Source organism: Nelumbo nucifera, chromosome 2 (assembly GCF_055504915.1).
Source record: "Nelumbo nucifera cultivar China Antique chromosome 2, China Antique-T2T, whole genome shotgun sequence".
Classification (NCBI taxonomy): Eukaryota; Viridiplantae; Streptophyta; class Magnoliopsida; order Proteales; family Nelumbonaceae; genus Nelumbo; species Nelumbo nucifera.
Genome location: NC_142650.1, coordinates 102,808,057 through 102,952,235, shown reverse-complemented (window position 1 = coordinate 102,952,235; position 144,179 = coordinate 102,808,057). Strand labels below are relative to the sequence as shown.

General features: G+C 38.7%; 7 protein-coding genes, 1 long non-coding RNA gene, 1 other non-coding gene and 1 pseudogene across 20 annotated transcripts; 6 read left to right on the top strand and 4 right to left on the bottom strand.

Moving 5' to 3' along the window:
- Nucleotides 1-5,350: 5,350 nt before the first annotated feature.
- Nucleotides 5,351-8,214, bottom strand: LOC104587476 (dirigent protein 2 pseudogene; annotated as a pseudogene). Its single transcript, XR_016081923.1, has 2 exons — nucleotides 7,451-8,214; nucleotides 5,351-6,666 (listed from the first exon to the last, which is right to left on the bottom strand). The product of XR_016081923.1 is annotated as a dirigent protein 2 pseudogene (transcript).
- Nucleotides 8,215-26,217: 18,003 nt separating this feature from the next.
- On the top strand, nucleotides 26,218-27,294 carry LOC104587477 (transmembrane epididymal protein (DUF716)). The gene has a single exon (XM_010245105.3). It carries the CDS (start codon nucleotides 26,258-26,260, stop codon nucleotides 27,179-27,181), a length of 924 nt encoding a protein of 307 aa, XP_010243407.1. The 5' UTR covers nucleotides 26,218-26,257; the 3' UTR covers nucleotides 27,182-27,294.
- A 12,320-nt stretch (nucleotides 27,295-39,614) lies between these two features.
- LOC104587478 (uncharacterized) lies at nucleotides 39,615-41,100 on the top strand. The gene has a single exon (XM_010245106.3). The coding sequence runs from the start codon at nucleotides 39,758-39,760 to the stop codon at nucleotides 40,706-40,708; it is 951 nt and encodes a 316-aa protein (XP_010243408.1). The 5' UTR covers nucleotides 39,615-39,757; the 3' UTR covers nucleotides 40,709-41,100.
- Nucleotides 41,101-69,210: 28,110 nt separating this feature from the next.
- Nucleotides 69,211-81,593, top strand: LOC104587479 (uncharacterized). Of its 8 annotated transcripts, none has more exons than XM_088899136.1 (4): nucleotides 69,211-69,776; nucleotides 69,928-69,981; nucleotides 70,482-70,657; nucleotides 78,768-81,593. In XM_088899136.1, exons 1-3 carry the CDS (start codon nucleotides 69,683-69,685, stop codon nucleotides 70,586-70,588), a joined length of 255 nt encoding a protein of 84 aa, XP_088755262.1. In that variant the 5' UTR covers nucleotides 69,211-69,682; the 3' UTR covers nucleotides 70,589-70,657; nucleotides 78,768-81,593. The 8 variants fall into 8 exon arrangements, with proteins under 8 accessions (XP_088755262.1, XP_088755260.1, XP_088755259.1 ...); XM_088899134.1 differs by lacking the exon at nucleotides 78,768-81,593 and adding an exon at nucleotides 74,656-78,329; XM_088899133.1 differs by lacking the exon at nucleotides 78,768-81,593 and adding an exon at nucleotides 73,021-73,159.
- On the bottom strand, nucleotides 79,749-81,227 carry LOC104587480 (protein LEAD-SENSITIVE 1-like). Its single transcript, XM_010245108.3, has 2 exons — nucleotides 81,095-81,227; nucleotides 79,749-81,004 (listed from the first exon to the last, which is right to left on the bottom strand). Exons 1-2 carry the CDS (start codon nucleotides 81,222-81,224, stop codon nucleotides 79,983-79,985), a joined length of 1,152 nt encoding a protein of 383 aa, XP_010243410.1. The 5' UTR covers nucleotides 81,225-81,227; the 3' UTR covers nucleotides 79,749-79,982.
- Nucleotides 81,594-88,315: 6,722 nt separating the features above from the next.
- LOC104587481 (uncharacterized) lies at nucleotides 88,316-94,695 on the top strand. 4 transcript variants are annotated; one of them, XR_016083032.1, is made up of 5 exons: nucleotides 88,316-88,851; nucleotides 90,282-90,602; nucleotides 90,737-91,253; nucleotides 92,890-93,020; nucleotides 93,218-94,695. It is a non-coding gene; the product is annotated as an uncharacterized LOC104587481 (long non-coding RNA). The 4 variants fall into 4 exon arrangements; XR_016083031.1 differs by lacking the exon at nucleotides 92,890-93,020 and having other exon boundaries at nucleotides 88,318-88,851; XR_733601.3 differs by lacking the exons at nucleotides 92,890-93,020; nucleotides 93,218-94,695 and adding an exon at nucleotides 91,678-91,974 and having other exon boundaries at nucleotides 88,319-88,851.
- On the bottom strand, nucleotides 93,269-94,566 carry LOC148802640 (uncharacterized). Its single transcript, XM_088899229.1, has 2 exons — nucleotides 94,437-94,566; nucleotides 93,269-94,339 (listed from the first exon to the last, which is right to left on the bottom strand). Exons 1-2 carry the CDS (start codon nucleotides 94,564-94,566, stop codon nucleotides 93,429-93,431), a joined length of 1,041 nt encoding a protein of 346 aa, XP_088755355.1. The 3' UTR covers nucleotides 93,269-93,428.
- A 5,759-nt stretch (nucleotides 94,696-100,454) lies between the features above and the next one.
- TRNAK-UUU (transfer RNA lysine (anticodon UUU)) lies at nucleotides 100,455-100,527 on the top strand. The gene has a single exon. It is a non-coding gene; the product is annotated as a tRNA-Lys (tRNA).
- A 20,779-nt stretch (nucleotides 100,528-121,306) lies between these two features.
- Nucleotides 121,307-122,923, top strand: LOC104587482 (protein LEAD-SENSITIVE 1-like). The gene is made up of 2 exons (XM_010245110.2): nucleotides 121,307-121,519; nucleotides 121,631-122,923. Exons 1-2 carry the CDS (start codon nucleotides 121,384-121,386, stop codon nucleotides 122,476-122,478), a joined length of 984 nt encoding a protein of 327 aa, XP_010243412.1. The 5' UTR covers nucleotides 121,307-121,383; the 3' UTR covers nucleotides 122,479-122,923.
- A 4,917-nt stretch (nucleotides 122,924-127,840) lies between these two features.
- Nucleotides 127,841-130,221, bottom strand: LOC104587483 (uncharacterized). Its single transcript, XM_010245111.3, has 4 exons — nucleotides 129,912-130,221; nucleotides 129,127-129,782; nucleotides 128,901-129,047; nucleotides 127,841-128,804 (listed from the first exon to the last, which is right to left on the bottom strand). The coding sequence occupies exons 2-4, from the start codon at nucleotides 129,620-129,622 to the stop codon at nucleotides 128,785-128,787; spliced, it is 663 nt and encodes a 220-aa protein (XP_010243413.1). The 5' UTR covers nucleotides 129,623-129,782; nucleotides 129,912-130,221; the 3' UTR covers nucleotides 127,841-128,784.
- Between the last annotated feature and the right edge of the window lie 13,958 nt (nucleotides 130,222-144,179).

The window sequence follows — 144,179 nt, the reverse complement described above, 5'->3', positions numbered from 1 at the left end:
CTTTATTCAAAAAGGACATTCTGGTGACCCCAACTCTCTTGAATAGAAGAGGCAAGGAATTGGGATTGTTCATTTTTTGTCAATATTTGGATGGTTAATAAAGAAAATTAGATGACACTCGAAGGGTGTTTGTGTCTTTTTAGATACCACTTAACGGCTTATTAACTACGTTTTGAAAATTTGGATACTGAATTGTCACATTTTAAAGTTGGGAGACCAAAGTGGCACTAGGCCCAAAGTACATGGTACTAATCTAGAATTTTCCCTTAAGATTACTTTGATCTATGTAGGACAACCCTTAAATGTGTTGGCCCATTCTATGATGGGCTTGGACAAACTTTTAAGCCCATAGGCTTGGGATTGGGCTTTAAAACATTGGGCTCAACTATTTTTCAGGCTGGGGCTCAAGCTTTCCCAAATAAGCCTGGCCCGAGCTCAAGCCTGACATATATTAGTATATACATAATAAAAATGATGATATATATTGTATAGTATTATGAAATAATAATATTAGTAGCAAAAAATGTATTATGTTCTATATAATATAAAATTTCATATAGTATATAATATTTTATTAATAATATATTTAAAACATCTGTTCAGATCAAACTTCAGGCTTGGGCCTAGGCTTTATAGGGTCAGGCTCGGGCTCAAGATCTAGGCCTGATGGTTAGGTCGGGCTTGGGCTTGGGCCTAGTGAAGAAGGTAAAGCCGGGTCCAGCCCAACTCGTGAGTAGGTTTACCTTCTGTTTAATTTCAATAAACAAAGATGTTAAAATTGCGACAAATTTGCTTAGTTGACCTAATTTACTTAATTAAATTAATTTTTTTAATTATATGAATTAACTTAATTGTCTTATTTAGGTTAATTTACTTATTGCACTTTATTAGTTACTTGATATACTTTATTAAATTGGTTTACTTAACAAATGTTGTTAAAACACAAGGGAGGTTTATAGGACTACCATAAAACTCAGGGAGCTTTTACTGCCCATCCGGGCTGCTTTTACTGCCTTGCATTGACAATATCTTCATACTTGCATGCTTTATTCTTCGAGAGATATTCCCAAGATTCTAAAAGGCTGTTAGAATGGTGTGGACATAGATTTGCCCTGATAGAAGCCGATCTCTTTTCTAGTCTTTTGGCCTTTGTCCCTTCCCATCTGTCTAGAAAGTTGAACCACAGTTACTCAGGAGCCGGAGTGAGCCCATTTGCGGCTTCACCAGAAGAAGAAAGGGATCGCGTACCATTTTGTTTTCATCGAATGATACTTCTAAAGGGTCTGTGATGTTAATTAAATTAACCTTCGTCCTTCTATCTCATGTCGCGGTGGCGGAGGAGAGCAGAGAGAAAGTAGTACTCGTCGGTCTTCATGGAGCCATTGTCGATGGCATAGAAGATGATGGGGAAGAAGTACTTCAATTGCAAAAATATTCTATGTAGGGATGTCAATGGGGTGGGTTCAGAGAGGATTTTGTAAATTATAGATCCTACCAGCATCTCTAAACCTCTCAATCTGGCCATATCCGCCCAAAAACTCATAGCTGGGGTTGTTCATAATTCATTGATCGGTGCCAACCAGGTTCCTTATTCAGCGGAGTTCAAAGAGAGAAGGGAAACTCTGAGCATCTTTTATCATTTTAACTTGGAATTCCAAATCCGTTAAAAAATGCAGAATTCAAAAATTAAAATCCGTTAAAAAAAGTGGAATTTGAAAGTGATATCCGGAAACTTACCACTGTGTTTATGGGTTTTGATGGGTAACTGAAACTTGTGGCTGTGGAGTTGGCCTCCTCAAAGATTTCTCTATTGAATAAAAAAACTCCAAAGCCCACAAATAATATAAATAATCTAGCTCAATTAACGCTTACTGAAACAATGTACTGTTTGAAAGTGTTTGCCCCCACTCAGTTTCACTGAGTTTGCTGTTGGGTTACATGTGTGCGCGCACATTGCGCGGTATCAAACCTCCATACTCTCCTTTACTATTTATAATGAGTGTAAATCAACTCCTATTAAAATATTGAAAACAGAGCTTATAATTTTCCAATGTGGGATAAGTTCAAAACTGGGTTTTGTAAGAGAAAAGCTAATTTTCCAAACGAATGTGCATATGCAATTTCTGATATAATTGGCCAATCAAACACATTGGATTTAATCTCTTATCTGATTAAAATCCAACATGTACTGCAGACCCACACTCATAACAATAACACAAACACAGCTAGCGAAGCTAAAAATTCATTAATGGACTACAAAAACGTTATACTCCACAACTGCATTTTTGGTTTTAAGGTCAATAGTGTGGGTCTGTGCCTGAGCATAGCCATGAGCGAACCGGAAAAGCCAAGTGCCCCCGACCACCGGCATCTCTCTCACCTCGAAAAATAGGATACATGATACAAAGTGAATTTCGAAAATGTGTGTTTTCGAAATCTAATTCATGCTCCTTAAATAGTTTATGAAGAGGTATGGAGAAAAGGTAGGTGCTGGTCCAAAGAAGGCACCTTGAACAGTCATAATTTCAAACGTTGCGTGGTATCAAACCACCATCTCTACTATTTCTAAGGAGTGTAAACCAGCTCCTATAAAATACTGAATACAAAGCTTATAATTTTCCAATGTACAAGTTCAAAACTGTGTTTTGTAAGAGAAAAACTGATTTTCCAAACAAGTGTGTAGGTGCAATTTCTCATGTAATTGACCAATCAAACCCCTTGGATTTAATTTCTTATGAGATTAAAATCCAACAGATGTTGCCTCTGTAACTTTGATGGTCGTCGGGTTATGGACACTAACAATGTCATGAAAGTAGAAGTGAAGGTGGGTTATCTTCTCTCGCTTAAGCCCCAAAGACTCCGGCAGTAGAGTTCGAGCAAAGCCTCGAGGTTTGCTACTTGCAGCTGCAACACCCAATGAGCAGAAGAAGAAGGAGAAAAGGGAGAATGTTAAGAAAATAATCAAAGAAGATTCTCTTAAGGGTTGATTTTCCTTTCACCAGAGGATTCTCATAATCCACGTGTGCTACTGCCTTTCGCACTTTACTTAACCGTCGTGGCATTAATGATGTCATTGCGTAGCAGGCAGCCTTTTACTAAACCTACGTGGTGCCTTATTATGCACGTTACTTAAAATTACATGTGTTGTCAATATTTAAGCTCGGTTCTTAACGAACCGAGATTCCGTAGCAGTCCAGGGCTTATCGTAAGACCACTCTCCTCCGGAGTTCATTGTCGGACCGTGTGTGTCTAAGGTTTATTGCAAAGTCACGTGCGTTTAGGGTTCATCGCAGAACTGAATGCGTATAAAATTCATCACAGGTTTAACTAGAATTTGTTTTAGACTTGTGTTGAGTGTAATTCTATCGCGATCGTGTGATAAATCGTGTGTTTATCGCGGGTGTGCGATGCATCATGAGTTCATCGCAGACGACCGATGAGTTGCAAGTTAATCATAAACGTCCATATGGTATTAATTTAATGTCTTATGTACTCTAAATGACTGAGCGAACACTATGTACCTATAAAACCATGGCTTCTCCATATGAGATTTTTGTTAGGCTCCATTTTCTTTTTGGTAAGTTACTTACCCAAGTAAATGCAGTTACTTGGGTAAGTTTTTCTTGGGAAACACTTACCCAAGTAAGTGTATTTACCAATGTTTTTTTATTTCCCAAGTAAAAAAGAAAATGACCATTTTAGCCATAAAAGTCTATTATTAAATGGGGCCTTTTTGTCCCATTTAAGTGTTGAAATCTTTCTCTCTGGGTGGGAAAGTTATTTACTCACCTAGGAGATGGGTATCCGTGGGTAAGTGATACCCAGGAAAATAAACTTTCCCTACTTCTCATATTAATCCAAAAAAAGAATATGATATTCTTAGTCAATGGGAACCAAAATTCTATTGACCAATTTTTTCCCTCTCAAAATCGAAAAAAATAAGAACGCCCCCTTTTCTAGATTTTATAACTGGAAGACTGGTTTAAGGGAGGTATAAAATTTAAGAAAACACCTAAACCTATAAAATGTAAATAATGTAACGTCTTTAACGTAATTTGTAGAAATCTTGACTTAACCTATCACAAATACAGATTAATGGACAATAAATAAGTAGATTTTAAAATTTATTTGATGTACTATATTATTTCCAATTTTGATCCAACCCACCCATCCACTTAATGGGTGGTGTATGGGTTGCACGAAAGACCATTTGGGTCCAGTTTAGGTGGGTGGACGAGTTGTGATGAGTACCCTTCCAAACCTAGACATTATCTTTCCAATCCTCCATCCAGGGCATTCCTGATTTGATCTCGTACTCTCCAATGTATTGTTGGGTTAGGTTTTGGTTAGTGGAGGAGTTGGTTTTCATTTTTAATCTGTACTAAACCCAATCCACCCTAGTTTTAACTTTGAGGCTTCACCTACATCATTCTCTTTGTTTTCTAAAAATAGAATTAAAAATTTTGAGGTATTAGCTCACCGTTCCCCAGTATTGAATAAATTCGTCCACCCAAGAATGAATCAGACTTCACGGAAATAGACCTTTCCTGGTCTTTTGGCCTTAATCCCTTCCCCTCTGTCTAGAAAGTTGAACCACAGTCACTCAGGAGTCGTGAATTTCCGGAGTGAGCCCATTCGCGGCTTCACCAGAAGGAGAACAGGATCGTGTGCCGTTTTGTTTTCACCGAATGATACTTCTGAAGGGTCTTCGATGTTAATTAAATTAACCTTCGTCCTTCTATCTCACGTCGCCATGGCGGAGGAGAGCAGAGAGAAAGTAGTACTCGCCGGTCTTCATGGAGCCATTGCCGGTGGCGTAGATGGTGACGGGGGAGAAGTACTTTCATTGCAGAAAGATTCTGTGTAGAGATGTCAATGGGGTGAGTTCAGAGAGGAGTTTGTAAATTATAGATCCTACCAGCATCTCTAAACATCTCAATCCATATCCGCCCAAAAACTCATAGCTGGGTTCTTCAGAATTCATTGATCGGCGGCAACTAGTTTCCTTGTTCAGCGCTGTTCAGAGAGAGAAGGGAAACCCTGAGCATTTTTTATCATTTTAACTCGGAATTTCAAATCCGTTAAAAGATGCAGAATTCAAAAATTAAAATCCGTTAAAAAACGGAATTTGAAAGCGATATCCCGAAACTTATCTCTGTGTTTGTGTGTTTTGCTGGGTAACTGAAACTTGTGGCTGTGGAGGTTTTTTTTTTTTTTTTTGTTTCATGGGGCTACACAACAGGGTTAGCCCATCCCCTTTCCCTTCGACGAGTCAGAGAACCTACCAACTAAAAACTCCAAAGATTTCTCTGTTGAATAAAAAAAAAAAAAAAACTCCAAAGCCCATAAATAATATAAATCATCTAGCTCCATTAACGCTTGTCTGAAATCAGAAAAAAATAAATATATGTATGGTTTGTATGCATTCTATCTGGAACAAGTACTGCAGATCCAGACTCGTAACAGTAACACAAACTCAGCTAGCGAGACTAAAAAACTCAATAATGGACTACAAAAACGTTATACTCAACAACTGCATCTCCGGTGTTAAGGTCAATAGTGTGGGTCTTCGCCTGAGCATAGCCACGAGCGAACCGGAAAAGCCCAGTCCCCCCGACCACCGGCATCTCTCTCACCTCGGAAAACACGGTGTTTCTTCCAAGGATGCTAAGTGTGCTTCCGTTGTATTTCCCGTGCGTGAAGGCATAGTTCAAGACCATTAACAAGCTCAAATCATCTAGTGATGCGGAGCTGTAGATCCCTTGAGCTCTTCCAACTTGCCTTGAGGTCGGCTCCGGAGTTTCAGTCAAGGGATCATCCATCACTACCACCAAGCCAAACTCTGTCAGTGATCTGTTGGTTGATGCTGCCGCTGCAACTTTGATGGCCGTCGGGTTGCGGCCGCTAACAATGTCATGAAAGTAAAAGTGAAGGTGGGTTATCTTCTCTCGCTTAAGCCCCAAAGTCTCCGGCAGCAGAGTTCGAGCAAAGCCTCGAGGTTTGCTACTTGCAGCTGCGACACCCAATGAGCAGAAGTAGGAGAAAAGGGAGAATGTTAAGAAAATAATCAAAGAAGAGATGGATTTGGCCATGGCGACAGAACTCAGAAGGGGATGGATTCTAGAGCTCCAAAACCAGAAGGGATGGAATGGCAAATTGATTTGTTGAGCTTCTTGTTTATATAAAGCGACGAAACGGGTCTTCTTAATTGTCCATGGATTTCTGAACAAATAAAATAATTTTTCGTGTTGTTTGGAACTGGACTCTTGACGTCTTGATCACATGACTGGTTTCATGGAAGATGGAAGAATATAGGTAAGAAAAGGTCGAGCGTGATCTGTCGGTCACGCTTCCTTTAGTCCCTCTTTAATTCAACTCTCACAGTAACCACAAACCTCTGTCATTATTGACTTCTTCTGTAAATTCGGTACCGTCCAAACACGTACATTGCTTTTAATAAAGGAGAGATTGGCCTCCCACTTTCTCTCCTGTTTTTTTCGTTTAGGCTTCCAAAGAATCAGCTGTTCGTTGATTCCAGCCGAGTTGGAATTGAGAACATCCACATCTCACCATGCTTTGATAACATCTTCCGTGAATAATAATGTATAAGTGCTGAAGATATTCTCAATGCATAGCTAAGCCCAATATATGGTCATTCAGGTTTGGCTGCCAAGATAATGTGAGATTCGAATTCGTTACCAGAAAAAAAAAAAAAAAGAATTCCATTCGAATTCGAATCTTGAACTAGAAAATTGAGCATAAGTTCAGCTTGATTTAAAAGCTCAAATGTTCGAGTTTGGGTCATCTCCGGTCTATTATAATTCAAGTTTTTTATATAAAAAATAAAAAATTATATATACAAAAATAAAAGGGAGAATGACTCTTCAGCCCAGGGTCAGAATTTTTAGACTTAAAGTTTGGGGTAAGTGTCATCGGAATTGATACTAATTCAAGGGTGAGCATTCTGTATAGAGTGGGGTTATTTGGCATTTTAAATGTCTGTAGATCTGTATTGAAATTCAAAAATCTGTAATGGGCCTGTCTGTATTTTTTCAAAATCATATATAAAAATTAAGAATTATAAAAATTACACATATATATATATATATATATCAATTAAACATAGGAATCTTACGAATTGAATTTCATTGGGCTCAGGCTCGGTTTTATTAACAAATGAACCTATGTGTTAGGTTTGAGCTCAATTTAAACTAAGGCAAATCAAACTTTTAATGACCTGAGCTCCAAAAAAGCTCACTTTGTGTCCACACCTAGTCAGTTAGAATAGAACTCAGCTACAAATTTAAGCAACTCTTCTCATTTCCTTTCCTTGCAAATGGACAATAGAACCATGGTTCTTTGAGTGGAATGAGAAAAGATGGAATGGAATGAGATGCGAAAGTGTAAAAATCTATAAAATAACAAAAATTTACTATTCATCATCTCCTACCTTTGAACAGTGCACAATTAAATTTCCGTGCAGCAGAAGCACGCACGCCCGCAGATCCCCCAAAAGTATCTCCCCAGCAGAAGCAACCATTGGATTAATGCTCTGAATCGTGTTTCCAAAGTAGTACGGATCGACGTTGAAAGGAGGGAGCTTTCTTGGTCGTGTGACCGAACGCCATAGCTGGGCGTAGAGAGACTAGAAGAATGAAATATCGACCGTTGGAATTCTCTGAATCGTGTTTCCGAAGTAGTACGGATCGACGTTGGAAGGAGGGAGCTTTCTTGTTCGTGTGACCGAACGCCATAGTTGGGTGCAGAGAAACTGGAAGAATGAAATCTCGACCGTCTGTTCAGCGGTTTCTGTAACTTGGGAGTTCGAAACGGCAGAGAACGCCATAGCTAGGCGCAGAGGGAGCTTTCTTCCCGTTGGGGTTCTGGTTATTATCACTTTGGGACCGCCTTCAGGGAATGGAAGCACCGCCTGCCGATCGCGAACGGGGAAGGGGAATCGAAGCACCACCTGGGGCATCGACAGAGAACATCACCTGAACCTCCTCCTGCTTCTGGGTTCAAACGGAGAAGGGGAGTGCGACCCCTCTAGCTCCTGCTGTAGCGAACGGTGAACGGGGAAGGGGAATCGAAGCACCACCTAGGGCGTCGGCAAAGAATATCACCTGAACCTCCTCTTGCTTCTGGGTTCGAACGGAGAAGGGGAGTGCGACCCCTCTAGCTCCTGCTTCTAGGTTCGAACGTCACTGTCATCGAACCAGCTCAAGCCATTCCACATTTGTCTTATCCCATCTTTTTCTTTCCCTCGAACCAAATAAAAAAAAAAATATATATATATATATATATATATATTTATAATTTTAAAATATTCTCCTTTTCTCATCCTCTCATCCTACAAACCAATCGGAATCTTAATAAGTTTTAGAACCGAAAGACTGGTTTAAGGGAGGTATAAAATTTAAGAAAACACCATATAATTAAACCTATAAATGTAAATAATATAATATCTTTAACATGATCCGTTAAAATCTTGATTCAACCTATCACAAATATTGATTAATGGACAATAATTAGATTTTAAAATTTATTTGATGTACTATTCTATTTCCAAATTTGACCCAACCCACCCATCTACTTGGTGGGTGGTGTATGGGTTGACAGACCATTTGGGTCCAGTTTAGGTGGGTGGACGTCTGGACGAGTTGTGATGAGTAACCTTCCAAACCTAGAAAATATATTTAGTAGGGCATTCCTGATTTGATTCTCGTACTCTCCAATGTCTTGCTGGGTTAGTGGAGGAATTGGTTTTCGTTTTTCAATCTGTAATAAACCCGATCGACCCTACTTCTAACTTTTAAGGCTTACCCTACATTATTCTCTTTGTTTTCTAATAATAGACATTAAAAAGTTTGAGGTATTAGCTCACCACCGTTCACCAGTTCTGAATAAATTCGTCCACCCAAGAATGAACCAGACTTAAACTGTTGAACCGAATGGTCAAACCAGTAGACGTACGGTTGACACCGGTTGGAATAATCTTAAACCTAACTCGGCCTATGTCAGATTGTACCACCATTTAACCAAAACTTTCTATTTGAATCATTTGGCTAGCAAATGCCAAATGGGGAACCGGATCATGATCAGAGCATTCTCTTCGTATTACAAATAAAGGGCTACCCTTCATTACCAGAAAAATAATAAATAAATAAAAGGTCTACCATGGAAGCAAAATATGACAGGATCCTCTGAGTAGCTATGGATGCTATGGATGAAGTAAGTAAACCAGTTTGGGAGATAAGGCTACTAGATAGGTTGAAAAATACTGTTCCCTGCTTGGAATGATGAAATGGAGCAAAATACATGGACCCATTATAAGCCGACAGCCAAGCTGCCACAGATTAAAAAAAGATTTTATGGGTTTCAACAACAATTATATGACATCCATATATACTTAAATTTTAATTTATTGTTATTAGGTCTACTATTTGTATGCTGATTAGAAGCCCACATCAATTGCCCTACCTAATAGCATCCCACAAAAGAATTTATTTAAATGGAGGATATATAATAACTATCTTCATGTATTTGTCACAATGTTTTGTCTAGTTATAAAATAATTAAACAAAGAAAAAGGAGACAAACTTCCTTGAAAAGAGGACTGGGCATCCACATTATGGCTCCGTTCATTTACTGGTATTTTCGTGGGGCTAAGTTGGTTAATTCGGTAGCAATAATTGACCAATTAATCCCTTGCGTTCTTATGTCACTATGTTGGGGGTTAACTTTGGCTGTTGCGGCTCAACAACATACGCTGTTGAGACGGTTTCTGGGTTGGGCACGTTGAGGGCAGTTCACCTATTCATTTACATGACTTGTAATTTATCCATTCTCATGGTAATGTGGCATTCTCAAAAATTCTCTCAACAGCAAAGGCTGTTGGCCCCCAATAGCTAAAGCTTTTCCCTATGTTGGGTTTTATGGTAAGCGAATTTTTTGAAGAATATTAGTTATTGATGCCCTCGGGGGTGGATAAGTTACTTACCTAGGCCCCGTTTGGTATCTCCTCAAGAGTGATTCTGGTGTTTCTTGTGATTCTTGAGACGAGAATCGTGTTTGGTGCGAACCCACTGCCTGATTCTCATTTGAATTGGGATGAGAAAACTCATCCCAGCATGCGATTCCGCGTAGTGAAAAACTCTCTCCATAGAGTCACAATTCTAGCACGCCTCCAATTCTCACCACAAAGCTTTAAGATTTACGAACACGTGTGCGGGTCTCACACGTGTTCATAAATTAAGATTTACTCCATAGAATCACAATTCTACGGAGCTCTTCTTTCTCTTCTTCCTTTCGACAGTTCTCCCTTTTTCTCCCAATTAAAAATATAGAAGAGAGAGAATAAAAACTAAAAGAATTGTTGTATTGCTTGACCTGTCGACCAAGCTAAGATAGGTATAGTATATATACACAAAGAACAAAAATAATAAAAGAAACTAAGAATAGAATAGGCAGTTGCCTATGTACAAAGATTGCTAATTAGTTCTCTTTCTAATTTAGTGGTTGCCAAATTTGTGTGAGAGCCTTCATTAGTAACTGATATTCTTGGAGGAGATCTTTCATTGGCAGTTGCTAAAGATTCTTTATTAGCAGCTGCTATTCTGGACTGAGAGCCTCCATTGGTATCTACCAGGCTTGTGGAATTACATTCTAAAGAGCCTTCCTTAATACGCCCCCTCAAGCGAAACTGGGTTGGAAGCATATGAAGCTTCGACCGAAGAAAATCAAACTAAACTGGAGGAATGAGTTTGGTAAAGATATCGACCAGCTGATCATCAATAGAAATATATCGAACATCCAGATTTTTACGGAGAATATGATCACGCAACAAATGAAAGTCCAATTCGATGTGCTTGGTACGAGCATGAAACACCAAATGCGCTACCAAGTACGTGACACTAATATTATCACAGTAAAGAATAAGCGGAACAAACTAATGAATGCCCAAATCTCGTAGTAAAGACTAAAGCCATAGTAGTTCTATTGTGGAGTTAACTAATGAGCGAAATTCGGCTTTAGTGCTAGAACGGGAAATGGTGGCATGTTTCTTTGCACTCCAGGAGATTAAATGAGACCCAAGAAAAATACCATAGCCGCCAGTAGATTGGAAGTCATCAGGGCAACCGACCCAATCAGCATCTAAAAAAACAACTAAATACCCAAGAGAATTAGATGCAAAAAATAGTCCATGCTCAAATGTGCCTTTGAGATAATGTTGAATGCGTTTCACTACCGTCCAATAATCATTGGTCGGGTTTTGAAGGAATTGACAAGACTTGTTCAATGCAAATGCCACATCTAGACGTGTAAGTGTAACATTCTGCAGGGCCCCAACAATGCTACGATACTGAGTAGGATCAGGAAGTGGGTCTCCCTAAAATTTAGACAATCTAGATGTGGGAGCCAGAGGCGTGGTCAAAGGTTTAGAGGCTGCCAAATTAGTTTTCTGTAGGAGATCCAAAATGTAACGACTCTGAGAAAGAAACAGTCTAGTGTTGTCTCGATGAGCTTTTGCTCCAAGATAATAGTGTAGAGATCTGAGGTCCTTAAGAGAGAAATTCCAAGACAAATCCAAAATGAGTTGAGAAACATGAGAAGTAGAAGAACCAATAACAATAATATCATCAACATATATAGAAAAATATTATTTTTGGTGTAGATGAAGAGAGAGGGATCACACTGAGAGCTTCTGAAGCCAAGATCATGAAGTATGCTACTGAGTCAAGAGAACCAAGTCCGAGGAGCTTGATGAAGTTCATAGAAAGCTTTTTTAAGCTTGAAGACATAATCTGGACATGTCTGATCCAAAAAACCCCGGGATTATTTCGTATAAATGTTTTCTTGAATAAATTGATTCAAGAAGGCATTGTGAATATCTAGCTGCTTAATGTCCCATCCTTGTGAGGTGGCCAAGGATAAAACCGTACGAACAGTGGTTGGCTTAACAACAGGGCTGAAAGTATCAGTGAAGTCGACACCAAGAACTTAAGAGAAACTCTGAGCTACTAGTCTGGCTTTGTACAGTTCCACAGAACCATCAGGTTTTCTCTTAATTTTGTAAACCCACTTAGAGCCAACAACATTCATAGAAGAATCAAAAGGAACAAGCTGCCACATACCATACTATATGAGAGCATGAAATTCAGATGCCATAGCAGTGCGCTAGTGAGCAGACTTGGATGTCTGAGAGTAGGAAGTTGGTTCTGGATCATTTTGACTACCATCTGCAAGTAGTCCTTCAGGTAAGGGATACCTTGTGGCAGTCTACGCATGGTGGGAACTCATGGAACGAGTAGTCATAGAATATGTCCGTACAATCGGAGCAAGAATAACAAGTGTGGTGTTGAGAATGTCTTGAATTAGTCGTGTTCTCTATCGCGGCTGAGCTGTCTAATTATTATCATGAGATAAAGATTCATTAGTATCAGTGGAAGATGAACTTGCAGTTATACTTTGTTTAAGAGACGAAGAATAAGGAGAGGAGATATCATTTTCTTGCGCATCGGTGATTGAAGGAACAAGTAGCAGGGTGATTGGTATTGAATTCAAAGGTTCAGAAGAATTCCTCTCTTGTGAGAGTCCTAGAAACTATTTCTCATCAAAAACCACATGCCTTGAAATAATTTCTTGTGAAGTGACCAGATTATAGCACTTGTACCCTTTATGAGAAGAACTATATCCAACAAAAATGCATCTAACAGATCTATAGTCCATCATGTGCTTGTTATATGGCCGAATAAAAGAATAGCAAACATAACCAAAACTTCATAATATAGAATAATCAGGTTTTTGACCAAACAACTTTTCATAAGTAGAGAGATTACCAAGTATTGGAGTAGGCAACTGGTTAATGAGAAACACTGCAGTTTCTGCTGCTTCAACCCAGAAGGATTTGGGGAGAGAGGAGAACACTAATAGAGAGAGTAGACTTAATAATATGCCGGTGTTTCCGTTCAACATTTCCATTCTACTCATGATTATGAGGACATCTCACCTTGTGTAAAATTCCTTCACTATCCAAGAAGGGGGATAATTTTCGAAACTCTCCTCCCCAATCACTTTGAACCATCTTAAGTTTAGTGGAGAATAGATCTATAGTCCATCATGTGCTTGTTACATGGCCGAATAAAATAATAGTAAACACAACCAAAACTTTGCAATATAGAATAATTAGGTTTTTGACCAAACAACTTTTCACAAGGAGAGAGATTACCAAGTGTTGGAGTAGGCAACCGGTTAATGAGAAAAACTACACTTTCTGTTGCTTCGACCTAGAATGATTTGGGGAGAGAGGAGGACGCCAGTAGAGAGAGAGTGGACTCAATAATATGCTGGTGTTTCTATTCAACATTTCCATTCTGCTCATGATTATGAGGACAACTCATCCTGTGTGAAATTCCTTCACTATCCAAGAAGGGGGATAATTTTCGAAACTCTCCTCCCCAATCACTTTGAACCATCTTAAGTTTAGTAGAGAATAGATTTTCAACATGTCTCTTAAATTTAACAAAAGCATCAAAAACATCTGATTTCCTTTCAAGAGGATAAATCCAAGAAAACTTTGAATATGCATCCATAAACAAAACATAATATTTATAGCCTTTTGTAGACAAAACTGGGGCGGGTCCCCACACATCTGAATAAATTAACTGTAGAGGCTAAGAGACATTACTAGAATAAATTGGCAAATTTAAACGATGTGCTTTGCCTAATTGGTAGGCCTCACAAACAAAACGATCATTCACATGTCCTAAATAAGGTAAACCAAATTTAGAAACTACTAATTCAACTATTTTCAATGATGCATATCCTAAGTGATGATGCCAATCCTGGAAAGAGGCTCTTTCTCCAACAAGTGCTTCAGCTGATTTTTCTCTGTCGCCATTGGCAACCGAGAACTGATAAAGTCCATCTCTACTGGGTCCTCTAAGTAAAATTCTCCCCATACAATCCTTCAATAAAAAGAAATCTGGGTGAAATTCAAATACCAAATTATTATCTCTTGTAAATTTGCTAATAGAGATCAAATTCTTTGTCAAGGCAGGAACATGATAAATATTTTTTAGATTAAACTAATAATGGTCATAATTTAATGAAGAAGAACCAATACTCTTAATTGTCAAACCTTCACCATTACCAACTTTCACTTGGTCCGCACCAAAAAATTCAGACTTATTTTGTAAGTTATTAGCATCTGGAGTCATGTGATGAGTTGCTCCACTATCAGGGTACCAAGCAGGGTCGAAATTAGTTGTTGAGCCATTGTAGGAAGACATACCACTATGAAACGCAGCTGTATGATCTGGAGAGGTTTTGTTATGTTCTCCTTGATACGAGAAGTCGTACCGTTTATAGCACTTGGTGCACCATAGCTAGGTTTGTTACATACTTGGTAGACAATTGTATTACCTCTACCTCGACCTTATCCTCATCCAGACTGATTGCCACGCTCCTTGCCTTTGCCGCGACCATAGTTCCCTTTATTGTTCTGAAACTGAGAATTATTATTGCTATTCTTGCCATTATTATTGTTATTTGCAACTATATTAGCATTGGGAGCTTCACTGTAAACATTATGCTGAACAAGCCACGATTCATGACTAAGAAGTAGACCAAGAACATCATTGATGCCTAACTGATCAGCATCAGTTCTATTATAATAGTAGTGATAAGAGATTCATATTCGCTTCCTAGTCCAGATAAAATGTAAAGAACAAGGTCTTCCTTAGCTACTGGTTCTGAAACAGCAAACAAATTGTTTAAAATAGTTTTTTCTTTCTGAACATACTCATTTATGGACATTGCTTGTCTTAAGATTCTATAGCTTTCGCCTTAGTTGTAGCACCCTAGATCGTGAGTGAGAAGAAAATGATCTCTCTGAGGCACTCCAGACTTCGGCAGCAATAGATAGTCCAACAACTTGGGCTAATACACCCTTTGTCAAAGATGCAAAAAAGCCAACTTAAAACGAGTTGGTCCAACTGTACCCATGAAGAATAGTTTGGGTTAAGAATTTTCTTACTACCATCATTGGGATTTTGGAATTTCCTTTGGTGGTGCCTTGGCCGAACCATCAATCAAGCCCATCAGTTTGTAGGCTCTGAGAACTGGCAGAAGTTGACCCCTCCATAGAAGAAAATTTTCTCCATTCAGCTTGATGGTGAGGTATTGAGAAGTGTTGGGAATGGAGTTCATGGCTGATGTAGTAGTCATGTTCTGAAGACCAGAGGAGTTGGAGCTCATAGCTTCAAACGAATCTGCACTGTGAGATTCCATAGGCTCTGGTACCAAGATAAAAATATAGAAGAGAGAGAATAAAAAATAAAAGAATTGTTGTATTACTTGGCCTATCGACCAAGCTGAGATGGGTATAGTATATATACACAAAGAACAAAAATAATAAAAGAAACTAAGAATAGAATAGGCAGTTGCCTATATACAAAGATTGCTAATTAATTCTCTTTCTAATTTAGTGGTTGTCAAATCTATGTGAGAGCCTTCATTAGTAACTGCTATTCTTGGAGGAGATCTTTCATTGGCAACTGCTAAAGATCCTTTATTAGCAGCTGCTATTCTAGACTTAGAGCCTTCATTAGTAACTGCCAGACTCTATGACATACATACACAACAAAGGCAAGGCTTGACAACATGTCAGAGACAAAATAATTTACAGTATCAACTTGAAGTGTCCAACATGACAAGACACAACATTCTCTATAGGACTGAGGGATCATAGCTTAGAAGAAAGGGGGGAAATAGGAAATGAAAACCAAAAAATATTACTCATCCATCCAAAGAAAATATTCTCTCTTGCTTGGTTGTTCAGATTGTCCTTTTCAATCTTTTACTTGATGGGGGAGGAGCTGGAAGATAAAAAATTTGGATTCATCTTTACCTCCTTTCCCTTTGTCTTTCTATCGGACATTAATCTCTCAGTAATAGGAAAAGAAAAAATAGGACTCAAACTTCTAGTTATGGTTTAAGCTCTGTTTTTGTGGCAAAGAGATGAAAATTACAGCAAATAAGAATTAGGTAAAATTTCCAACTTGGCCACCATTAATCTTAAGACTTTGTACTTACAACCTTAGTAGGCCCCATATGGTTGGGATTAAGTCTACATTGAGTTGTACATCGTACTAATAGCCTAAAGATACTAAATTTCCAATGGCCTTTGCTTCGATTAAAGATTTAGTTTATTTGGCTCTGTTCTGAAAACATGGAACTTCACTATTTTTTAAACTCCACAATTAGGTTGTGTTTAAGCAACTAGGCAAAAATTTAGAGTTCCAGAATTGGCAAAAATGTTGGATTGGAACCACTAAATTCTATTTCTGCCCCCAAATACCATGAACCCAAAATCCCAAACATGGCGTTAGAGTTTTAATAGGATAATTGAAACTAGGTATGCAATAAATGAAGAGGATAAATAGTGTTCAAAATTCAGCTTTGATAGCTAAAGAGAAACAATCCACTGTTGAGAATAAGCCAAGAAATGGAAATAAAAGGCTTGAAATGGAAGTCTATGAACAAATAAGTCCTTGTATCAAATAATTAAAAACGCATCAAAAGGAACTTAAGAGTTTGAGTGAGGACAATTACCATTTACTGATGTCTTGTTCCTCTATTGCAGCTCTATGGGGTTGGATTTTTGGGCTGTTTGAGATTAGGTGGACCTGCCATCTAATATTACTTTGTTGTTCAGTCTGTCTACTTTTGAGTGGCACACAAAGAGAGGGAGAATTATGTGGAAGGGTATTAGAGCAGCAATCTTGTGGACTGTCTATGAAGAAAGAAACACCAAAATTTTTTCTGAAAAGGAAAGGAGTGTGTCAGAAGTAAAGGACTGTGTACAGAAAAGGGAAATTCAATGGTTGAAAACATTAAACTAGTTAGGGATAGAGCACTTGCTTATTGAAGGGGACTCTCAAGTGGTGGTGAGATGGCTGTTGAATCTGGACTGTGATTTGGGGCTATAGAGACCTCCTTAAAAGAGTCAAATGGCTAACAAGAAATATGGCAGTTAGAGTCCAGTGGGTAAGTAGATCAGCAAACTCTATGGCTGATTCACTTGCTAAAGAGGCGGTTTTTTGGGACTCTTTATTTTGGGCTACCTTGTAATCATGTTCATCTGATCTTGTAATGTTGCAATCAATCTTAAAGGAAATGTCATATCTCATGCCTTTCCTTGGGTCACTTGTAACTCTTATTTTCTGAATTAATAAAATATTTATCCATCGATCATAAAAAAAATAACTTAAGAGTTTAAAGAAACCATGTAATACTCAATCACTCCCTATAATTTCTCTTCAGTATATTTTAAGATCTAAGATCCACCCACCAAAGAATAAGAAAAAAGAAAAAAAAGATAACCATTCATAACTAAAATTAACCTGTTGATTGTTAATTAGGAAATACTGATAATACCATTTAATGACAACTTCCATCTACAGCATCAATAAGAATTGATCTGTTGCAAGTTTAAGGATCTAGAAAAACCAGGGAGAGGCTGACGCAGCGTGGAAGCAATGGAAAACCGGAGCTGGCTATGCAAGCACCGGGCGAACCTAGTTTCTAGCGAAACTACACGATTTCTCTAGGAGAGAGAAAAGGTGGCGAAAATTGAAGAGGAAATCTGAAGAAATTCTGAAATATAATGTGTTATTAACTAGAAAATAGCAGTATTTATAATACATCTGGAAATTGTAAAAGAACTAGGAAAGAACAACTAAGATAGATATCAAAACATCTAATCTGCTAGGATTCTTCTTGACTTGATCTCCACCGTCCGATTTCCATGGATCTTATCCATGCATGAGTTATCCTAATCTTGGAATATCTTGAACTCTTGGTTTCTTGGATGATTTTGGATTCTTGAATTCTTGATTTATCTTGGATTCTTGAATTCTTGATTTATCTTGAATTCTTGAATTCTTGATTTATCTTGGACTCTTGAATTCTTGATGTATCTTGGACTCTTGAATTCTTGATGTATCTTGAATTCTTGAATTATCTTGGATTCTTAAATTCTTGATGTATCTTGGACTCTTGAATTCTTGAATTATCTTGGATTCTTTGAGTTCTTTGGCTTATCTTGAATTCTTCCTATGAGCTATCGCCCATATGATGAGATGGGCCTCCATCATTCTCCCCCACTTGGAAAAAACTCGACCCCGAGTCGTGGCTAGGGTATGCGAGGGTCGTCTATGGTAGGTAGCGATGAAGGTCAGCAAGTATTAAAGCACTGGGAAATTGTGTAGTAGCTCCCCCTAAGAAATTGTTAACATAGATTGCAGACGCTCTCTTATCACATATACGGTAGGCTGACCAACATGAATGAAGTGTTTTGGCCGCTTGCTCAACATCAATTCCCTTCCCCGATTGTATCATCCAATAAAGGGTTTGTTTTTTATACGGCCTTAGACCACACATGAGTGTTTTTGGGGGATCCATTTCCTCCAGATTGTATGTATCTGTAGTATAGACAAGCTTATTTAGAGCTGACTTTGAGATAACTTGTTCATCGTTACTTTGCTTAAGATGTTGCCCCCCCCCCCCTTTCTTCGTTTCAAAAGAGGCAAAAGTGTTGCAGTTTCATCTGAATCACCCTCTAGGCTTAAGGAACGTTTTCGCTTGTCAAGATCCTTCGGGATAACTTCACCTTCTGATATGGCTTAATTTTCAGCAATTTGAAAAGAGCCGAAAGAAGACAAAGAGTAGAATCGAAGTATGAAGGAACTTCTAACTTCCACGAAGACTTATCACCCTCAATGAAAATGGAACTGTGAATGTGAAAGCTTACACACAGTACGATTTCTTGCATCAAACTAAGGTCTTCTGGCATAGCTACACATCAACCACAAACCTTAACCTTTGAAGAATTTACAAGGGGAATTATGATTCTAGTACCAAGAACAAAATCAATGTGATGTTGTATATCTCGCATGGGTGGGAATTCATGTGGTAACTCATTTGGAACTGCATCATGGAACTCATCAAGTAGTCCCTGCACTTCTACTGGAATTTTATTTTCCTCCAGTGTTTTGTTCATATTTTCTCCCTTCAAGCAAATGTACCTCACGGGTATCCTTACATTATTTTACAAATTCAGCATGATGATGGGTAATAGTAAGGAAATTTTTCTCATTTGCTTTTGGGGCCTTTGTAATATTCTTTTCAACCATGGGTAACAAAGTATAACGTATACCCTCTTTTTCAAGTTGGTAGGTATTCTTCCTACCCATGTGCCTTGCATCTGTATCAAATTGCCAAGGCCTCCCTAACAAAATATGGCAAGCATTCATATCTACAATATCACAATATACTTCATCATGATACTTACCAATGGAAAAAGGTACCTTGTAGCGTTCCTCCACTCGTACGCTGCCTTCTTCCTTCATCCACCCAATTGTATATGGGTTTGGATGTTTTTCAGGATGTAATTGTAACTTTTGTATGATATCCCTGCAAATAATATTTTCTTGACTGCCACTATCAATAATTAAATCAAATAATTTACCCTTGACAGTACATCTAGTATGAAACAATCTGTGCATTTGAGAAGTATCTTTATTTTTCTGGGACAACATTAATTCTCACAACACAAGTATACTCTTCATGTTCGTATGGACCCTCTTCATCTTCCCCATCAGGTCCACAGTATACTTCCTCCTCCACATCTTCTTCCTCCTCCCTTTCTACCATATTAATTGCCTTCCTCCTGGGACAGTCACTGGATCTATGCCCAACCTCATTACATTTAAAGCATTTAATAGGAACAGGCTTTGCATAAGGATTACTGGGTTTAGGAGGGTTGGAAGGGTTACCTCGAGTATGTCCTCCTGTAACAACCTTACCGGCGTTATTTGTACTTGCCGGGTGAGAAGGCTGAGCTGCCGGGACTGATTTGTTCCTGTTGACAGTTGCTGGTCTGTTGTCGCTCTCGCTGTATCGACGATAATTATCACTACGTGCCTTATCTTGGAACATCAATTCTGCTTTCAAGGCTAGGTTCCTTGCTTCCTGCACACTAAGAACCATCTGTATACCAATTTTATCTCTGATGGACGGTCTTAAACCGCTTAGATAACAGGCTGTCTGCTGGTTATCACTTTCAGATAATTGATTTCTTTCAACTAATCTCAAAAATTTAGATGTATATTCATTAACACTACGAGAACCTTGCACACACCGCTGGTAAGATTCAAACATGTATTGTTTATAATCTGGGGGTAAAAATCTACCTCTTATAAGTTGTTTCATGCGCCTCCAGGTTCGAACAGGACCCCTTCCTTCTCTGATCCGGGTCTCTCTTAGGCATTCCCACCAAACAGATGTGCCTCCCTTTAATCGGAAAGCTACCAGTTTTACCTTTCGTTCCTCTGGTATCTCTATGTACTCAAAGAATCTTTCGACTTCTGTGATCCAATCTAGAAGTCCCTCTATGTCAAGATCTCCACTAAAAGTAGGAATATCTACCTTGAGTTTAAATTCATCATTATTCCTACGGGGATTGAAATTACCTTGATTGTGCCAATTTCTACCATTCTGTCGTTGCCGGGAAGAACTGGAGCACCACCAAATTCGAAATCATCATCACTGTCATCGTCAAGAATTGGACGTCGGGACGCAGTAACGGCGGGTGGTCTGTCGTGGTTGTCTCCTTCGATCTGCTATGGATTTTCCCGATTCCGTGGGACAACCTCCCGTAACAAGGTTTGCAGTTGCTCAGTCACCTCTGCCAACTGCCGTTCGATGTTACGTGTGGTTGTACGCTGTTCTTCGATTGCTCTCCAAACAGCTGGAAACCCCTGATCTCCGTCACGGGGTGGGTTGCGACTGCTACCGTCTGGGTTGGACATGACTGGGCGAATTCCCTGCTCTGATACCACCTGACGCAGCGTGGAAGCAATGGAAAATCGGAGCTGGCTATGCAAGCACCGGGCGAACCTAGTTTCTAGCGAAACTATACGATTTCTCTAGGAGAGAGAAAAGGTGGCGAAAATTGAAGAGGAAATCTGAAGAAATTCTGAAGTATAATGTGTTATTAACTGGAAAATAGCAGTATTTATAATACATCTGGAAATTGTAAAAGAACTAGGAAAGAACAACTAAGATAGATATCAAAACATCTAATCTGCTAGGATTCTTCTTGACTTGATCTCCACCGTCCGATTTCCGTGGATCTTATCCATGCATGAGTTATCCTAATCTTGGTATGAATCTTGGATTATCTTGAACTCTTGGTTTCTTGGATGATCTTGGATTCTTGAATTCTTAATGTATCTTGGACTCTTGAATTCTTGATGTATCTTGAATTCTTGAATTATCTTGGATTCTTTGAGTTCTTTGGCTTATCTTGAATTCTTCCTATGAGCTATCGCCCATATGATGAGATGGGCCTCCATCAGAGGCCTAATAGACGACATGATTGAAGTACTGATAAATGATTTGAGGCCTCATAATTTGACAATGGATATGATACAAAATAGAATTATAGAATGGATAATTAGATATGGTACATGAACAGGAATCATATAACCTACCCAATAAGCTAGAACTTCAAGGAAAGCAACTTAACCAAAGCTTCAGCCCTCTAAAAGGGCCCTTAGTTGAGTTGAGTTCAGTTGCATATCCCATTAAGCAGTCAATAACAAAAGGGGGGCCAAATAACTAGGAAAAGCACAAATCAAATAGCCTTTTCTTCTACCAATAACAATCATAATGCTTTATGAATGATAATATAAGATGAAACCCTTGCTGTAAGGCAATCTAAAGTAGGGAACAAAAATAGTCAATGCATTACCGAGATTAAGAAAATATAACCCAAAGTCACAAATCCTTGTTCTCACTCCACAATTCAAATAGATCCTAATTTCGCCTATTTACAAAGCCAGCAATTAACTCATAAGCCAAGGTTTTAGATTAATTATTGTACTTCTAGAATATCGAACATAAACATTTAGTTTGATTTTCAGTAATTATTTTCAAATTTTTAAAGGTCTTTTGTACAACTAAACCAGTGCGATGCACGGGTTTTGTTAATCAAGAATGAAACAATCATGACTTATAAACAAATTAAAAGAATCAAAATAATGGTCTGATCAAATTGATAAAAAAATTAAAATAAGCTATAATAAGAATGTCCAAAACAAAGGCAATTGCATAGTTTATGGAAATAACCATAAACAATATATTTCATGGAAAAGAAATACTGTTAATTAATATAATACCATCAATTAATAAATTCACTATTAAAAATATCATCAAATACTGTAATCATTAAATCCTGTAATTATTTTTAATATGTTTTTAATAAATACTGTATTTATTAAAATACTGTTAATTATTAACATTATATAATTATTAAAAATATTGATAACTAATAAATACATTATTTTTAATAAATACTTTTTATTAATAATGATACTGAAAACACTGTTAATTAATAAATAGAGTAATTACTAAAATACTATAATTATTAATACCGTTTTTAATAGATACTGCTAATGAATAAATACATTATTAAAAATACTATTAATTATACTGTAATTATTAAAATAATGTATTTATTGAAAATAAAGTTAATTAATACCATCAATGAAACAAACCTAATAAGAAGATGTTGTTAAAGGAGACGGTAGAATGGAAACATCTCTGCCTTTGAAGTTTCACCACAAAGGAAGAAAAGATAAAACATGCATGGGAGTCTAAGGGTTTGTAGAAAAGTTATTTTGAAGTTTTCCTATAAGAATGAAGATAAAATGCCTCTACTTTCACTTTATTTCACACCCATTTCATTAGTGTATATATATTATTTGTATTTGGTAAGATATGATAATATCTTCGATTTATGTTTTCATATTTTGCAAGCAAATAATCCTTATCAGGTAGTCACATTTGGTGAGAACACCAAGTCAACACTAAATAATTTTTTTGTCACCTATCCCCTATGTATCCCCATCCTATCTTCAAAATGATTCAAAATATCATTTTAACATAGTTGTCAGAATATTTATTGAGTGCTTGTAAGGGTGTGCCTACTTGAGGGCTTTCATGCAATAATTTTTTTTTTTATGTTGAAAAACACACACATACACATGCAAATATGAAGTTAAATCGGGCTCGGGGCGGGCCAGGTTGGTAAAGGCCACTACCTTAACTCAATTCAAAGATAAGTCATGAGGTTCATAATTTTCAGCCCTAACTTGGACTTCAACACAACCCAACCCTACTTTTTTGGGCTGAGTTCAGGCTAACCTGGCCAAATTGTAGCCCTAATTTTCTGTATACTTCTTTGCATTTAAATATTGTCAGATATTCTCTCTAGGCTTGGATTAGCAAATCTCTTGCAAGTTGTAGTAACATCAACTACCACTCAATCCTTCTTAGAAAAGTTGCGATATCTTGTTTAAGCCTCATTTTAGAAAGGTCTAAACCAGGTCCAAAATTTTGGTACGTATTGGGCCGTATCGGCCGGTACATATCATATCAGGGGCTTCTTGATATGCCCCTATAGGGGTTGTTTCAGTGTTTAACCCGGTTCAAGGGGTAGGCAGACCTTAAACCAACCACTCTGAACCAAATATAAAAAATTAAAAAAATAAGAAAAATCAGCTTCGATACAGGCCGATACGCCCCATATCGATATTTTGAACCTTGGGTCTAATATTTAAAGAGTAGAGAACCACAATGGCATCAGACTATTAAATGGATATCTATCAGAGTTTCATTTATCTACAGACTTTTATGCTTATTACTCCCTCTTCTTGTACTTTTGTTTGGCACTTCAATTTTCTTTTTCTTTTAGCATATCACTTGTACTAGGTGAGATTGGATCAATGCCCATATAAAAGAAGGTTAAGCCCAAACCCACTTAAAGAGCTTAGGTTGGGGCCTCAAATTGCCCACTAGATATCTGAAAAGGACAGACATCGGTCCAGACCAGATTCAATGATTCATTCAAATACAGTTTCCTCATTTGTGGGTTATGCAAGTATGGAAGCCTTAAAAGAAGCATTAGAACTATTGGGAAAAATAGGTGAGAAAAGGTGCTTCTTACTGTTGTTATTTCCAACACATTGATGGATACTACGACCAGAGGAACTCTATAATGGGCTTCAAGAGAGGGGAGTGTGAAGAAAGCTCTTGACATTCATTTCATGTGGAGGTTTTGAGTCAATGAATTCATTTAGTGGCTGAGATTTAAAAATATTCTAAGTTCTAAGCAATTAAGAGGATAAATCATTTCACAAGGAGAGGCTGATGACAGGGGTGTAAATGGATCGAATTTGAATTGGATCAGGCAATATTTGAATTTGAATCTGATATCCAAATTTGATTCGATATCTAACAAATATTGAAAATTAATATCCGAATTTAAATCCAATTAAATATTCGAATATTCAATTCGATTCAACTTTGATTAATTAATTATTTAGATAATTAATAAATATTTTATTGATATTAAGTATATAAATATATGTTTTATTTATGTAACTTAACTATTATATATAAATTATATAAAATAATTTATATATTATATATAAGAATTAAATAATCGGTCAAATTCGGATATTTATCGAATCGAATCAAGTCATATCTGAATTCGAATCCGATTAACTATTCGAATACCACTGACACCCCTAGCTGATGAAGCTTGTATATCCTGATCAAGCCTATTGCCTAATAGTTACGATTGTCCCTTAATTAGTGTAGTGAGGAAATTCTAGTAGAAGAACCATTCCCATTCATATTTCTACCAATGACTTGTGCATTTACTAATATTTGTTGTACGACCAATGACTTGTGCATTTATTAATATTTACTTTTCATTTATCCACTTATGTATTTACCATCAAGGCCCGTTCGCTTTTCGGTAAGTTACTTATCTAGGTAAATGCAGTTACCTGAGTAAGTTTTTCCTAGGAAACACTTACCTGGGTAAATGCATTCACCCATGTTCTTTTATTTGTCATGTAAATAAGACAATGACCATTTTAGCCATAAAAATTCATTATTAAAAGGGACATTTTTGTCTCATTCAAGTGTTGGGAACTTTCCCCCCTAGGTGGGAAAGTTATTTACCCGGGTAAGTGATACCCAGAAAAATAAACTTTCCATGCACGGTCCCTACATAAATATGAAAAAAGAACATGAGATTCTTGGTCAATGGAAACCAAAATCCCATTGACCAACTTTTCCCCTCTTAAAATCCGAAAAAAGAACACCCCGCAAGATTTTTACCAAAGTTCAATGTATTGAAACATCCCAATACTTCTACGTTCAAATGGGTATTATTGCATATCAATATGGCCAATACCCATTAATTTTTTTTATTATTTTTTATTTTATACGTACTAAATGGTCTCACCCATCATTTTAAAGTTTTAAAATAAAAAATAATAATAATAACTATATACCGATGTATCTAAGCAAATCTAAATATACTGATACTGTTACAATACACCGATATTTTAATCTTGAATATTCCTAATCTAAGTTCTAAGCAAGCAGTATGTATAGAATGACAAGGAGAATAAGTTATTCCAACAAACAGTGAGTAAAAAGGTTGCTTTCAGGTTTCATTTTACTGAGTGCCTTGATTAAGGGTTATATTTGAGTGGGACTTTGGACTTTGGAGTGTGATTTACTCTTTGAATTAAGGCTCAAATGGATGAAGAAATTCAAGGGGCGTGTCTACAAGTCATTTAATGGGGTTGATTTTTGGTGCATACGCTTTCAACATGTCAATCCTCTGAATGAGGAACAGGCATAAGTTATGGAAGAAGAGCCCCCAATGTGTCCCAGACCTAGGACCTAAGGCACTCCCACGTACCCATAGAAAAGCTTGATCAGAGGACATCAAATCAATCATATTGCTTATTACTCCACTAACACCACCAACGAGAGACTAAACAATTCATCCCACTACTTAATTAATACCCACTAAAATGTTCTGATTAGTCAGATAAGGTGCAATCAAGCTCTGATTGCCATTTAACAGCACATATCTTATCTTCCACTCAGTTTACATGGTGGACAACAAGTGGACGACCTAATCTGCAAATCTTTTAGATGAAACAATAAGATCAATGGTCAGGATTTCCTTTTCTCCTTTCTGTATTATAGTTTGTGGAAACGTCTGCACCAAGCACCAATATTCAGGTATTTAAAACTGATGAACAAGGTTTTGAAGGAACTGAAGTGAAAGCTTTGGCTAGATGTAATTGAAATAGAAGCTATAATGGGCTCGTTTTCAGGACAATTTGTTCCAGGTTTGGCCCTCACCCTCCTGGGTCTATGGCACACCCTCAATACCATCAAAGCTTACAGTCTCAGAGGCCCAACTGGTTTTAGCTCAAGGTTTTGGTACCCATTCAACAGCTCAATTTTCAGCATCAAACACCTGGAACTAATCTTCATCTTCTCCTTCTCTCTATTTGCCATTGCGCTTCAAGTCCTGGACTATCCTCTTCTGCATCTCTCTTTCAAGCTCAGCAACTTTGAGCATGCAACCGTGTCCCTGCACCTCGCCATCTACTCAGGCGTTGCACTGGCCGTCGAGTTCACACATTCACTTGAGAACTTAACAGGGCTGGTTGGAGTACTTGTGGCCTCTGTATTTGGGCAGGAGCTGTTCCTACTCCATCTCCACTCAGCTGAACACGTTGGGCTTGAAGGCCACTACCACTGGCTTTTGCAGCTTATTGTGTCTGTGTCTCTTGTTGCAGCCATGGCCGCAACTAGCAACCCAAGAAGCTTCGTCGCCGCGCTCGTTCTTTCGCTCTCGGTGGTTCTTCAGGGATGTTGGTTTATGAACATGGGAGTAGTGCTATGGGTTCCCCGGTTTGTTGCAGAAGGCTGCAGTGTCATGAGGTTGGCTCGATTGGGTGGAGATGATGAACTGCATGCAGTGATCACATGTGGAACTGAGGATGCAGTTTTAAGGGCGAAAGCATTGGCCAACCTGCAACTCAGTTGGATAGTTGCTGCAATATTGATATTGGCAGCATGTCTTTGCCTGAAACTGGCTGGAAAAGGTATACAAAGGAATGGATCAACCGACAGTGAGCAGCTTCTTAGTGGAGGTGTGCTTGTGGGTAGGATATCTATAGTCATTGACACATCCAAGCAAGTCCATACATCCCTAGTCAATTTAGTAAGTTGAGCTCCGTTTTGTTCAATCCACATCCAAATGCTCATTAGAAAGCTTTTGAAGTTTTGATCAGTGTGTTGTTATCTCCTTTACTTTCCTTCTCTAAATAAGGGTCTTCCTTTTAGTACTCTCTTTTCTTTATTGAACATTTCTTTGGTTTCTGAGCTCATGGACTGGGAAGCTTGATCCCAACCCAAAAAGAAAATTAAGTTGGGTTGGGTTGGTTATGGTTGAATGCAGGACTGTCAATGGTCCGGATATTGGTCCAATCCGATTCGATCCAGTATGAATCCATTATAGATAATAGATCAGGTCAAATACACGAATACTTTGGACCATTCTGGACTGGTCCAATTCATTGTTTAGACCGTCCAAACTGTCCAAAATGATTCTAATTTAGATGGGACTCAACCCAAACCTGGTTCATTGACACCTGTACTCTTATCTTATGCCAATAAATTGGTTATTGGTTCAATCCGACCCAGTCCAATATAAATCCATTATAAATGGACCAAGTTCAATCCAATTCAATAAATACTTTAAACCATTATATTTGGACTGATCCAATTCAATGTCTTATTGGTTAGTCTAATCCGTTCAAATTGATTTTGATTTGAAAGGAGTCGAACCCAACCCCAAACCATTAACACCCCTAACTGAATGAAGGCCGGATTTGGGTTAATGTTGAAAAGTATGAAGCCAATTTAACTCTGGGCTGTGTTAGGATTACCATTTGAGGCCTTGAGCAACCGAACTCAACAAATTCATTGTATTACATGTGTAATAATTTTAGGTGTAACAATAAGTATATAGCATTCATAAAGCACCATAACTTTGAACCCATGTATAGTAATGTTAAAGCTATCTTTAATCTTCTAACACTAATTTGAAAAGATGAAAAGTGAAAACAACTTGAAAATAATAACAATAACAAAAGAAGTAAAGAAATTAAGCAATCTAGACCCAAGCTAAATCCAAAAGAGTCGGATTGGATTGGATAAGGGTTAGGATTCGAGTTTCAACACCTAGTGTTAGGCTAATATTGATATCAACCTAACCTAACCGGCTAACCCAACCCAAAATGCAACTTTAAGATAACGACAAATATACTAAATCAACAGACCTCATATGATTGCGATAAGGCTTAGATGATAATGATGATTATAGTGATGGAGTACCTTTAATAATATTGGCTCATCAAGGGTTAAGCAACATTTGAGTTAGCTCCTTTGCTGTGTGGGCTAATCTTAAGCCCAGACCAGCCCATACATAACTAAGATTCAAATCCAGTCCATTGACAGTCTGTCAGTGTTAAAGGGTTTGGCCAAGGATCAAAATATTGATATGATACATCGAATATCATATTCATATCATTCATTTCAATGGACCCCAAAATACATGGTTACATATGCCAATACAATAATGATTCCGGGGTTTTAAAAAGCAAAAGGTATTGGCCATATCAAAATATCCACTTGTTGGTATCGATATTTTGATCGTTAGATATGATTATTGATCCAGAAAGCATTCATGTTTTCTAAAATACTTAGCATTTGATCCTTGGGTCTGGTTGCTTTATAAAATACTCAGCATTTCATTCCACGGGCAAAGAAAGTTGGAGCAGAGATCATGGTTGGTAGCTTTCTCCCAACTTTAAAGTAAGGTAATCATATATTCAAGCTTTATGCTTCTTTATTTTCGTTTCCGTTTTATAGCTTCATGGTGGGTCCTAATGTCTGCGTAGGTGTGGTGGGCTGCCTTCTTCAATCACCACATCCGTGAACGTCAGTTTCGGTTATGGTCACCATCGTCCACAGAAAAGTAAGATCAAGGGATTAATTAGCTCCCAACTTGTATTCATTCAATTCATCGTCATGTTTTCATGGCCCATGGGCCATGATGTGGTAATTTAGCACCACTAAGGCACAAATTGATTCTATTCTCATAGCTGTATCGAAACCCTAGAATCTGACTCTCATTTAGAGTTTGGGATTCTCAATTGTGGATTCAAAGATTACTTACAACCAAATCAAGGTAGTGTTTGGGATTGATGCCCATTTTTCAGGAATGGGCACCACATTAGAGCTACATCACAATTTCAAAATGATTGATTATTTTGCTGTTTGGTTGGCTGATTTTTTTGTTATAAATCGATTATTAAAATCAGGCGGGCTGAAAAGTGGAATCACCAAAAATTATTTTATGATGTAGCATGATCTGATATGGATAAGGGATATAGTACTCATAAACACAGAAATCACCAGTGATAATCACTACCAAACAAATTCATAACGGATTTCTGAAAAATCGGGTGATATGGCAACAATGGTATATACCAAACAAGTAATTTCTCTGATTTCTGAGAAATCAGTAATTTTTGAAAAATCTCATTCAAGGTTCAAAGTATAGACAACTGGTTGATACGCTGTTAGGGTGTATTGGCCTGTGTTGGTGCTTTTTTAGTTTTACATTCTTTTTTTTTTTTTTGAAATTGGTTCAAAGGGGGCAGTTTAAGGCCCGGCTACCCTCTGAACCAGTGGCTGACCCGATACAATCCTTGTAGGAGCCTATCAAGAAGCCACCGGCACAAAAAGTATCAACCAATATGGACCAATATGTATCGATACTTTGAACCTTGATCTCATTACAAAAATCAGTATCAATCCCAAACATCTCCTAAATCTTCAAGGCTCTATTTGTTTAGAGGATATATGCTGCAACCTAGACACTCCCTTGCAACTCCTGATGAAATACGGACAGGTCAGTAATGGAAATAATAAATTCAAAATATCACTTGAATTGATTTTGCTGATGTGTACATATTTCATTAGAGGGTCACAAGATCTGTCCCTCCGCCGCATTGGCAGAAGCCTTGTGCATTGGGCTGGGCCTAGATTATTTATTTGGTAAAAAAAAATTAGAATTTAATATAATTAATATTACAAATTATCTTAAATTTTAACAGGTTTTTACCATTAAAATGATAAAATCTTGTTTCATTCTGTCAAATAAACCTAAATAAATAAAATCAGAATACAGCTTCAGTGAAACTATGCAAGAGCTCATCACTCTTTCTGTCTCTTAGAGGAATGAATGACGTGGCTAATTAGACTTATTATCTGATAATCAGGTCCTTTATTTTGTAGACAATGGAGGAATGTCAATGAGGTGACCATTTTAGACCTTCCATCTGATCTATAGGCAGAGCCTTTGTTGGGCCATGTAGAGATGACGTGGCTAATTTAGACCCTCCATCCGAATCCGATGAGAGCTCCAGACAGTCTTGATAAAAGGATAGACCATGAGCCCATGCTTCGGTGTTATGGATAAATATTTGCTCCTTTGGTCAATCAATACAAAATACGCGTGGATGCAAGAAATGTCACGGTCAGTATGATCTGATGTTTGTTTGTTTTAACAATTGCATCAGCTTTCATAGTGATGTATGTGTTTTGAACCACACATCCGTTGCAATTGTGTAACAGTGCACGTCGCTTTCTTTGCTTGTTATAAGCAAATTTGTCCATTTTTTTCTGTATCGATGATGCTGTTTTATCCCTATTTCAGATGCTAAAATGGTAGACCTAATTAGTAGATTAGTGGAGTTAGTGACATGTGGTATATACCAGAGTTTCAGAGTTCCCTTTTGTTACAACATGATATTAGTGCAGATTTAGAACTTAAAACCAAATACGATATATTACTTTGGCTCAATTATTATGTCACTTTTAATTCAAAGTGGGGTCACAACAATACATCCAAAGGCTTTGATTTCTGGTTTTAATCCAACAGATCATGTAATAGCCAAAGTGGATAGGTTCATCGTGTCGATAGTTTACTGGTATACCCCTCTAAGAATTGTATTGGGTCAGCCACCGGTTCAGAGGATAGCTGGGCCTTAAACCTGTGGAACCACAGGCTCTCTATGTTATGATTAATGGGCCCATGTGCAATTCTGATCTGTCCCCACTCTTAATTTCCAAAAAAGGCATGATATCGAAAATACTTACGGTTAATCAACTGATATCATAAAAGAAGTGACCAATCAAATGGTTTTATCAAAATTCACGAGATGCTTAGTCAAAGCTCTTTCAGTACCATGTCTTTTCAATAACATACATATCTTCCAAATTAAAATTGATACAAATAGATACCTTTTGTGGCCCTAAACGGCATTTTCAGCCCTAAGAAGATCCTCTCCCTACACGGCCCGTCCAGAAAACCCATTGTACATGTATGGTTAGTTTTTTGTAGCAAATTTGTCGTTCAAACACTGAAAACATTTTTTGACCTTCGACTACCCTCCCACGTGTAAGATTTTCAGACTCAAGGAGATCTGTTCACTAAACGTCCCGTCCAGGAAAGCCCATTACAGGGATGAGGCATGTGGTTTTGGACTTCGGCGTCTCAAAACCTTCAGTTTTGGTGGGCGGGGCTCAGGATCCATGATCCATCTGTGTTAATGGACCCATTTGAACGTATGCCTGGGCCCACTTAGTGACATCAAGGTGTGCCTCAAATCCGTTTAGAAGAATCTTGTACATTTGTTTAATCCAATAAAGAACGTGAGTTGCATTTTTCTTTTTTCTTTTCTCCTGCTTCTCCTCCTCAACGCATGTTCTACAAGCAAAGGCAACGTCAGAGGTGACGGTCATATTTTCAAATAAATAAACAATTCAATTTTGATGGCTTCGATTCCATGAATCATTCGATTGGAATAAGATGCATTCGTGGGTCCCATTTGGACTTGGTGTGTAAGTTTGTAACAGTTTTAATTAAATGAATTATTCCAGGGTTATCGCATCTTGTCAACTTTATATGAAGTTTTAGGCTGGAAACCCCACACCAGAATCAAAGCTGCTCTGCACAGCCATCAAAGTTCTAACTTGCAAAAGCTGAAAAGCACAAGGTGAAATGAACATGCCAACTGGCGTAGTGTCCGTTTGGCTTAAGTTCAGCAGCTTTTGGCTTTCCGAAGTGGGGTCCTACACAGCTAACCTTTAGGCTATATTTTGTGAGAAATCCAGAGAGCCTAAATAGGCTGTCAAACATATTTTTTGAGGCATCTGCTTCAGTCTCTTCAGATAGCTTATTCGGAATGCCTCAAAGAATCTGAACCAGCTAGAAATGGCAATTTCACCCGTTCACTTGAGGCTCTGTGCCGCCCCGCTCCGATCGGGGTAGGGTTTTTGACCACTGGTCAGAGTTTGGAGAAAACCTGAAACTCTGGGGTTGGGGATGATATTTATCCACTCCGTGGAGTTAGGATTTTTAGCCCCATCAGGGTTTTGGGGCAGGGAATTTAAATTCGGAGTTGGATATAGAACAAACAAAACTTGACTCCACCCTGTTGCCATTCCTAGAACCAGTTTAGTTAAATGTTCAGTTCAGCCCTCTCAAACAGTCACTTGGAAAAAATTAAAAAGATGTGCAACTTGGAAAAATCCTTAAAAAAAAAGAAATTCTTTAATTGGGTTTTAATTTTTTACCTAACAAAAGAGTTTAAAAATGCATTATTTTTCACTAAAAATATTTTCTTTTCACTAAATTTAAGAGCCTTTACAATAGTTCATTTATAGGCAAGCCCGGTTTTCCCGTACAATAATGAAAAATAATAAAAGAAAAACTCCTAATTAGACTTAAACTCCCTAAAACATCAAATGTTGCTCAAAGAAGACTCACTAATCAAATTCAAGCACAAAATATGCTTAGATAACTATATAAAAGAAAAATTTTTAGAGAAAAAAAAATCAACTTACACAAGACAGAATGCAATTTGGATTTATTTGGCAATATTTTATGTTGAAAATAGACGCTCGAATCAATTTGGATTTATTTGTCCGTTTTTTCCTTTTTTTCGATCATGGGCTTTCTAAGAACTTTTTAGAAAGTTGTTCTACATCAAGATTTGAGAAATTAATAAAACAAACTCCAATAATTGGACAACAAAAGAGAGAAAAAAAATAAAAAAAAAAGTAGGATAAATGGATAATTGTGATGCATCCTCATCCATGGAAGTTATTGAATCGACTATGACACAAGATTTATCGACTTCTGAGTGTCGATTGCTTTTTGTCATTTTGGAAGATGCAATTCACTTTACCAAGTAATGCCTATAGCAAGTGATATAAGCATCCGATATTTTATATCCGGGCCACCTGGCAGCTGAGGTGGCAGCCAGAAAGGACTCTTTCTGACGTTCATTTCAACAAGTTGCAAGTTCACTTTTAAGATGCGCTTTAGAAGACCGAAGGTTGAATCGGATAACTTTACATTGCAAAAAAGCTCATTTTGCATTGTCTTAGTCACCAAATAAGTATTTTTTTACTCCTTGCCCTCACGGCAAGTGGTAATATCAAGAATTAAAACATTGATATGATACATTTTCTATTAAAATAAATGAGTATCAATTTGTATTGAAACACTAATACCCGGTAGTTACTGTTATCAATATTTTGATCCTTGAATTGAATTAACCAACGTGTTGGGTTTTAGGAGGTTATTGTAAAACCCGCAACAGATTCACAATCCAAACCCTTTATGAACATGAAAATGCAAAATCCTCCTTGTATTTGAATGTGGATCAGGTTGGGTTCAGAACCCGCATCTAATAAAGTTAATAAAATTATTAAAAATAACTTAAGTGATGTTTGACATCGACGTTGATTTCCTGAAAACCATAACCATGTCCGAGCCACGTCAGTGCTAGAGGAATTCATGCTCAAATTTTTGTTTGGTTGACTAATTTTGGTGATTTTCAGGAAATTGGCCAGAAATAGATTCTTGAAATCAGCTCTTAAGGAATCACCTTTTTTTGTGATTCTGATTCCCAACTGATTCCGATTTTTTAGGATGACATGGTTCCAGACGTGGCATTGAATAATAATTCCAGTGTGAAGACGTTTTCTAAAGAAAAATGGTTTATTTGACAGAAATAATACCAAATAACAAAATCGTAAAAAAAAAATTAGCATTGATGCCAAGCATCACCTTAAATTAATAAAAATTAGTAAGGTTGTTAAATAAAAAACATTAAACAACCAAATAACATGAAAAAACATAAAAAGATTAGTAATTAAAACAACTCCCAACTAATTTAAGAACTAGGATATTTTAATAAATTTAATGTACGGGTCGAGGAGAGTCATTAACCAAAACCGACCGGTACAGATTGAAAAAATCCCAAAACTTATCGGGTGGAAATTTAGCCTGTTTTTTCCCTTGACCATCTCTCCACGTGGCAAGTTAAGAAGGAAATGAACAAATTGATGATGGTTCGAATTAGCCAAATAATCCTTCCACGTGGCAAGAAATGTTTTTGCATAACACATCTCTTTCTTTTTCCCTCATTTACTTTTCCCTTTTTTTGAGCAATGCTAGTAATTAGGGAGCAACAGCCATTGATGCAACTAAAATGGCAGGAGGACAAATCATGGGGTTTTGACATTTTATGCAAATACATAGGTTCCCTTTCACTTGCCGTGCAAATCCAACTCTTTGCACCGGTGGAAATGCTTGAGAGGGCAAGAAGACAATTAATCGGATGTACCTTTTGTACACGGTAAAACATATATCACAGACACTGACACACAACCAGAGCCATGAGTTGATGAGACAAAGCAACGCGGAAGTAAAGGTCAGATTTCAGAACATAAAAGACAAAACAGCAACCTGTGATAGGTCTTCCTCCCTATAAGAATTAAAGTAATGAATAGAAGCTTCCATGAGGATGATGGGTGCAAATCGGGTTAGATTGAAGTCAACCCAAAACCAACCCGAGTTGTTCTCCACCCTAACCCTAACTTAATCCATCAAATCGAGCTTGAGTTAGCCTTACTCCTTTACTTCCTTTGTGTTGGTTTATAAAAAAGAATGTCATTCTCGCTTCTTAGGCTTAGGATTGGCTGACTAACCCAACCAGAAGTTAAACACCAGGTTCTATTTTACAACCCTAATCCTACCTCAACTCATCTCAATCCCAACTTTTTTTTTTCCAATTTTTTGAGATTGGATTTGGGCTAATACGCTACAAGTTGCACCATTTGAGGGCTTCTTTTTTTTTTTGCAAATAATCCAATATTTTAAGGTTGAATTTGGGACTATGAGCTAACCCACAAAGGTTGCACCCTTTTTCTGGGTTATTATTATTATTATTATTATTATTATTATTATTATTATTATTATTATTATTATTATTATTATTATTATTATTATTATATAATAAGGATTATACTAGCATGTGAAAATAATAGGGTAGTGTATAACCCTGGCCTCTCATTTTATGGGAGTGTGGTTATCAAGTAGGACCCGGGGTCACAAGTGGCATAAATGCCATACCAATATAAGATGGGGTGTGAATTCATATAGTATAAATCCATTCATTACGGTAAATAAAAGGGGAAAAGTTGGTTAACGAGTATCTTTTTTCTATTTATCAAATTTATGGTGTTCTTTTTACAATAAATATTAAGCCCTATGGTAAAGTTATCTTAATTTATTTGGGTAAAACTTACCCATTCATCTCCGGAATGGGTAAATAACTTTTCCACCAGGAAAAATTGTATAAAACATAATAAAACAAATTTGTCCATATTAACATTGATTTTTTATGGGTAAAAAAAATTATTATAACACTTTCCTGGAAGTCAAAAGAGTATGGATAAGTAAATTTACACGGATAATAATTACCCAGAAAACATTTAACTACGCAAGTGACAAATTTATAAACAAACGGCCAAAGTCTTCAGTTTTCTCCACACAATAGGATTTGCCTTGTAATAATCCAGTTTTTTTTTTTTAGATTGGGTTTGGGCTAAACTGCCACAAATTGCATCAATTTTTGGGTTCTTTTGTATATAATCCAATTTTTTGAGGTTGGGCTTGGACTAATTTGCCACAATTTACGCTTTTTTATTTATTTATTTTTTGCTCAATTTGAATAGAGTACAAATGCAAATATATACAATACAAAACCTTGTATTTTATATTATATTTTATGTATTTGCATTTCACATATTTGTATTTATACTCCTAACCTTTGTTAATAATCCAATTTTCCGAGGTTGGGTTTCCACATATGATGATTAAATATGGAGTAGGTCCAAACCCGATTAATATCAACCCTTAAATGGGAAATTGGGAACTTAGTATTTTGGTGGATGGGTCGCTTTAGAATTCTCGACCCAAACAGCGAGACCGTTGGGAATGAGGCCCGTAATAAATGAATAGGTAGGGAAGGAGGAATTGACGACATGACACTTCAAATTCACACAGTCACACCAAAGCCATAGCCCGTGGATGGAGATTTATTGGAGAAGCTTATTCCTTCCTTCCCCCTTCAAATGGACAACACTGAAAAGACTTCGGCAGAAAAAAAAAAATTAAGAAATTCTGGGAGTCAGCTCCGTGTGTTGATTTAAAACTGGATTAAAACAGCCGTCGTGTCCGGGAGAGGAACGAGGATGGCCGCCTCCGCCTGGCCGGGTGTTGTTTAATTACCAAACTATCCTTATATTCTGTGGATAAGCATTTTGTACTTTTCTTGGTTCATCACGTCTCAAAACATGCCCCACCCTATTGACCATTGAATTGACTAATGATGGTTAGACGAAGGAGTACAAATATAAATATATAGAGCGTAAAACTTTATATTTTGTATTATTTTATATGTATTTGTATAGTATATATTTGTATTTATATTTCTTCCAAATTATGTATTAATTTTTTATTTACACCAATGTATGATATATATGAGCATTTGGGATGCAACTTTTGTGGGTTAAGGTTTGAATTTTGTAAAAAATTCAATAGATTCAACCCGAACTGGAGTTTGAAATAGTATAAATTGTTAAATGGGATTAACCCGACTTGTACACTTAGCATTCATTGGATGGTTCACGTGTACATATCCTTTTCACTATTTAATTCTAATCGTATGGTCATCATCAAATAGAGACATTATGACTGGAATGGGGATCCATCGTATAACTATCATATCATGTTTTCGTTGTGAAAGCAAGAAATATGTATGTTATAAGAAAAGGGAGGATGACGGTTCAGCCTAGGGTTAGAATTTATAGACTCAAAGTACTGTTGGGATAGATGTCAGTTCGAAATTGATGCCAATTCACAGGAGAAAGTTAATGCATAGAATGTAAATTATTGACATTTTGAATATTTATAACTCTGCAGTGAAAATCAGAAATCTACATTGGACTTATCCATACTTTTTCAATAAAAAAACAATGCCATTTTTCTAGCTATTGAGAAATGAATAGTTGTTAAAAGTAGCATAGAGAACACTGATTATATTTGTGAACCACATGAGAAATGGTCATGAGGTGTCCCTTTGAATACGGGAGTGCAGGATGAAATCCTTATAATTGTAGTCTCTCCATATTAAGGTTAGTGACCTTGTGTGTATCTTATTCTATTTATTTCTAATTGTACTGTTATCATCAAATAAAGATATTATGACAAGAGACATATTGATGTATGAGACACATCATATTATTATCAGGCCATTGCCTATGCGTAAGCTAGGGGAAAAAAAAAAAAAAAACTGTGTTAAAAAAGAAGGCCATTTTACGAGCATAGGAGCCATGGATCGTCAGTTAGCAATAGCATACCAATGTTTTAAAAACTAATCCAAATGTGTCAGACCTTTCAATGTCAGCATTTTTTATATATATATATATATATATATATATATATATATATATCTAAATATATATTGATGTGTGCAAATATATATTTTATCAATAAATAGTATGCAATTATGTTATCAAAGGGGTTAATGGTTGATTCGCTCGAATCATATAATTTTTGACAAAATCAACATTTTTTTACTGAATGATAGGTTTTAACAGAACCAAACCCAAAATCAAGGTCAGGTAACTGTTCAAATGGTTAATTAAACAAGTCAACGGTGGGTTAAAAATACTCTAACATACAAATAGCATAGAGAACATTAGTTATTTTTGTTAAGAAGATGAAAATGGTCACTAGGTATCCCCTGAATATGGTGGTGCCAGATCTGACCCATATAACTGCAGGCTCTCTATAGCAAGTTTAGTGGGACCTCACATGTACCCAGCTCTATCTAGTATCTCCACTCTATAATCCCCCTATATTGTGCAATATGTAATACAAAGAAATGAATATTCAATTTTTTTTTTTTTTTCTATTTCATGTTGGTTTGGTGGTGACTTGTGATAACAGAGGCCCAACCCTTTTGCATTTCCTAAATTAATCTCCGATGCAGATGTGAGTAGAGTGAGAAAATCCAAACTGCTACAAAAAATTGGTTGGTAAACTAACAAAAAGAGTTGGTTGTTTCAAACATCAACCTCAATTGTGGTAGGAAGGATGTGGAAGCCAAACCATCCAACTGATTGTTGAAGTTATGAGATACCGCTTGGTTTGAAAATAGGAGATCAAATCAGTCCCCAAAAGATTGTCCCCCACAATATTCCACAGTATATTCCCGTCATATATTGGGAATATCTCCGGATGATAATATCAGAAATGATGATGTTTTCAATACACAGTAGGAATGTACTATTCATCATCGAGAGATGTTTCGAATACATGGTAGAAATGTGTTATGAGACATTGTGAGGGACAATCTTGTTGGGGATGATTTAACCCCAAATGAATCATTGATTGGAGGGGACAAATTGCCTCACTTAATAAAGACTTTTTATATGTAAAATGGTTATTGATTTGTTTATCTAAGAAATAAAAGAACATGAATAACATTTACCTAGGTAAATAACTTCTTAAAAAACAAACAGGACTATGCATTAATTAAATAACAGACTATGGAGTTTATGATAACGTCCCACACCAATGATAAATAACTTCTTAAAGATGATAAAAACAAACAGGACTTAAATGCAATAAAAAGTTACTTCTCAAAAATGACATCAACTTATTGCCACACGCGTTTTCCATGAAACGCAATCTGGTATTCTGGTTGGATTTTTTATCAAGTAAATTGGAAGCTTTTGTTTCCCAACACCCAATTCTTTTTAATGTTTCCCCCAAATGGTTGAGGGCTCTATGTATGTTATGAAAGGTTGAATGGTTGACTGACGTGGAGTTTCATTATTGGTTATATAGCCCGAACGACAGCCTATCTGGTCATGCGTTGTTTCAGGGCATCGTTTTGACATGAAGAGTGCATGTCAAAAACAAAAAGTTTGACATGAAGGGTATTTTCGTCAATAAGAATGGAATTGTATGTCCAAACTACAGAAGGGTGAATTCTAGAGGTCATTGGTCAACCGTGGGAATGAGGTAATATCATCCTTGTTCTTCAAGCCACCACTTGATTTCACTTCAAAACTTCAAACTTCAAACCCCTCCAGTAGAAGCCTCTAGACACCACCCAAGAAGACTCTGCCCCCCAACCTCGTCCCTTTAAAACCCCCTCTCCTTCCCCCTTCCCTTTCCTTGTCTCTCAACCTCATTACTTCAAATTCCTAGGCAACCCACCTCAGCCCTTCTCTCTCTCTCTCTCTCTCCCTCCAAGGACACAGACAGGAAGCCAGAAGAGACGAAAGCAAAAAGAGGCAGAAGGAACACATGGGCACTTTGGTCGGACATGTAGCACCGGGCTTTGGCTTCCTTGTCATTGGATTGTGGCACCTCTTCAACCACATCAAGCTCCATGCTCTCCACCCCAACAACTACTCATCCAGCCCCTGGTTCCCCACCTCGAGAATGAGGTATTTAGAGCTCTACTTAATCATGGGAGGGAGCTGCGCCTCCATAGCCATGGAACTCTTCATCGGCCCGGACAGGCACCAACCGTTCGACCCAGATGGAAGCATCCCCTCCAACCACCTCCACAACTTCGAGCACGCTTCCATATCTCTGTGCTTCCTCATGTACGCAGCCTTCGCGATCCTCTTCGATCGGATTCGACCGAAAGCCCACTACGGCATCACCCAATTGCTGGCAGCACTCGCCTTCGCCCAGCAGCTTCTCCTCTTCCACCTCCACTCCGCCGACCACATGGGTATGGAAGGCCAATACCACCTGCTTCTGCAGATTGTGGTTCTCGTGTCTCTCATCACCACCCTCATGGGAATTAACCTCCAAAAGAGCTTACTGGTGAGCTTCGTTCGGTCCCTCAGTATTTTCTTCCAAGGTGTCTGGTTTATTGTCATGGGGTTTGTGCTCTGGACCCCGGCCTTGATACCAAAAGGATGTTTCATGAACGATGAAGATGGGCACTTCGTTGTGAGGTGCCAGGGCGATCACGCCCAACACCGAGCCAAGGCGCTGGTTAACCTCCAGTTCAGCTGGTTCTTGGCCGCGGCTGCCGCTTTTGGTGTTTTCTTTTATCTAGCTTTGGTTAAGATTTACGGCGAGAAGGTGGAGTATTTTTCACTCGGGAAGATGGAAGAAGAAGAAGATGATGATGATGACGACCTGGAGTCGCAGCAGAAGAGCAACCCAGATGGGTCCAACTCCAAGAGTTTTATTCACATAAACAAGGGATTAACAACCTCCACGGACATGGAAAGGTAAAGAAAGAGAGCTTTGAGAGGGGGACAGAGAGTGGGAGTGATGATCAGTTGATCACAGATTAGGGTCCAGTGATTGGGTATGTGTTTGTTTTCTTCATTTTTATTTATTTGAGTGAGCCCCTGGGAATACCGGGGTTATGGGGGAGTGGGAACAGAGATCAAATAAGAGAAGTACACGGACGGAAGTAGGAGGTGAAGATGGTTTGAAAATTCAAATTGTTTGTTTTGTTTTACCCTTATTTTTTGGTTGTCTGGTCCTTCTGGGGCTAATCTCTTATCTGAGAGGGTGAGCTCCTTGTGTTTGGGTGTACATAAAAAAATGTCCAAGCGTCATATGAATTGTATTTATTTAAACCACCAAGTTGTAAAGATGTCTACTTAATTTGGGCTTTAGCTTTTGTGATCTCTCTCATCTTGCTTGATGGCCGGATGGCAGTCTGGAGCTTGACTTTGAAAGGAAGAGAGTTGGTTAAGTGGGTAGTCCATACGACTTAGGCTGTGGCCCCAGGGGACCCAGCTCTATGGATAAGGAGTATATGTGGACCCAGCTCAATGGGCACAAGGGATTTTGGTGCATTATTGTTTACATAAGATGGCTTTGGCCTCTTGACTGCTGGGTTGAAATCAAATAAGAAATTCTAAGCAAACTTGGAAATTATGTGTGGGAACAACATAGAAAGAAAATCTTCAGGTAGCCAAATACTTGATGATTGGACAATACCCTTCTTTTAAGGGCCTTAAGCCTGTTTTTGGAGGGAAAGTTCTCTAGAAATTTCCCTCAATTTTCTGTTTTTCTTTTACTTTCTATCAAACCAAACACAGCATAAGGGAGGAAAACTATTCAACTAATAGGGGTGCAAATGGGTTGCCTGATTTGAACAGTTTCTACTGCATCCAGGGCTTGGGCCTCTCCAAAATGTAAGAAATGCTCAATCCCAGCCTGCCCAAATTGCAATCCTAAGGCCAAAGGACCATTAATTCTTTCTGAGGGATAGCTTTCAGAAGTTGAATTCACTGCAAACAATAAAAGTGGAGGTGGTTGGATTTGTCAAGTGATTTTCTCATCTTGCCTTCAATTACATGTTTTAGGTGATAACACATTTATCTTTATCAATTATGAGAGTCAAATTGACAACCAACCGTCTTTGTATTCATCTCATGGGATTCAAACCAGCCTTATCTCTCAAAAAATGAATGAAGTTACATAGACGAAGAAGTGTGATCCATACATTTCTTAATTAATACTAAGTTTAACATTAAGAGCTCTAAGAATCTTTGCTCTATAAAACTCTTTTCCGATACTCATTCAAGTGGTGGGTCTCAATTCTTCTGTTATAGCTACAACATTGACTACGGGGTATAAAGTTAACAAAAGAAATGAATTGATCCTCTATCTAAATAGTTAATCTAGGGGTGTGTTTGGTATTATTACACTGTGTGCCCACTTATATGTCACATCAGTATCATAGCGATTAAAATTCTTCAAACCATAATCCTATTTGATTGGATTCATTAAGGTATATAACATTTTTCTTCCTGATTTCCAATGTTTTTTATCTAGGGACACTTATTAATAAAAGTTAATATTTATCCTAAAAACATATGAAACATTAGAGGGTTTCTCTTCTATTTCTGTTTTATTTAACAAAACCCATCTCATTCCTTTCCAACGTGCGATTCTCTTTAACTGGTCATACGTGAATCTCAACACTCAGGATGTTTCTCCATCAATTCACTTTCTTTTTCCTTTCAATTCCGAAAGGCTTTACTGTGTCAAATGAACTGAAAGCAAGAGAACCATGGGTCATTAGGAAAAGGCACCCATTTGTCGATTCAGAAAAGTCCATTTATGGTTCTCAGAATAAAAAAAAAAAGTGACACTACATGATTCCAGCGTCACAGCCAAACAGGGCCTTAAATAGATCGGCCCCATGTAAACATCCACAGACTCAAACACCAAGCAGTCTCATCATTTTGATAAGTTGCTTTTCTCCTGATAACCCGAATGTATATCAAAACAAAAGAAGCCCATCGGATCATTTGATTAGCTAGATATTTTCACAATTCGTGCACCTTCTCATACAAGATCAATATAAATCACTTTCCTTTGTTTGGATCCGACCCGCAAAGCCATCCATTATGTTGAGTTCTTTTCAGCTTACCCGAACCCGGTTGAGATCAAGCTTAATTTGCTCCACCTCAAAACCTAAAATTAAACGAGGAAATCCTCTTTTGGCCTAATTAGGGTAAATTGCTGAAATCTCCTTTAAAGTTTAGTAATTGCGATCACCTTTTCTAAATTTTTTAATCAAGTACTTTGGTAGAATCTTCTAAAAAGGGCATGAAAATATCCAAAATACCCATATAATTATTATTGGGGCTGATTTTTATGGAAAAAATAATAATACAAACTTTATGAACAACAAAAACAAAGAGAATTTGAAGTTGCAGCTTAACCTTTGAGTGATTGATATGAAGGGCAAATTTAGAAAATAAATCAATTTCAGAAAAGTGATTGAATGGGTTTGGGGTAGTGATTCATATGAAGAGAAAATTTAGAAAATAAACATAAAAGTAACTGCATGGGTATTTTGGACAATTTATGCATTTTTAAAAAATTCTACCAGAAGGGGCCTACTTGCAAGCATGTCAGAAAATTCAGGAAAGGTGATTGCAATTACCAAACTTTAGAAGAGGTTTCAACAACAGCCAGAAACTTTAGAGGAGGCTTCAACAATTTACCCCCCTAATTAAGTAAACCTATCCAAATTAAAATGAGAAATCTTAAGGAGTAAGGATTACTAAAATATCTAACTTTTCTAACCCACCAAGTCAAATTTGATTTTGTATTAGCATTTGTGTAAAAAGTATTTATATTCAGATTGAAAAGCTCAAGTTGGATGTATGAATTGGAACGGAAAAAGAAAAACAGAATTAACGCATAACAGAAGAATTGTAATTTGTAATACCATGCTTAGCTCAGAAAAATACTGTTTTTGGATTGAGACGGCACCTCACAAACACAAAAATGGTGTGTTTCCTTTGCCCTGAAATACTGCTAATGCCATGAAGTGTATCAAAAGGTATTTTCTCTGTTGGGTAATTATATACTGTCTTGCAATAATAATGAAACTGTTTTAGAAGTAAAATTTAGATGTGGGACAATCAATTGTGTTGTTTAATTCTGTTTTTAGGTAATTTCCATTTTATCAAAACCATTATATATCATCAGATATCAATTGCACTGTTTGATTTGCATGTTTTCATGTTATGACTAGGGTTGTAAATGGATTGGATCGGATTCAAATCAGGGTGTATCCTAATTCGACCTGGTAATACAAATTTTAAATTTGATCAGATATAAAGATTAAAGATCCAATTGGGTCTCATAAATGTTGATTTGAATCCAAATCCATTAAGGATATTGAATATCTGAATCTGATCTAATTTAATTTCTGAAAAAATTAATAAATTATATTAAAAGGAAATATAATAGTTTATATAAAGAAAAACAAAAAACAAGTATTTTTTCTAACTATTTTCATCATATATATATTTTGTTTTTTTATAAAAAAATAATATAAAAATTTACAAATTAAAAATCCAATCTGATCCAAAATTCAATAGAGTGATATCCGAATCTGACAAAATAAGATCAGATTTGAATTTGGATCTAATTATGATCCGATCCATTTGCACCCCTAGTTATGACATTAGCATTTGTTCCATTTTGTTTGCAGTGCAATTTCATTTGCATTAGTACAAATACATATAAATGCAAATTCAAGCCTATCTTCAATTTTGAATTTACTTTGGTTTGTGTTTCTTTTTTTTTTCAGTCTACTTCATCTGCAATGCAAATAAGCAAAAGCAAACTGGAATTTGCATTGCACTCATTTGCCCACAATAGTTACACCAATGCCACTAAAATTGCCCCGCAAACAAAAGAGGCCTTGGGAGCATTTTTGGACTTGGATATCTAATTTTAGAATTAGATGAGCATTCTTGCATACTAGTGTGAGTGGATTCCTCTCTTTTATATTGGAAAGTAGCTTTCTACTTTGAAAAGTAATAAGAAGTACTTGGAATGAATAAAATTAAAAGCATATTTTATGAGTTTGCAATACAATAGCATAATCTTTAAACACTTCTGCCTTTTTATTTCTAAAATAAAATTATGAGTAAATATTGTTTAGCAAAGGCTGCGTTTGTTTGCGATGTAAATGCAGACCAATGTAAAACTCCACTCTTGATCTACATTTGTTGGTGTTTGTTTGCGGTGTAAATAAAGATCGGTGTAAAATTACATTCCCGATTCGCATTTATTGGTATTTGAATAGAATGTAGTTTTACATCATAAATCAACATAAAACTCCACTTACAATAGAGTTTTACATATTGATGTAAATACTATATCAATAAAATCAATATAATACTGTTAGAGTATCTCAATAGTTATGATAAACTTGTAACTAGGATGGGTATCTCTGATGGCTATCCTAGATAACTGATCACCTTATCTCATTATCATGTAATTTCCTAGATAAACTCTAACTCTATAATTGTTATCTTCTGTACATAGTGATCCTCTTGTAACTTTTCTATTTAAATGATTCAAGAGACCAGTCATCACTGACTGAGTCATTCCATTCTCATTGTATTTTTTAGCATTGCTCTTATATGGTATCAGAGCCATTTTAACAAACGTCATGGCTTCAAAAACAAGCACTACTACTCATGCCATCCAAAGACAAATGCAGCCTGGATTGACAGATGGTCGAACCATTATAGTGGTCTCTCTTTCTAGTTTTATGAATGTAGTCTCAATAAAACTGGGTCGTACTAACTTCCTGCTTTGGAGCTCTCAAACTACACCAGCTCTCAGAGGGCATCGTTTAACAGAGCCATTTCTGGCTCAAGTAGTTGGCTGTAAGACATCCAGAGAGGTATGGGATCGACTTCATGTTCTCTTTTCATCTACCAGTAAAACTCGAATCCATGATTTGAAATTAGAATTAGCTTATCTGAAGAAGGGTAATCTTACTATCACTGATTATGTTCAGAAAATTAAAAGTTTATCTAATGTTTTAGTTGCTTCTGGACACTTTCTCATTGATGTTGATCAAATTCATTATCTTCTTGGTGGTTTACCTGTTAAATATGATACATTTGTGCTATTTGTGACTACTAGACTAGATAGTCTTTCTTTTACTGAAATTCAAAGTCTATTACTTACCTTTGAAAAGCGCTTAGAGTGTCACTCTTCACAATCTATATTGGATTCTCCTTCTACTAATTTGGCCAATAAGAAGAAAACCTTCAATCGCAATCACTCTTCACAATCTGTAGCTACTTGCCACCGTTATTTGGAACTCACTGCCAATAAGCCTACCAAGCAAACTCATACAGCCTTATCTTCACGATCTGCTCATGATGAAAATTGGTATCCTAATTCTAGAGCAACCAATCATATGACTTCAGGTCTTGAGAATCTCCCTCTTCATGATGAGTATCATAGAACAGATCATATCCTGGTCATCAATGGTACGGGTCTAGACATTTCTCATATTGGCTCTTATATTCTGAATATTGATTCTGGGTCCATTGTCTTGAAAAATATTCTTAGAGTTCCTAATATATCTAAGAACTTGCTCTCTGTCAACTAGTTTTGTAAGGATAATAATGCAACTTTTATTTTTGACACTACTGGCTTCTCTGTTAAGGACAAAGCGACCAGGAAATTCTCCTCCAAGGGCCGATTAAGGGAGGGCTCTATCAGCTAAAGACAAATTACACATCTACAGCTCCATCGGCGTTCATTGGTGAGAAAGCATCGTTTTCTGTATGGCAACAGTGGCTAGGACATCCCAGCAAGTGAGGAGCTGCCAACATCTTATCTTCATTTCAGCTTCTAATTTCAAATAAGGACATCTCTTTTTGTCCATCTTGTCCACTAGGCAAGAGTCATACCTTGCCGTTTTTTAGTAGTACTTTTGTTGCAAAGTATCAATTAGAACTTTTATTTTCTGATGTTTGGGGACCAGCCCTTGTCTCTACAAGACATGGATTTCGCTATTATTTGACTTTTGTTGATGCTTACAGCAAGTATATATGGATTTTTCCTATGACCTCTAAAACTCAGGTTGTCTCTATTTTTGCTGTTTTTAAGAAGAATGTGAAGAATTTATTGAACACCTCTATCAAAACTTTGCAAACAGATGGAGGTATAGAATACAAACCACTTCTCCCTATTCTCTCTGATTCAGGCATCACTCATCATCTCTCATGTCCTCATATTCATGAACAAAATGGGGTTGTAGAACGACGCCATCACTATATTGTTGAAATGGGTCTCACCCTCCTGGCTACGACTTCAATGCCCAAACATTACTGGTATAATGCTTTTGAGACTACAGTTTTTTTTAATTAACCGGCTCTCTTCTCCAATACTGGACATGAATTTTCCCTCAGAGTATCTCTTTGGCACTAAACCTGATTACACTATGTTGCGCATTTTCAGATGTGCTTGCTATCCGCATCTCAGACCCTATAACCATTCTAAGCTGGACTATCGATCCAAGCGTTGTTTATTTCTGGGTTACAGTTTACATCACAAAGGGTACAAATGTTTGGACTTAACATCTAGACGTCTACATATTTCCCGTAATGTGTTTTTTTATGAACATACCTTCCCATGCACTTCTAGCAGCCCAACTCTACTTCCCAAATCGGCGGCTACTGACACTATGGTTGGCCCTCCTATCGTTACATACTCATGCACCTCTCCTCAGACCATTCCTGTACCCCACAACTCCACCTCCCCTAGCCCACCTATTATATCTACTGGTGTTAGTTCTACCGAATTGCTACCATCATCACCAACCCCATCAGATACGCCCTCTTGCTCCACTGTGACCCACTTATTGCTCACCCCATGATGACACAGAGCAAGAGTGGCATTCGCAAGCCAAACCCTTGGTACGCTTTGGAAGCCTCTGTTGACCCCGATGTTGAACCTTCTTGCTACACTATTGCCAAGAAAGATCCCCGTTGGGTACTCGCCATGGAAGATGAATACAAAACGCTGTTGCGCAATAATACTTGGGATCTTGTACCTCCACCTTTTCATAAGAACATTGTGGGAAATAAATGGGTTTATAAGATTAAGAGACGTCCGGATGGGTCCAGTGAAAGATACAAGGCACTATTGGTGGCGCAAGGGTTTACTCAACAAGCCGGTATTGACTTTATTGAGACTTTTAGTCCGGTGGTTAAACCAACCACTATTTGGTTAATAATATCTCTCGTAGTTCACTATGGCTGGAATCTTAGACAACTTGATGTGAGCAATGCCTTTTTTCATGGCTATCTCAGGGAAGAAGTATTTATGGAACAACCTATGGGTTTCGCAGGTCCAGCATGACTGCATTTTGTATGTCGTCTTCAACGTTCCCTTTATGGTTTGAAACAAGCCCCGCGGGCCTGATTTACTCGATTAAGGGATCATTTGGTTCACCTTGGTTTTCTGGAATCCCAAGCAAATAGTTCTTTATTCATGCGGTGGAATGGCACTGATGTCATTTTTCTTCTTGTATATGTGGATGGCTTATTGATCACTGGCTCTTCTACTTCTGCACTTACTCAGCTCATCTCTCAGTTCTCTACCACCTTTGCTCTTCGAGATCTTGGGGAAGCTTGTTACTTTTTGGGTTTGGAACTACATCATAGTTCAGATGGAGTGCACCTATCCTAACGTAGATATATTCATGATCTTCTCGTCAGGACCAAGTTGCATGAGGCTAAACCTGTTCATACACTGATGGCGACATCTACCAGACTTGATGTGAGCAATGGTTCTCCTCTTCCAGATGCCACCGAATATCGCAGTGTGGTGGGGGCACTGCAATATGTTACCCTTACTTGGCCAGACATCAGCTTCTCAGTTAACAAAGTTTGTCAGTTTATGAACGAACCCACTAATGTTCATTGGAGTGTAGTCAAGTGGATCATTCGTTATCTCAAGTCCACAATTGATCATGTCATTACTTTTCGTGCTTCTCTGGAATTGGCTCTTGAACCCTTTTCTAATGCTGACTGGGCTAGTTGCCCTGTTGATCATCGCTCTCAAGGTGGTTTCTGTGTTTACCTGGGTCGTAATCTTATTTCATGGATCTCTTGTAAACATTCCATAGTTTCTCGCTCCAGCACAGAATCAGAATACCGTAATCTTGCCTCTACTACCACTGAAATTCTTTGGCTCCAGATGTTACTCATGGAGCTTGGATTGAAGCTCCCTCACTCACCTGTCATCTGGTGCGACAATTTGAGTGCCAAGTTTCTCTCCTTCAATCCTGTCCACCATTCTCGCACCAAGCACATAGAATTGGATGTTCATTTTATACAGGAAAAAGTTGTGACCAACATTCTACTGATCAATCACATTCCCAGCCATGATCAGATTGCAGATATTCTTACTAAACTGTTGTCTTCAACACGGTTTCATGACCTTACAACCAAGCTTACTGTCTCCAAGTGACCGCTAAGCTTGCAGGGGGATGTTAGAGTATCTCAAAAGTTTACTTATAACTGGGATGGGTATCTCTGATAGCTATCCTAGATAACTGATCATGGTTATTTAGGATAGTTATCCTAGATAACTGATCACCTTATGTCATTATCATGTAATTTCCTAGATAAATTCTAACTCTGTAATTATTATCTTTTGTACATAGTTATCCTCTTGTAACTTCTCTATTTAAATGATTCAAGAGACCAGTCTTATAAATACTATATCAATAATCACGTTTTTCAAAATACAACTGCTCACGAATTTTAAACTATCAGTGTTGAACTCCATCAATGGAGTTTTACACCGCAAACAACCAAAGCAATTTTAAAGAACTTTGATATCTGCTCTAGGTTGGGTTTGTACCCCTTTGTTCAAAAGGCAAATGCCTTAGGCCTTTAAACACTAGTAATAGAGCTTTTGCTTTTGCACTTTTTTGCCTTAGGTTTCGTGCAAGGCATTATTTGCACAGTTGTACTTATGCAGGTCTGTCATTAACTTACAAGATTAGCCAGAAAAAGAAGATGTTTTCTTGGATTCCACTAGAACAAGGCATTCTGAAGGTTAATATCGACGGTGGTTTTTTGAAATCTTCAAGACAGGCTTCTTTTGACTTCATTATCAGAGATCATTTGGGGTGCTGCTGGGGTGTGGGTTTTGGGAAATCAAAAGATTTGTCTCCTTTGAAATCAGAAGCTCAAGTTCTCCTAAAGGCGGTGGTTTTTGCAGATAAAATGAACAAATCAGATCTCATTTTTGAATCCGATTGCAAAGTTTTAGTTGATTGTTTAAACGAAGCTAATGGCTGTGAAGACCTGAAAATTCTCTTCTGGTGCAGGGATATAAAAGAAGTTACATCTAGAAGAAACTTCACAGTTCAATTCTGTCCGAGGGAAGCAAACCAAACAGTGCATACAACAGCTAGATATGGTTTTTCAAAGGATTTTGAATCTAGTTTTACTAGCCCCTTGTGTCTCTCTAATATAGTTAATTTGGACTTAGCTTTCTGTAATCGTTTGTAGGTCTTTTCTGGTTTTCCTTTGTTGTAGTTGTTTTCTTTCTTCTTCTGTTTTTCATGCTTGTCTCAGTTTGTTTGTAGTGTTTGTCTTTTCCTATTTGAAATTCAGTTTCCACCGAAAATAAAAAGACTCATTCACTTCCAAACACAAATGAGCAAATGAGCAGGTAAAGAATTAACAAGATTTTGATTTGAAGCTTTTTCATTGAAAGGCTATTTAGATTGGTGGTCTGTGGTCCATGTTCAGTCCACTCTCATCCCAAGACGGCAAGACCAAGACCTCAGTTGGTTGAAACCAAAATTGAATAATGATGGCCTTTTCAACTTCCAACCAAAAAGTTGTTCGTTTGTTTGTTTTTATTTTTTCCGTTGAACAACCAACCTAGGTCATTGTAAAATGTTTGTTTGGGTATTCTAAAAATCCATAAAAATAGATTGTAAAAGACTTGTTTGATCATAGTGATTTTTGTGATTTTTGGTATGTCCATTTCTTAGGAGGGCCCTGTTCTTCCCGACATACAGTCCATGGGAGTTTGAGGTTCCAAATGGCAACCATGTTTATGTGTCCAACCCAAAGTTCTAGAACCCTCCTTAACCCCACCCTTTAATAAATAAAGAAATGAAAAGAAGAGAAAAAAGATGAACCTGGTCATAGAATGCCCAATTATCACATGTAAATTTTTTGGGTCTGCTCTGTCAATGACTTGGTATATATTTGGTTACGTTTATCTTTATTGAGTAAATGGTGCCACATAGGCGTCTCATCAGCAAATGGTTTATTAATTGCATTTGTATGTATTGATGTTTGTAAAAGCAAACTTTGATTTTTGTGTGCCTCTTCCGTTTTAGTAAGCTTCATTTTGGAGCTTCCCCAAACAGATAAGCATTTATTGGCACTTTGTTGATGTGCCTATGTATCATAAATGCCCACATTAATTGTTTTTCTCGATTTTACAGTCACACAAGTACAAAATGTTTACTTAATAAATGTAAACGAAACCAAACACCGTCTTAATAAAATTTGCATCACATGCCCCAAACATCTCCTTATGACAAATACAGGAGGTGGGAGATATTCCCAATGCACAATTGGGTGTATGTGTGAGGTGTTAGGGTGCATTTTGTGTGAAGCCAATGCACCTACTTCATAGGCAACATCGGAATTCAAATTAAGTTTAATTGTTGGAAGTTAAGTTGGACTTGGGTTGGGTTTGAATATTTTTATGATTAAGAGAATCAATTAAAAAATCCTACCATGTGACTCTCTATTACATACATACACCATTCAGAAATTCAACTCAAAGCATCTCTATATTCAGCTTTTTTTTAAATTTACAAAGGTTGTTATAATATTCTTTTCTAGTTTTAAAATCCTTTAGAATATAAACCAGATATATTCTGCACTTGTTTTCAAATCATGTACTTACCCATAACTCATTATAGTTAATCTTTAGTATCAGTTAATTAAAATAATGTAGAGATAGATTATAAAGCCATTATCTAGAAAGCACTGTTCAAATATATATAGTAATGAGAAGATGTATAAGCTACCACTGTTGGGCAGTAGTTGTGTAGTCAAACACAAAGTCATTGGCTCACTTTCAGGACCAAGATCATTTAAGTAAATAAGGCTGGCCAAAGAATAGTTTTATTTCAAATTGGTGGGATTCTAACATCCAATTAAGTCATTTACACTGAGCCCATAGAGAATGAAAAGAAAGAAAGAAAGAGATAGAAACTGTGGGTGTTCCAATTAATATATAATGGTTTTTTGCCTGAGCTCACAACCATTTTCTTTTTTTTTATTATTTATTTTAAGCAAAATCTGCAGCAGTTTAAGGGGAATAGCCAAGTATACCCAACCTCTTAACTGAGATTACCTCTCATTTTTTTATTATGTTTTGAGCAATTATTTAGCAGATGAGAATCAAAGTGATCTAATAGATTACCTAAGCAGGACTCATTGTCAATGATTCATGTGGAGACTGAAACAACAGAACCAATCACAAATGAATTACTACATGTTGAATTTAAGTGTTCCCTTGCTATTGAAACCAAAGTTGTCTAGTTTACTTAATATAAGATTATATATGAAATGCATTCCTTTTGTCTCCTTTTGTCATGTGGTTCCTTTCTTCACAAGCAAATTACTGGGTATTTACTGGATTTATTTTTACAAAATTGATTGCTTTCATGACATTAGGATTACTGATCAACTTATTCTTGTTACTGTTCCAGATCTTTCATAATTCATTTGTTTTCATTTAATGATCCTAAGACAAGTCAAGCTATAAGTAAGTCTTAGTTGGGTTTTTCTTTTCCTACTTAATTTTGTTGTTTTATAAATCCTTTCCAGCTATAGAGATAAATTCTGTTTATTTCAATAAGAAAATGTTCCAATTGAAGAACATCCAACTTATTCTATGATACAATAGAACTTCTAGACCAACAATGGAAGGTCAAGGTGACTTGGCTGGTAGAATGGCAAACAAAAACTGCCTTATCTAGTTGGAACTGTTGTCTATGTCATTTTTCATTTGAATCGTAATTGTCAATTGCATGTATATATATATATAGATCGAAATGATTCGGTCACATGCATAGAAGACCATATAGAGTGCATATTAGGAAAAGTGACAAGTTGAAGGTTCTAGAAGAGCCCACAAAAGGGATTTGGGTTAAACCAATAACAAATAAATTAAACACCTATAATTTAATGATGGACAGAAAGGCTAAATAGGATGCATGTAACTGACCCCTATAATTGGGATATGGCTTAGATGATGATGATGATTTTATATCTTGCAATGGAGATCATTTTATAGGTTTTAAAACATTTCTCTTTGCTTTTTGTGTCTCTGTGCAGGTTTCTCTATGGTATTAAAATTTGATAGAAAGAAAGAAATAGCAGTATATGTACAAACTTGCATGGCATTCAATGGTATAAATCCCACTTAGGGTATTGCATTGGATTGGGGTGCAGGGCGCAAAACATAAAGGTCTGTTTGGTTTACAGTCAGAATCAGAATCAGAATCGGAATCGAAATCCTTTAGAATTGAAGTCAGAATTGTCCATTTTCATAGTCTGTTTGGTTCAGACAGGAAATGGAAATAGAAATGGGAATCAGCAGGAATGAGATTTCATTCTCAAGGGAGGGGCAGGGAATGACCATTCCCTCAAATGGGGGAATGCCATTCCAGCAGGAATGGAAATGGGATTCTAATTCCACCCAACCAAATAATTAGAATCAGAATAGCCCATTCCAATTCTGATTCCAAACCCCTATTCCGACAAACCAAACGGGGCTTAATTTTTCTTTTGTTGCATCTCAACATTTGAATTGTTAGTCCTACTTAGGTGTGATCATGGGCCAGGCCTAGGCCCACAGTATGGGCCTCAAATATAGGCCCAGGCCAGCCTTAGGTATCGGATGGGCTTTTGTGCTACAATTATTATATAAAATATAGAAAAATCAATGCTACCAGAAAGATACGATATCAACATACGAGAAGGGCTTTGACCAATCAAACCCCTCCCACATGAATTTTGATAAATACCAAATGATTAGTTATCACATTTACGATATTGGTCCACTGGTTACAAGTTTTCCCACCATCATATCTTTCATTATCATAGTCAAATCCATAAAATGTATATATTATATAATTCTGGGACAGACCCTGAAATATTGGGCCCAGGATCGACCCACAAGTTTTTAGGCCCGTCCCTGGCCCAGCCCAGGCACAAAATGCCCAAGCCTGAAAATTTGTTGGCTAGGCTAAGAATGACCACCCCTAGTTCAATGTCTAAAATTTGTCATACAAATGAACGGCTAGATCAGTGTGCTTCCTTGCTTCCTACTTCCTAATTGAATAAGACGAATAATATAACTTTGAATAAACTGATAAAAAAAAATCAATTGGTGACAGTTTGATGAGAGAGGATTAATGGGTTGGTTATTAGAGAGAGATGGTTTTGATTCTTAGCATGTGCAAGTGGTGTTTCAAGTAAAAATTATATGAAATGACATCAAATGAGTTAAGGTCATTCTAGTCATTTAAAAATTTTCCAAGTCTAGTGCCCTACTTGTGAAAGCCAGACGGAAACTTTAACAGAAGAGAAGCATCTACTCATAAAACCTTGTTATATGGAGTTGATAACGGTGTAAGGAAAATTTTGACATTGATAGTGTAGTCAAGGGTGGTTTCAGATAATCTCTTATATTTGGCTAATGGACTATTAATATTTTTATACAAAATTATATGTAGCAAACTTAGTATTACTCTTCCATAGTTCCTTTTCCTTTTCATTTGTAATTGAGATAGTGGTGATGAATAAAATTATAGTAGTAGTGCTTAGAGAAATCCAGTATTATTGAGAAGATAGAAACAAAGTTGGAATGCTAATTAGTTAAAAGGTTTGCAAAAAGATTTCAATCGGTTGATACTAAAAATCCGAAGTCATTTGTTCTTTCTAAGGCCCCATTCCTTTATTTTTAGGTAAATGAGAGGAAAAGTTGGCAAACGGGAAAGTGATTCTTGTTGATCAACAATATTATATTTTTTTTTTCAGTAAATCATAGGTTTCATGGTAAATTAATTTTTCTTAATATTATTTATCTGAAATAAGTAATACCCATCTTCTAGGTGAATAATTTTCTCATCTAGGGGTAAATTTGCCGATATATGATAAAATAAAATTGTCAATTTTAATAATAACTTTTTATGAATAAAACAGCCATTATTTAACTTAGACAAAAGAACATGATAAATTACCGAATGAAATATTGCTTGAGTTCACTTTGTTCTTTCTTTCTGTTCTTTTACTGTTTCTTAATTGTTTACCCAGATCAAGGTTTGAATGCGGGGGGGGGGGGAATTGGAGATTTTGGTGCGACTTAGCATAGGAAAATGAGCAAAAGTAGGATTAAACCATTCAAAGAACACGTCAAACACATCTAAGAGATTTTTTATCCTGGATCTGGATAGTAGGGCATATAGCTGAGTTTGAACCTAAACCACAATCCTCTATGCTCCAAAATTTTGGGTTTCAGATAGCTTCTAAACATTGATCCTGACCGGATAGATTATTTTTATCCTTTCATTTAACAAAGCGATTGCTCTGCATGTTTTTATCCTAAGCTTCAAAGTATCGATACGTATCGTGCCAATGGATTTTCGATACGCCCCTACAGGGATTGTATTGAGTCAGACCATGGTTTAAAGGGTAGTTGGGACTTAAACCGATCCCTTTGAACTGATTTTGAAAAAAAATAAATAAAACTTAAAAAAAAAAGCACTGATATAGGCCAATATTCTCTATCGGCGTATCGATCTGTATTGATACTTTGAACCTTAATCCAAAGAAAGGCAGATGAAAAAAGTCAAAGGAATAGGGTGCAACTTGAATTGGATTGGGTTGATGGGCCCAAGCCCGATGTAGTTAAAATTCTTTAACTCGGGCAACCCAACTTGCACCATTGAAAGGGCCCAACACCAGTCCAAATGGAAACCCTTCAAACTGCGTCCATTGAAAGGCCAACACCATTAATCTTCGGTCTGAAAGTGATTGGCACCATTTTCGTTCTGTTGATTGAAGAAAAATCGGCTATCCCCTTAGAGCAGGGGTGTAATCAACCTGAACCTAACTGTACTTCGGCATGACTTGGTTTGGTTCATTTGAAATATTACTATGTTCGAATTCAATTCAATTAATTTGAATTCGACTCAAAAGTTTGAAAAAGCTAATACATTTTTGTATTTTATAAACCAAACTTGTAGAGCTTTTTGAACCAAAGTTTTTATTGGTCGAATTCGAATTGAGATAACTAATCGAACTAACTTTGAGGTTTAAATTCAATTAGAATCCAACTTGAATCGAGTCTAATCAAACTCGAATCTGAATTATTTGATCAAAAGTTTGATTTGATTGCAATTCAAGGTGGGGTCACAGTAATACATTGAAGGTCGTGATTTTATGGGGCAAAAATCACTCTCTCTAGGTGGGTAAATGACCGCCGGCCAAAATTGAAGCTATTTGCCAATTTGCCTCTATCCTTTTTCTCCTTTAGGCATTATGGTCTAATATTCTGTCCCTAATTTCTTGCACTATTCTTCGTTTTGTTCATGTTAAGAGAGATTGTAATGTTTTGGCCCATAAGCTGATGCATCCCTGACCAGTGACCCGTGGTGTGGGTAATTTGACCCAATCTAACCAAGTAGTATATAGGATCCAACCCGATGCCAACCCAAACCCTATTCACAACCTTTCAGTTGCATTTTATGGATTTTAAGGTATCACTTATTTCCTCCATTATAAACAAGAAAAACCAAAATAAAAATAAAAAATTTATAAACTCTGATGTTACAAAAAATTACAAGAATTTATCTATATATGTGGGGGCAGAATGACTAGACAAGGTAAGTCGTCCAAACCCGAACTTGATTTGGGTTAAAAATTGATATCCAAACCTAATTGCACATTAGAATAAGATTAACCTTGACTAGGACTGTCAACGAGTTTGGGTCAGGACAGCGTGCTCCCAATCCCGAACCAGTTACTAACCGAAACAAAACCACAAACCCAAAACTGTTCCGGTTAATAGTTGGGTCTATTTGGACTCGATAGACCCGAGTATACTGAAAACTGTATTTATTTATTTACAATGATAATTTAAAAAATTTTGATAATATAACCTCAATATAAATGATAGTTGATGGAGGGTGATTTGGCCCGACCTCATAGCACGGGTATACGTGTGCATGACCTTGCTCAAGCGATGACTCAGTGTGATAGCATAGCAACCACAATCGCAATTCGGTGGGAACGGCCCACCGAATTAGGCCTGGCATCTCGGTGGGATAAGCTACTCGTCAAGATGCCGCCTAGCGTCTGCCCCTCACCGAGGTTGAGACACTCTGAGCTACCTTTGAGCTCGGAGCCCCCTGACCTTTCCTAACGCTCGAGCTCCTCCTAGTGAGTTTTGGGCCACTCCCAAATGGGAACACCCCAAGGTAGAGACACCTCGGGGCCAGATAGTTCAGTGTGGCCTCCCACAGGCAGCTCGCCACTTGCAAGGTAGTTCGGCATGAGGTATCTCGCAGTAGGACAGTTCGGCATATCGCAGGAAGGCCTCCTTCCCGACCGTCGTACCAGACAAACCTGGAGACAACAACCACGTCCCTCGTCAGACAGTGTCGTGCCCGCCACCTTTTGGAGGGTGTCTTACATCTGACAGGTACGTACCCTGCAACAACGGTCCCGCACGTGCCACCTCAGCCCTGGCAGTAACGGCTGCGACAGAGCAGCAGTGGCGGTTATACCTGCCCTGTCAGGGGCTAATGGGCCTGATTCAACAGAGTTCTGTTATAAACCCGATCCAAAAAGAATAGAGGTAACTTCCTGATACTTGCGCTATCTGCACTCTTAGCTTTCTTCCTCTCTTTACATCTCTCATAGAACTCTAACTTAAGCATCGGAGTGTTCCCGTCGGGTAAGCCCCCGGGGATTCTTCATCTTCTCCATCTCAGGTAATTTTCAGGAGCCACACGAGTGCCAGCTAGGAGTGACCGGATTGCGCACCATCATTTGGCGCCGTATGTGGGAAATGCTTTAAAAAGCCTCCCTCTAAGCTTTCACAATTCCTTCTTTCTGAAAACCCAGCACCCATGGCATCTTCAAGCAACGCCGGATGTAGCATGGAAATGGACATCACTAGGGAACAACCCCAGGTCCCCGTGGTCTATATTGGACAGTTCACCATTCCCCTTTCGGTGGACGGAGTCCCTAGCCTGAACGTACCACGAGCAGTGGCGCCTGTGAGTGTCCCCCTTCCCCCCTTTGTTGAGACAACCTTTGCTGAACCAACTGTTGTCCCTCTGGCGGCCGACCAAAACCAACTTGACGATTTGATGCAGTGCATGCGAACCATGCAAGCTCAAGTGCAGCAGCTTCAACAGCACCAGCTCTACCAACAGCAAGGGCTGCATCACGTCTCCCAATATCACTATCAGCAACAGTTCCCTCAGCTGCCTCCGCCTCAGCCTTAGCTCCCTCCTCGGCACCCAGCCTCGAGACAAGCTAGGCCTCACCGCCAGGGTGAATGCCCTTCTCGCCAAGAAGAGGCTTCCCAGAACCCCCCCTAAGAGCCAAGCCTCCTCCCGCGACAGGAAGGAAAGACCAGCCACTCCAGTCTCGCCGCAGGTAGTTAGGTCAGAAGGATCCCAGCTCGTCAGGTCTACATCGCCCCAGTAGTCGCAGTTCGAAACCCCACTTCTGGAGAACCAGTTCGAGGTCTTGGCTGCGAACTCTAAGCAGAACCCCTTTGTCCGCAGCCATCACCAGCAACCCGAGCTGCTTCCTGTGCAAATGATCCCTGACAGTACAGAGGTGAGCAACACCAACGCAAAACCTGCCAAGAGGCAAAGACACCGCCGCCGAGCTCGTCGAACTACCACCTACAGCCTGCCCGAGCTCAGAGGCAGGGAAGAGGTAAGATCAGGTGAAGTTAAAGTTCCCCTCCTTTCTGTTCCCTCCCCCTGTCTCCCGAGCTCCTGGCTGTTCCAATGCCCAAAGACTTCAAGCTCCCCCCTCTCGATAAGTATGACGGGTCATTCGACCCAAATGATCACGTAGACGCTTTCCAATCACAGATGCACCTAGCAAGGGTCAATGAGTCTTGCATGTGCATGGCCTTCTCCACCACCTTCATAGGAGTGGCCCGTACATGGTACCGAAACCTCGCACCTGGTTCAATAAGAAGCTGGGCACAGTTCGCACAAACCTTCACGTCCCATTTCATCACCAGCAAGCGGTGCCCGCGAACTGAGGAAAGCCTTCTCGGCATAGTTCAGAAAGAGGGAGAGTCCATCCGGAGCTACATCAAGCGATTCAATGATGCGTGCATGCAGATACCGCGCCTAGACCCCGTGGTACGGCTTGTCGCGGCCAAGAAATGTGTGACCCATAAGGAGTTCAAGTGGCACATGGTTGTCAACCAGCTGGAAACCATTACTGCCTTCCTCAAGCTCGTGGACAAGTTCATAGCTACGAAGGAGGAAATCAACCAGAAGGGCGAAGGTGCGCCCGAAAAGAGAAAGAGAGAAGGGGAACTCCCCATCCAAGGGGACAACCGAAAGAAGAAGGATTTAGATCGGGGGGCAAAGCCAAGTCAACCGTACCGAGCTCCTATGGCGGATCGAGCTGATTATACCCCACTGAATGCAAAACGGGTCGAGATCCTGATGGCGATCAAGGATGCCCCTTACGTGAAGTGGCCACCCCGCCTGAGAGGGAACCCTAACGAAAGGAATAAAAACATGTACTGTAGCTACCATAAGGACCACGGTCATAGCACCGAAAATTGTAAAAACCTCCGCAATGAGATAGAGGAACTCATCCATCGCGGGTATTTGAGAAATTTTGTACATAGTAGTAATAATTATAATAATAACAGTAAAGCAGGTCGGCAAGGGGAGCACAGCAAGGACGCTCCCGAGTCCAGCAACAGGCCAGCCGAGCAGTCACAGAGGCAGCCTCCAGAAGAGAGGCCAGTTCGGAGCACCATCCACATGATAGTTGGAGGCTCGATCATTGTAGGCTGCACCTCGGCGGCAGCTCAGACATCAGTCCGTGAAGCTGCCAGGGAAGAACAAAATCCTCTGAAGCGGCCGAAGACAGAGGAATTGATCTTCTTCACGGAGGGCGATGCACGCGGAGTTCACTACCCCCACGATGACGCACTCGTCGTAAAAGTAAGGATCAATGACTTCGAGGTCAGGCGCGTCCTTGTTGACTCGGGCAACTCGACAGATATCCTCTTTAAAGCCGCGTTCGATCAACTTCAGTTGCAGGGAAGTGACTTGAGGCCCGCTAATACTCCCCTTGGTGGGCTTCAGCGGAGAAGAGGTCAGACCCCTTGGGAAAGTGACAGTACCTGTGGAAGTCGGCACATGGCCCTACGCAGTCAGACTCAACCATGACTTCCTAGTGGTCGCGACCTCCTCCCCGTACAACGCCATAATAGGCCGGCCGATCACCCATGCCCTACGAGCGGTGGTCTCCACCTATCATTTGGCAATGAAGTTCCCTACAGACTTCGGTGTGGGGGTAGCGCGGGGCGACCAACTTGAGTCCCGCAAGTGCTATGTCGCTGCCCTTAAGGGGAAGACCAAGGTGGCCGACGACCTCGAACTGGAACGGCCCACAGAGCAAGGCGAAGAACGAGCTGCACCCATGGAAGAAACAGTTGATGTTCCAACCTAGGCAGCGGACCCAACTCGGACACTTCAGATCGGTGCTTCTGTCTAGGAACCCCTACGATCCGAACTAGTAAGTTTCCTACTTCAAAACTTAGATGTTTTTGCATGGTCCGCGACAGAGATGCCCGGTATAGACCCTAATCTTATGACTCACAAGCTCAATACTGATCCTGTAGTTAGGCCCGTTAGACAGAAGAAACGCAACCTAGCCCCGGAGCGATGGAAAGCAGTTGACGAGGAGGTCGCAAAGCTCCTCATAGCCGACTTCATAAGAGAAGTCCATTACTCGAGCTGGGTAGCCAACCCCGTTCTGGTAAAGAAGACTAACGGCAAGTGGCGCATGTGCGTCGACTACACCGACCTAAACGGAGCCTGCCCAAAAGACTGCTTCCCACTCCCCAGGATCGACCGCTTGGTAGACACGACCTCGAGGCACGAGTTACTAAGTTTCTTAGATAACTATTCGGGCTACAACCAAATCAGGATGGACCCGGCAGATGAAGAAAAGACTGCCTTCATCACAGAGTTCGGTCTATATTGTTACAAGGTTATGCCCTTCGGGTTGAAAAACACTGGGGCAACCTTTCAAAGGCTTGTAAATAAATTATTTGAGCCGTTAATTGGCAGAAAAATAGAGTGTTATGTAGATGACATGGTCATCAAAACTCAATTCTCACACGAATTAATACAAGACTTACATTCTATATTTCAAATTCTGAGACAATTTAACATGAAGTTGAATCCAAGCAAGTGTGTCTTCGGTGTCACTTCGGGTAAATTCGTAGGATACATTGTCAACCGACGCAGCATCGAGGCCAACCCGGAAAAGATTAAGGCCATCTTAGATATGAGACCACCCTGGAAGTTGAAGGAGGTTCAGAGGTTGAATGGCCACATAGCCGCCCTGAGCCGTTTTATGTCCAAGTTAGCGGATCGTTGCCTGCCTTTGTTTAAGGAAATTAAAAACAAAGGGCTCGAATGGACCCAAGATTGCCAGCTCGCGTTTGACGAGCTCAATAAATACCTCGCTTGTGTGCCAATATTAACCTGACCCGAAGAGGGCGATGTCTTGGAGCTGTACCTCTCTGCAAGTGATGAACTGGTCAGCTCGGTACTTATAAAGGAAGTAGATCGGGTCCAACGACCCATCTATTATGTTAGTAAAATATTGCAGGGAGTAGAGACGAGATATCCAAAGATAGAGAAGCTAGCCTACGCACTGGTCATCGTGACCCAGAAGCTCTGTTCATACTTCCAGGCTCATACCGTCGCCGTCTTCACCGACAAACCTCTGAGGCAAGTCTTACTTAAGCCCAAGGTATTTGGTCGATTGACGAAGTGGGCCATTGAGCTCAGCGAGTACGACCTCCAATACAAGCCGCGAACTGCTATTAAGGCCTAAGCCTTAGCAGATTTCATTGCCGAGTGCACTTTCAGCTCCGAGGTCCCCAGGTCGGTTGAGCACGAGGCCCCCAGTTCGGGCGAGCCTGGAGCTCCCAGGCTAGTTGAGTCCGGGCCCCGTGAAGTAGCAACCAGTGTGGCATCTCTCCTAGTTAGGCCAAGCGCGAACTGGGATGAGGAGCCCTAGATCCTTCACGTAGATGGCTCCTCAAACCAGCAGGGCAGTGAAGCCGGAATAGTTCTACACGGCCCAAGTGGCACGAAATTGGAGTACGCACTACGCTTTGAGTTCGCGGCATCCAACAATGAAGCGGAATACGAAGCATTGATAGCTGGACTGGCTTTAGCCAGAGAAGTAAAAGCCAAGCACATCGTCATCTGCAGCGATTCCCAACTTGTAGTCAACCAAGTCACAGGAGATTATGAAGCTCGCGAACCAACAATGGTTGCTACTTAGCCAAAGTAAGAGAGGCTCTGCTCAACTTCTAGTCACACTTCATCAGGCAAATCCCAAGGTCGGAGAATGCTGAGGCTGACGCCCTGTCCCGGTTAGCTAGCACCAGCGATGTCACTATGAGAACCGTGTACATAGAGGACCTACCTCGGCCTAGCATTCTCGGGGGGGCAGAGGAGGTCGCTCCCGTCGTTCAAGCAGAGCCGAGCTGGATTGACCCGCTTGCGAGCTTCTTGCTACACGAGACCCTCCCCGCAGATCGCAATGCGGCTAGAAGGGAAGAGCTCCAGGCAGCCAAATACATCATAATAGACGAACGGCTGTACCAAAGATCCTACACGCTCCCTTACCTGCGTTGCTTACGACCTACCGAAGCCGAGCTCGTACTCCACGACACTCATGAGGGTCTGTGCGGCGAACACTTGGGGGCCAGGGCCCTCGCCCAAAAAGCACTACGACAGGGGTATTATTGGCCAACAATGAAGGCAGATGCCATCGAGCTCGTCAGGAAATGTGACAAATGTCAGAAGCATGCCAACATTCACCATCAACCTGCTGCCGACCTCAAGTATCTCACCAGCCCGTGGCCCTTCTTCGCACAATGGGGCATCGACATACTTGGACCGTTCCCGCCAGTGGTAGGCCAAAGGAAATTCTTAGTAGTAGTAGTAGATTACTTCACCAAGTGGGTAGAAGCTGAACCTCTTGCAACGATCACAACCCGGAACGTCCAAAACTTCTTTTGGAAGAACATTGTGTGCCGCTTCAGGCTGCCCCGGGTACTAATTTCTGACAACGACAAGCAGTTCGAGGACATCAAATTTTAGAACTGTTGCCAAGACATGGGTATCCGATAGAATTTCACTTCAGTTGCACACCCTCAAGCAAACGGCCAAGCAGAAGTCACAAATAGAGCCATCCTCCGCGGACTGAAGGCACGTTTGGACCGAGCTAAAGGATTGTGGGCAGATGAACTACCCAGTGTTCTATGGGCTTACCAAACCACGAAGAAAACCGCCACAGGAGAGACCCCCTTCAACCTCACTTACGGCACCGAAGCAGTAATCCCGACAGAAATCGAAGTACCTACGCTACGGTTGGAAGCATACAACAATAAGACAAATGAGGATGAGCTACGTACCAACCTCGACCTACTCGACGAAGTAAGGGACCTCGCGTACATCAGGACTGCAACTTACCAGCAACGAGTAGCTCGGTATTATAACGCCAAGGTCAAGAAGCGGAACCTCCGCGTCGGTGACCTAGTCCTTCGTAAAGTTATGGTACCTGAGCCCGGCACTGGCAAGCTCGAGTCCAACTGGGAAGGACCTTACCGAGTGAAACGAGTGCTCGAGGAAGGAACATACGAGCTCGAAACCCTCGAAGGGAGACAGGTACCTCGGGCATGGAATATTGTCAACTTAAGACGGTATTACCTGTAATAACTGAGTAGATTACGAGTCGCTCCTAGAGCCAGAGGGCCAATACGCCGAGCTAATAATGACCTCGGCAATACGAGACCCAGTAGCCTCTTCGGCATGGGCAGACTTTAAGAGAGTAGACCATGAGTCACTCCCTCTAGCCTAAGGGCTAAAACGCCGAGCTAACTAAAGACCTCGGCGCTATGCATGGCTCATCGCCTCACCAGTGTAGAACTTAGTATGCCGAAGACACAGACAGCTCGGGTGCGAGCTCTCTGATGCATGGCCCACCCCGGTATACACTGTTGAGGACAAATATCAACCTAAGCAACCAAGTAGACAGGTCAAGCACATGCCTTACTGTATCCACCTCGGCGTACGTTGTAAAGTCACCCTACCAAGTACCGGGAGACAGTTCGGGGTGACAACAGCGAAGGAACACACTTCGGAAACTTGATTCGACAGCTCGGGAAAGATGGTCGTTTCAACAAAAGAGAATGGCACAGACACTTAGCGAAATACATATTTTCGTTACCGAAATCTTTGTTACACAAGTTTCATTACAAATGGCTCATTACAAAAAAGTTTGTTACAAAAACAAAAAAAAAAAACAAAAAAAAGAGATCAAGCTCGCGGGTGCAGGAACTGAACTACTTCGGAGGCTCATCGCCCTGACTAGGGACCTCCTCAAGGGCACTAACCGGATCGGTGGCCTCTGCATCATCATCGGCACCTTTGACTTCGGAGTCCGGATCATCTGCTGACTGACGCACGTCATCAGTGATCCGCGAAGTGGTGATGGCGCTCGTATCGAGATCGGGGTAGAGGTGCCTGATTAACCACCGACTGAGCTTGAAGCCTTTGCGGTAGGCCTCGGTCATCACATCGTCAAACCTTGAAGATTTGACATAGTCGATGACAGCTTGAACCTTGGTCTCCTTGAGGGCATCCTCGAAGATCACGGTTTTCTCTTTGATGTCATCTTGGAGGTACTCCACCTCGTGCTCCAACTTCCCTTTTGCTCCCTTAAGGCCCTGCACCTCAAGCTTCAAGGCGTCCCGCTCCGCCTTGAGACTGTCCACCTCGAGCCTCAAGGCCTCTTGGCCGACCTTGTACCCGTTCACCTCAGCCCTCAATCCGTCCTTGTCTCGGGCCAGCTCGCTCTTCTCTACCAACAGCACCTCGATGAAGCTCTTCTGAGCCGAGGCATCACTCTCCAAGCGATGGATCTAACCGCGAGCTGCCCTCAGTTCGATATGGGCTGCGCGGGATGACTTTTCAGCTTCCAGAGCCCGTCTCAGATGCCGATCAGATTGAAGGGTCAAGGGGCGTACGACAGAGTTCACCTACGAAAAGGAAATCAGCCAAAAAAAAGAAAGAGAAAAGGAAGGCGGATCTCTCACAAAGAACTCACCACCATAGTATGAGTGGCAGCTCAGGCACCGAGTTGACCAGGAGAGAGATCAGCCCATTCCGTAACCTCCTTCGGGTATGCAGCCAGTTTGCTCTTCTCCAGGATGCACTGGGGGTTCAGGATGGTTCGGTTCTCCTGACTCTCCAAGCTGGACGTCGTCTCTGCCGCATGGGTAGACTCCTCGGAAGCCTCGACGGCAGCATCAGCAGGACGGGCCCCGATGGTAGCCTTTGTAGGGCGAGCCTCAGCAACAGCCTCTGTGGCACCCCCGGCAGCAGGTTCGGTGGGCTTAGCAGAGGGCTCTGCAGCCATCTCGGGCCCCTGAGGCATCGTGTCTCCCTCCAAGTCAATGACGGGTGGAGTGGCTGGGAGCTCGGGCTCCGGAGCTGGGACCTGTGGAGGTTGAGTCTCGCCAGAGGCCTGTGGAGACTCGACGCGTGCCTTCTTGGCTATGCGCTTCTTCCTCTTCATCTGACGGAAGAGCCTCTGGTTGTCTATCTTCTCCGCCTCCATGGGACCTGCAGTAAAGCTCGGCATTAGCAAACCCGAAGTGAGTATGCAAACAAAAAGCCGAAGTGAAGACAAACCTACCCGGGCTCAAGCCGGCTTGGATGAGTTTCTCCTCAGCTGTGAAGTCCTTGTAATTCAGCCCCAGCTGAGCCTATGACTGGAGCAACTTCTTAATCTTCCCGTCGAGGATAACACCGGAGTCTTGAATGGCCACCCTCCAGTCAGTAGGGAAAGGCCACCCCGTGCTACTCTGAACTACGAAGTAGTCCCGCTTCCAGGTCGGAACTTTACTTGAGAGCTATGCATCAACTTAAAACCAAGTCGGGGAGACAGATAGTAAGCCCGCCTATGCCCGGGGAGAGTGCCTGAAGCGCTCTTCTTTATTGCTAAGATGGTACTAAGGATGTCTAGGTCAATAGAGAAGGAGCGATCGAAGCACAAGGAAATGGTCCCCACCACGTTCCGTATGGAATTCGGGTGAAGCTAGTCCAAGGTAATGTTGAAGTGCACCAGCACCCCAACAATCAGGGGATGAAGAGGAAGGCGAAGTCCAGCCACCAGCTGCTCCCTGAAGACCACGATCTCTTCGGGACCGTGCTCCCATGGAAAGCTGCCAGTAGGAAGACTGTAAGAATACTCCCCGGGAAGGTGGAACCTCTGTATGAGGTCCTGGAGTCTCTCCGAAGTCATGGTGGAAGGGCCGAACTGGTTTGGCACCCGACCTCGGTGGGAGGTGGATGCCAAATGACCCGAAGCCACCCGTACATCAGGCGGTTGGGTGGCAGAAGAGCCACCCTGAGCCGAGGTACCCACCCCGGGCTCGTCAGCTAGGCTATCTATGCTAGACGACATATACGGAAGGGAAAGAAACGAACTGGAAAGAAAAGGAAGCTCAGGAGACTCACCAAAGAAACGCTACCGAACTGGGAACCCCAGGCGCGAGCTCAAACACTGACGTTGAAGACTTTATGGCGAAGAAATGACCAAGGGTCCCCCACTATTTATAGTCACCGCGCCCGAAGCGTTAACGGTCAGGATTGAGATGATCCAATGGCTCCCTGAGAAACCGGCTGCGGGCTCCTCGAGGCGAAATCAATTTAGCGCGTTTTTGACGTCCGCGAAGTCCAAATCGTGTGAGGTCCGTGCGTAAACTGAATGCACCCCGGGTCTCTCTTGATCGAGTCGGGCACTAGACTGGTCTAGCTGGACGAAGCGCGCGGCAGAGTGGCATGAGTACCGAAGCCAAATCCACCCGGCGCGTCAAGACCTCCCCGCGCTGGGTCAACGCCGCCAGCACAGGGAGTGGGGGGCAATTGATGGAGGGTGATTTGGCCCGACCTCATAGCATGGGTACACGTGGGCATGACCTTGCTCAAGCGATGACTCAGCGTGACAGCACAGCAACCACAACCGCAACTCGGTGGGAACGGCCCGCTGAGTTGGGCCTAGCATCTCGGTGGGATAAGCTACTTGCCGAGATGCCGCCTAGCATCTGTCCCTCACCAAGGTTGAGACGCTCCGAGCTACCTCCGAGCTCGGAGGGTAGTTCGACACGAGGTAGCTCACAGTAGGACAGTTCGGCATATTGCAGGAAGGCCTCCTGCCCGACCGCCGTACATGACAAACCTGGAGATAGCAACCACGTCCCTCGTCAGATAGTGTCGTCCCCGCCACCTTTTGGAGGGTGTCTTACATCTGACAGGTACGTACCCTGCAACAACAGCCCCGCGCGTGCCACCTCAGCCCTGGCAGTAACGGCTGCGACAGAGCAGCAATGTCGGTTATATCTGCCCTGTCAGGGGCTAATGGGCCTGATTCAACAGAGTTTTGTTATAAACCCGACCCAAAAAGAATAGAGGTAACTTCCTGATACTTGCGCTATCTGCACTCTTAGCTTTCTTCCTCTCTTTACATCTCTCACATAACTCTAACTTAAGCATCGGAGTGTTCCCGTCGGGTAAGCCCCCGGGGATTCTTCATCTTCTCCATCTCAGGTAACTTTCAGGAGCCACGCGAGTACAACTCGGAGTGACCAAATTGCGCACCATCAATGGTAAAATATTATATTTTTTTAGAATAGTAAAATACTATATTATTATTATGTTAATAAACTATAAATTTTTAATTAATATTATATTCTATATTATTTATCAAATTTAGCATTTCAGGTCTGAATTAAAGGGTAAATTACAAAAGATCCCTTTCTACTATGGGATCAATGACAAATACCCCTTAAACTTTCATTTGTGACAAAGACCCCTAGCCTTAAACTTTTACTTTACGACAAATACCCCTTGGCCATTAAGTCAAATGATAGAATACATTAAATTACTAAAATACCCATCTAAATTTTCCTTACTTTTTTCTCACCCTTTCTCTTAAACTCCAATCCTAATTGACCAAAAATGCCTCCATTTTCTCCAAAGGAAACCAGCTAAAATAATCATTTCACTGGCATCAAATTTTTTTATATACATTCTTGATCCATTACATTAACATGAATGTCTCTCTTCATCTTAAAATATAAAAATTATCCACTCTTTTCTCCAATAAATCAAGAAAAATCAAAGAAATCATAAATTTATATCTACAAAAAGAAACCTCTATCATTTCATTAGAATATTTAATCCAGTTAGATATCTTAAGGTAGGGGTGTCAATTGGACTGAATTTGGTCCAATCCGATCTAGTCCAATGTGAGTCGATTATAAATGGACCAAGTCCAATCCAATCCAATGAATGTTTTGGATTAATTTGGAGTGGCCAATTCAATGTTTGGACCGTCCATTCTGTTCAAATTTATTTTAATTAGATTGGTTTCAACGCAAACCCGATCCATTGACACATATATTCTTATCTTATATCAATGGACCAGATATTGACTTAATGCAACCCAATCCAATATAAATTTATTATGGACGGACAAGGTCCAATCCAATTTAATAAATATTTTGGACCGGATTGAATCAATCCAATATGTTTTGTTGGTACGTCCAATCCGTTCATATTGATTTTGAACTGGACGGGTCCATTGACACTCACTAAAAGGGGACAACTAATCAATCATAAATAGTTCAAATAAATAAGAAATGGATAAATTGGGATTTAAAAAAAATTTACACAGCTGGATAAGAATCTTTTTTAAAGTTAACTCACTAAAATCTAAAAGAAGGGGTATTTATCGCCAAGTAAAATTTGAAGGGAGAAATTTTGTCGCAAACGAAAGTTGCGGGGGTATTTATCCTTGAGTCCCTCCCTGACCGGGGACTTCGTAATTTATCCAAAACTAAATTTGAAAAACCGAATGGCACAACTGCAGTGCGGCGCCATGTATTACGGTGGAACCCACTTCTCATCAACAATGGGTCCCACACTTGGGGACCAATAAAACTGGACAATGGATCCCGAAGAGATGTCCGAAATCTGGAGTTGCTGAGACTTATCCGTATGTCCAGCTAAAGGTTTGTTGCCTTGTTGGATGGTGTATGAGTTACACCTTAACCTTTCCCTTTATCCAAAATGAAAGTAAACGTTTTCTGGTTTTCAATTTTCCCCTTCTTTTTCAATTCAGACAAACTAAAATTTTCCTGTGAAGGAAGGATGTAGAGAATCCAGAGTAGAGACTGCTAATTACAGTCAGAGAGTTTTATTTCTCTTCTCCACTCCAATCTTTAAAAAAAGGTAAATTGCAGATTAGTTCATCACCTTTCTTATCTCACTTCGTAGATCGTGGCTTGCTTTTCTGTCTGAAACTGGTGAAGCAATGCTTCTCTCTCTGGTCCAAACTTCATTTACATCACCCTTCCGAGCAACCCAGATCAAGGGTAGAGATGTAAATCCTTCTTTGCTTCCCAAAACCCTCTTCCCTTGTTTCCAAACAGTACACACTAGCACACTGAAGAAACTTGGGGCCGCATCATGTAGTGCCAGGAATGGAAGATTTCATGCTTCCTTGCTTGAAGCTCCTCTTCTATGAGGCTCTGCATCTTTTATGCTCTCTTGAAGGCTGGATTAGCTGGATCTCAGGCAAGCCTATCGTTTTCAGGTTTCTCCGTTTTTCCCTTTATTTTTCCTTCTTTTTTCTAATGATATTGACCTTTTTTTGTTTTATATATATTGTTATTAATTTGGTTTGCATCTAAAATTATTTTTGTTTGTTCTCTGCATGTGGAAACAGGGAATGGCGATTTGGGTTTTTCTAAGCGGATTGAGAACTTAAGAGGGAAATCAGGTTTTTGGCTTCTTTGTTCCCTTATTATTTCATTTCTGTTGCTTTTTTTAACATGCCCCTATGAACACTGAGTTTTTAACAACAAAAAGAGACAAGTCCTTAAAATAAGGAATGCCAAATGCAGCCTTAGATGGTTTAGATTGTTAAATGTCTTTTTTTTTTACACCATAGATTATTGAATGCCAATGTAGATTGTTTTCTTTTATTATTAACCAGTCTAAAAGTTCATTTAGGATCATCTCTTTATTATTGCACTTGAATTTGACCGAATAATACTAGAAAATGGGGTTAGGGACTCAGGTAGCTAATTGTGTGTATCATGTGATAACATCCAACATAGCCTATAAGTGAGAAACAGAATTTTTGAAGAAAATTTAATTTTCTGTCATACCAAACATAGCCTAATAAGGGGAGGGGATTCAGGAGGAAATTTGTTCATTTACATCTTATCCAAAGGTGAAACTGAATTTATCTGATTATGGTAGTAATATCTTGAACAGAGGAAAAGGAAGCAACAGATAGAAGGAAACTTGTTAGCAAGTGGCATCCAACAACAAAGGGTACTCTCAAGAGAAGCTACAGAGTCCCTTCCAAATCTGAAGGATGACGCCTACTCAAAGCCATCGCATCTCTACTCTCTGAGGACGATCACTTCATGGATGCCACTTCCCATAAGGTACAGATATTTTTCTTTGTATTAAAGCTTATAGTTCAACCTTTTCTTTTCTTTCCTCTTCTTCCTCTTCTTTTTATCATAAAGTAAGGAAACTTGCATTAAGGAAGTATCAGTATAATTAGTTCTCTAGAAGTACAGCCTATATAGAGTGAGAAGTTATACAAATGTGATTTTATAGTCTTACAAAAATCCAACAATGTGCTTGTCAGATTTTCTATCAAGTGTATTAGAAGAGAATTAGGAGAGGTTGTAAACCTCTCAATGTTTTCTGGACTAACCAGTAACCAAGAATGCACCATCACCACCATCTTTGGCATATCACCTCTTGTGTGCAGGCATTCCTCTCACACCATATATGATTACAAGAGGAAAGACACTACATGCGGCTTTCCACTTTTACTCACTACTTTCACTCCAGCTAATCTGTCTATCAACAATGGAGTATAGGAAGCACCAGCTGATGTGGAATAAACCAAGGATGTATGCCTAAATGTTAGAGCTGATGGTGCAATTAAGAAATGTGCTATCAGAAGATTCTAGGGCATGACACAAGACACAGCCAACAGAAGGGATGTCCATTCCCTTAACAGCTTCTTCCTTTCCTTGAAGTACAAGTCCACACAATGGAGGCTCCAAGATATTTTTGTAGGAGGGAAGAGCCAAAAAGCTATTCCCATGTAGTCTTAAGTTAAAATTGACATTGGTATGAAAGTTTCTGCTTCATCCCACTTCCAAATCCTTGGGTCAGTGGTGAACCTGCACTTTCTGAAGCAGTTCGCCATGCTTAGAATCTCACAATTTAACTTAAACTAGTCTGCCTTGACTAACTAATAATATTGTGATTATTCTTAGGGTTGTCAAATAAGGAGGGAAACAGCTCATGGAGAAAGTGTTTGTTGTAACAATGTCAGGGCTCTTTTTGATGAGCTCCCCACTCCACACTTGGTTGTGGAGATCACAGCTTTTCCTGGTGGTCCTCTCAAAGAAAAGGATTATGCCAAGGCTGAGAAGCTAGAAAGGGTGCTTAGGTCTGGTCCTTCAATTTGAGTCGGTATTGATTTTTCATACTCCCATCAAACTTTGTATGTATCAATCTGTCACCTGTACATATTATGGCACGAATAGAATAGAAGCAGCTTCTCATGTTACTCTTATATGTTTAATAGGAATCCACTTGAATCACTTTTTGCAGAGTATGTATTGTCTCGGGATAAATAAAAAGAAGTACACATTAATTTTCTCATCCTTGAAACTATCAAATAGTATTCATAATTGTTCCATCTTGTGCAGATTTCAGGAGACTGAAATCTAAGAGTCATAGTTTCCATTTGGCTCAGTCGTTATTAATTGCAAATGAATTAGCCCTAGAATCACAGACAACAATTCAGCCCTGCAACCAGCCATTCATATTTCATCATTCATGCTCACTCTTCGAGGACTTCTCCTAATTATCATCAATGTGAGCCTCCCCTCCCATGGCTATGCAACCCCAACGAGAAGCTTGCACCTGCATGTACCCATTTATTGTGGTTCTTTATTTGGCACTTGGTTGCACTTTGGGTGGAGTTGTCGAAGGTTTCAATTATCTTAGCTTTTCTGACTTCTGTAAATTTAATACCAACAGTCTTCTCCTGGGGCAATCTACTTGAGACATTCTTATCATAAGTCATAACTACCCTCAGTTCAATATTTGAAGTTCTGGAGCTGCTATGGTAGTTTTGATGTAAACACTGCATTAATAATAAGGCGTTTTGACCCCAACCAATATGACCCACCCAGTTTAGTTGTGGGTGAATATGGGTCAAGTGACCCATTAGGGTTAGGGTGGAGTTGGGTTGAGGGTTACCCATTGACCCTCAATTTAGTTCCGTCGAAAGCTTCACCTCTTTTTGTTGGTTAGGGCTTGATTCAAAATTTCTTCTGTTTAGGCTTGCTCATATCGCCAAAGCAACGATCAATGGTGGTGTATGATACATATCCTTTTTGAGAGATAGTCCTATCGAAATTAGTATTCATTATCTCCTTAATTCTAGGAGAGATAATCCTATCGAAATTAGTATTCTATCATTATCTCCTTAATTCTAGGAGAGATAGTTCTAATCTAATTAGTTGTACATATCCTTTGTGTATTCTAATTTAGGTCGCCGACCTTGTATCCCTAGCTCTATTATAAATAGGTTGTAACCTATTGAATTCGACATCAAGAAATATTATTTTCTCCATTTATCTTTGTTTATTTCGTATCATGGTATTAGAGCTCCTCTCTGCAAAAGCTTGGTGATTTTTTTTTTCCGCTTAACCCCGTTTGATCCTCTTGAGTTCAATACCTGCGTTCCAATTTCTTCATTTTTTTTTCAAGTCAGTATTAGGTTTTCCCTGATTCGTGTTGCTGCAAAGTTCTGTGTTTCTCCTCATGGATTCATCTGAAGTTGCTCAACATATCTCTCATCCTATCACTGTTACCTTCGATGGCTCAAATTTTGATTTATGGTCCCAAGAGATGTGCAGTTTTCTCAAATGACGACTTCTATGGCGATATGTGACTGGTGAGATTCCCAAACCTACTAAAGTTGCTGATGAAACAGAAGATAAGTTTGCTGAACGCGTAGAAAGATGGGACGGAAAAAATCATCAAATATTGACCTGGTTTCGCAGTACTTGTATTGCAAGCATCAAATTGGAATTTCGCAGATATGACTCTCCTAAAGAGGTATGAAATTTCTTACAAGCTCGTTATTCTATTTCTGATGATGTACATCAGTTTCAACTCTATAGGCGTCTTCGCCATATGAAGCAACAATCTGAACAAACCATTAACAGTTATGTCTCTAAATTACAAGTTCTTTGGGATCAGTTAGCACAGTGTGAACCTGAATGGGATAGTATCTCTGCAAGGTCAGCGAATTCAATAGGTTACAACCTATTTATAATAGAGCTAGGGATACAAGGTCGGCGACCTAAATTAGAATACACAAAGGATATGTACAACTAATTAGATTAGAACTATCTCTCCTAGAATTAAGGAGATAATGATAGAATACTAATTTCGATAGGATTATCTCTCCTAGAATTAAGGAGATAATGAATACTAATTTTGATAGAATATGTTAATAGTGTAACTTCACTACCAACATACTTAGGCTTTGATTACATTCGAAATCAAAGCTTTTGAGTTTGCAAACCGGAGAAGATAGAGAGTTGTCAGCTGCTAATGGTCTTTCTCACGATGCCTTGCTGTTGTTAGGTTAAGGTTCAAAATCAGAACTTTCTATCTTCATTCTATTATAGATGTGTTGGTTTTTTCTCCACAGGATCTGTTTAGCTTTCAATATTGGTTCGGGTATTCTAAAATGTTGTGGCTTTCACCGCCAGCAATCATCACAAACACGAACTAGGACCTCTACGCCATTTCATTTCGCTCAAATCTCTTTTCAATCCCTTCTCGCTCTACCTTCTCCATTTTCGGAAAACTTAACCCTATCTTGGATGTTCTTCACCTCCCATTTGTTCTTCTTTGAAATTTCTGTTATTTTGATACTATTTTCTTTGTTTCATTGCACATTTTTCTTTTCATATCTGATATGTAGTTTTTTTTTCTCAAATTTTTATTATTTTCAGTATATTATACAATTTTTGCTTTTATAAGTCGAACTATATATTTTGAATTTTTATCATTTTATATATTTTTATGCAATTTATGATTTTTGAGTGAAATAAATATATTTTTATGCAATATATTTTGCTTTATCGTCTTTTGCAGTGATTTTTTGGGAGGAACTGAGGAAGTGTTCCTCTCCTGTCACCTCAGGTTCCACAGTTCCACCCATCTCCCCGCTCCCCTCCTCTCCCTCTGTGTCTCTCTCTCTAAGCAATGGTGAAATAGCTCATGATTTCTTTTCGTTCATTTGTGAATACAAAGACGAGCTCCTTCGGACCCAACGGTTCCTTCACATGGCAATGTAGTGTACCAGGTTGGCACCCGCACTGTCGCCGGCTAGAAACACTCAGTCGAAGTTGACGGATCGTTCAACCAGGCCTCGGTCCCGTCCTCTTTCGAGTGGGAGGCTACCCATTTCACAGCGCTAACACAGTCGTCGTAGGCAGTGGGAGAGGAGACTTGAAATCATGACATGAATATCTAGAGAGAAGCATTCTGGTCCTCAGCACCTAGTTTCCTACTTGGGCCTTTGCCGAAAGCTCTGGCCTCTAGATACCTTGCCATTGCCGACCCTTTCTCGCCTGGCACAATGTCCTATGCTTCAATGATAATTACACGAAGATACCATATCTTTGGAGACGGATAGAGCTTCGACCTGATAGAACAGAGACCGCCTTTGAATATCACGCCTCTGCAAATGCTTCATCAGCCTGAGGGTACACAGGGGATAACTTGTAGGGCCAACTGACGACCTCCATTAAGGTATTTGTTTGATGTTATCCCTCTGCACATGATGAACTTGGAAAGGCATATAGGATCTCCGACACCCAAAATAGATTCATGGTTATAGCTACAGGAGCGATGACCCTATGTTGGTAGAAGTAGAATACGACTTGGACGAGTTTACCCTATGCTGTCAATATCCCTACAACTGGAGTATGAGCATATGCTCCTATGCTATTCTGGCCAATCAAGACTGGCTTACCTCATCACAATTTCAGAGCTCTGGAGTATGAGAAACAATCCATCACCTCTCTTGCCTTGGACTTCTCCCCTTTCTTGTCCTCCATTCGGTGCCACTGTTTAGCCAACTAATTGCCCAGCGGAATCCGTTTTGGTGCCTCGCTTAAATCGAACCAGATACGGCCCAGGAAGTCAGATTCAAATGTAGGTATGTTTGGTAGAGAGAGAGAGAGAGAGAGAGAAAGCACCTGTTTTGGCTTTATCCTAGTGAGATTGAATCAGATCTGAAAGTGGTGCTGGATTCAAATATTCGGGGGTGAAGGTTATCTTGGTGAGAGAGGTTTTGTAAATTGGTTGAAATTGGAGACGCTTTTGTGTTCATTTTGTCAAATTGGACGTGGTGGTGATGGTTTTGCATTTGAAGGTGAGTTGAATCGTATAGGGTCCTCTTCCCGGACCCAGACATATTGCAAATGAGTTCACTCTCAAGATCGCTGAATACAGTTGCTCCATTGAAGAATTCCTGCCTTGTGTAATTGTTGTTGTTGAGGTTAAAATTGGCCATGGGGCCGAAGATGGAAATTCGTTGGAGTAGGGTGTTACCTCATCTCGGAGTGTCACCTTGGCTGCTAAGGGAGACTTGCACCCAGAAAAGATGTCAGAGGCCCCGGGTGATATCCCAGGGGCGTGGACTCCAACGGTTAACTCAATAACGCCAAAGGAAAGTAATGTGAGCCGGAGAGTTGGTGAGCTCATGAAGAGAGCTTGTGAGCTTTATGAGATGAGTTGAAGAGCTCGTAGGGGGAACTGGAGGGTTCCATGTGATGAGCTAGGCAATTCGTATGGAGAGCTGGTAAGCTCCATGTGCCTAAGTGTTCGGTGTGCCTTGTTCATAGTAGCATACTACCATGTTCAGTTGTGTCCAAATGAATGCGGGACTCACCTATTTATAGGAGGGGCTTCATCCAAGAACCAACATGTCTCTCACATGCGGTTGGAGCCCAGTCCACTTGTTGCGCTTTCAGTTGACACATGTGCATGTGGTAGACAGTGGGCCTACATGGAGTTTACTTGCATTGATGCTCTGATCAACTTAGCCACGCATTGCTTGTGAATGTTATGAGTTGGTGTCAGATCAGCTTATTAGGACCAGGTTAGCTCGTAGCTCGTAGCTCGTCAGGACCAGGTTAATTTGTAACTCGTTAGGACCAGGTTAGCTCATAGTTCATCAAGACCAAGTTAGCTCGTCAATTGACAACTTTGTCCCCCAGCATGTTGCCACTTGGTGGTTTCTAACTGGTGGTCGATTTTTGGTCGTATTAGTTGTGATTGTGGTTGCAAGCTACAAGCTGAAACTCTTGGATGAGATTGTTCTTATTCTTGAAAGCATTTGCAAGGTATTGTGCTTGCACAACTATTGCTATGAATCCTTGTTTGAATCCCAAATCCAAAACTCCAAATACAGGCCAGGAAGGAGAAGAAGCAAAAAAATAAGTCCGAGAGATTGCAAGAGGGCCGCGAGAGGTGAAAATGTCATCAAGGTTTATTTTGAAATTTGAGAAATAATGGAGGGTAAATTTGACATTTTGCTTTTTCATCAATAATTAATGAGATGGTAATTGTCAAAAAATTTAGGGGTACTTTAAGACTATATAAACAGTAAGGGTAGAGTTAGTCAATTTCCTAAACCATAAAGGTACTTTAAGAAATTTGCCCTTTTTGTAATTTTCTTACATTTTTCTACTTTTTGTTTTTTTTTCTCAGCAATTTTACACTTTCTTGTATTTATTTGCAATTTTTTTCTTTTCTATTTTTTCTTGTTTTTTATGCAATTTCTATTTGCCTACATTTTTTTATTTTTTTATTTTTTTGTGCAACTTTTTTGCACTTTTCTGAAATTTACTACAATTTCTTGCACATTTTCTGTATTTTTTCTAAAAATTTTAATATTTTTGAGAGTTTAGATTTTATAATTTTATTCAATTTTTTATTATTTCTTTTTCTTTTCTGCAATTTCTTGTATTTTTCTGAAATTTTCTATGTTTTCTTTACCTTTTTGTGTTTTATGCATTTTTATTTTTTATTTAAAAATTTTAAACATTTTATGTTTTAAAGGGTCCAACTTGTATTAGAGGGTCAAATGGGTGGGTTGGGCCATTGGGGTGGGTTAGGGTCAAAGTGAGTTGTGACTCATTCCAACCCACTAACATGGGTGGCAAATGGGTCAGTGGGTCAAAATGGGTGGGTTGATACTCAACCACACCCAACCCACCCATTTGTCACCCATAACAATGTTTAAAATTTGCAAGGTGCCAATCAGCTGGTTGGTAAGGTCTCATGCTGATTGTAGTGGAGATTTGGGATTGAATCCGGCCTATACCTGGGTTGGGGGGTTATGGGATGGGGGATGGGCTACCCCTGTTGTGTAGCACTTCATATCGGAAAAAAAGGGTAAAAGATATAAACCTTCCCTAATATTTACTAAGACCTCTCCTATCTTTACAAAAAGGACAAAGACATCCCTTGTAGAATGACATCATCAAACAGAAACATTCCCTACATCCGTTTGCATCTGACGATATATGTAATTGAACCTTTTCGAAAAACCCTAATACCCTTCATACTTCATAGTCCCTTCAACAATCAAGGAAAGAATATCACATAAGTGGTCAAACAGATGACCCTCCTCTGCAAGAAGAAACACTCTAGAAAAATCTGTGGCATGGGAATGCTCAATAGAAAAAACATAAGAGTGGTATACTCAGTGGGATGCTCCAACTGAGGAGACTCCTAATTCAAAATAGAGAGTTTAGCTCCAGAACTAGCCCAGAGAGAGAGAGAGAGAGGGAGAAGTAGATAAAGGCTTCTATATCACCTCGTCAACACTGAATTGAATCTCGATTGCTTCCTTAAGTCTAGGGGACGCTAGAAAATTTATTCGAAACTCTTTCCGATAGAATCCTACTGTTGGATAGAATCCTTCTTTAAAGAGAAAGAGGTCTTACTATAGGGGAGATTTAAGTCTTACCCAAAAAAAAAAAAAAAAAACAATGGAAAGCTTCTAAGTAATGTTCGGACTCTTGCAAAACAGCTTTTGAAAGTAAACAAGCTTGAGATTAATTTAAGGCTACATTTGTCATTATTTATTTTAAGGACTTGTCTCTTTTTTCGGTTCAAATGTCCTTATAAATACTGAGATTTTAACTATAGGGGATAAATCCTTAAAATAAAGAATGCCAAATGTATCCTAATTAGGACGATTGTAAGACCATTTATTCAAAACTTCAATTATTACAATCCAGTCAAGGCAGTTACATGCTTTTTCGTGATAAAGAAAGAAAACTACTTAGCTTTTTCTTTTATCTTTCTTCCTTATTTCTTTTCTCCTCCTAGCTTTGGGCTTAGAATGACCAATCAGCCCATATCAGAATTTTATAGCCCCTATTAGTATGCATCCTGACTGTGAATTGATGCCAAATTCATGGACAGGATGTGGTTTATAGGGGAGAAAGGGCTAATAGTAAGAAGGGGAGCTGCAATTCAGAATTCTACTTTGAGTGTATCCGTATTTCTCTGTATTTTTAATGGATTCCATGATTCTTATCAAGCCATATAGTCAAAAAAATTTGGCCTCACACGCCAAGGTGTTGCCGTGTCGGGCTCTCTTGACACCACACAACACATTGACTCCATTGATTTGTCCAAAATGACTCGGTTCTTCCAAAATTACAACTTTATATATATGTGCTTTTATGTATAAATTATTAAAAAGTAATAAGATAAAACCTATCAAACTCAGCCTTAAAAACTGTAAAATCTGAACTTTTAGGCCTGGGTTCAGTCCATGGATTAAAATTCTAAACCCAATCCATATAAAATTGCAAGTTAGATTGATTTGGGTCCATCCAAATTGCCCCTAGGCAGGGATAGAGATAATTTCCCGTCTCCAGATCAGGAAATTTCCATTACGTTGGTGGGATGGAAGAGCACTCCTTATCTTTGGATCAATCTAAACCCAAACCCAACTCGAGTTCAATTTAAATCCAACCAAAACGAGTTTTAGGGTTGGGTTTGGGTTGACCTGAACCCGACCACACCCGGCCAGACTTGCATCCTCATCCTGAATTTCTGATCCATTAAACCATAAACCAAAGAAGAAAATGTCGCAAAATTTGGCCCCACACGCAAGTACCTTTGTTATTTTCTATCAAACAAAGAAGCTACAGGCCCACACTGACTACATTGACTTGTCCGAGTGACTCTTTTTTTTTCTGATATTGATTGTGGGAATCAACCTCATCGAGCCACAATTCGATTGGTGACTTGTCCAAGTGATTCGGTCCTTGCAAAATTACCACTTTGTCCACAACGTTAAGACTCGGTCCGAGTGACCAACTTGAGTAATCTGGCGAGTCAACTAACACACCAGTTAATGGGGAGAATTGAGAAATATAAAGCAGGAAATAAGAATTTTGAACACAAACATATTTTTATCATCTTTATTTATATAATATTTCTATAATACTGAGTTTGAAAGACATCGAAGTGGTCCTTCCTAGCCTACTGGACAAACACCGAGTTCCCAATTCCTCCCACACCGAGTTGAGTCAAATCAGAATCCTGGGTGTTTAACGATGACAAGAAATAACCCATAACACCGGACGACAATAAAAGCACACTGACTCAATTACGGATCGAACATCTTCAATCCTCAACAATTTCTGGATCAACCATATCCGACTCTGGTTTAACCATCTTTGGGTCAGCAACGAACTCAGCCCCAGCTTCCTTCGATGCAGCAACTGGTTCTGGTTCACCCACTTCCAGCTCAGCAAGCGGCTCAGACCCTGACCCCGCCACACCGGACTCAGCAACTAATTCTGGCTCGGCCACGTTCAACTCAGCAACAAGTCTTTCGACGTCAATCGAACGAACGTCACAACGTATTCCGATATCAGATTGGTAGCGAGCGACGCTGTAGAAATAATACAGTATAAAAAGCTCGGCGTAGATGTTTGTAAGCAGAGCAGAAGCATCGGCGGCAGAAGGAGAGACGCGCATCTTCCCGCTACAGAACTCGAGAATCTCCTTGCCGACGGCATCTGCCAGTCCACTCTCGCCAAACAATCCCCGAGCAAGCTCCATGACTGTCTCCTCAATTTTGCTGCCGAAGACGCTCTGGAGAAAGGCGAGGAGAGACTCCGCCAGTCCGCTCTGGAAACCCAAGAGGTTCCGCAGAATTCCGTTGACCTTGAGCTTTCTGCTCTTGTAGAGCCGCTCGAGGAAGCCCTTCAAAGCCCCGACCTGTCCGACCTCAAGGGGCTTCTGCGAGATGAGGCACGTCGAGCAGTAGATGGCGAAGTGCTCGCAGTTGTTACGAAGGAAATCGTACCTTCCGAAGCCGTTACACTCCAGGAGGTATTTGGCGCGGTGAAGAATCACGGCAGGAGGGCTGGATTTGGCAAGGCTACATGTTCCTGCTCGAACTCTGGAGAAGAAGAAGAGTCGTGAGACGTTGTATTGTAAGCGGCAAAGTTCACCGCCGGAAAGAAAGCAATCGAGGCAACACTGGGTGACTCCCTCACGACTGTGGCTGTCACATTTTGTGCATGGAATTCGAGCGACACTGGAGGCGTCGCTGAAGGAGCCGGAGAAATACGAGAAACTTCCTGGTAGTGGTGGTGGTGGTGAGAAGTGAATAACTTGTTCGTCACCGATGTATATCCCTAGAACATTGGTTGGAAAGCAGATGCGCATCATCATTCAAGAGAACCATAAACAGAGAGATAAAAAGATGGAATTCAAATAAGACGGACCGTGGTGGGCGTAAACGTAAAATTGAGGTCTCCAGCAGTAGATGTGATCACCCTCCTTCAGCTCCCTGCGATCGATTCTGTTCAAAAACCGGCCTTTAATCGACTGAATTACTCCTTTGATCTTCTCCATCTCTCTCTCTGAGACAAGACACTACAAAATTATATTCTTCAGACACTCTTATGTTCTACCAACTGTTGCGTACTCTCGAGTAACTATGAATATTTATTCCTGGAGGAGTAACTGTTGCAGAGAGAGAGAGAGGGAAAGAATAATTCCGGAAACTTCTTTGACTTTAGACTCTTGGAAAACTCTAGAAAAAGTGCTTGGGGTTGATGTTGGGCAGGAGGGGGAGGATCGTAGAAGGGCAGAGGAAAGGGAAGAATTACTTTTTAATTTGCAGATATTTTTAGTCCACAGATTGCTTTGCCCACTTTCCTGGAAAATATATGATTTGTTTTTGAAACTAAGAAAAAGCAGTTTATAAATGTTTTTATGATATATGTTGACAATTAAACATTATTAGGCACCATATAAGTGAAACAATAAATAAATGTTTTTGTGTCGAGAAAACCATTAAAATAAAATTTTCTTTAATAGTTGTTTGTATATAAATTAAGATAAATAGGTACACGAAATAGTATAATAGGACAAATGCACGTACGGCAATGACATGACAGATGACACCGTTTATACAACTCATACCAAACACCCTGATAATTTCATTTGATTTGGTTTGTTAGAATACAAAGCAGATCCTCTCTCAATCCAAACTGAGCACCACTAATACGATACATGTTTACAAAACAGTGTAATGATATAATAAATAATGTATTTAGAGGAAGAAATACAAGAAATTATGTATTTATGTACCATAGAATTTGCATTTAATAAAAACCAAATTCTAAATAAAGATCATCTTGGATCGCGTGCAACCAAAACTCTACGCACATAGCATCTAGTCACACATTTGGAGTATTGGGAATATTCCACATACATGTATATAGTTAATCATGGGGAGATGTTCCCATGCTTTAAGATTGTGTGAAATTTTTTCTTGCCGTGTCGGGTCTGCGAGCGGCCCATGCAAAGTGTGGGCTGTGCCGTTTTGGCTCGCGGCCGTCACGAGTGAAAATTTTGGGGGTTAGTTCGGTATGGCCTAAGGCCCAGGCTCGTATGGGCCCATGCCATGCCGTGGGCTTGGGCCGGACCATGGTCTTGGGCCGTGCCGGGCTGGGCCACAGGCTGGGCCTTGGGTTGAGTCTAATTGGGTTAGATTGATTTTTTGACTTTTTTTTTTTGAAATTTTTTATTTATTTTCTAAGTCAAAGCTAAAATATTTAACTTTTCTTTGAGTTTTGGCCTTTGAGAACTATTTGAAAAATTAAGAAATGAGAAATCTAACACATAAGTGAAAAAAAAATACTTAACCAAATAAGAATCAATAATGATGGAATAACAAATTGGAAGAAAAATAGGAATTTTATTTCATTTAAATTTGAATGATACAAATTACAAAGCATACAATGGTTGGATATTTCATACTTGGATGAATGAAATATGAAAATGGAATAGCTTAATAAATATAAAAATATAATATAGTTACAAATTGAAAATACAAAATTACATTAATAGAAAATAAATTAAATAAAATCAAAACAAAGTTTACAATAATTTGAACAAAAATAAAAAATTCTATACAAAATTTCATGAATCATGATTTTCATCATCTACCTTAGGTGAGATATCCGGTGTATGTAGTAGTATCATGCCCTCCTTTGTTTAGTAAAGTTGTAATCTATCTTCTGCATGACTACATCTAGACACTCCTTAAAGTAGATGCATACCTCTATACTTTCATCGTTCATGCCATTTCTCTTGTTGTCCAACAGACCAACACCCTAATATAGTGGTACCTGCACTAAAACAAGACTCCGATGGAATTGTAAACATCGGAGGGGTTAGTGGATCATGTGCCATGGCAGCGAGAATTGGATAATTTTTTGAATGTTCATTCCATCAGGCTAAAATATCAAAATTATTTGTTCCCTCACCTAAACTAGAAATAAATTAAGTTCAGTAAATGAACTTGTTGTAGAAGTAGAAGTAGAAAATCTGAAGATGTTAGATGTTGTACAAGTTGTAGGATTACTTTCTACTGCTTCAGATAATCAGATTCATATAAATTGTACATTTCAAATAATAAATTATTAATTTATTCTTTTCATTTCCAATTTCAATATTCATATTTTCACAATATGTTTCAAGTAAAATATCAAAACCATCTTTCTTAATCTTAGGATCTAATATTGTAGCTAAGCAATAAAGGGGAGAAATGTTCTCCCAATATTTTTAAAATTTATTTTTCATTATTTCAACAATTCATTTAAATTGTGGGTTATTTCTTCTTCCTTCTTATGTGTGAGAAAATGTCTGCTCAAATGGCCAGTACCACCCTTGCTACAACAACTAAAGTCTTTTCTACATTTTTGGCAAACTACTCTTTTCCCCTTCCCCTCAACATCCTCTATTTTAAATATTTTCCAAATCAGGCTACTAAACTTAGGGAATTGGTTTTGGGAGAACTGATCATTTTTTTTTAATTCTAAAAAAAAATAAAATTAATTTAATTGGACTTACTCGGATTGCTGGTTTAGAATCCCAAATTGCCAACTTGATTTCAATGGTTAAAGCATTTCAACGTTCAAGCTTCCCAAATTGCTAACTTGAGATACTTGAGCAAGTTGAGTAAGGCAGCAAGCCTTTTTCTTGTTGAAACTTCAACAAAGTTGAGACTTGAGAATTGGAGAATCGGACAATCAACCAACCAGAATTACTCAGATAGTAGATGAGAGAATGTATGAGAAAGAGAGAAGAGATTAAGACAATTGTTGAATTGGTGTGATGAGAATGGTGGAAGATTGGGCTATTTATAGGAATTGAAAATAATTCAATTGCCCAAAATACCCTAAAAAATAAATGTTTTTAGTTGTTGGGAGGGGTGTTTTGATCATTATAGAGTTATTTATAACTTTACCCAAAAAACCACCTAAACTAGTTGTTATATAGCCATTGGGGGGCATTTATGTCATTTTTCCCCTTCATAAGTAAAATACATAAATGCCCCCTTATATAGCCATTGGGGGGAGGGAGCCATCGGGCCAAACGACTAGTTTTCGGATGGGCCTAGTGCGGCCCACTATAGGCCCTACGGGCCATGCCGGCATGTGGGCCGCGTGCGACACGACACACATAGTTGTGTCATGCCATGCCGGTCCGTGGATTATGAACCCCCGGCCCAACAAGGCATGAACCATCATGCCGGGCCTGACATGGCCCGTAGACTGTCGTGCCGGGCTGCAGGTGGCACGACCAATTTACACCTCTATTACGGGGAATCAATGGCATACACAGGCTTCTAATGACTTGAAATTTGGGGGTAGTGACATTAAAGTCTTGAACTTTCAAATGCAACAATTTAAGTACCGTGAACTTTTAAAATTCCAAAATTACCCTTCTTTCCCATTTCCATTCTCAGATTTGAATAAACTATGCGTTGAAGCAGAACAACTGTCTGTGCATTAACCTTCATCTTCTTTCTGAGTGTTGAATAAACTGAGCATAACCAGTTCTACCCCCCTTTCTAGCAATAAATAATGATAAATCTTGTCTCTCTTTCTTTGTGTCCCTATTTCTATAACCAGTAGTGTGAGAAACGGAATTAAGTCTCAGTTTGGAAGGAGTACAAATACAAATTTGTAGAGTACAAAATCTTATATTTTATATTATTTTGTATGTATTTATACTGTCCATATTTGTATTTGTACTCTTCCAAACTAATTTATGCGGTATAAATACGAATCTATACGGTATAAATACAAAATACATAGTTTTATACTCTACGCATTTGTATTTATGCTCCTTCCAAATTGACCCTAATGAAAATTAAAAAAAATCAAACAAATAATAAATGCACCCTCAACTCCAAAATTGAGAGTTTGGAGCTACGTTTTTATCTCAATACAATCATTAGGCCTTCCTAAATTGTCTTTCTAATTTTGTTTATTTTTTTTTTATCAAAACTGTGGCATTGGTGTTAAATAAATTGGTAGATAATGGGCATTTTGATAATTTACTACTTATATTACAAAAGGTTAAAAGGTTAATACCCTTTTTCAGAACTACTTATAGCAATAATAAGACTAACGGAATTAGTAAACAAAATTATGATTATCATTTAAGAAAATAACACCTACACCCCACTTTTTATAGGCACTGGTCTTATCTGATGATACCGATCCAACGTCCAGAATCACCCCGTCTAACATATCTGAATGATTTTATATCATCATAGTGTGACATCTGGCTATATACAGAGAATTTGTCAAGTCTCACAACATGATGGGTTGCTTTATAATAAGGATAGAGGAAATAATAAAAATAGAAATACAAAATCTAAGCTCGAGTTTGATAACTGGGGCTGTTCACAAATAATGTCAAGCCGATCAAACCAGCCCGATCCAATCCAATTTGGTCGGGTTTTTTTCACCATTGATCGATTTCGGGTTGTGAAGAGGGATAAACCGATAGTTTGGTTCGGTTTTAATTCTCATGTGTGAAAACTGAAACTGAATTGAGTTAGTTTATGATTTCTTAGTCTTTCAATGTTAAATAGGAATTACTTTTGTTTTTAGGATTGTTTTCTCTTTTTGAGTAGGAAATTTTATATCAAATATAAGGCTATTTATAAATAATACCAAACCGACCTCTTCATGTTTCGATTGGTTTTGCTTAATAGCAAATCGGTTTCAATTTATTCTTTAAGTAACTCAACCAAGTTTGATCGATTAAAAAAATCTATTAAACCAACCCAACCCGACCTATGAACAAACCTTATTGATAACACTTTACGTTCATATTGATGTTCTGTGAGAGGGAGAGGATCGTAGGGCAGAGGAAGGTTTCATTCTTAATTTGCAGATATTTTTAGTTGACTTTTTTTCCTGGAATTTCATTAGCTCTCCCTAATAAAACTGTTTGGTTATAATATAATTTCATTTGATTTGCTTTGTTAGAATACAAGTAGAACTCTCTCAATCCAAACTGAGCACCACTAATACAATACCTGTTTACAAAACATAGTGTAATGATACAAGAAAAGAAATAATGTATATTTATGTACCATAGAAATTGCATTTAATAAATATCAAATTCTATGCAAAATGTATGTCCTCGACGCTATAAAGTTTAATTAGCTGGGATCTCTTGCAATTAAAAATTCTGCGAACTAGCGGAGGCCCATGCGATAAAATCAAAGTAAAAGAGATTTTGTTATTTGCCAAAGTTTGATGCATCAACAGAAAATAATATTTTGTTACTATAATTAATAATTATACTAACAAATGCTTGATGTTTGCAAATGTTACAAAAATTATTAATTTTATTAAATTAATAATTTTCAAAACTTACATAAATCATAGTTTTATAATTGACAAAATTAATAATTTTTGGTAAATTATTAATCTACTGTTAAATTATTAATTTATCAGTATTAACCAATATTAATTTACTTAAATTAATTTTTGATAAATTACAAAAATTTTATAATTTTATAAAATCACCAAAACTAATTTACAAAAGTTTAATTACCAAATTTACCACAAATGATATATCTAAATAAATTATGAAATTAACCAAAAATATCTTACCACAAATACCAAAATTCTCAAAATTAATTTCTCTAAATTAACAAATATTAATACTCTAAAATTATTTTTTTGTTAAATTATCAAAATTGTATTATATTACTTTTTTTCAAAATTAATAAAATAATAATTTTTCAAATTTACCAAATTTATTGTTTCATAAATTAGGAAAAATAATAACTTTTGGTATATTGTTAATTTTATAAAATTAAGCACAATTAATTTTTGTTATTATACCAAAACTTTATTATATTCATAAGCATTCAAAAATTTAATTTATCAAAATTAATTTTAAAAAAATTAGTTTTGAAAATTTACCAATAATTTTATTGTTTCATAATTACGAAATTTAATTAATACTTTTGGATAAATTATTGATTTAATGTAATTAAGAAAAAGTAATTTATTAAAATTAGTTTTTGGTAAATTACCAAAATTTGATTAATTCACCAAAACTAATCAGGAAATTTATCAAAATTAATTATGAAAGCTACTAAAAATAAATTAAACAAAACTAACTACAGAAATTAACAAAATTAAATTTCTAATATTCACAAAATTAGTTTTTGATAAACTATGGAAAGTATTTTTTGATAAATTATTAACTTATAAAAATTAACTAATATTAATTTGTTGAAATTATTTTTTGGTAAATTACCAAATTTTGTTAATTTAATTCTTGGTATATTAATGTAAGAAAATTACAAAAAAAAATAGCATAGTTAATAAGAAAAATTTCCAATTAATTTATCAAAATTAACTACAAAATTAACCAAAAATAATTTACAAGAATTAAATTTCTATAATTACCAGAATAAATTTTCATCTTTTGGTAAATTAATTTATATAATTAATTCACCAAATTTAAATAATTAATTTCTATTAAATTAGTAATTTTCCAAAACTACCAAAACTTTTAATAAATAGTTTTAAACTAATTCTTTAGTTAGTTTTGTAAGAATACATTTCGGTTAATTAGGAATTCTCTGTTAATTAGTAATAAATATAAATAGTAATCAGTCGATTAGTAAAATGATATAAGTAGTAATTTTTGGTCAATTAATAATCAATCAAGTGAATTGGGTAGAAAATTTCGGTTAATTAATAACCAATATATTGATTAAATGAAAAGAAATAAATATTTATAGTAAATTGCCAATAGAAAATGTTGGTCTTCCTGACATATTTCTCATATAGGGTCTGGGCGAATATATATGACGATCATTTAAATATTTCTTTGTGGGTAACCTTCCCAATAGAAAATGTTGGACTTTATAACAATAAGGAAAGCTTCCAAACATTAATAGTAGACGGTCTTGCTCTTATTTTTCTCAATAGAAAATGTTCCATGCCAATTTAGTAAGATAATTAAGTTTTTTGCTTTTCTTCTTTTTCTTTATTTCTTTTCTCCTCCCGGGCTTGGTCTTATTTTTACCCAACCCGCTGAACCCGCCCAACCCAGTCGAACTCATTTATTTAGTTTCGGGTCGGTTAATCCAATAAGCATGGGCTTTAACAGATTGGGTAGGTTGGGTAATGGTTAACCATCGAACCCATCAAGGAGTAGAGATCAGTCAATACTCAATCAATACAGAGAAGTGGAGAACTAGAAGAGGAAGGAATAAACTCTAGGGTTTAGCTGAGATCACTCGATCAATACAATAGTTTAGGCTGCCAGAGAACAAAGAGGGAAGAAGGAACTCTAGGTTTTAGCAAAGATCAATAGGCGATTCAGGCTACCAGAGAACAAAGAGGGAAGAATGAACTTTAGGGTTTAGCAGAGATGAATACGACGAGTTAGGCTGCCAGAGAATGAAGAGGGAAGAACGAACTCTAGGGTTTAGCAGAGATGAATACGGCAGTTCAGGTTGCCGGAGAACGAAGAGGGAAGAATAAACTCTAGGGTTTAGCAGAGATCATTACGGTGATTCATGCTGCCACCTCAGGTACTCAAACTCTCTTTGCAGCGATTCAAGCTACTAGAGAACGAAGAGGGAATAACGAACTCTAGGGTTTAGTAGAGATCAATACGACGATTCAAGCTTCCATCTGAGGTACTTCACGTACTCAAACTCTCTTTCTATCTCTTTCTCTGTATCTTTAGCCTTGTCTGCTGCTCTATAACATTTTTGGGTTCCTTATTGTTAGGATTTAAAAAATGGTTTTGAAGTTGATGTTTTTAATTTGAGATACATGGCATCATAGCACATTTATTTAACTTTTTGAGCATGTTATTGCAAATTTTTTGTTGCATTGCAAGAGTTGGGGAATAATATTCTTGACCATAGCCTAGTTATGGCAACTTTATATTCTGTGGATTCAGTCCAGCTGCACGAGGCAGTTCTTGGGAAGAGGTACAACAGAAGTACCTATGTGATAGACTTACGCAACAGTCTACATATAGAAAAATATGTTATAAATGCAATGGATGAGACCTAACAATCAATTGGTTTTGTTAATTGCATTTTCTATGCTTGTAGATGATTGATTATATGATTGTGAAAATTTGATATTATGCTCACTTAAATGATGAAAGAAAAATTTGTGCATACTTGTTTATATTAAAAGGCATGGTGAAAAAGAATTATAAGGACTCAACTGAAATCATTTAATCAAACCACCTTTTAACTGTAGTATAAAATCCATTCAAAGCTTCTCTGTTTTTAGAGATTTTTTTTTCTTGGTTTTGTGGATAAGTGGGATATCATCCTATGAGAGGAGAAATGTGGAGAAGTTTGTGATGAAAAATACAAATACATTGAGAAGAAATAGGAGAAGTGGATAAGATGGAAGATAGAGTCAGACAGAATTTCTCTTCCTCTTATATATGATAGATTTTAGACAAAACAAGTAAGGATAAAGAGTTCCTTACTCATAAAGAGTTTCTGAATGGAATCTTGAAAAGTCAGTGAAATTTTAGTCAAAATTATGGTTCCTACCTATGCTAAAATGTAGTACAATGAAATATTAAATCTTGGATTGAATCATCAAATGGTTGGAATATGTTTAACTGACATGCTATTCCTGGAATGTCCATGATTAGTGTCTGAGTGATCTAAACCAGCTGAATTTGTTAAAGATAACTTGTTAGATGGTTAAAGTTAATTAAACAAAGTTTAAAAAAAGGTGCCTCTAAGATTCTATTTTTAAAGTTAATTTGTTAGATGGTTAAACAAAAAAGAAACTGATGTTGTTATAATAGGTGTCATGTACTCTTGTTGACTATTAACATTTTTTTCCCACTTCAGACTGTTCCAAATTTTGAATTTTACACTGATACCATAAATAATGGTCAGAGCAACCTTTTGTTTTTGGAAATTCATTATTACAAGGCTATTTATACTCATGTTATAATAGGTGTCATTCTAGTTAATTCATTATTATAAGTGATGAGGGGTGATTTGGCCCGACCGACTCATATACGGACACGTGCAAGCAACCTGTTGATTGAATGTTGACTCAACACTTCCTGCTACCTCAACAGGTCAAGTCACCTCGGGTACCTTGGGCACCTCGGCTAGGACCGAGGTTTGAGCAGCTCGTGACAACCCGACCTACCAATGTGACGCGTAGCCATTTTCTAGAAGCGAACCAGCTGTCTCCGAGCTCTTTGGGATCACACAACACAACTGTAGGTCTTATCCTTATCCCTCTCGGATTGGACGGACTCGATAAGTCTTATTGGCAAGCACAAACCTCCTGGTGCGGAACGGACTCCTAACAACGTGGTCCAAAGATCTCGGGGGTGTTTCGTGAGACCTACAACAGCTCACCTATTTAAGGGCATCAACCCCAATGTTGCAAGGTAAGCATGATTTGTTGCTCACTAGCCTACTTGCTATCAGACTTTCAGCTCGCACACCAAGAGTACTAACTTAAGCATCGAGTGCCCACATTGAGTAAGTCACCCTGAGTCCTCTGAGCTATGTTTCCTTGCAGTTTGACCAGGCAACTAAGCAACCAATGACCGGGCTTCCCTCTAGCTAGGAGCATCTAGATTGCGCACAATCAACAAGGTTGAAGTGTCTAACTTGTTTGACATTAGTAGCTTTATCTTTTTATGGAATTTCACTCTATGGATATCCTTTTTGGTTAATCGCTCTACAGATTCTGAAGAATGGAAGTTGGGTTCTATTGGATGAATTTAATCTTGCTCCACAATCTGTTATAAAGATGTTTGGAGGTTAAAATAATAGGAACTCTGGATTTGTTACAGCTTTCTTAACAATCTTAAGTTGATTAACTTAGTAGAGCTAGATATGGCCTTATATTTGTCTCCATGATGGGTTAGAAACTTCTCATAGCTTGGATATTGAGTTTTGATTCCCATCCTGGTCAATCAAACAAATATGTAAGTAATCCATTGGCATTGGTTGGGAAAGGATAGAAGATCAAGATTATTGCTTTTCAGAAAACGGAGGGGTTGGATCTTCATACAGTGAACTCATGGCAAAAGGTAATTGCTTTTCTTAATCAATTTGCATATTTGTACCGTTTCCTATCAAAAGAAAAAAAATCAATATACATATTTGTGTCTTGGGGCTAATAACAACACTTTTGGGTCGTGAGAAATTTCAATAACTATTAATAGTTAGTATCAGAGCTAACCCATAGTTACCAAAGTTAATTAGCTTAGTTTAAATTCTTTGAGGATTCAAACATGTTGCTCTCCATGTTTTGATTCAAAATCAATTTTGTTTGTTTGATTGTAAATTCTTTAGAAAAAGTACATATTGTTTATGGTTCTTTTGGATTATGACTATGATATCAGACAAGGCAGCAAGGGTGCTACCTGTTTTGTACCTCTTTTATTTGAAGTTTCTAATTGTGCATTTTAGTTTGAAGCCATGTATGACTAATAGTGAGGATTCATTTTACAGCCCAATTCTCTTTCAGCCAATAAATCATGTCAGGGAAATCCATTATTAGGCCAGAGGGAGAACTCAAAGTTAGCTTCAATAAAAAAGAAAAGAAACTTGTTCAACTTTACAATGGATATGAAATCCCATTTGAATCCAAGCTCCAAAGGGCAATTCAGGAATACACCCCAGAACTATTGTAATTTTCACAGTAATACTGTTTTTTTCACATGTATAGAAAGAATAAAATGAAAGTTGCAATTTCTGTTTTCTCAAATTTTTATGTAAGTTCTATTAATTTTATGCGTTTTTGTTTAATTTCTAATCTATTTCTTGCAATTTCTATTATTTTTGTGTAATTTTCATTATTTTATCTAAATGGGTAGGGTTGGGTCAAGGTGGGTTTAGGTTGAACCCAACCCATTTAATTCTATCTAATAGGGTCATTAATGGGTTAGGTTGAATCTCAACCCAAACCGAATCCAACTCAACTCGCCCAATTGCCACCCCTATACAGGAATAGGCCACGGGGCAGGGATAAAGGTGCAAGTTGGGTGGGTTTAATACAACCTAGGCCCATTCCTAAAATTTGATGCACTTAGGGTTTGGGTTGGTCGATCAATCCACATCTCTTAAAATAAAGATAAAAACCAACCCACATTAACTTTTTAGGCCCGAGCCCAAAGATTAAAAATCCAACTCCAATCCATAAAAAATTACAAGTTAGATTGATTTGGATTCGGGTTATATCCATCCAAATTTCCCCTAGGCAGGGATAGAGATAATCTCTCCCTGTGGAGATATGGATTGGGAAATTTCCATTAGTGGGGATTGAAGAGCACTCCTTATCGCTTGGACCAACCTAAACCCAATTCGAGTCCAACTTGAACCCAATCTAAAAGAGTTTTAGGGTTGGGTTTGAGTTGACCTGAATCCGACCTCACCTGGCAAGACATGCATCCTTATCCTGAATTCCTGATCCATTAAACCCTAAACCAAAGAAGAAAATGTTGTTCCGTTACTTACTTCTGCACCCAAAAAAAAAAAAGAAAAAGAAAAAGAAAATGTCGCAAAATTTGGCCCCACACACAAATACTTTTGCTATTTTTTATCAAACAAAAAACCCACAGACCCATTGACGTGTCCGAGTGATTTTTTTTATAGTATTTGGTGCCACGTACCACTAATAATCAGCTAAAAGCCTTGAGTACTAACGAGCCATCCCCTCGATAGGTGGCTTGCCCAAGTGACTCGACCCTTCCAAAATTACCACTTTGTCCACAACGCTAAGACTCGGTCCGAGTGGCCGACTTGAGTAATCAGCCGAGTCAACTAACACATCACGGAGAATTGGGGAATATAAGGCAAGTATTTTGGACACAAACACATTTTTATCATCTTTATTTCTATAAAATAATACTGATGAGTTTGGAAGACAATCTGGAAAATAAAAACTGTTAAGTCATTCTGCTTTTCTTATCTGGAAAACAAGGAACACCTCCTCTGTGTTTGAAAATCAAAGTGCTCTTGATCCTAATAGCACTCTTTCAATCGGCAACAGGGCTTAGCAACTGGGTAGAACACCGGACGACAACAAAAGAACAGTACTCAGTTACACCATAACAGAATCCTTGGTTGCCTCGCAACCAGGTTACGGATCGAACACCTTCAACGCTCAACAATTTCTGTCTCAACCACCTTTGGTCAGCAACCAGCTCAGGCCCAGCTTCCTTCGACGCAGCAACACTGGTTCTCGTTCACCCACCTCCATCTCAGCACCCTGACCCCGCCGCACTGGACTCAGCAACTGATTCTGGCTCGACCACGTTCAACTCAGTAACAAGTCTTTCGACGTCAACCGAACGAACGTCACTACGTATTCCGATATCAGATTGGTAGCGAGCGGCGCTGTAGAAATAATACAGTACAAAAAGCCCGGCGTAGATGTTAATGCTTGTAAGCAGAGCAGAAGAAACGGCGGCAGCAGGAGAGATGCGCATCTTCCCTCTACAGAACTCGAGAAGTTCCTCGCCGACGGCATCTGCCACTGCCAGTCCACTCTCGCCAAACAATCCCCGAGCAAGCTCCATGACTTTCTCCTCCATTTTGCTGCCGAAGACGCTCTGCAGAAGGGCGAGGAGAGACTCCGCCAGTCCGCTCTGGAAACCCAAGAGGATCCGCAGAATTCCGTAAAAGACCTTGAGCTTTCCGCTCTCGTAGAGCCGCTCGAGGAAGCCCTTCAAAGCCCCGACCTGTCCGACCTCACGGGGCTTCTGCGAGATGAGGCCCGTCGAGCAGTAGATGGCGAAGTGCTCGCAGTTGTTACGAAGGAAATCGTACCTTCCGAAGCCGTTACACTCCAGGAGGTATTTGGCGTGGTGAAGAATCACGGCAGGAGGGCTGGATTTGGCAAGGCTACATGTTCCTGTTCGAACTCTGGAGAAGAAGAAGAGTCGTGAGACGTTGTATTGTAAACGGCAAAGTTCACCGCCGGAAAGAAAGCAATTGAGGCAACACTGGGTGACTCCCTCACGACTGTGGCTGTCACATTTTGTGCATGGAATTCGAGCAACACTGGAGGCGTCGCTGAAGGAGCCGGAGAAATACGAGAAACTTCCTGCTGCTCCTGCTGGTAGTGGTGGTGGTGAGAAGTGAATAACTTGTTCGTCACGGATGTATATCCCTAGAACATCGGTTGGAAAGCAGATGCACATCATCAATCAAGAATCAAGAGAACCATAAACAGAGAGATAAAAAGATGGAATTCAAATAAGACGGACCGTGGTGGGCGTAAATGTAAAGTTGGGGCCTCCAGCAGTATATGTGATCACCCTCCTTCAGCTCCCTGCGATCGATTCTGTTAGAAAAACTGCTTCTAATCGACTGCATTACTCCTTCGATCGTCTCCATCTCTATCTCTGTGAAACACAGACACTACAAAATTATATTCTTCAGACACTCTATGTTCTACAACTGTTGCTTACTCTCGAGTGAGTAACTATGAATACTTATTCATAGAGGAGGAGTAACTGTTGCAGAGAGAGTAATTCCGGAAACTTCTTTGAGTTTAGACTCTTGGGAAACTGTAGAAAAAGTAATTGCTTGATTTTTACGGTTCGGATTGATGTTGGGTACGAGGGGGAGGATCGTAGGGCAGAGGGAAGGGAAAGATTCCTTTTTAATCTATATCTATTTTCTCCAACTTTTTACAATAATTAGGGTTTTGTAAAACTTTATATTTTAATGTATATTATTATTACATTTACACTTAAAAAAAGACATTTAAGAGAGAGAGGGGAAGAGAGATGGGAGGGAGGGAGTATTAATAATAATTACTATATCTTAAAATTTATAATATTTATAATAACAGTCTTTTTTAGTATTAACCGTATTTATTAAAAATAATGTATTTATTAATTAACAGTATTTTTAATAAGTATCAGTATTTATTTAAAAACATTATTAAATAATGTATTTATTAATTAATATAATGTAAGTTATAATTTATTAAAAAACAATATTAACAATTACAATATTTACTAATTAATAATAATTAAATAATTACAATATTAACTATACTTTTAATTAATACAGTATTATTAACTAATTAAAAATATTTATTGAAATACTGAATTTATTAATGAATAGTATTTTTAATTAATATAGTAATTTTAATAATTACAGTGTTTTAATTAATTAACTTTATTTATTAAAATTAATGTATTTTTTATTAACAGTATGTTTAATAATTACAGTATTAATAATTAATCATATTTTACAGTATTTTCAATCATTTCAGTATTATTTATTAATTAACAGGGTTTATGAAAATATTGTATTTATTAAAATAATATTAATATTTTCATTAATTCATTAAGTAACAACTTTTTAAAGGGCAATTTCCTTAAACTACCTGTACTGTTTAGCTATGACTAACTATACCCCTACTGTTTAACTATTGTCTTGGAGTACCCCTAAGTTTTCTGACAACTAACTACCTCTACCCCTAACATTAAGATCTGTTAATGTTCCGTCACAATTTGTACATATGTGACCCCATGTGACCTATAATTTTTTTTTTCAAAACCCAATATTACACTTTTCTTTATACCTTAGAAGAAGGTTATGAATTAACTCTGGCATAGCGCAATGAACCCGAGCTTCCGATTAAATGAACTTCGGCATCACGTACACCTTTCCACTATCTAGGAATAGAGTTGAGGTGGACTGGAGCAGTTATGCTTGTAGAAGTTGGAAATCTTAGATTTCATCGTTCATTAATTAATTAATTATTGTTAATTAATTACCATGAATTAATTACCATCATTTTAAAACTGAACTGAACCGGATAGTCAGACCAAAAAAGTTGAGAATCGGTCACCTGATCGGTTCTGTCTTACCCCAAAACCGCTTTGGCCAAAAACCATTGTTTTGGTCAACAAAATGCTAACTCGGGCGATTGAACCATTGAGTTGTTCGACCCAGGAACCATTGAATTGGTCACCTTGTTTCAGCACCTCGTCACCTCGGATGCTAAGGGAGACTTGCACCCAAAAGAGACGTTAGAGGCCCCGAGTGACATCCCAGGGGCATGGACTCCAATGATTAAGTAGTAACACCAAAGGAAGAGAAAGTGAGCCGAAGTGCTTAGTGAGGAGAGTTGGTGAGTTGGTAAGGGGAGCTGGAGAGCTCCATGTGATGAGCTAAAGAGCTCGTAGGGGGAGATGGAGGGCTCCATGTGATGAGTTGAAGAGCTCGTATGGAGAGGTGGTGTAGGTGCATAGTGCTCGCTCAGTCCCTCAGAGCACAGTAAACACTGGATTGATACCACATGGACGCCTGCATTCAGCCTGCAACCAATCTTTCTTCTGCGATGAGCCTACAGTGCATTGCAAGTCTGTGATGAACTCACGATTCATTGCACGAAACCTATTCTTAGCGCAAGCCCAAAGCAAACCTAGGTCTAACCTGCAATGAGGTGCATGTGCACCCAACCCTACAATAAACCCTCAATTGCCACGAGGTCTCAGTTCTTCAGATCTTACCTATACGTGTAACTTTGAAGTAACAAATGTAACAAGGCGCCACATGGGTCTAATAAGACGTCGTTTGCTAGACAGTGACGTCACTAACGCCACGTCAATTAAGTAAGACACAAAAGGGCAGTAGCACACGTGGGTTATGAGGATCTTCGAGTGAATGGAAAGCCAATCCTCGGAAAGATTCCCATAGGGACACATGGTGAAACCCCAGCAAAGCTCCTTAATGATTGTCAGCAAATATAATATTCCCTTTCATAGTAGAAAACAAACACCTTTAGCTCATTCCTTTTGGGATCTTGGGATCTTCCCCATAAATAGAGATCCTTCTCACAATGAAGGTTATTCATTCGATCACTAATTACCCTTATCATTGGTTTCCCTGTTCAAATGTCTCACTACTCCCCTTTTTCCCTAGCCTCCTGATTGATTCCTAGTTCTAGGCCTTCCTTTGTCTTTCAAAGAGACCACCTCCCTAGCCTAGCTACTGCCTTACTTACAACTGGTAAGCTCCATGTGTCGAGTATTCGACGTGCCTTGTTCATAATGGCGTACTATTGTGTTTAGTTGTGTCCAATTGAATGGGAGACTCACCTATTTATAAGAGAGGGGCTTAATCCAAGAACCAACACGTCTCTCACACATGGTCGGAGCTTAGTCCACTTGTTGAGCCCTCAGTTGACACATTGTGTGCATGTGGTAGGCAATGGGCCTACATGGAGTGCATTGGCATTGATGTTCTAATTAGCTCGACCATGTGTTGCTTGTGCATGGTATGAGCTGGTGTTAGATCAGTTCGTTAGGACCAAGGTTTAAAATGTCGATGTCAATGGAAATGTCGCTTACCAAAATATAAGACATATGTTGGAAATGTCGAGGGGAAATATTGTAAAAATTAGAGACATTGTGGAAATATTATGAAATATGTGGAAATATGCAAAGATATTTTGTAAGATGATAAAAGAAGCATTAATACATATTTCTAGACTATTATCTTATTCACAATCATTATATAAAGCTAAGAAAATAAGATGAATAACAAATTAGTAAATGATGATTTACTGATTTATTATGCATTTTGGTGTTTTTACAAGGTTACTTGATATTTTCTTTTCTTATTTTTAATTCTGATTTATTATAAATTCTAATATATTTATTTAACACTAGTAAATAAAAAATACATTTATTCTGATTTTTTAAATATTAAAGTTATAATACATTATGTTTTATTATAAACTTAATAAACCGATTCTCCTTTTTGTAGTATTAAGGTTATGATAAATTCTGATTTCTTATAAAACTTAATGAATTTATTATGAATTTTAATACTAAATTTATAATAAATAATGATTTAGTATAAAATTTATTAAATTTATTCTGATTTTTTATATAAAATGTAGAATATGGTTTATTATAAAATTTATTAAACATTTTCTGTTTTTAATAAATATTTAAAAAAATACTAACTAGTTAATATTTTATTACTTGAAAAATATTTTATGTTTTATATTATAAAGCAATTAATTTATTCTTTTGTTTTTATATTTTTTTAATTATTTTTATAAATATTTTATTTGAAATATTAAATAGAAATTATTAATGGAATAATCTATATTAATATACTATATTATATTAATATAATATACTAATATATTATATTTTTAATGTACATTAGTCGACATCTTGTTGACATAATAGGAAAAACTGTATTCTTTTTGGTTATTTGGACCGATTTGGTCGACATTTTTGAAATATAGGAAATGTCGACTGACATAATGTAATTTTTATATTACTATTCATTTTCATGTCAGTGAGCCTTGACATCGGCATATGTCGGGTGACATTTGAAGCCATGGTTAGGACCAGGTTAGCTCATAGCTCGTCATGACCAGGTTAGCTCGTAGCTCGTTACGACTAGGTCATCTTGTAGCTCGTTAGGACCAGGTCAGCTCATAGCTCATTAAGACCAGGTCATCTCGTAGCTCGTTAAGACTAGGTGAGCTCGTCAACTGACAACTTTGCCCCTAGCATGCTGCCAATTGACAGTTTCTAACTAGTGCTCGGTTTTTGGCTATATAAGTAATCATTGTTGCACACTCCACATATTGCATTTTTGGTATACTAGAATACCTATTTACTTTGACCAATCATCAAAGCAAAATTTTCTTTTGTTTTCTATAAGCAATAGTTACTCTTGTTTACTATACAAACCCTGGTCTATACATTATTTTGCACCAAAACTTGATGAATTTTGGTAGAAAATTCAAAAGCAAAAGTAAACAAGAATTTGCATTTTTTACATTTGCACTCCCATGCATTTATACTAGTGCAAATAAATTTTTACTGCAACCAAATACAGCCTTAGGCTCCGTTTAAAAAGAGTGCAAATACTACAACAAAGTCTAGATTAAATTTAATAGCATTTTTTATAATGACATTTATTTAATTGTCACTAAATATGAGATTTAGGGGCAAATCACAAATGTTAAAAATGCCACTACATATATATATATATATATATATATATATATATATATATATATATATATATATATCAGAAACACCACTATATGTATTCTTTCAGCAACAAATATTAAATTGCATTTCATTAAAAAGTACCAAAGTCGCCACCGTATGTAACTTTTAAGTGGCAATTATTAAATTTCCATTAAAAGTGTTAGAAGCGCCAATTTATTTGCAGTTTAATATTAACATTCAAGATTTCTATAAAAAAATTCGTGTGGGTACAGATTTTTAGTTTCCATGCTCTACTCCTTGGTTGCTGGCAGAAGAGTTGTTCGTCTAATCCCTTGAAGAATTTTGAGAAGGCATGCTTCTCTCTAGACTTGGTTGCTGGCGAAGGCATAAGTTTTAATCTCTTGCTTTCAGTAGATCTCAAGAGAAAGACTAATCAAGGTTTTTGAACCGTCATTGACCTGGATGGTCGGACTGTTAGGTTCGGGAACTGTTTGGCTCAAAAATCATTCAGGCAATCGGTTCTGTTTTACCCAAAACTGGATTTTTGGTCAAAAACTGTTAAAAAAGTCAACACCCATTGACCCGGGTGATCGAACCATCGATCCATTCAATGGTTTTGATTATTTTTATTTTTAGTTATTTTTTTATTTGTTTGTCAGTACGGGCTATCTGTTCGAATTGGACAGTTGAACCATCAACCCGGAAACCGATGGTCAGAACGATTCCCTTTCCTGATCATTTTTTAGAACATTGAGACTAACAGAGAATACAAATACGTAGAATGCAAAATCTTATATTTTATATTATTTTGCATGTATCTACACTCTATATATTTATATTTATATTCTTTCCAAACTGAGCCTTAACACAGCCCCATCTGTATTCAGTTTAATCCAATTCCTAAGAGGGGATTGCAAAAACGAACATAGACTACCGAATCCTAGAATCACCTGATAAAGATTGGCATCAGAATATGTAAGAATAATGTATAGGATTTACAAATATTACTACATATCTCATGCAAATAAAATTGTTTTTCCTTGTAACCACATAGTGTAACAGGGCAAAGATAAACGAGGTTGGTCCATAGTTTTCATTGAAGAAGCCATTCATGAAATCCAATTGTTCTTAAACTTAACACAACCTGCCCCGGTTGCATCTCTAATCTTTCTAAGTGATTCAACTAATGAATCTAGTATCTATATTTGCTCTGTTGGTCAAAATAAAATAATTAATCGCATATTACACCCTTATCTTATATTCAACTAAGATAAATGTCAAGCCGTCTTAGCTCAGCTGGTAGAGCGCGTGGCTTTTAACCACGTGGTCGTGGGTTCGATTCCCACAGACGGCGTTTTGAAATTCTAGGAACTGATATGCCAGTTCTATTTGTTTTCAAAAAACAAAACGGACTGTGGAAGACCCCTTGAGCAAGCCGATTCACAAGTTACCGCGTCTGTTTTAACATGTTTGGAAGTGTGGGCGTTTTTTGGGACCGATTTTTAAGAAAAAACATCCATGCTTTCAAGACCTATTTTTCAAAACAAAAAAACACTTGTAAGCTGTGAGCAATACTATACTGTTTGGTATGGTGATTTTCATCACCATTTTTCATGTATGTACTGATAGATAAACAGTACATACAATGAGATACATGAGTGTTTGTTGAAACGTCTATGTGGACCCGATGTGGCACGTTTTTTTTGAAAAACGGCCATGGTTCCAAACATCCCCTAAAACATTATCTCCATTTTTAAGTTCTTCCTATGCACCGTAACTTGTACCAAACGTAGTGCGAAAACCACATTTTCAGTTCTCCACTCCCAACTCCCAAGATTCTAGGTTGTTCAGAGCATGGTTTTCAAAACCGGACCGGACTGGATGGTCGGACCAGATAAACCAGGAGCCAGTTAGGTGACCAGATCTGTTTTTCCCCAAAACTGGATATTTACAAAAAAAAATGTTGATTTGGTCAGCAAACTGTTGACTCGGGCGTTTGAACCGTTCAACAGTTTTGACCGTTTTTTTTTGTCAGAACGGACCAATTGTTCGACCTGAGAATCAGACCCCTGACCGGTTCGTTCTCTGAGTCAGTTTTAAAAACCTTGGTTCAGAGTCCATACTCTGCTTAAATTAGAAAAAGGGAAAATCTATGATGTGAAAAAAACATGATATGGGCAATCAAAATCCATCCATCAATTTTGATAAATAACACCTGATTGGTTGATTATCACGTTAATGATTCCAATTGATTAATCAAAAGTTTTTCATATATCATATCTTTCCCATAACATAGTGGAACCCTTGGTTATAATATAATTTCATTTCATTTGGTTTGTTAGAATACGAGTAGAGCACTCTCAATCCAAAATGAGCACCAGTAATACAGTGTAATGATACAAGAAATAATGTATTTAGAGGAAAAAATACAAGAAATTATGTATTTATGTACCATAAAATTTGTATTTAATAAAAATCAAATTCTATATAAAGATTAGCTTGGATCTCTTGCAACCAAAAACTCTATGCAAATAGCATCTAGACCCATATTATGAATATTGGGAATATCTCAGATACATGTATAGTTAATTCATGGGGAGATGTTCCCAATGTGTGACTGGATTCCCATGTTTTTAAAGTGTGTGGAGTCTTTTGCTTGCAGAGAATCCATGGCACAATAAACAGGCTTCTAATGGATTGAACTTTGGGGTAGTGACACTTAGAGTCTTGAATTTCAAATGCAACACTTTAGTGGTCTGAACTTTTTCCCATTTCTATTCTCATATTTGAATAAAACTATGCGTTGAAGCAGAACAGGGCTCTATGCATCCACCTTCATTTTCTTTCTCCTAATTATAACACTCCTTCAGTCCTTCTCACGTTTCCTCACCCCAACAACGTCAACGTCGTGAGAAGTGAAGAAGGTTAACTCCTTGGACTCTTTCCCTTCCGAAGGATCTGACGTCTCTTTCCCATTCCCAGTTCAACTCATACATCTCTTTTTCCTTCAAATTTCTCTCTAATTTCCCAACCATTTTACGTTAAAATTGTCTTCTTCTCCTACCAGCGAATTCAAGTTTCCAAGTAGAACAGTCATTCAATCCCAGAAGATCATTGAGATTTAGAGACCCGATTAGTGGAGACTCAGAGACCCGAATAAGCTTGGCTAAACAGGGGCAGAGCACCCAGATCAGTTTACGTGAAAGCTTTTCTTCCCCTACCAAACTAACCGAGTATCAAAGTAGAGCACTCAATGAGTCGCAGCAAATAGTGGAGTTTCAGAGACCCGGAGCTTGGCTGGACATTCACAGAATATGGGAGGACCAAAAACCGAAACAGGGGAGTGTCTTACCATCTAATGAAAATCCAAAACCGAGTGAAAAACCTTTTTTTTCCGGCATGAATAATGTCTGCCGGCGTTATTCCGACATGAAAACAGGCCGACGACGTGTAAAACCATGCATAAAATTGTCAGAGATTTACCGGTCAGTCTCCCTGTTTTATGCTCATTTGGACATTTTAATTTGGGGAAACCATATTCTGGGGATTTTTTTCATCAATGGTCCGTCTTGGGTGTGAAAAGACGCTGAAGAAAAAATGAAGATTCGGGTCCAGTTTTTCTATATCCAGCTCCCACCCGACCCAAATCGCTTAATAAGTGGTCTAATTTGGCTTGCTCGGACCAGTCTAGAACGGCTGGCAGTTTACATCTATTACTGTAATACTTCGGACTGGACCATTGCAGACCAGTCTAGAACGGTTTGGCCATTTTATTTGCAGACCAGAGCGGTCCAATCTACAAACGTTCGGCCTAAAATGCATACTTTTTATTTGTGAATAAAATTAATTATAATTAAATAAATAATAAATTACCTATTAATTAAAATAGTAAATTATTATTTTGACGAAAAAGCTATAACTTATTGATCAATGGCTATTCTGGAAAAAAATTGTGATTTTTGTATATGAACATGAAAGGTAACTTTTTAGATGGTTGTACAAATTTGTTAGTTTTAAAATTTATTTTCATTAACTTAAACACCAATTAAAGGTTGATAACAACCCATTAATAAAATGATCGGTTGGGTTGGATTTGGATTGGCATCATTGGCTCATCCAACCTGGAAAAGGTTTTTTTGGGAGAATGATGGTTCAGCCTAGGGTCAGAATTCTTAGGCTCAAAATATAGTTGGAGTAGGTGTTAGCTTGGAATTAATGCCAATTTATGGGTGGACATTGGTGTATAGAATAGAGGTATCTGACATTTTGAATTTTTATAAGTCTGTAGTGAAATTCAGAAATCTGCAATGGGTCTATCCGTGTTTTTCTTGTTTTTTTTTTTTTTGCAGCAACTTGGGAAAGGGTTATTTTGGAGAAGGGATCTGCTCCTCACAAATGGGCACCTCACATGCACATCCACCGTGCATTGAGAACATCTCCCGTGAATAATAATTGATAAGTACGGGAGATGTTTCCAATGCATGGTAAGATGTGCGTGTGAGGCATCAGGTGTGAGGAGCAGATCCAGTCTCGTTAGTTTGCTTCAATTTTGCGTGACAACGTCCTTCAATTGCACGGGTCCACTGATGCGTGCTTTCTGTGTGGAGAGATAGGCCCTGGGTCAACGAGTTGAGTAATTTAAATGCCCATTAACAAAAGAGGGTTTGGGTGGGTTGGGTTTGGGTTGAATTTTAACCAAATTCACCTGACCCGTCAACCTGTTAATGATCCATTTATAAAAAGTTAAATGGGTTGGATTCGACCCAAACCCAACCTAACTTGCCCAACCCATTTATTTTTTACATATATAAATTCTAGAAAAATATAATTATAAAAATACAAAAAATGTATAAACAGAGATAGAAAATGCAGAAAATAACATAAATTAAATAAAATAAAATTCAAAATAATTATGAAAAACAAAAAATAAAGAAAATAAGATAAATTACAAAAAAAAATAAACATAAAATTTACAAAGAAAATCATAAAAATTGAATAAATAAGGCTTGTTTCACCCCCAAATGACTCTAAAACTCCAAACTTAATTCATAGAGTGCTAGATTTGTAGAAGTTTGCAAGAAACAAGTGTGAATCGTTAATTTTTTTAAAGATTTTTCAAATTTTAAAAAATATGGCAAAAATAGGTAATTTTTTTCAATATTTTATAATATCTTGTGATTTCTTTTTTTTTCTTCTTTAATGTGTAAATTTTTGTTGAACTACATTTCTTACATTCACAATCACAATTTTTTTGTGTTATCAATAGATTTATGGAAATTTCATGAAGATATTTGGGGAAAATATAGATTAACAAAAAATTTGAAAATTTACTTTTTTCTTTGCCTATAAAGACTAAATATGTTTTAGATATATGGATTTATCAATCATATCCATAGATCAATTGGAATTTCTTCTTTAATTTTTTAATTTTTTATATTTTTAGAATTAAAAAATAAATAATAATTAATTATATTTTATCATTTGATGACAAAAATTGAATATATTATAATTCTATCGATGATCTATCATATCCACAAACCAATTGAATTTTCTTTTTTAATAATGACTTTTTTTTTATATTTTTAAAATTAAAAATTAATTAATTAATTATATTTTATCATTTGATCACAATGATTGAATATATTATAATTCTATGGATGATCTATCATATCCACAAAGCAATTGAAATTTCTTATTTAATAATTATTTTTTTTATATTTTTAAAATTAAAAATTAATTAATTATATTTTATCATTTGATCACAATGATTGAAGGTATTATAATTCTATGGATGATCTATCATATCCACAAAGCAAATGAAATTTCTTCTTCAATAACTATTTTTTGAATATATTATATAATGCTTATTTATTTTTATAATTTTTGGAAACGAATAATAAATAATTATTAATTATATTTTCACATAGAAGTTGTGCCAATGCATGTTTTACGGTTGGATAGGAGAGTTGGGTTTTTCCCATCCCATAAAACATTAAAACTTAAGAATTATAATTTATAAATCATATAGTTAAGCATAGAATTTTTAATGAAATTATAATTAGCTATAATATATTTCTTCATAAAACCATTAAAATATATTAATTTAAGATATATACACCGCATTAAGATTTTATATTTAGTGTTGTTGATGTATTTTTATGATTTATTAAAGTATTTATAGTGTTTCCAACGTATTTATGTGTATCTTAGATTTTCTCCAAAACGCATGCATATCCCGATACATTTCTTAAAAATGTCTTTCCGATACTTTAAACCTTGAATGCGCTGTGCAGCAGTTTCGTTATTCAAGGTAAATATACTGCTTCCCTTGGAGAGCTTGTAAGCTACGATCACTTCTATTTGAGCTATAGCCAACACCTCCTCCTAAACCATCTACTTATTAGCCTTTTCTGCCATGAGTCTCTCTACCTCAACCTTTAGCTCCTCTTGGACCCTCAACAACTTGACCCTCTTAGCCTCCTCCTTCTCTAAGACCTCGGTGTTCAAACTTGGAAGCTTTGAGCTTTAGGGACAGCTCAATAATTGACGCTCGATGGCTAGATATGATTGCCTCATGCTTGGCCTACTAAGCTTCTAAGTCAAAGAGCACCTAGGACTTCTCTACCAGCACCTTGTTAAGCTTAGTGAGGTAACTCTCCTCGATTTGAGCCAAGTTATCAACTTGGTCCTGCTAGCTCGGAGCCCACGCACAAACCCCTTGAGCCATAGCGGCGAGCCACCGTCCTACGTTCATAATTTTCTTAAAAAGGCGGGTCTCCATCACGTTAAAGGGCAGGCTCTCTATCTCCACCCAGGATGAAGGTAGCACTGACCCCTTGCTTAGTTGACAGGCAATTACGTGTTTCCACATAGAGTCATTTTTGGCGAATTCACCAAGCAAGAGTCCAAATTGGCACTCACTCAAGAGGTAAGATAGATGATCCCTCTTTCACAAGAGATGGAGGAGGGGCTGAGGATCTTGGTGCTCGGGGGACTTTTGGGGATGGCAACGTTGGGGTGCTCCTAGTCCCAGCTCGCACCTCCGGCCATATGGGCTGCTTGGCGGCCTGGACCTATGGGTCCCCATCTTCCAAGGCAATGACCTCGGTGGTGTTCATAATAACTTGTGCCTCGATGGCGTGGGAAGACTCACCCTCGGTGGTATTCCTCTTCTTCGGCTTCGACTTCTTGGTGGTGAACCTTCCCAGCATCTAGTCCATGTCTACTTCTAAAAAGTGAAGAACTCAATCATTACCATGTCAACGATATGTGCACATGTCAAGCATCAGGGATAGGACTTTGATAAAGTAAAGGAGAACTGCCTTGGCGTTTCAGGCTTAGGCTAGCTCACAGGAGTGCCATTGCTCAAATAATCATATATCTTTAGCCTGAGACTAGTGACCTCCCCTAATTGGCATGATTCCTCCAAAGTCAAGTGATGGGCCTTAGGGTTGCCAACAACCGAGCCCTAGTGATTGATGAACTTCCAATAACTATCTTGGACGACAAAGAAATACTTCAACTTCCAATATGAGACTTTGTTTGGAAGGCCTTCGAGGAACTTCTTGTTGCCCATGAAGGCGAAATAATAGTATTTCTGGTCCCATGTGCGTTCTTAAGTGCACACAAGGGAAAGAAAGCCCATATATTGATGGGAATCCCATGTGCGTTCTCTACCAAGCTACCCCATGATGAGCCTTATGGCATTAGGGGAGAGCTACCCTAGGGTGACTAGAAAGAAATTCAAAAGGTTGGTCATGAAACGTGGGAGGGGAAACATCAACCTTGAAACGAAGTTCTTTTCAAACACATAGACCTCGTTGTCATTGTGGTGCCAAGGGGCCTCGTTGGGAGTGGGAATCCTAAAACGATACTCATTAGGGACCCATAGAAGAGACATATCCTCTATAGATCAACTAAGGCACATTGGGTCGGGATGAAATGCTCACTAGGGCTAATCTCAAGCTTGTTATGGATTGAGGCGAGCTGCCTTGACCCCCTATGATCTTCAGAGGTCAACATCGGGATACTGAAAATAATGAAAATGAAACAAACTTAGGAAGGGAAGGCTCACCTAGGAGGAACTGAAGAATGAATATGAGATGAGAAGAAACTAATGAATAGAGATTTGGAATCAAGATCTCTCACCTTAAGGGGGAACCACTTTAAAGATGGATGTGCGAATGGACCCACTATGGGAACCCCATTTATAGGTAAAGGAAGTAGACAATGGACAACTACAATCAAATGGGTTCGATGGCTAGGATCCGCGACGGTTGGACTCTTCAAGGAACCAAACCAGTTGAGTACATTTTTGAAGTCCGAATTTGGTTGATAAACAACCTCTGGTCCATGTGTACAAGTGATGCACTTGTTAGGGCACTTCCAAGAAGTGTTTCCAAATAGACCAAAGGATTTAGATGGGAATGATCGACCAAACACCCGGCAAGGTTTAGCTCTAGAGTGGAGAATTCCTTCACTCTAGTTGAACCACCTTGACATTGGAAGTGGGGGGCAAGTGATGGGGGTAAAACCGGCCTCGAGGTAATTGGACACGTGACAGCCAAAGGAGAGTTGTAGTTTGACCACGAACTGAGCCTTAGTAGACTAGCGCGAACTCAAGGCAACAAAGATTCGCCTTGGGGATCATGGTTCACCTTGCTCAACCATGTGCAACTCGTTCATCAAGGACACACAAGCTATCTTGAACTTTTGCTAAGGCCCAACCAACCAATAGATCGAAAGGCAACTGAGCTATTGGTTGGAAGAGGTAACTCCTACCGATTGGAGCTATCCCATAGGACGAGTTCCAAACTTTACCACATGCCTAGGAGGTGACCATTTGGCAACCCATGCAGCGGAATTTCCAACACATGTGACGGCCCCATTAGTCAATGGGCCCCAGGCCCATTCCAAGTGGCTTGATCATACACCAGTTGGCCCTGATTGAGCTCTAGGTGTCCTGACTGAGTTCCAAGTGTCTTGACTGAACTCCAGGTGTCCTACTTGAGCTCCAGGTGTTCAAGCCAAGCTCCAAGTGTCTTACAAGACCGACATGTGCCACCCACCTTCCAAACACGTACACTCCCGACATGCATCCAAGCCTACATAAAGGTCAAATTAGGATCCAATTCATACTTTATGCCTTATTAAATTTTCATCTACCATTTTTCAGATAACTCGCCAACTAACTTGGTCATCAAAGTTCTAAGCCTGTGATATCACCACATATTCTCAATCTATTTAACTTTTGATGAAAGATAAAAATAATTAGTTTTGTAATTGTTATTGAATAGTATTATTTAAATTTAATAAAAATATTCTAATAATAAGTTAGTTATCATAAAGTGTTGTTTAGAATTTATTACATTCTAAAATTATTATTTAATTAGTTATTTAGTAGTATTGTTTAGAAATTTTAGTAATAAAGTTATGAATACATATTTTGATGTTGTTGGAACGAGACGATCTCCTTACTGGAGGACAGCTTGGATAGACGAGTTGATGAGGTCAATCCATTGAAATATAGAAAGACAAAGGATCAGAGTACTCAGAGTGCTGAACTCGGGCTAGGCACTCCGATGCTGAAGTTAGCGATGACAATGTTGAGAGCAGAGAGCTTGAGAGAGCAAAGAGTGAGTGAGTTGCATAGATTGTGCGTACCTTCTAAAGGAATATTGAGGTCCTTTTTATAGGCATTGGGGTCCATGTTCCGTGTTTGAGATATCTGGTAATGGTTGGCCTTATTGGTCCGTTATCTTCTCAGTGCGCTCCTTCCACAATGGCGGTGACCCACATGTAGACTCCCTGAATCGTGTGGGAATTGGGGATATGCGTACTAAGAAGGCAACGTACCACTGCCTAACTCAAGACCGATTGGCGTGTTATTCTGGATAAGGATGTCCTACCACATAGATCGGAGGATCGGTACCCTAGAAGTCCTACTCAAGTATTTGTCTACTTGGGTTGGGGCGATCATGCTAGTCTTTGAGGTCCTCGGTTTGTCTTCTTGAGGTGATACGTGCTACCTTGTCGCAGAGAGACCTATTAGTCTCTCTCTAATCAGATGTAGGCCATATAAGTTGTTTCAACTCCACTCGACCTATCTCACATGGTGCTGAAGTGTTGTTAGACAATTCGAACTCACCACGTGTTTGGTGTCTCTTTGTTATTGATCGGCCAAATTACCCCTCATCAAATTTCGTTTTATAAATATAAAACCCTATTACTTATTAATATTATTGAAAAAATATTGTTGAAAAATTACAATTTTTTTAAATACATTTAGTATTATTGAAAATTATTAAAAAATCATTTCATATTAATTATTTAAAATTATATATTTTAATTAGTTAATTAAAAATATTTCAATATTATTGAAAGTTATTAAATATTTATTTTTTAATTAATAAATAAATTATTTATTACTTATAGTGAATATCTTATTTGAATTTGCACTATACATATTTGAATTTATACTCCTTTTGAACTGATTTGAAATAACAAGAAATCAACACGGTTAATCTCTTTGAATTAAATGACAAAAATATTTAAGTAGTAAAATAAACCTTCAATCACCCATCACCTAAACAAATTAATAAAACCATTAAATATCATCCATATTTACCAAAATAATGTTTCACCATATATAATATAATTTAAACTATGCTATACTAATTAATTATTTTATTAGATAGTAATTATATCATTTTGTGAGTAATACATATCAACTCAAATTTATTATATCTATAATTCGTAGTGATGAAGGGAGATTTGGCCCGACCTAGTAACAGGGGGAGATGTGGACGCGGCCTAACTAGTAAGATGACAGCTCAACCCGACATGCTAAGTCCACAACAGATCGAGCACGAATAATCAAACCACCTCGGGACGATTTCACCTCGGTGTAAGGTCGGATCAGGACCACTTCGATCCCAAGGCACTTCGGCATTCGCTCTAGGCCAGATCTAAAGAGTGGTAGCTCGGGTAATATTAACAGACCACTACGTGGCATCCCCAAAAATCTCGCCACCAGACTCCGGGCCTTGCGGGTTCACATTGCGTAACAGCTAGCATTATCTTCCCTGACCGATTTGGACGGACTCGATAAGCCCCATCACTTATCCTCATTATCACGGAAACAAACCTCATCATGTCGAGGATTCTCGAACCACTCCGCAGAACCCGCGAGGACTCCACTATATAAAGACTTCACCCCCCCGGGGTGCAAGGTATGCGTGATTTCTTGCTCTCAAGCTCTCTCATTTTCAAGCAATTTTAGCTCTCTACTAGCCTACTGACTTAAGCATCGGAGCGACCTCGCCGGGTTAGCATCTCGGGGTTCTCTAATATCCTTGCAGGTTCAGTCCGTCGTCCGTCTGGAAGCCAGGTCACCTCTAGTTGGGAGCAACCAGATCGCACTTAATCAATTGGCGCCGTTTGTGGGAAACACTACAAGAAGCCAAGTTCTCATCCTCTGAGTTGGCTTGTAGGCATGTCAGCCCACTCTGCGACCTTAGCTGGAGAAACGACATCCTTGCTCTTGAGCAGCCCGAGCCGAGGGGTCATTATACTGTCTTTGGGAGCTGAGGCTCGGCTACCTCCTGGTCTTCGTCCAGGTCCACAATGGAAGTTCGAGGGCGGGCCTCCTCCTCCTCCGGGAGCTCGGTAGAGATCGGCTCCGACGCAAGGACCTCGAATGGAGTGGTGGCAAAAGGACCAGCCTTCCGGCAAGACTTCGTTGAAGCCTTCCTCTTCTTCCCTCATCTTTGGAAGCTCTAGAGAAGATTCTCAGTGTCGACCTCCGGTATGGCTTTGGCACAGGTTTAGTGTGATTTTTGAGGCAACGAATTGGTCCAAATTAAAACCCAATAATAGTATAAAGATTTAACCCAAACCCTAAAAGACCCAATTTCTATGCTACAATCCCTATGTATTTGCCACCCGAAAACATTTTGTCATAGCAAGTAGATACACTTGAGTCGGTGACGATCACCGTTTATGAACATTTGGAAATACTTCCAAATAGGTACCACTGGTTGTGGATCAGATGCCATGATCAACTTAAAGACAACAATAGGGAAAGTGGAAAAGAGGAGGCTGCCAAAAGAATATCAACGAATGTAAATCCTTGAAACCAAATTCTACTAGCCTATAAAGGTTAAAAGGAGAAAACTGGGTTTTAAAAAGTTATAGCAATTACACAAATGGAATGTGACAGTTTTGATAGAATTAGTCTAATTGTTAGAATGTAAAGGAAAGGTACTTTAAGGCCCCATTCGCCTTTCATTAAGTTATTTATTCGGGTAAATACATTTACCTAGGTAAGTGTTTCCTAGGAAAGACTTAAATGGGGAAATACATTTTCCCATTTCTTTTATTTCCCATGTAAATAAGGCAATGACCATTTTAGCCATAAAATTCAATTATTAAAAGGAGCATTTTTGTACCATTCAAGTGTTGGCTACTTTCCTCCAAATGGGAAAGTTATTTACCCACCTAGGAAATACCCAAGAAAATAAACTTTTCCTGTTCCCCACATAAATCCGAAAAAAGAACATGTGTTTATTTGTTTGACCAACTTTCCTCCCTCTCAAAATCCAAAACAAGAACACCCCCTAAAGGATTTTGCAAACAGTAGAAGAGTATAAGTCCATTTACTATAACTTGGGAATAATTTAAGCCCATTTGGTGGAACCAAAGCCTGTATCCTCTAGAGTCTAGAACGGTGATGAATAAATATCAGTTCTCTTAAACATGAAAATTGAGTAATTAATAATGGTAAATATCTTATTTGGTAATGTTTGGATCATTATTCTTTCGCCCATTTTTTCTGTGTAATTCAATGTTTTAAGACTTGAATCCAATACAAAACCGGAATGCTTGTCAAGTCATGGGTCAAACATTTCTAACATTCTCAGTGTAGAAAAAACCCCATACAGGCTTGGCTCAAGCGAATCTAGGATTTATGACTTCCACGAGGGAGTTCAATCTGCAGTTAGGCTCAAGTGAATTCAAATGCAAGCGAGTCTGGAGTCTTGTGAATCTAGATGAATTGTGAGTCCGAACAACCTACGTGTCAATTATTAATTAGATGCAAAATTGAAACAGGAGCATAAAGGTTGTATGAAATACAAAAGAAGGGAAAAATGATTCATGCAAAATGGATTCAAACTAACATAAAGTTGCCTAGACATGGTTGCCTCTACAACATAACTGTTGTTATTGCCTTACTATTTTTTCTTTTTAGTGCAAATGAATGCCAAAGTTTCAGATCTTTGAGAGGTCAAATACATATATATGCATTATGTCCCATCTAGGTATGAAATACAAAAGGTCTTCGTAGTTTGTATAATTTACAAGAAATTGACAAATCACAAATGAGAGAAATTGACTGATCACATTTTCATGACAAGGCAAAACAGATTGTTCAGTTAATATCTGCAGTTGTTGGAGCTGAAATTTGAAGAGGTAGTTGAGCTCATAACCCTTCATGATTGAGAGACGTGCCACGTAGAAATTAATTAATTAATTAATTAATTATATTTCATCATTTGATCACAATGATTGAATATATTATAATTCTATGGACAATCTACCATATCCACAAAGCAATTGAAATTTCTTATTTAATAATTATTTTTTTATATTTTTTAAATTAAAAATTATTTAATTGATTAATTATATTTTATCATTTGATCACAATGATTGAATATATTATAATTCTATGAATGATCTATCATATCCACAAAGCAATTGAAATTTATTCTTTAATAACTATTTTTTGAATATATTATACAATGCTTATTTATTTTTATAATTTTCCGAAATGAATAATAAATAATTATTAATTATATTTTCACATAGAAGTTGTGCCAATGCATGTTTTATGGTTGGATAGGAGAGTTGGGTTTTTCTCTTCCCATAAAACATTAAAACTTAAGAATTATAATTTATAAATAATATAGTTTTTTAATGAAATTATATTTAGCTATAATATATTTCTTCATAAAACCATTAAAATATATTAATTTAAGGTATATACACCTCATTAAGATTTTATATTTAGTGTTGTTGATATATTTTTATGATTTAATAAAGTATTTATAGTGTTTCCAAAGTATTTATGTGTATCTTAGTTTTTCTCCAATACGCATGCATATCCCGATACATTTCTTAAAAATGTCTTTCCGATACTTTAAACCTTGAATGCACTGTTCAACAGTTTCGTTGTTCAAGGTAAATATACTGCTTCCCTTGGAGAGCTTGTAAGCTACGACCACTTCTGTTTGAACTATAGCCAACAACTCCCCCTAAACCCTCTACTTTTCAGCCTTTTCTGCCTTGAGTCTCTCTACCTCAACCTTTAGCTCCTCTTGGACCCTTAGCAACTTGACCCTCTTAGCCTCCTCCCTCTCTAGGACCTCGGTGTTCAGACTTGGAAGCTTTGAGCTTTAGGGACAGCTCAATAATCGATGCCCGATGGCAAGATATGATTGCCTCATGCTTGGCCTTCTAAGCTTCTAAGTCAAAGAGCACCTAGGACTTCTCCGCCAGCACCTTGTTAAGCCTAGCGAGGTAACTCTCCTCGATTAGAGCCAAGTTATCAACTTGGTCCTCCTAGCTTTGAGCCCACGCACAAACCGCTTGCGCCATAGCGTCGAGCCACCACCCTACGTTCATAATTTGGTTAAAAAGGCATGTCTTCATCACGTTAAAGGGCAAGCTCTCTATCTCCACCCAGGATGAAGGAGCACCGACCCTTGCTTAGTTGATAGGCAATTGCGTGTTTCCACATAGAGTCACTTTTGGTGAATTGACCAAGCAGGAGTCCAAATTGGCACTCACTCAAGAGGTAAGATAGATGATCCCTCTTTCACAAGAGATGGAGGAGGGGTTGAGGATCTTGGTGCTCGGGGGACTTTTGGGGATGGCAACGTTTGGGTGCTCCTACTCCCAGCTCGCACCTCCGGCCTTATGGGATGCTCGGCTGCCTGAAATTATGGGTCCTCGTCTTCCAAGGCAATGACCTCGGTGGTGTTCATAATAACCTGTGCCTCGATGGCGTGGGAAGACTCACCCTTGGTGGTATTCCTCTTCTTCGGTTTCGACTTCTTGGTGGTGAACCTCCCCAGCATCTAGTCCATGTCTATTTCTAAAAAGAGAAGAACTCAATCTATACCAAGTCAACTCGGAAAAATATATGTGCACATGTCAAGCATCGGGGACAGGACTTTGATAAAGTAAAGGATAACTGCCTAGGCGCTTCAGGCTTAGGCTATCTCATAGGAGTGCCCTTGCTCAAATAATCATATATCTTCAGCCTGACACTAGTGACCTCCCCTAATTGGGGTGATTCCTCCAAAGTCAAGTGATGGGCCTCAGGGTTGCCAACAACTGAGCCCTAGTGATTGATGAACTTCCATTAACTGTCTTGGACAACAAAGAAATACTTCAACTTCCAATCTGAGACTTTGTTTGGAAGGCCTTCGAGGAACTTCTTGTTGGTCATGAAGGCGAAATAATAGTATTTCTGGTCCCCAGGGTGATTCTTAAGTGCACACAAGGGCAAGAAAGCCCATATATTGATGAGAATCCCATGTGCGTTCTCTACCGAGCTACCCCATGATTAGCCTTATGGCATTAGGGGAGAGCTACCCTAGGGTGATTAGAAAGCAATTCAAAAGGTTGGTCATGAGACATGGGAGGGGAAACATCGACCATGAAACAAAGTGCTTTTCAATCAAATAGACCTCATTGTCGCTGTGGTGCCAAGGGGCCTCGCTGGGAGTGGGAATCCTAAAACGGTACTCATTAGGGACCCGTAGAAGAGACATATCCTCTGTAGATCAACTAAGGCACATTGGGTCGTGATGAAATGCTCACTAGGGCTAATCTCAAGCTTGTTATGGATTGAGGCGAGCTGCCTTGACCCCCTATGATCTTCAGAGGTCAGCATCGGGATACTGAAAAATAGTGAAAAGGAAAGAAACTCAGGAAGGGAAGGCTCACCTAGGAGGAACTGAAGAATGAAGATGAGATGAGAAGAAACTAATGAATAGAGATTTGGAAGCAAGATCTCTGACCTCAAGGGGGAACCACTTTAAAGATGGATGTGCAAATGGACCCACCATGGGGATCCCATTTATAGGTAAAGGAAGTAGACAACGGACAACTACAATCAAATGGGTTTGATGGCTAGGATCCGCGATGGTTGGACTCTTCAAGGAACCAAAGCAGTTGAGTACATTTTCGAAGTTCGAATTTGGTTGGTAAGCAGCCTCTGGTCCATGTGTACAAGTGACACACTTGTTAGGGCACTTCCAAGAAGTGTTTCCAAATAGACCAATGGATTTAGATGGAATGATCAACCAAACACCCGACAAGGTTTAGCTCTAGAGTGGAGACTTCCTTCACTGTAGTTACACCACCTTGACCTTGGAAGTGGGGGGAAAGTGATGGGGGTAAAACCGACCTCGAGGTAATTGGACACGTGACAACCAAAGGAGAGTTGCCGTTTGACCCAAGAACTGGACCTTAGTGGACTAGCACGACCTCAAGGCAACAAGATTCACCTCGGGGGTCATGGTTCACCTTGCTCAACCATGTGCAACTCGCTCATCAAGGACATACAAGCAATTTTGAACTATTGCTAAGGCCCAACCAACCAATAGATCGAAAGGCAACTGAGCTATTGATTGGGAGAGGTAACTCCTACTGATTGGAGCTATCCCATAGGACGAGTTCCAAACTTTACCACAAGCCTAGGAGGTGACCATTTGGCAACCCATGTAGCGGAATTTCCCACACATGTGACAACCCCATTAGTCAATGGGCCCCAGGCCCACTCCAAGTTGCTTGATCATACACCAGGTGGCCCTAATTGAGCTCCTGGTGTCCTAACCGAGTTTCAAGTGTCCTGACTAAACTTCAGGTGTCCTACTTGAGCTCCAGATGTTCAAGCCAAGCTCCATGTGTCTTACAAGACCGACATGTGCCACCCACCTTCCAAACACGTACACTCCCAACATGTATCCAAGCCTTTATAAAGGTCAAATTAGGATTCAATTCATAGTTTATGCCTTATTAAATTTCCATCTACCATTCTTCACATAGCTCGTCAACTAACTTGATCATCGAAGTTCTAAGCCTGTGATATCACCACATATTCTCAATCTATTTAACTTTTGATGAAAGATAAAAATAATTAGTTTTGTATTTGTTATTGAATAGTTTTATTTAAATTTAATAAAAAACATTTTAATAATAAGTTAGTTATCATAAAATGTTATTTAGAATTTATTACATTCTAAAATTATTATTTAATTAGTTATTTAGTAGTATTGTTTAGAAATTTTAGTAATAAAGTTATGAATACATATTTTGATGTTGCTAGAACTTGACGATCTCCTTATTGGAGGACAGCTTGAATACATATCGAAGTGCTGAACCCGAGCTAAGCACTCTGATGCTGAAGTTAGCAGTGACAGTGTTGAGAGCAGAGAGCTTGAGAGAGCAAAGAGTGAGTTGCATAGATTGTGCATGCCTTCTAAAGGAATATTGAGGTCCTTTTTATAGGCGTTGGGGTCCATGTTCCGTGTCTAAGATATCTGGTAATGGTTGGTCTTATTGGTCCGTTATCTTCTCAGTGCACTCCTTCCACATTGGCGGTGATCCACATGTAGACTCCCTGAATCGTGTGGGAATTGGGGATATGCGTACTAAGAAGGCAACGTACCACTGCCTAAATCAAAACCGATTGGCGTGTTATTCTGGATAAGGACGTCCTACCACTTAGGTCGGACGATCGGTACCCAAGAAGTCCTACTCAAGTATTTGTCTACCTAGGTTGGGGCGATCATGCTAGTCTTTGAGGTCCTCGGTTTGTCTTCTTGAGGTGATACGTGTTGTCTTGTCGCAGAGAGACCTATTAGTCTCTCTCTAATCAGATGTAGGCCATGTAAGTTGTTTCAACTCCACCCGACCTATCTCACATGGTGCTGAAGTGTTGTAGACAATTCAGACTCACCACGTGTTTGGTGTCTCTTTGTTATTGATCGGCCAAATTACCCCTCATCAAATTTCACTTTATAAAAATGAAACCCTATTACTTATTAATACTATTGAAAAAATATTGTTGAAAAAATATTAATTTTTTAAAAACATTTAGTATTATTGAAAATTATTAAAAAATCATTTCATATTAATTATTTAAAATTATATTTTTTAATTAGTTAATTAATAATATTTTCAATATTATTGAAAGTTATTAAATATTTATTTTTTAATTAATAAATAAATTATTTATTACTTGTAGTGAATAACTTATTTGAATTTGTACTTTACATATTTGAATTTATAGTCCTTCCGAACTGATTTGAAATAACATGAAATCAACACGGTTAATCTCTTTGAATTAAATGACAAAAATATTTAAGTAGTAAAATAAACCTTCAATCATCCATCACCTATACAAATTAATAAAACCATTAAATATCATCCATATTTACCAAAATAATGTTTCACTAAATATAATATAATTTAAACTATGCTATACTAAATAATTATTTTGAGTAATACATATCAACTCAAATTTAATATATCTATAATTCGTAGTGATGAAGGGTGATTTGGCCCTACCTAGTAACAGGGGGACACGTGGACGCGACATAACTAGTAAGATGACAGTTCAGCCCGACATGCCAAGTCCGCAATAGATCGAGCTCGGATAATCAAACCACCTCGGGATGAGTTAACCTCGGTGTAAGGTCGGATCAGGATCTCTTCGATCCCAAGGCACTTCGGGGTTCGGTCCAGGCCGGATCTAAAGAGGGGTAGCTCGGGTAATATTAACAGACCACTACGTGGCAACCCCGAATATCTCGCCACCAGACTCCGGGCCTTGCGGGATCACTCCGCGTAACATCTAGCATTATCTTCCCCGACCGATTCGGGCAGACTTGATAAGCTCCATCACTTATCCCCATTGTCGCAGAAACGGACCTCATCGTGTCGAGGATTCCGGAACCACTCCGCGAAACCCACGAGGACTCCACTATATAAAGGCTTCACCCCCCGGGGGTGCAAGGTATGCGTGATTTCTTGCTCTCAAGCTCTCTCATTTTCAAGCAATTTTAGCTCGCTGTTTTAGCTCGCTACTAGCCTACTGACTTCAGCATCGGGGCGACCTCGCCGGGTTAGCATCCTGGGGTTCTCTGATATCCTTGCAGGTTCAGTCCGCCGTTTGTCTGGAAGCCAGGTCACCTCTAGCTGGGAGCAGCCAGATTGCGCTTAATCCATTAGCGTCGTCTGTGGGAAACGCTACAAGAAGCTATGTTCTCATCCTCCGAGCTAGCTTGTAGGCATGTCAGCCCACTCCGCGACCTTAGCTGGAAAAATGACATCCTTGCTTTTGAGCAGCCCGAGCCGAGGGGTCATTATACTGTCTTTGGGAGTTGAGGCTCGATTGTCGAAATGCCCTTCGGTTCATGAGGCAGAATGCCTTCCTCCTGGTCTTCGTCCAGGTCCACAACGGGAAGCCGAGGGCGGGCCTCCTCCTCCTCCGGGAGCTCGGCAGAGATCGGCTCCGGCGCAAGGACCTCGGATTGAGCGGGGGCAGAAGGACCAGCCTCCCGACGAGACTTCTTTGAATCCTTCCTCTTCTTCCCTCCTCTTTGGAAGCTCTTGAGAAGATTCTTAGCGTCAACCTTTGGCATGGCTACTACAAGAGGAAAAGGAAAGGTTAGTCACGAACTAAAAAACACTTAAAGTAAGTAAGCACCGAGGTGAAGACCTACCTGGAGGGCTCAGTCCAGCTCGCACAAGCTTCTCCTCGGCCAAGAAATTCTTCATCTCCTGGTCGAGGTTCCTCCAAGAGTTGATAACTGCCCTAGTCTCCGCATCTAAACTCACCCCGGGATCCTTGATAGCTACCCTCCAATGAGTTGGAAAAGACAATCCCTCAGGATTTTGGACAAGGAAGTATCTCCTCTTCCAGGTTGGAACCTTGTTCGGCCAGCCAAACAGGATTTTAAACCCGGGCCGAGGAGAGATGTAGTAACTTTGTCTGACGTCCTCGCGTAGACAAGCAGAATTCCTTTTGATCGAATAGATCGAAATGAAGACATCTAGGGACAGAGGTCGGTTATACTCATGGAACAGGGAGATGGTGCCTACTATGTTCCGGATAGAGTTCGGGTTTAGTTGGTCAATTGTGATGTTAAAGAATTTGATTATCTCTATAATGAAGGGGTGAAGCGGGAAGCGCAGCCCGGCATTGAGCTGCTCCTCAAAAACCGCGAGCTCGTAGGGGTATTGATCCCAAGGATATTGACCTAGAGGAACACTAAAAACTAAGCTATCAAGAAGACGATAGCGGGCTACTAAGTACATTAACCAATCCGAGGTCAAGGTGGAAGGACCGAAGTTGTCTGGATCCCGACCCCGGGAAGAAGATGGGACCTCCGTCCTAGAGGTCGGTCCCTCCTCCCGTGCCTCGGACTCGCCAGGCCGAGATGGCCCAACTTCACGCATAGGAGCTCACTCTAAACACTGAAGAGGGGAGTCATCCAGCGACGAGCTGGCCTCCCCAGCAGGGGCCCGGGACTGCACCTCGGTGCCCTTGACCTCACTGGAATCACCTAAGAGTCTATCTATGCTAGAGCTAGACATGATTAAAAAGAAAATAACAAAGGAGAACAAACGAAGGAAAACATGAACTCACCGAAAGAATGACAACCTCGGAACACAAAGAAAGAGCGAGCTGAAAGACTCTGATGCGACCTCGGGAGAGCTCAATCACAGGATTTTTGGCGAAAAAGAGGGGTCCCTCGGCACCCTATTTATAGTTCACCACGAGGCGATTAATGCTGAGATCTGCTCGATCCAATGACTCATGAAAATCGGTTGCACGACACCCGAGGACGAAATCGGTTGAGCGCGTTTTTGACGTCCGCGAGGTCCATAAACAGCGTGACGTCCACGTGTACACCCAATGCGACCTGGGCTACGTCTGGTTAAACCAGAGGTTCAAACAAGTCCAACCGGCTGATCTGCTCGACAGACTGCCTAAACCTCTTGCCAAATCCACCTGGACTCATCATGAACTCCCCGCACTGGATAGGGACCCCCGACTCGGGGAGTGGGGGGCAATTAATGAAGGGCAATTTGGCCCGACCTAGTAAGAGGGGGACAAGTGGATCTGGCCTAACTAGTAAGATGACAACTCAGCCCAACATGCCAAGTCCTCAACAGATCGAGCTCGGAGAATCAAACCACCTCGGGACGAGTTCACCTCGGTGTAAGGTTGGATCAGGACCACTTAGATCCCAAGGCACTTCGACGTTCGCTCCAGGCTGGATCTAAAGAGCGGTAGCTCGGGTAGTATTAACAGACCACTATGTGGCAACCTCGAAGATCTCGCCACCAGACTCCGGGCCTTGCGGGATCACACCGCGTAACAGCTAGCCTTATCTTCCCCAACCAATTCGGGCAGACTCGATAAGCCCCACCACTTATCCCCATTATCGCGGAAACGGACCTCATCGTGTCGAGGATTCTGGAACCACTCTGCGAAACCCGCGAGGACTCCACTATAAAAAGGCTTCACCCCCCGGGGGTGCAAGGTATGCGTGATTTCTTGCTCTCACGTTCTTTCATTTTCAAGCAATTTTAGCTCGCTGCTTTAGCTCACTACTAACCTACTGACTTAAGCATCAGAGCGACCTCGCCGAATTAGCATCCCGGGATTCTTTGATTTTAACACGGATACAACTAAAATAAACCAAATTCATTAACTTCCTTTCAAATTCTAGTGTGGACCGTGTGGTATCAAATATTAGCGTCCGTAAACCATAGAAAAGAAATAGATAATTATAACAAAGTCAACGGTAGATCAGCAGCTTATAGACGGAAGGTAGGATTCATCATTTGGAGCTTTTTGTTTTGGATTCTTCCGGGAAGTACCAGTGAAAAGGATGCTTCCAAGTTACGGTCCTCCCACTCTCGAGTCTCGTCGAACAGCAGTTTGACCTCAAGGGCTTTCTGCGGAGTTGACCCGAAGTGTCGAAGTTTCTTAAGAAGGATTTACACTACTACAGCCCTGTAATTTGCAATTATGTCTATATATACTGAGTTTACGTTGCAGAGGACTTACTATAGCATTTTATCACATGAAGGACTGACCTAAACGAAAATCAAACCAGGTTACACCATGGAGACGGAGAAAATCAAACCAGGCATGAGATCCATTAAACGCCTATTCGTCAACAAGATCGACCGCTGCGAGCTCAAGAAGGGTGATCACATCTACTGCTGGAGATCACCCCTTTACATCTACGCCCATCATGGTTGGTCTAACCCACCTCCCCTGTCTCTTTCATTTTGTGTTTTGATGTCGATGGTTGTCTATCCTGGTAGTAAATCGTGGTTGGTTTGTTCTCCAACTAATATTGTTACAGGGATATACATCGGCGACGAACAAGTCATTCACTTCTTCACTTCAGACAGAAATTCGTCGTATTTCTCTGGATCCTCCTGGGATGGGTCCAGTATTCTTCGAAATCCATGCACAAAATGTGACTACTCCAGCCGTGAGGGAGTGGTTAAGTGTTGCTTGGATTGCTTTCTCTCGGGCGGTGAGCTCCGTCGCTTCCATTACAATGTCTCGCGAGCTTTCTTGCTCACCAGGATCCGAGCAGGAACCTGCAGCCATGCTAAATCCAGCCCTCCTGCTCTGATCCTGCAGCGCGCCAAGTTCCTCCTGGAGTGTAATGGGTTCGGGAGGTATGATGTCTTTAATAACAACTGCGAGCACTTTGCGATCTACTGCTCGACCGGCTTGATCGCACGAAAGCCCCGTGAGATCGGACAGGTTGGGGCGTTGAATGGCGTTCTTCAGCAGCTCTTTTTAAACGAGAAATTGAAAGCCTTTCTTCGCAAAAATCTCCAGATCAAAGTACTTGAACCCATCATTGCCATTCTGAAGAATCTATTGGAAGCGGAAGATCAGAGGACTCGGGACGTTTTGGGGAGCAAACTTGAAGAGATTGTCGAGGAACTGGGGCTTTTTGGGAAGGACAAACAGAATCTTGGGAGTAACGTTGTAACTCTTCTTAAGCTCTTTGGGAGTACCGCGATCAACATGCGTGATGCTCTTCCAATTTGGTTGAAGCTTGTTCTGGAGGTGTTTATTTCACTTCTTTTTATCTATGTTATCGCTCTCTACCGATCGGATATTGGAGTTCACAAGGATGTTCGTTTAGTTGAGGTCGAGCAACTGGTTATCGAACGAAAGCCGGTGGAATGAAAACCAGTTTCCGATGGGGCCGGAACCGCTTGCTATGAATCCAAGGGCGGAGGGGAGGCGGTTGGGTGTAAGAGAGGTGACCTGTAAACCCTCAAAACATATCATGGACTCGTGTGAGAGAGATATTTTGAAGGGATTTGGTGGTGGTAGAGTTAAATAACCTCCAGTTCTGCTAAGACATTTTGAAGGTCTGTGATGGTTGCAGCATCAGTTTCAGTTGGAATCCTCGGGAAGTGAATTTTGCAGCTCATAATCTGGCCAAGTTGGGCTTTTCTTTTCAGTTGTGATTGGAGAGATTAGTTGTCTTATTTGATTTTCTTCAGTTGTTCTTAACGATGTATTTTATTTTCTTTATCTCTTTTCTTATCATATCTTATTATATTTACCTCTTTAATCTTTCTTCGTCATTTCTTATCTCATAATAAAAATAAAAACGTTTCTCTTAGTTCGGTGCTTCACACTTGTTACCGTAGCCTTCTGGCCATCGTCTCACTCTCATCTGCATGTCCGGTCTCTTTTCTTTAAGGAGCATTTCAGGTTAACGAGGCAAATTTTCGACTAAACTCAAATCCTCCATCAAATTCCAATGCAAGATCCATGATTGCTCTTGCTTTAAGAAGATATATACTTATGTCCCCAAAGCAACTGTATCTACAGACAATTCCATCAACGCACTCTTGGAAAGTTTAATTGTCAAACTTTTAAAACTTGTTAACCAGTTAATCAATTGTTAAGTGGTATTTGAATAAGACACAAATACCCTTCGACATTGTTAATCTTAAATTAACAATGGCAAGTTCTGATTGGCCTTCAATGTCACACCACATTTCAAAACATTGTTGGGTCATTGATGTATTGTTCTTTCCTCCTAGAAGTCTTAGCTTTGAGAAAGATATACAATACCTTCAATTCGAGAAGATGAAAAATTACATTTAATATCATGGATCCTTATGTATGTATTCCACTTCCTCCCACAATAGGAGAATGATGTTGGTGCTGTGTAAAGAATCTCAATGCAAGAGATTGTAGCAAAAGAGTACCAGACATAAAGTTTGCCCACTATAAGATGGTGTCAATATCATCTCTTAGTTTTTGATGTAGCTCAAATATATAGAGAAAATATGAAAGAAATTAATTTGCTCAAAGAATCGGAGAAAATGATGAGATTGGATGAAACTCCATTAATTTAAAATGGTTTATATATGAGGTTAACAAGGTTGTGGACTCACATCCAAACAGGTTGGGGACTCATTCACTCAAAGAGAAGATTCTCTCAACTCTCAAAGAAAGTTCTAGATTTCTCCAAACAAAGAAAAAAACTAGTAGTTGGAGCATTTAATGTAAAACTAGCCACTAAAGCATCTAATAAAGCTAGCCATTAGAAATGCACTAACAAACTAGTTTTTGAAATTCTTAATGAAGTAGCTATTAAAAACTTACTAACAGTACAAATTCCGTATAATGATTGTGGACTACATTAACTATAATGCCTTACATTGATCAAATAGTACAAATTCCGTAGCAAATATTCTAAATTCATTCATTCTAGAATTTCCACAATTGATAGGGATCATCACAAAATTGTCTAAAGACAAAATACCCTCTGCTTAGCTACTTCCTGGTCCCGACGCTATGATACTCTAATATCTAACCTGCCCATTTGTGAGATACTGGATCAATGGATTTTTTTTTTACCACTGGTCGAGTTTGGGGCGTGTTTAAGGGAAACGCAAAACTACTCTAGGGTAGGGACTATAGATAGGACAGGGATGGTATTTGTCCATCCTGCCCCATTCTCAACCCAAACCCGCCCCATGACATGCAAATTCCCTATGAAGATAGGGATTTCTAATACCATTGAGGTACATGGCGCAGTATTTGAATTTGGGTTCAAGGACAAGTCATGGAAAACCCTGCCCCACACTGCCCCCATTGCCATAAACTTCCCAAAACAATCCACTAATTAGGAACATTTAGATCACATACTATTATGAACGTCTCAAGTAAACTATCATAATACTAAATTGTAGATAGGGTTAGAAAATAGAAATACACACAATGACACATATAAATTGATATTATTCAATAATAAATCTAGAATAGAACAACATTGGATTCTCAAGTTGTCCTACATAAGCTTCTTTAGTTGGTAACTAGCGGAGATCCATGCGATGCATGAGATTTTTCAAGGGAAATTGAAATAACAGAAATTGAAAACTATTATAAGGATTAATGATTTTTAACAAAAATAATAAATTATTACTAATTACTTAATGATTGAATGTTATAATTATTTTTTGTAAAATTTTACTTAAGTATTTCAAATATTTAAATATTAGTAAATATATAAAATAAGGGCATAGTCATAATTAAATTAATCTATAGATTAATTTTTTAGTCATGATTATATTAATTTAAGCATGAGCTCGAGGTTTAAGACTTTGGGTTGGGTTTTGGTTTGATTATCAACCTAGGACAATGATAGGATTACCCTTGTTAATTATAAAACTATAATTTTTTAAAAAATTAAATTTTTTATTTAGTTTTAGTCTATTACAAAAAATTAGTAATAATTTCTATCGATATATTAGCATAAAATTTGTTTTCTAAATACATATGTATATAACTTTTAAGTCGAGTGCAGGGGTTACTTAACTTGGGCCTTGCCCGCTAGGGCTATCAACGGACTCCAAAAATCTGATACCCGATTATAATGGATTTGGATATTAGAACTTGCATTTGATTAATAATCAGATTAGATGCACATTTAACCGCATCTGATCTAGCTAAAATCCAACTCCAATAAAAAATATTATTTTAATATTTTATATTATATACACTTATTATACATATATGGGTTAAAAATATTTAACTGTTTAAAAAATTTTTTAATTGTTTGGTCATTTTAAACACATTAAGATGGTTGTGGATTAAATCCAAACCCAATCCAAAATCTAATATAATAATTGAAGGCAGATGTGGATCTAGATATTTCATAATCAAATGCGGATGCGGATGCAACTAAATTCGATTCATTGACAACCATACAGGCCGCATTAGGTATGGAATTGGTGCAGATCTGAGCTTGACCTTGCTTAGAAGAAAATAGTTGCTTGAACCTGAAAATAATCACCCCTAAGTAGGAGTTTTATTAATTTCTTAATTTTGATAGTTGCTACACAAAATTTTGCTAAAATTTAATATTTTTTATTAACTTTAGTAATTTTTTCTTAATTTTATTTGTTATTTTCAAATTATAATTTTTTGGCAATGAACCAATTAAAAAGAATTTGAATATGAAATAAATAAATGACATTTGGATGAGAGTAAAATTCTCTGTGTGTGTATATGTGTGCGTTCAAACCATCGTTGATCCAGACGATCAAACCATTTAACCCAGAAACCGTCCAGACAATCGATTGACTATTGACTTGGTGAACAACCTGCTAACTTGGGTGGTTGAACTATGAGTCCGTTTGACTTGAACAATGATTTTTAGCGAGCTGGACGATCAAACCACTGACCCAGAAACCGGATCTATCCCCAGCCATCGACATTCTCTCCTTAGATTGCTCTCTTATTATTTGACAAAAGTTTCTCTCTTCTCTTAGATCATTGACAATTGACTTTCCAGGAACTACGACAGCCTATCCCTATCCGAAGGATATGTAGTGTAGGCGCTAAGAAGGTTAGACCACTTTCCATCTCTTCCCCAACCCATTTCCCTTCAAACTTTCCATGAATCTTGACCACAACTGCCACTCAATGAGCATCAATCATGTCTTTATCTGAAACCGCTTTATGCCACATCAGCACCTCTTATTAACCGCCACTGATGTACCAACCGTGAAAACTCTCTCTTGTCTCCACAAGTAGGGAACAAAGAGAATATGATTGTTCTCTGGTATAAACTTCTTGAGGTTAAAATCGGCCATTGGGGCAAAGGCGGAAATTCGCTGGAGTAGGGTGTTACCTCGTCTCAGAATGTCACCTCGGCTCAGCACTTTGACACCTCAGCTTGTAAGGAAGACCTATTAGTCAGAAGAGACATCAGAGGCCCCAGGTGATATCCCAAGGGCGTGGGCTTCGACAGTTAAGGTAGTAATGCCAATGGAAGAGAAGGTGAGCCGAAGAGCTTTATGAGGAGAACTGGTGAGCTCGTAAGGGGACCTGGAGAGCTCCATGAGATGAGCTTAAGAGCTCATGGGGGAGTTGGTAAGCTCCCCGTGATGAGCTAAAGAACTCGTAAGGGGAGTTGGAGAGCTCCATGTGCCAAGGTGTCCAGCGTGCTTTGTTCATAGTAGCATGCTACCATGTTCAATTGTGTCAAAATGAATAGAGGACTCACCTATTTATAGGAGAGGGGCTTCATCCAAGAACCGACATGTCTCTTACACATGGTTGGAGCTTAGTCCTCTTGTTGCACCCTCAATTGACACATTGTGTGCACAAGGTAGACAGTGGGCTACATAGAGTGTGATGAGGGGAGATTTGGCCCGACCTATTCATACATGGACACATGGAAGTGACCTGATGATTGGACATCAACTCGGCACTTTCTGCCACGTAAGCAGGCCTGGTCACCTAGGGTACCTCGGGCACCTCGACCAGGATCGAGGTCTAAGTAGCTCATGGTGGCCAGACTTGCTGAAGTGACACGTAGCCAACTTCTAGAAGCAAGCCAGCTGTCTCCGAGCTCCACTGGATCACGCCGCACATCTGTAGGTCTTATCCTCATCCCGCCTAGATCGAACATACTCAATAAGCCTTATCGGCTAGCATGAAGTCCACATTCTAGTGCGAAACAGACTCCTAACAGTACGGGCCAAAGATCTCGGAGGTGTTTCGTGATACACACGATAGGTTACTTATATAAGTGCATCAATCCCAACGACACAAGGTATGCGTGATTAACTGCTTACTACTACTCTGGCATTTGAGATTTACTAGCTCGCACTTGACTTAAGCATCGGAGCTTCCACGCTGGGTAAACCACCCCGGGTCCTCTGAGCTTCCTTTTCTTACAGTTTGACCATCCAACTAAGCAACCGACGTCCGAACTGCCCTTTAGCTAGGAGCAACCAGATCGCGTACAATCAAAGTGCATTGGCATTGATGTTCTGATCAGTTCAGCCACGTCTTGCTTGTGCATATTATGAATTGGTGTCAGATTAGCTCGTTAGAACCAAGTCAGCTCATAGGTCATCAAAGCTAGGTTAGCTCGTAATTCGTTAGGACCAGGTTAACTCGTAACTTGTCAGGACCCGATCAGCTCGTCAATTGACAACTTTGCCCCAATCATGTTGCCATTTGGTGGTTTCTAATTGGTGTTCGGTTTTTGGCCGTATCAATACTATAAAAAAATATGATATAGAATATTATGTCTATCACTTTACAGAGTTCTCGAGACATACAAAGAAAAATAACTAAAAGATTAGTGGTTATTCACAACCGTGGTATGCATGGGATCTACGTGGCCTTGATTAATTAGGCCATGGAAGCTTGGAACGCCTATCAGGGACATCATCAAACTGCATGATCTTTGTTGCTTGCTGCTGAAGGTATCTGGTAAGGGATTGAGATGGGGACAATAAGGCCGCACGGTGATTTCTGGTTTGGAGCTCAGTTTTCAGGCCGGAGATGCTGCAAGTATGGAGTCATCACAATGGAACTTGAGAAGTGCAACCGGTTGTTGCTTTTCCACATCAGATTTGCTATTCTCAATTGCTTGGCCAAGTTCAGAAAGAATGGAGCAGCCTTGTTCGTCGTGCCCTAGGCGCCCACAGAAGAAACATAACCGAGACAGTTGTTCATATCTAACAGTAACTTCAATGTCAACATTATTGAGGAGAGTAACAGAGACCTTGTTGGGGAGTGGATTGTCAACGTTGATCGTGACCCTCATACGAGCATATTTGCACCATTTTTCTGCTTCTTCGAGGGGCGGGGATTTAGGGTTTCCAATTATGGAAGCGATGTTCACAACCATAGGGATGGTCAGGTACTCCAATGGCAGACCGTAGAACTGAACCCAGAAATCAACCAAGTTGAGATCATATGAATCCGTCGGTCTGTTGGCCTCACACGGTTGGATGATCACTAGATCATTTTTATAGATCCATGGACATCGTTGGAAGATCAGGTCGAGAGCATCTTGGTTTGCCAATCAGAGTCCTCCCTAACCTCCGAACTCGTGGCTCTTATCGGCTGTTGTTGTTTAACATGGAGGACTGATTTGAAACGTTGTACCAGCACACTTTCTTCTACAATTAATTCTGACTCCACCGGATTTAGCTCGTCAACTGGTTACTCCATCTCCACCTCACCTAAACGAAGACCCTTGTGAATTCCAAAATCCGATACATATATGGAGAGAGAGAGAGAGAGAGAGAGAGAGTCTATGAGGTTAATTTACAACTCACAACTCCTGCACTCTTCAGCCTCGCCTCCTCCGTTGGGCTTAGTTGCTTTTGAAATACGTTGCTCCCTGTCAGTTCCAACCCCATGGACAATTGGTTCAGACTCCACCGGCTTTCGCTCAACAATTAGTTGCTCCCCCTCCACCTCACCTAAATGAAGATCCTTATAATTTCCAATATATATAAAGAAAGAGAGAGAACAGAGATATGAGGTTAATTTACAGCTCACCTCTCTTACACCAATCAGGCTTGCCTCCTACGTTTGGCTTAGTTGCTTTTGACTCAGAAATATGTTGCTCCCTGTCGGTTCCGACCCCATCGAAGACAACTACTGCTTTTGAGTCCACCGGGTTTAGCTCGACAACCAGTTGCTCGACGTCAACGGAACGAACATCCTTGTGAATTCCAATATCCGATTGGTAGATTAAAATCAGTGGACGAAAGACATTCTGACCAGACTTCAACCAATGTGGAAGAGCAATAAGCATGTTGGTGGCATTCGCACTAATAAAACGTTTGAGATGATCTACAACGTTACTCCGAAGCCCCAGCTCCTCGACAAGTTTGCTCCCCAAACCATCCCGAATCGTCTGATCTCCCGGTTCAATTAGAATCTGCAGAATGGCCTTGAGGGATTCCACTTCTTTGATCTGGAAAATGTCGCCAAGACCGCGTAAGGCCATCATAAATACCTCGCCTAAAACATGGTTCTGAAGAAAGCCCATCGATGCCCCAACCTGTCCGATCCCATTCCCTGACGGTCACGGTTGGACTTGTCACATTTCTTGCACGAGGGATTCCAGTAGGACCCCAAGAAATCCGACCAAAATCCTTCTGTTTCTGTAGGGAAGAAGTGAATAACGTGTTCGTCACCGATGTATATCCCTGTAACAATATTAAATTTGTCGGAGAACAAAACCCACCATCGTTTACGTTCAAGATAGAGAACCATCAAAATATAAGAGAGAGAGAGAGAGAGAGAGAGAGAGAGAGAGAGGTTAATATTAGACGAACCATGGTGAGCGTGGATGTAAAGTGATCTCCAGCAGTAGATGTGATCACCCTCCTTGAGCTCGCAGCGGTCGATCTTGTTGACGAACAGACCTTTAATGTATTCCATGCCTTGTCTGATCTTCTCCGTCAAAATGGTGTAAGCTGTGATTTATCGTCTATGTTGCAGGGGACCTAAGATCTGTCACTCAAATGATAATACTATGTTCAAGTTCCTGTGATGAAATTCACAAATTCCTTCTCAATAAACTTCTAGTCTTCAAGGCGACTTGGGTTAAGACTGATGTTCGATGGGGGAGAAAGAGGATGGTAAGAGACCGCATATAGTGCGAACAAGGGTCCCAACAACGGAACATCCCGAGCTCGAGATGGTGTTTTGCCAGCTAAGCACCAACTGGACCCTCTCACGCGTTTTCTGTCTGGCTACTTCCGTTGATTCGGTGTGGTGTGGACTGTGGACTGTGGACTGTGGACTGTGGAGTACCAATAACCACTTATTAATGGACTTTCATTCATCATTTGTGAATCAACCCGGTTAAACCGATGGTCCAACTTATTCATTTGTAAATCTAACGGTTAAAAATGTCTGATTGCCAGAACCAACGGTTCAAATTTGTCGATACTATTATTTACCCGTTAAATCTGATCCGAATGTTAAAATTGACTGAAATGCAGATACAATGATCCAATTTTTCCGTAGTTGACATTGCGATGTATTGTGGGTGGTGTTCGTTGGGTACGCTCTGTGGGGCGCAGATGCGAGATGTTCTTAATATACGATTGCGATGTGTTGCAATGTCCATGAAATCAAATCAGCCCCCCACAGCACATCCTCGTCATGTATTGAAAACATCTCCGGAGAAAGCGCTTGTGTTCGTTCCCGGACAAAGCCAAGAAAAGCTCCTGTTAATGAATCCTACTTTCGTCAATATGCTGCCGTTATTAACTAAAATAAAAAGTGGTCCCCATCCTTTTCTTAATAACCTTTTTTCTATAAACAACATTTTAATCAACTAATCCCTCGGTCACTCAGACTTTCAGCCATCGTTCGTTTGTAACAGTGACATAAATTCTAATATCCTTGTTCTACGGATTGAAACAATTTCTTAAGTGGTTTACATCAGGAGCATGGGATGTTTTTGGATCACTTGTTTTCTTCTAAATCACCCCTTGTCTTGTAAAAGAATAATTGGATTTTTTTATTCAGTAATTTATCTAAAATGCTTAAAATAAATAATTTTTTTTATGTTAAATGATGGTACCATAAATAGACATAAAAGACTTGGTTGTTTCCCTAAAGTAGATAAAGATCATATCTATACTACTTTAAAAAGCATTGGCCTCAAGAATAGGGTAATCAATTCTTGATATTAAATGAGTTGAAAAGAAGTAATTTAAAGATATTCAATGCATTCGATTCTCTCTCATTAAATCCAACATTCAAGTTATTAACTTGCATTTATGTTCATTGAATCATATATTTAAGTCAATTTTGTTTCTTCTTATCATTAAGTTCTATTAATTAAATCCATATTTAATAAATTAATAATTCCAATAACATAAAAGCTTATACTTTTAAAATCTACCTAGCAAAAATAGTGTTTTCATCTAGGTGGTGGTAAGAAATTAAATCATTGTGGATCAAATGGGTTAATCCATATTGCCAAGATTAAATAATAAAATTGAAAATAGATAAAATGAAAAAATAGAAATTAAAAAATTGGAAACATTTTAACATACATATTAAACAATAATAACCATGATAAATAAGAAATATTTTTATTAATGATGGAAATGGAATATAAAATTTAAAACCAATTGGAAAATAAAAATATTTTCCTATTCTCTCTCATTAAATCCTATATTTAAGATACATTTTTCTCATCATTAAATTCTTGTAATTAAATCCACAATATTAATTTTAATAGTATAAAACTAAATATTTTGAAAAGTAATTTGAAAGCAAAACCATTTTCTTCTCTCACTGTGGTGGGTGAGCAATTCGACCATTTGGGGTCAAATAGATTAATAAATAATGCCATAATTAAATAATAAAAAATAAAATAAATAATTATGAAATGTAAGAAGTATTTTTATTAATGATGAAAATGGAATGCTAAATTCAAAATCTACCTAGAAATGAAATGATATCATAGTCAAATAATAAAATTTTTAATAATAGAAAATACAAAGAGTCACAAAAAAAAAGATAGAGAAAATTCTAGGCACATATCTAATGTTATCTATTTATAAAAAATAAAATATTGGGTACATTTCTAATATTGTGCATTCATTATATTGAACAAAAATAAGTTTTATATATAAGAAATAATTTTATCAATGATGGAGATGTAATACAAAATTTAATGTTAACCTAGAAATCAAACAATTTTTATTTTTAGATGGTGTGTTAGTGGTTTGAATCAAATGATACCATAGACAGAAAAATTAAGTGTGATAAGGAAAAAATATTTTATATAATGTAAATGAAATATATAATTTAAAGAGAAAATTATAGTCAAAGTCAATTGTACATTTAAAATTAGATTGTAGGTTGGTCCAGAAACCAATAAAACTCTGACAAGTGACTCTACATTTCAAATTATAAAACCCCCGCCGTGTCATTGAAGGCTTATGTGGTTGTTGCCAACATGGTACTCTTAGTCCATGTTGGACATAGCAAAAAACCTATACCGAAATAGGTTTTCAATTTCTCTCTCACTCCCTTTGTCTCTCAATCTCCCTCCCTTCTCTCTCACTCTCACAGTCATCTCTTGATCTCCTGCCCCCTTCATCTCTCCCACTCTCTCAGCTTCGGTCTGTAGTCAAATCAAACTCTCTTTCTCTCTCTCTCTCTGAACCATGATGATTTTCACGCCTCCATTATTGAGGTGTTGTACTGATATCCCTTACATAAAATTTACTTGTTATTCGCCTCGCAGGAACTAGGCTTTCAGCTGCAACACTTTTGAAGCAAACAGGGTTTTTAGAGTTTTCGGAGTATGTTTCAGAGATTTGAAAGAATAACAAAATGCTTTAGTGGCAGCACTGGTGTACCCTTATGATCAGTGCGTCAGTGAGTACTCTTATGTCGTAGTCGGATATGCTGTCCCAAAGAAGAGACAATGCATCTTGATTTTTATTCTCTGAGATTTTTTGTCCATAGAAGTTCTTGCTTTTATCTCTTGTGTAGTGAGATAATCACAATAGTACTTTGTTAAGCGTGCAAAATGTCCTATATAAGTCCTTGCTTAGTGTGCCCATGAAGTTCTTTAGGGATCAAAAAGAATTTGTTTCAGCTGAACCTTCATTTCATGTCATCTGCGTAGCATGAATGCTTTAAAAAGAAACTTCTTAATGGAATTACTCCCTTTGTTTGTGTAATATTGATTTCTCTGCATTTCCTTTTGACACCAATACTTTTGATCAGGTCAATTTGCATCTGTAACTAGAAAAGCAAATTTGCAAGTTCCTTACAGTCGTCATTTCCAGATATAGAAACATGAAATTTAATTACTGAAATATTTCAATCTGTATCTACTGATTAAGAAATGACAATTAGCTTCAATATCTAGATATAGGAATACGAAATTTAATTAACATAGCCTAATGGTAAGAGTGGTTATCTTTCACATAGGTGTTCTATGTTCAAATCACATCATTTGCACATAATTTTTACATGGGGTTACAATCATTTGGGTTACTATTTTTAATTATAGTTAATGCTTTTGAATTTAAATGGAAGGACAATCAGAATTAATGAGATAATGACACTTAGACATGCTTTTGAATTTAATTATAGTTAATGCTTCTCTATCTAGCATATCATTTCCAGAACATCTCTATCTAGATCCCCTTGTTTCTACTTTCTAGAGAAAGATCATTTTATATTTCTCAGATTTTTCATTAATAAAGCTTGTTGATCTGGTTATTGATAAAAAAAAGGGTTATATGCTTTCAAGATGCTTAATTAATGGATCTAAGCCCTTTGGGTTTGGGGAAGCCCTTGATAATTTGGCCCACTGTAGAAGATGTCAGATGCTCTTTGGAGGTTAGAAAATCAGCTTTACCATTGCTGATATCTGTAATTCATTTTAATCAATATGCTTTGGCTACTCCTGTAGACTTTGACATTTTTTTACATTATACCATCTAGTACTCGACACATTGTTTGGCTTATTATTTAATTGTTAGTTGTTTAAAGCTTTAGAGCTATACCAAAAGAAAATTTGTTAAAAAGATGGGAGCAAAAATGTCAAGTTACAGGCCCACCCCAATACTCCTCATTCTAGCAACACTTGTGTGCCGTTGATGTAAATATGAATAAAATGCCCAATGTCAACTTCCAAGAGTTTTTTGAGAAGAGCGTAGGAAAACCTTCAAGAGTTTCCAAGTGTGGTTCGAATAAAGGATCTAGGGTGTTCTTGTCATCGTAATGGATCAAGATATATGTTGCAGGAAAACCTCCCCTGGCTGTTTTGATGGTCTTTACAAGTTTTTGAAGCATTGGTCATTTGAAAAACTAGTAATGTATATCAGCTCACCGGAACTTAAGTACAAGTGCAAATTAGATGATCAGAATTGATTGTATTGAATTCTTGTTTCAATTAATGAAATGCTTTTTCTATTAAAAAATCAATATGCACCATGCATTGCTTTAGGTTTCAGTAGGTGTCAACTGATCTTCTTATTAAAAAAATTAAACAAACCACCACCTTTGGCATTGGTGGCGGTTTATTCAACATCTATGCCGACGGTCTGAACCGCCACTTTTGATGAAATAAAACATTTATGGTCGCGATTTAATTAGATGACAATTCAATCTAAGTTGGGCAGTTAAAACTGTCGGATTTGATTGCACAATTCAATCTAAGTGGCGGTTCATGAAAATGACAAATGAATCTCTAAGTCAGCGGTTAAGGCTGCCTGTCCCAGTAGTTTGGACCGCCGCCGTGCATTATATAAGCCAACGGTGCTCTAAACACCCGCCAACAAATGAATGGTTGGATCGGGTCCCTAGGACGGCGGTCTTTGTCTTCTAGACCGGAGTTCACGACCTAGGGTGACACAACCATAAAAGGCGGCCATTGAACCACCGGCTCATGTCTATGCTGGCGGTTTATCTAACGCCAGCCTAGCTCGTTTTTCTTGTAGTGGTACCTATAATAGGTAAGTATTAAAATGGGTAAAAGTTTCTCCCCGGTGGAAAAATTACATATCCACCACCTAGGAGAAGGGTAAGTTTTATCCAAGAAAGTAAGGGTAACTTTACCATGGGACCCACTGCAAAAAAGAACATGAGAAAGTTGGTCAATGCAAAAAAGTTATCCATTGACCAACTTTCTCATGCATATTTATTTGCAAATGGATGGAATTTAGGAGAATTTGTTTTCCAAATTTCTTAAACTATTCTTACGATTTAATTAATTAACTAATTTTACCTTTACTATTTATATATTATCTTAAAATAACAATTTACATTGTCATTAAGTGCTATCAAAAAAATAAAATATCGAATATGTTCTCCACTATTCCTTAAAGAAGATGGTAAGTAGATTGCTACTCCACCTCCGCTCAATTTTCCGTCTGTCTCCATCTACATCCTTCTTGTCGTCTCTCACCTGAGTCCACACTTAGTGTTTACCAACTTCGCTATTCTGGTGGTGGTCTCCACTAGGCTAGACTATGAACATGGCACCGTAGTTCAGTCGAATCTCACTTGTGTATCATAAGATAGAACTCCAAATACCTATGTTCGTTCGAAATGTTTCAGGCTCCAAACACACCCTCAATCTTATATTAGACGAAGTGAGCAAAATATTAAAAGAATAAAGTTCGGAGTTGACTTGAGAAAATAGATCAAGAGGGCCCTTACCTTGCACTCAACGATGGGCTTAACGGTACCTTCAACGCTTTGCACGCCAGCTTTCAAAGGATTAGAATTTTCCTCCCTTTTCCACAGTCATCATTCCGCTCCCTTTAGCAATTAATAGTCAACTACCTTTGTAATTTCGATAAAAAAAATTCTTTTCGTGTAAAATATCTCCTTCTTTTTTTTTTTCCCTTCTCTATTCATCACCGTTCTCTACATATTAATCAATCAAACTCGAGAAGACAAACTCTGTACAGACAAAAGATCAAAATATGGCATTACTTCACTTCAACACCCACTTTACCACCACCAACAGCAACAATTGTAAATTCAACTGATGCTATCCGATTTGAGGTGGCCCGACTTGAGGATACAACCAGATAGTCTTTCCAATTGGACAAGGTCGAGGTGGAAGGATGAAGTCATGCGTTAAAGAGATCAGCGATCACAAAAAGAGTTCTAAGGTCCTCGGCCGAGGAACTTCAGGTTCTTTGAGCTGGCTGGTGTAGAGTGGACCAGTTCAATGGGTAGACCAGGTGAGACAACACTCGTACAATCTCTATTATGGGTTAATAGATGTGTCATTCCATCTTCCCAATGGCACGTGCATGCAAAGTGCCGCACTAAAACGACGTTGTTGATCTGGACTGTTGATTGCCTTTATAAAAGGGGAATAGGCGAGCCATTTCACTTTGTCATTTGGAGAGTGTCTGCGCCTTTGATTCTGGTTGATGTCTCATATTTTTTCAATGCTTAGTGTTTCAGGTGTCTTGATCTCCTTTTTTCCTTGATAAGATGTCTTCCACTACATCTTCCCTTTCTTCTCTTTTTACTAGGTACACCTCGGGGAGTGAGAGCAAGGGTAGTCCTCGGCGTGAGGTGATTGAGGTTAGAGCACTGAAGACAAGGTTGATGAAGGAGGCTATATCGGGGTTCAGGGAGTTGATAATCAAGAGGCCGGCACTGACGAGGCTGTCGAAGCCAAGGTAGAGTCAAAAGGGCAAGCCCATTATAGAAGATTTGGAAAGCGGTTTGCCTTGGCTCTATGTAGCCTTTCATTGGCCAATATGGCCCAAATCCGGGAAGTGTATCGCACACTAAAAGAGTTTGAGCTAAGATGTTCGAGGATAGGTGAGAGGGCCACTTTGGCTTGACCTTGGGAGATTTGTGTGTATGTCCATAGCTTGACTGCTGGCCTTAGGTTTCCTCTAGATCCCAGGGTAATGATTGTACTAAGGTGGTATCAGGTCCTTCCCGCTCAATTGATGTCGAACTCATTTCGATACCTGGTTGGACTACTCTGCTACTACACTCTCAAAGATATCGAGATTGCCCTACCAATGTTTAGGTACTTCCTCCACCTGAAGAAGTACAAATAGGGTTACTACTACTTGTCAGCTAAGCCAAGACCAAGGTGCTTGTCGGGGCTCCCTCTTCCATCAAACACTAAAAAGAGGGCTTCTTTATTGTAAAGCGCCAAGGAGATTGGTCATTCCCTCATACCCCATCCATTCTAAGGACTAAGATAAGGGTCCTTCCCGAGCCAAGCTATCAAAGGAAGAGGTGGTTGCCATAAGGAGGATAGTGTGGGTACACATTGTCTTGGATGTTAACCCTTGTTGGGTTGATGTGTCCATCGACCGACCAGTCTCAGTCTAGTTCATAGACTGCATGGTTCCTTGTCGATGAACCACTTTCCATTTCTTTGATAGGTTTTGATTGACGTGATGATTTGCGCAGATCTTGATACCGGAGAGCATCACACCAAGGGCAAGCTGCTCGATCACCCCCACGGTCTCAAGGGTCTCGAGACCCCTTGACAAAGGGCTAATCGTCGATTTTTGCTCCTTCCCCATTTCCAAGCTCGATATGCCGAGCTGTTAATGTAGTTCTGGATTCATTTTTATTGTATGTACAGCTCAAGATTTCATGCTTCTGTTTTGTACAACTCAGTTGTTTAATGAAATGTTCTTTTTGCATCTGTGTTTCCCTCCTTAGTATTTATTTTGCAACTGCAGAGAAGATTTTTACTACACCACTTTGGGTCATCCTAACCGAAGCACTTCCAAGCTCTCACTGGGAGTTCGGTGGTGCTTAGTCATGCGGAGTATAACTAACCCCAATTCGGGTTGCATTGGCTAGGGTGCTTCTGAGCCCTCACCGCCACGGGGAGGGGCTTGATGGTGCTCGGTCCCACGGAGCTCATGCTCCTTGAAGAGGCTAGCCGTGATGCTTGGCTAGCTCTACTCCGGCTTTGGGCTAGATGGTTTTAAAAAGTTTGATTGCTGCCCTGTCCGACAAGGACGTCATTCCTGTTGAGCTCAATTGGGCTGGTTTGGCGTGGGGCCTTGGCCATTTTAGGTCAATCAAAATTCGTTCGAGCTCAACTTGGTTGTCTCATGGCATGATTTTGTATGTATAGAACTCTTGTGTCATCGACCGTTAAAGTTCAATCCAGCAATATGAGTGGTGGTGTACCGAGGTCCTCGGCCGTTAGAGTTCAGCTAGGCGATGTGTGTAGTGTTTACACACTTGTGGTAGAAAAAGGGATCATTTATTTATTCTTGAGCATTTGTACAAGAATTTGATGGCACAAATCACTGATAATAGATTCTTAGGCTCCTGGCATTCTAGATCCTTGGTACGAGTCTTCCATTGAGGTCCTCTATCTTATACGAGCTCAGTCCGAGAACCCTAGTCACTCTATATGGGCCTTCCCAGTTCAGACCAAGCTTTCCCTCTCTAGGCTCGAACACGATGACTTTGCGGAGGACAAGGTCACCTGTCTTGAACTTCCTGCGGTGAACCTTGGCATCGTAGTACTTGGCCATCTTCTATTAATATGCCGCCATCCTATTCAATCTTAAGGAAATCTATGGGAGGACAAAGTTGTACACCGAAGAGATCTGCTATCATAGAAAGAGTTAGAGGCCTGAGGAGTTGATCCTTGGGTAGGCACTCTGACACTTAAGTCAATAATTTAACGGGATTGGTCGGGACAAGTAGATCAGAAAAATGTCAGTTCCGAGCCAAGGAGGTGATATGACAAGGGTGCTGAATAATTGGAGATTCAAAAGTCCTTTACCTTGAATAGAGTGTGCCTATTTATAGTCGAGCATCTCAGGATTAGGCTTTCGGGGTTATTGGAATGAAATTATCCGCCAAGGTCTTCGGGAGATTGCCCTTTGCTAGGCGGAATTTGCTTCCTTATTTGTGTGAAACACTCTTTTTCATCGTGCCCTTCTGTCACGTAGTCTCAAGCAATCAGGCAGATGTGGTCCAAAGAGGGCTGCCACATGGCAGCCTCTATCAGCTCGGATACCACCCGAACACGAACCCCCCATAACTTTCTCTTCCCCAAACTCGCCACTTTTCACTCTCTCTTTTGGAACACCAAGCCTGGTTGATGGTTCTGAGTTTCTACTAATGGTCCCAAACATCAAGCCTGTATTGGAGGGTTTTGATCATCCCACTAGTCTGCTTCCATAAACGATCACACAAAGTCACAGGTGTTGAAAGTAAAGGCTAGTGACCGATTCAACCATAAAAGGGTAAGTTAGGAACTTTGAAAAATATAACAGTCACATGATGTCACATGTGAATGGATTATGATAGAGTGTTAATGATAATGGAGGTTTTAGGCAATTGTCAAAAACTGTAGGGGTGGTGTAAGATAATAGTTAAATAGAAAGGGTAGAGTTAGTTAATTAGCTAAACTATAAGGGTAGTTTAAGAAATTTTCCCTTTATTTTAATTTGCTATTACATGACTTTGTCATTATTAAATTACCAGCAGGGACCCGTACGATGCACGGGATTTATAATGAAAAGTGAAATAACCAAAACTTATAACTAAGGAAAGAATGAAATGTTGTTTAAAATAATTCAATTTTTATTTTAATAATTTGTTACGAAAACGTCTTACTAATTTAGTAATCTAGTAATTTGGATTAATTATATTAATTTTTTAACGAAAATAATAAATTGTTGCTAATTAGTTAACAAAATAATTATTTTTTCCATATTATTTGTTAGTGTTCTATTTTATTTAAATATTTAAATATTAGGCTATAGTCTATTTAAATGTAAGTGCTCTATTAATGATTAAATGTTTCAACTTTTTTGTAAATATCCCTTAAATATTAGTAAATATGTAAAATTAGGCAATAGTTATAATTAAATTAATCTATAGTTAACTTGTTTAGTATTAATTAAATTAATTTAAGCTCAAACTCAAGGTTTAACACTTTGGATTATGCTTGCACAGATCCTCATCTTGACCCGACCACCCAAGTTGCACGCATAATAACATTAGTAATTGGACTAAACCAAACCGAGTGCAACCCATGCATGCATTATCTTTGGGTTTCTTTAACGATTTTTAAATAATACAGATTCCAAAGGAGCTATGAGGGATGCACTACCCAACGCATGCAGCCTACACCTATAATATTTGTATAGGCTATAGGCTTTCCTGTATAAATTCTAAAACTATGATTTTTTACAAATTAAAATTTTTATTTAATTTTAGTCTAGTATAAAAATATATACCATATCAATATATTAATATAAAATTTGTTATCTACATATTATATAAAAGCATTTACCATATATGCATATAAGTTCCAAGTTGAGCTTATTAGGGGTTGCTTAGCTTGGGCTTTATCAATTATGGCCCTCATTGGACTCAGAAAGTTCAATGCTCAATTAAAATTCATATCCATTTTTCCTAGATTTGGATGTTAGAACTTGCATATGGTTAATAATTCGGTTAGATGTAAATTTAACCCCATCCAGTTTGACTAAAATCTACATCAAATAAAAAAAATTTGTATTACAATTATGTAACACAAAGATATTACGTGTAATAATAATCATATGTGGATGCAAATCTAGAAATTTCATTATCGGATGTTGAGGTGGATGTAGTTGTATTTCATTTGAATCCGATCCATTTACAGCCATACTACCCACATTATGTATGTGCTTGGTGCATATTTAAGTTAGACCAATCTCAAAAGAAAATTATTACTTGAGCCTCAAAATTTATAGATATAATAATTGGGTTAGGCTAAGTTATAAATGAATTGTTACTTTTTATTATTAATTTTAATTATCCTATCAATACTAATTTTTATTAAGAAAAAATTTTATAGTTTTTATTAAATTTAGTAATTTTACAACCCTATTGTCCACATTATGTGTGGGCTTGATGTAGGTATGAGCTAGACCTAGCTTAGAAGAAAATATTTGCTTCAGTCGAATGTTGAGCTAAGTTATAAATGATCATCACTAAGTATAAGGAGTCTTATAACATTATTTTAATTGCTTTTTTAATTTTTATATGGAATGCAAATGGTTTATTTTATTATTCTTTTACTTTGTATTATTAATTTTAAATATACTATAAATATTGATTACATTTATAAGGAGTCTTATTTATAAATATTGAGCTTAAGTTATAAATGATCATCACTCAATATAAGGAGTCTTATGACATTATTTTAATTGCTTTTTTAATTTGTATATGGAATGCAGATGGTTTATTTTATTATTCTTTTACTTTTTATTATTAATTTTAAATATATTATAAATATTGATTATATTTAAATAGAATTAAATTGTATTTTAGTTTTTAATTTATGAACTACTAAATTTTATTAATTTCCTAAGTTTTAATAGTAATATTTATATATTATTATTATTATGTTATATATTTATTATATAAATTTAAAATATGTTGTATTGTGTATCACATGTTATGGGTTTCTAAATGAATCGAAACCATTTTCGAAATGCGTCAAGGCCTCTATTTATTTGCGTAAAAAGCACAACTTGAATTAGCATTGTTGGACCAGATATCACCACAAGTTATTTGCCTATCAATCAACAAACTTGCTAGAGAGCCATTCAACAAAGATGGAAGTGAGCAATGTAAGCTAATTATACAATACATGGATTTGGCACAAGTTCAGTGTGATGTTTTAGGCAATGAATCGGTCCAAATCAAAACCCAATAGTATAAAGATTTAACCCAAACCCTAAAAGACCCAATTTCTATGCTACAATCCCTATGTATCTGCCACCCGAAAACATTTTGTCACAGCAAGTAGATACACTTGAGTCGGTGACGATCACCGTTTATGAACATTTGGAAATACTTCCAAATAGGTACCACTTGTTGTGGTTCAGATGTCATGATCAAGTTAAAGACAACAATAGGGAAAGAGGAAAAGAGGAGGCTAGAAATAAATATCAACGAATGTAAATCTTGAAACCAAATTCTACTAGCCTAGAAAGGTTAAAAGGAGAAATTTGGGTTTTAAAAAGTTATCGAAGTGTCCACCCCGAGTAATTAAAGCAACCCAAACACTCTGACCGTTTCTTTGCAACTCGACTAGGCAACCTCACCAGCCCAACATTTAAACTATCCGCTAGTAAGGAGCGCCAGATCGTGCACCATCAAGTATTTTATTAAATTTTAAACAATACTATTCAATAATAATTACTTAATTACTTTTATTTTTCTTCAAAAGATAAATAAATTGGGAATACCATCCTATAGATTGCTCTACGTTCAACAAGAATTACAAAATTAATGACTAGTAATTGTATAATCTTTTACTAAATATATTATTTAATATTTACACTTCCCCAATATGCCTTCCCCAATATTTCAATTCCCTTTCTTTTCTCGGATTTCAGTTGTGAACCACAATGACACAAAATTTGCTTCAGCCATATGATCACTCCTCAACTTTCTACTAAATTCCAGCCTTATGATTATGCATCAAGTTGCAAAAAAGCTATTCAGTTATTGTAAATCAGGACAATATTTCTTCTTCCACTACAAAATAAAAGACTTTACTGAAGGCCTAATAGATCAGAGATACAAACAGAATCAAAAGTCCAAGAAAAACAGACCCAGAGAATGTATTGGCCAATTAATTTTGTAACAAGACATTACCCAAAAACATAAAATTATAGAGACAACCACATACATTGCATCTGAAACAAATGAGCATGCTTCTGGAAAAGAAGCAGCAATCGGCGCTCGAAACCACCATAGGCAATCACCAAATAGGCAGAGTGGTTTCTGTTTAAAAGACAACAAGTGAGTTTCTCCTTCGTGTTCCCAAGGCATCCCATGCACTCAATCTCCTCAACCAGTAGTTATATGTGATGTAGGGTGATTTGGCCCCACCTAGTAATAGGGGGACACGTGGACTCGACCGAACTGACAGGATGAAAGCTCATCCCGACATATCAAGTATGCGACGGACCGAGCTCAGATAATCGAACCACCTCGGGGCAAGTCCACCTCGGAGCAAGTTCACTTCGAAACACGATTGCATCAAGATCACCTCAGTTACAAGGCACTTCGGCATTCGTACCAGGTCGGATCCAAGGGGCACTAGCTCGGGTAATATTAAGCGACCTCTACATGACAACCCCGAAGATCCCGCCACTAGATTCCATGCTTTACGGGATCACGCCTCGTAACAGCTAGCCTTATCTCCTCTGACCGATTCGGGCGGCAGTGATATGCCTTATCGGCTAGCGGCGTTATCTTCTATTTATACGGAAACAGGCCTCACCATAGCAAGAATCTCGGAACCTCTCTAAAAAACCCGCGAGGACTCCAATATATAAAGACCCCAACCCTCTAGGGGCAAAAGGTACGTGTAATCTCTGCTCACTAGCTCTCTTGCTTTCTAAACTACCATCAGCTCGCAAATTACTGACTTAAGCATTGGAGCGACCTCACCGGGTAAGTACCCCTGGGTTCTCTGATTCTCTCTGTGCATATTAGCCAACTCCGTCATCTACTAGAAGGCAAGTCCTCTCCAACTAGGAGCAACCAGATTGCGTCGCATCAATATGGATTCAGCACCACCTTGTGCTGCCTTCATTTCGACAACCAGTTGCTCGACCTCAACCCAACGAACATCCTTGCGAATCCCAATGTCTGCTTGATAGCGGGCGACACTGTAGCAAATAACCACCCCAAAAAAAACTGGAATAAATATTTATAGGCAGAGCAGAAGCATTAGCAAGAGCACCGCGCTTCTAGATCTTGTTGTTACTACCATCAAGGAGCTGGACAAGATCTGCAACGATGCTCTCAAGCTGTTGTCTAATGGCCTCTGAGGGTTTGCCCTTGCTGAAAAGCACCTCAACAAGCTCCGCTACATCTCTTCAGGTTTGCTACCGAGCACGACCCCAATCGTCACACCTCCTAGTCCCAGTAGGGTCTGCAGAAAGGCAATGACAGACGCCACTCGTCCGTTGTGGAAATTGTTGCGGAGGAAGACGCAGAAGGCCCTGAGCTTCTCGTTTTGATAGAGCTTCTCAAGAAAGCCTCTCAAGGCCCCAACCTGTCCGATCTCACGGGGCTTC

Bases quoted from the DNA above. Each gene is read 5' to 3' on its own strand.
- LOC104587480 (XM_010245108.3), bottom strand. From the start codon at position 81,224: ATGGAGAAGATCAAAGGAGTAATTCAGTCGATTAAAGGCCGGTTTTTG. The intron at 81,005-81,094 runs GTCCGTCTTATT...CCAATGTTCTAG, and splicing joins TTACGTTTACGCCCACCACG to GGATATACATCGGTGACGAA.
- LOC104587483 (XM_010245111.3), bottom strand. From the start codon at position 129,622: ATGGGCTTTCTTCAGAACCATGTTTTAGGCGAGGTATTTATGATGGCC. The intron at 129,048-129,126 runs GTGAGCTGTAAA...ATCTTCATTTAG, and splicing joins GCCTGATTGGTGTAAGAGAG to GTGAGGTGGAGGGGGAGCAA. The intron at 128,805-128,900 runs GTGAGTTGTAAA...GTCTTCGTTTAG, and splicing joins GGCTGAAGAGTGCAGGAGTT to GTGAGGTGGAGATGGAGTAA.
- LOC104587479 (XM_088899136.1), top strand. From the start codon at position 69,683: ATGGAAGATTTCATGCTTCCTTGCTTGAAGCTCCTCTTCTATGAGGCT. The intron at 69,777-69,927 runs GCAAGCCTATCG...ATGTGGAAACAG, and splicing joins CTGGATTAGCTGGATCTCAG to GGAATGGCGATTTGGGTTTT. The intron at 69,982-70,481 runs GTTTTTGGCTTC...TATCTTGAACAG, and splicing joins GAACTTAAGAGGGAAATCAG to AGGAAAAGGAAGCAACAGAT.
- LOC148802640 (XM_088899229.1), bottom strand. From the start codon at position 94,566: ATGGAGACGATCGAAGGAGTAATGCAGTCGATTAGAAGCAGTTTTTCT. The intron at 94,340-94,436 runs GTCCGTCTTATT...CCGATGTTCTAG, and splicing joins TTACATTTACGCCCACCACG to GGATATACATCCGTGACGAA.
- LOC104587478 (XM_010245106.3), top strand. From the start codon at position 39,758: ATGGGCACTTTGGTCGGACATGTAGCACCGGGCTTTGGCTTCCTTGTC.
- LOC104587482 (XM_010245110.2), top strand. From the start codon at position 121,384: ATGGAGACGGAGAAAATCAAACCAGGCATGAGATCCATTAAACGCCTA. The intron at 121,520-121,630 runs GTTGGTCTAACC...ATATTGTTACAG, and splicing joins TTACATCTACGCCCATCATG to GGATATACATCGGCGACGAA.
- LOC104587477 (XM_010245105.3), top strand. From the start codon at position 26,258: ATGGGCTCGTTTTCAGGACAATTTGTTCCAGGTTTGGCCCTCACCCTC.